Genomic DNA, 144,179 nt, shown 5'->3' on the forward strand with positions numbered 1-144,179 from the left:
GTAACACCCCCACCTTTACTTGCTCTCCGCCCATTTGTACCATTTTTGTTTCAAACGTTATTAAACACACTTCATGTTACTTGCCTGTGATGAAATGGTCGCTACAGACTTTATAATGACGTTTTTGGGGATCGGGATTGAAGCCCTCTCGGTTGATCCTGGCCAGCCATTGATTCCGCCGCTCGGTCGACAAGCGTTCAGTTTCAGCTCCTTGGTTCTTTATTGCTTTGGAATGTCAAAAAACTGTCGCTTATTATCTCCAGGAACAGCACGATTTGTACAGCCCCACACAACGCATGTGTGCACCATTGCTCGCGGCGAAAAAAAAAACGGCAAAAAAAAAAAACTCAGTGTCCGGTAACGTTCGAAAGCCACACAAGATGGCGCATGCGCACAGGCTCATGGGAAATACGCCGGAGCGGAAAGTCATCTATTGGGCAAAATCACTTACATGACATGACATCTCCAAATTCCCACAATTCTATGAGTGTTTTCATAGATGTTCTCCTGATTTAAGATGAATTTATTTCACAGCTTCTTTAACATCTCTGTGACATATACGAGGTCTATTAGAAAAGTATCCGACCCTATTATTTTTTTCAAAAACCATATGGATTTGAATCACGTGTGATTGCGTCAGACAAGCTTGAACCCTCGTGCGCATGCGTGAGTTTTTCCATGCCTGTCGGTTGCGTCATTCGCCTGTGAGCAGGCTTTGAGTGAGGAGTGGTCCAGCCCCCTCGTCGGATTTTCATTGTCAGGAAATGGTGGAATGATTTGGGCTTTTTTTCCATCAGAATTTTTTCAGAAACTGTTAGAGACTGGCAGCTGGAAACCATTACAAAAATTTATCTGGCTTTCGGTGAAAATGTTACGGGCTTGGTAGAGAATAAGGAGTGTTACTGTCGCTTTAAGGACGGCCCCCAGTGGCTGTGGGGCGCGTTGCTTTGTGCCATGCGGCATCGCCGTGACGCGTGGAATTCCTCCGCACGTCTGTCTCAATGTGCCGAAAAAGTGCTGATGTCCACATCTTTTCACAATTCCTGTGCTAGTCAGACGACGTCCCGGATAAAACACAGCGTCCAGTTTGGAAATGAATGGCACAATCCACTGTTACTGGAGTTTTTGTCATGGAAAGAGGAGCGGAGGCTTCGCGCGTCGCGGCGGTGCCGCATGGCGCACAGCAACGCCGTGATGAAGCCTCACAGGACATGTTCTGGCATGTCCAGGCACATCCACAATTTCTCGGATAATCACTCGATGGAAAAACCACCGACAGCTGTCTGAACGCCATCTCAAAGCCATCCTGTGAGACCAAAACGGAGGTGGTTTTGTCTCACTCCAGTAGCGAATCCATTGTGACGCGTGAAGCGTCCGCTCGGCTTTCCATGACAAAATCTCTTGTTAAAAGTGAAATCTGATGGAAAATGGTTGATGTCCAGCTCTTGTGATAACCAGAGAAATGGCTCACGATGGTCACGGATCCAGACAGCCATCCGTTTAGAAATGAAATGGTCGTTCAGCCTGTCGATGGCAGCTTCGGAGCGCGGCGCGCCCCACAGCCGCTGGGGACCGTCCTTAAAGCGACAGTAACAGTCCTTATTCTCTACCAAGCCCGTAACATTTTCACCGAAAGCCAGATAAATTTTTCTAATGGTTTCCAGCTGCCAGTCTCTAACAGTTTCTGAAAAAATTCTGATGGAAAAAAAAGCCCAAATCATTCCGCCATTTCCTGACAATGAAAATCCGACGAGGGGGCGGGACCACTCCTCACTCAAAGCCTGGTCACAGGCAAATGACGCAACCGAAAGGCGTGGAAAAACTCACACATGCGCACGAGGGTTCAAGCTTGTCTGACGCAATCACACGTGATTCAAATCCATACGGTTTTTGAAAAAAATAATAAGGTCGGATACTTTTCTAATAGAACTCGTATAACAGAAATAACCCAGATCCAATAATTTTACCAGAGAACATTACACACACACACACACACACACACACACACACACACACACACACACACACACACACACACACACACACACACACACACACACACACACACACACACACACGTGTGCGCACAGAGACACACGCACACACATATCTATGAAGCACTTTTCTATCCAAAAAATAATAAGGTCCTTAACCTCCAGTTGATCCCAGTGTGAATAAATGGGTTAATTTATTCTGGGGCCACTTCATTTTGATTAACATTTTGCTTGTGAATGCCACTGGATGCAACTTTCTTCCACAGCTTTCTACCTGTAATTTATGTAGTGAGAGGGGAAATCTTGCTAGATGCTGCCATCTAGTGGAGTTATTGCTGTATGAGTTACTCAACTAACAACACATTGATACGATTGTCTTGCTTAATGTAGTTACTGAATCGGTCGCCTTAATCATTATCAGAAAAATTGCCCCTCCTTAGAAATTTTTCAGGAGTCGCCACTGAGTGTGATTAAATGCAGAATCTGATTTTGTGGAACTGTCTTTGAATATTATAAGGTGGACATAAATTATAGTGGCGAAAGAAAAATGTGATGGATGCAGGCATGCAGGCACGGATAGAGTGTGATTCTGTGTCTTCCATCCCAGTGTGGCTGGTAACGAATAAAAACCAGCCTTTATTTGTATGACATAAGGATTTGCTGTGCTCCACTAGGGGGCGGCATTGGTATTATATAGCTCAGTATTTCAAAATGTGATTGATTATGTGCAGGTATGCCAAATTCTAATCATGCCATCTTGACAGTAATCCTCATCTCCTCATTGTCGTGATGGAGTATCACTCAAATTGTGGGTTAATGACAGCTATGTTGACCATGTGATACATTTCTCTGGGCTTGATGCAGCTACAGAAGTCCAAGGTGATGCTCACATTTCACGTGACTGCAGCAGGTAGAGAGTGTTACTTTCAAGAGGTGGGGTTGTGTTATGTGTCGACGCGGGTTGAGGAGCGGACCTGCGTCAGACAGAACCCAGCGCTAAAAATAACCAGAAAAGCGGTTCCAAAAACAATATATTTATTACACCCACTGTGCATAAAAGGTGTAAAAACAAAAATAGCGTCCTTCTGGTGGAGTGATTGTTGGCACGCTCTCCAGCGCCCGCAAGGATCAAAGCCCGGCGCTCCTGGACTCACTACCACCGCCAAACACCCCCCAGGTGGACACGACAAACTGACTCTCTGTGAAGCAAAGAAGAGGTGAGGTAAGTCAGCAGTTACAACAATATCTTTCAAAAGACACACGCTATCAGCAACACATTCAGGTCTGTATCTTTTTTAACTTTATGCAAATGAGCAACTTCTCATAACAGGTGGAGGATCACTTATCTGCACGCCACAGCAGTGAGAAGCAAACTGCACAATTCTCATCACAATTCAAGTATACTGTGTAACAAAACACCAAGTTACTATCAACAATTAATCAAACACTTAATTACCTTTAATGTGTGCTGACAGCATGTGTCCTCACCCTTCCTTGCTTCACGGGCTCAATGTGTCAAACCCAGGCGCGGTCCTCAGCGTCTCACAAACGAACATCACAAGGTCGAGTTCCCGGCAGTTCTGCTTGAATCACACATGACTTAAATGCAGAACGCCATCCAATTATCTGCTTCAGCTGAAAGTCTTTAAGGTTGCATGTGAGCACCCGTCACAGGTGCTACACATGATGTTGATGAGGGTGAGGACTCTTCAGCCAGCACCTTCTCCACAGACAAATCAGTTTCCATGCCACCTGAAGAGCAAAGAAAAGAAAAGAACACCAAAATATCCAGCCACACCCCCCAACACACAACAGTACCCCCCCATCAACGGGAAGCCTCCCGGCGACCGAACAGACCAGGCCCAAGAACAGCACCTCCCTCCGGGGTCCACGTCAGGAAGCAGACAGCACCACGCTCCTAAGGTCCACCACAGACAGCAGGACAGGCACCGCAGCTGGAAGGCCGGCTGGAATCAACAAAAGCCCCAAAACATTCCCCAGTACAATCCAACACACAGAAAAAAAAAAACATAAAACCCACCCAAAACCTCCCCAGGGGACCGTCCCATCAAACCCCGGGAAGAAAAGAAAAACTCCCAAACGCAAAAACCCAACACAGCCCCACAAACACAATACAAACGTAAATGCATAAAAGAAAAATAACAAACAACCCCCCCAGAATGACCTGCAGAGCCCAACCCCCCCCAGAAGGCCTTCATCGCCAGTTCCAGGAGGAACAGCCAGAACCATAATCCCACAAAGGTCCCCAGGTGTACATGGAGCAAACGGCGCCCCCCAGAGGACCGTACCATCAACCCCAGGAGGTACCCTCCCCACAACCCCGGAACCCCAGACCCGGTCACACTTGGCTAGTTGGCCCCAAGCCAATTCCCCCCCAGAGGACCGTCCCATCAACCCTGGAGGTGGAACCCGGAAGGAAACAGAACAAAATCAAAAATCAACCCCCGGAGGACTACCAAAACAACCCCAGGGGGATATAAAACGACCGTAAACCCTGTTACCCTCCCCGGCACCCCGAAAGACCCCGGGTCCCTCCCAGAGCCCCTCGGCGGTTCAACTTTGGCGAACGGCTCAAAACATTAAGCCGGAGAAGGGAACAGGAAAAAACTAACCCAGCTCCAACCCCAAGGCGCAGCAGAGAACCGGAAATACGTCCGGTGCCTCAACTCGACCATACCCCAGCCTCTCGGGAGGGGTGGAACTACCGAAATGGCGAACGGCAACAGATCGGCCCACCCCTCCGACTGAGGTAAGTCTCCGCTGCACCACACCCCGGCAACACCAATGACGAACGGTACAAAGGCTCACCGAGGCTGGAGTGGAACCGGGCCCTAACCAAACCAAGAAAAACGCCTCTAACACCCCCCCTAGGTGCAGAGGTCTTCTGAGAATGCTCAGCGTGACCAACCTGCACCACCCCACAACCCACAAGACAAACGGTCTTGGGGCAAGTGAGGTTGGGGTTAGGGATGTAGAGAAATAAAAAACAACAAAATAAAACGACCCAACAATCCAAACAGAAAATACCTAAAAACACATAAAAAATTGACAATTAAGTGAGCCCAGGCGGACTTCTAACCGCCTAACAATCACTCCACCAGATACGCCTCTGACTCCCCATACAATTATAACCCCTATTTAAAGAAAACAAAACATTTACTTGTGCTAGATTTTTTTTTAAATTTTTTTTTTTATGTGTGTTATATTGCCTGTCCCAGAACACCTGGAGATACGTCACCATTATTTTTCTTGACGTTTATATGTCGGGGCAATACAGAAATCTCTGCTCGTCCGAGCTGCATGGGCTCGTCAACAGGAGGAGCCAGAGGTCCCGTCGGAGGAGCCTCTGTGGGGCGAAGAAGAGGCGGCCCAGATCTGTGTCGGGGAAAGCCCCGAGACGAAAAAACCCGCTCTAATGGGCGTCCTCTCTCGTGTCCACGCTCCTTCATCCGATCATCTAGACGAATCACCAACGATATTAGCTCATCTAAATCGTTTGGCTCATCACGGACTGCCGGCTCGTCTTTTAATGACTCATTTAACCCATCTACAAACATTCCTCGTAAAGCTGCGGCGCTCCAACCTGACTGAGCAGAAACCAGAGAACATTGCATCACCGCACAAGGCTCCGGACAACAAACAATCGGTTCGGATGCCGAATCTCTGGGTGACGGAGTTATCTGCACTAGTATCGATGATGCCGCAGCTGGAGCAGCAGGAAGCAGAGCGGCTTGCGCTGCAAGCTCCGTAACACGGGCGTCTGTTTGTTTAATTTGGTTTGCAAGATGCTGTAATTGCTCCCATATTTTCTCCAAGTGTTCTTGAACTTTTTCGGCAAAAGGAACCGCTTCTGCCGCTGGGTCCATTATGGAATGGCCGGGAACTACTGTTATGTGTCGACGCGGGTTGAGGAGCGGACCTGCGTCAGACAGAACCCAGCGCTAAAAATAACCAGAAAAGCGGTTCCAAAAACAATATATTTATTACACCCACTGTGCATAAAAGGTGTAAAAACAAAAATAGCGTCCTTCTGGTGGAGTGATTGTTGGCACGCTCTCCAGCGCCCGCAAGGATCAAAGCCCGGCGCTCCTGGACTCACTACCACCGCCAAACACCCCCCAGGTGGACACGACAAACTGACTCTCTGTGAAGCAAAGAAGAGGTGAGGTAAGTCAGCAGTTACAACAATATCTTTCAAAAGACACACGCTATCAGCAACACATTCAGGTCTGTATCTTTTTTAACTTTATGCAAATGAGCAGCTTCTCATAACAGGTGGAGGATCACTTATCCGCACGCCACAGCAGTGAGAAGCAAACTGCACAATTCTCATCACAATTCAAGTATACTGTGTAACAAAACACCAAGTTACTATCAACAATTAATCAAACACTTAATTACCTTTAATGTGTGCTGACAGCATGTGTCCTCACCCTTCCTTGCTTCACGGGCTCAATGTGTCAAACCCAGGCGCGGTCCTCAGCGTCTCACAAACGAACATCACAAGGTCGAGTTCCCGGCAGTTCTGCTTGAATCACACATGACTTAAATGCAGAACGCCATCCAATTATCTGCTTCAGCTGAAAGTCTTTAAGGTTGCATGTGAGCACCCGTCACAGGTGCTACACATGATGTTGATGAGGGTGAGGACTCTTCAGCCAGCACCTTCTCCACAGACAAATCAGTTTCCATGCCACCTGAAGAGCAAAGAAAAGAAAAGAACACCAAAATATCCAGCCACACCCCCCAACACACAACAGGGTTGGATCAGTTGTCTGCCAGGGTAGTTGCCATCCAGGATCCAAGGAGATTCCATGATGTGGTGCATGTGGCTACACACAGCAGCAATGCATTCTCCAAGACTTGACTTGATTTTTTTTATATTGATATCCAACCTGGAGAAAATATGCAAGTTCCTATGTGTATATTTTACTGTGTTAGTAATTTTCCTCACACTAAGTCACTTAATCAAGACCCGTGTGGCTTCAAGAAAAGTGTTAAAAGCTGGTCACACAATACTCAGGTAAAATATTGTGAATGGCCTCAAAAGGTACAATGAAAAAAAAAAAACTTAAATACATTTATATTCTGGTGTTGAAGGAAATTTTCAACGTAACTGAATGCACATCATGGCCAATATGTAAACAATAACCAAACAAACAAATGAATATGTTTCTTTTTTTAATTCCAAGGTAAAGTTTAAATAAAAAATAATAAAACCCCACATAATTTCAGCACTTTTGCAGAAAAAAATCTTTTTTTTTTAAATGCATGAACCTCACTAGTGTTACTCCATCAGATTTACCTGACAATCCGTAGCTGGTTCATATTTAATGCAGAAAATATCCACTTCATTTCTAAAGTCTGATTTGTCGTTTTGCATGTATTTAGATAAAATACAATACCATTTTGTAACACTGTAAAATGAGCATGAGCTGCTACAACATTAAAATCCTGCTTGCATGTTATTTAATCAGTAATAACATGAAATACGATTTTAAACCAGCATTTTAGAGGTGCTTCTGATACGTATGTATATTTTTTGGCAGTTATTGTCTGCTAAATGCCCACTAAGGACACAAAGTTTGTGAGTGCTACACAAAGGTGACCCTGAAACTGAAATGTTCAGTGCATTCAATCTGCGGTATCACAGCGCCATCTGCTGGATACCAAGTGCTATTTTCGACTGTGGAAGCTGAAAGCCCCCCTCACCCCAAGTGTGTGTGTGTGTGTGTGTGTGTGTGTGTGTGTGTGTGTCCTTGTTCATCACTTTTTCCTTTAAGTTGTGTTTTTCTCTGTTCATCCGCCTCCACGCTGGCCGTCTTTCATCTCTTTCTTCTGTATTTCTGTAGTCATCACTTTTCTTTACCAACACATTCATTATGTCTTCTCGTCACATCCACACCACCTCCACTTATTTTCATTTTCTCACCTATCTCACCAGCTTTACTTTGTCAAATGAGTTGTGTGCTTCTGTGGCTGTGACTGTAGAAGCTACACACTGCAACTTTTAACAGTTTTGTCACCAGTTATACAGTTTCATGGTGGACTGGCAAACAAGATGTGAAATTTTAGCTACATTTCCCAGAAAGCATATTTGGGAGATGCAAGTCTCCATTTGATGTGTTTTGTTGTACAAAAATCCTTCTCTGTTCCACTCCACTATGAAGCTGTGAGTGGTGATGCAAAAGACGAATGTTGCACTGTACACAATTTCTCCAGTCACAGGGTTCCTGTTTTATTCGTCCCCTTTTCTTTTCCTTCCGTTTACCCCGGTCTTGACTTTATTGTTGTTTTTGCCACTTGATTATTTTTATTCTTGTTTGGTTCTGATTATTCGTGTTCATGTATTATTCTGTGGTCCCTGGTTTGGTCCTTTATTGTATTCTTTGTTCACTCATGTATTGCATTTTCCGTTATTCATTATTCTCTCGTCTCTGGGTTTGTTGTTTGCATTATGCTTTAGTCACAGGTTTTGATTATGGTTTATGTTCAGGGTTTCATATCTGATTATGTTATTTATTGCATTATCTGTTTATCACTTATTTTGTCTTGTCATCGGTCATTGCATTTACTTTTATACTTTCTTCAGTGTCAGTTCTCGTCCAGTTTCCATTGTTATTATTATTATCATTATTGATCTCCCAGTTTCCCACTTTGTAGATTAGTCACATTTTTTCCCCTTTGTTCTGCTCACTTTAGTTTTCCACTCATTTAGCTCTCTGCATTATGTTTTCCTGCCCACTCTCCTGCACCTGTTCCTCATCTGTCAGCCACGCCCCCTTCCAGATCCTTCATTCTCACATGCGTCTTGTCTTCCTGTCACCGCCTTCCTTATTTATACTGCGTATGTTCCCTCACTTACCAGCACCTTGTCTCTGTCCTGTTTATGCCAAGCCGTGTTTTTGACTCTGCTCTGTGTACCGGAACCTGCTTTTTGCCTCAGCTCTGAAGACCCAGTTTGCTCGTGTACTGACCCTGCTTGTTTATGACCACGTCCTCTGCCTGGTCCTTTTGCTCCGGACTGTCTTCCAGTGTGTACCAAATCCTAGCCTGCATTAAAGAACACTTTACTCGTACATCCTGCTTGAGACCCTGGATTTGTGTCCAGCCTTCGTCTGTGCCTCACCTCTGCTCAGCCTGACAGCATTTTTACCACACAGTGTCGCACTGTTTATATTTCTTTATGATTCATGTAAATGAAGTCCAAGACACATTTATTTACTTGGATCTATTGATGTATCCATCCTGACCTGTCAAAAGAAAACTGATTTTAAAAGTGATGATTTAGATGTGTGATAATTCAGGGTGTGTACAGTACATATGCACAGCATTGCTTTTATGCTTTTATTTTATTTATGTCATGTAGAGATTAATTTTCCCTGTGAGTTTAAAGGGCACCATTTAGATTTTTCTTAATAAAGAAGCATGAATAATGCATTACTATTATTGTTATTATTTAAATCTGACTTCATAACAAAATTCAAACATGTAAAAGCTCAAGAGTACATAAACATTTTGGCAGCTCTGTAATTCAAATGCACAACATGTTTTTTAAGACAGTTAAATGGTGTATTTGAAACTAAATCTAAATACATAATGTTTTGTTCCTTTGAAGTAATTTCTTTTTGTTGATTTCCTGCACTTTATAAGACAATGGGGTTGTATTCTGATTTTTACAATAATTTTTAAGGATGATTTTTCAGAAACTGTTCTTGTATTGTCAGGTGGTGGGCGGTGGGCTACACCTGTTGTTACCTCTATACTTGTTTTTATCTGAAACTGGGGTCAATAACAAATGATCAGTTGCTTTAATGAAATATGCACATTTGTTCTGCTGACTTGCTAATGAGAAAACTATGTTATCAAAATTGTGAAGCGCTTAATGTTTGCACTGTGATATATACTGCACAACCCATCACTGTTCTATCACTGCTTTGCATATTTTACAGCGAGAAACCAAATTGTAATCTTGACAATAATTTTATTCAACTACAACAGCCCACAACCTGCACATCTGAACAAATGACCTAAAGCTTTGACTTTATTATATATTTATTATATGGGTATATAGTGTATTTATTAGATATCTATCTTTGCTGCATGGAAGCAGTATTATTTGGACAATAAATGCCTTTAGCCTTTGAAGTATTGGTCAAAATGACCAAAAATAAAACAGTCATTAATTCCTGGATCCATGTTTTAATTGAAACAATCACAGAAATATGAAAGCCAAAACAAACAAACAAACAACAACAACAAAAAGGTTTGTTTGTTTCCAGAAATTCTATTAAGAAACCATTGGTACAAAATCATTACCTCTTTGGTGGAGTTTTGAAAAAAAAACATGTCAGCAACATTGTCTTACAAAGAAAGTTTCATTCTTTTGGTAAGACACATGATTGCCGTGCACTTAGCAGCATTGATCAAGCAGAGACAAACACAAAACCACAGACACATTTTGGACATGACACAGGATATGTGACACAGAAACAGCCTCTATGGTAATGTGCTGCAGAAGTCAAAGTGACGGAATGCGCAGCGATGACATGTTACTAGAAACTGAAAACACAAGCCATTCACTTTGTATTTACTGAACACTCCCCCCCCCCCCCCCCATACTATTTTTTAAATTGTATTTTGAACAATGACAACAAATGTTTCAGCGTAAATGTTTTATGGGTGTTTGTACAGATACAGCCGGCCAAAAAGTTGTCCGGCTGTATTTATTTAAAAAAAAAAAACAAAAAAAAAAAAACACAAAGGAAAACACAAGTGCTTCGGTGGCTGAGTAAAGTTTCATTTTCCTGAAACAGTTGCCATTTTGAAAAGCTTCTAAAATTGCCCAAGTCACATACTCTTTTGACTTAGGCAAAATAATATAGGCTCAATATAGGCCTAGGCTCACTCTTGAGATTGGCCATTATACAACTGGGGTGGAATTGTATGATCTCCTCAACTGAAGATTTAAGCAATTTTACCACAGGTGGCCAGCATCAAAGGGAGATGATTTCGGCAAAAACAAACAAACAAACAAACAAACAAAAAAAAAAAATCACGTTTGGAAAAAATGACTTAGGCCATTATTTTAGGAATGTGGCGATATGTGTCAATTAATGCCACTTGGAAAGCACATACAGTGCATTCTGAAGGTATTCATAGTGCTTCACATTTTCTTACAAGCTTATTCCAAAATGGAGTAAATTAATTTTTTTGTTCCTCAAAATTTTACACACAATACCCCATAATGACCATGTGGAAAGGTTTTTTTGGGGGGGAGATTTTTGCAAATGTATTAAAAAACAAAATAAAACTAAGAAATCACATGAAAATAAGTATTCACAGTCTTTGCTGTGAAGCTCAAAATTGCAGGTGCATCCTGTTTCCACTGATCATCCTTGAGATGTTTCTACAGCTGAACTGGAGCCCACCTGGAGTAAATTCAGTTGATTGGACACAATTTGAAAAGTCACACACCTGACTACATATAAGGTCCCACAGTTGACAGTCCATGTCAGAACACAAACCAAGCATGAAGTCAAAGGAATTGTCTGTAGACCTCCGAGACAAGAATCTGGAGAAGGGTACAGAAACATTTTTGCTGCTTTGAAGGTCCCAGTGAGCACAGTGGCCCCGTCATCCATAAATGGAAGAAGTTCAGATCCACCAGGACTCTTCCTAGACCTGACCGCCCATCTAAACTGATCAGTTGGGGTAGAAGGGCCTTTGTTAGGGAGGTGACCAAGAACCTGATGGTCAGTCTATCAGAGCTCCAGCAATCCTCTGGAGAGAGGAGAACCTTCCAGAAGGACAACCATCTCTGTAGCAATCAACCAATCAGGTAGAGTGGCCAGATGGAAGCCACTCCATAATAAAAGGCACATGGTGGCCCACCTGGAGCTTGCCAAAAGGTGCCTGAAGGTCTCTCAGACCATGAGAAACAAAATTCTCTGATCTGATGAGACAAAAATTGAACTTTTTTGTGTGAATACCAGGCATCGTGTTTGGAGGAAACCAGACACCATCCCTACAGTGAAGCATGGTGGTGGCAGCATCATGATGTGGGGATGTTTTTTAGTGGCAGGAACTGGGAGACTAGACAGGACTGAGGGAAAGATGAATTCAGCAATGTACACTGACAACCCGGATGAAAAGATGCTCCAGAGCACTACTGACCTCAGACTGAAGCGACGGTTCATCTTTCAGAAGGACAGTGACCCTAAGCACAGAAAATTAAGTGCTGTGAATACTTTCCAAATGCACTGTATCTCTGCTAACAATTCTCACCAGTTCTTAGATATTAGCACGATACACATGGCTTATCTAAAACATTTCCCAAAGAGTGGTGTTTTTAATTTTTGGTTTGTGTAAAATTAACAGCACTGTGGTGATATATTTTTCTGTCTAGGTATAATGTGTTATTTTGTAACAAATAACCCCAAAACCAGCCCAGTCTCATGTTTTTTTGTGTGTGTGTTCCCGTGATGAAATGAGTCAAATTTTTGAGACAGAGCTTTTTTTTTTTAACTCACTATTTTAACCCTACTGCCACCCCCGACCCTAACCATAACCATCCCGACCCCCCGCTTCACTTTTAATTTCGTGCAGCCATCATGGAATGAATTAGAATGAATTTGTGCTGCCGTGATGAAAATAAGGCACTTTTCATCACAATATCACGAACCAATAGATTAATGTATATTTCGTGCTGCTGAAGCATGACTTGCCATAAGACCAGGTTGCCAAAACACAGTTGTTGCCATGCAGAATACCAAAATAGAGTATGAAAAAACAAAATATGTAGAGATTAATACTATGTCAGGATAAATGATGTAAGTGTTAGCGACAAGCCAAAAAATAAACAAATAAGTAAAATAACAATGAAGTTTCATATCATCAGGTAGCAGATGTCTTGACAGTTAAAGCTGAAGAAGTCGCTTGGATGAGCAGATAAACATCTTGAAACCAACAGGAAGTGCAGCTGCTGGAGAGTAAGTGGAAACAAGACTGTTCTAAGAATGTCAGCACTAAGAACAAAATATTATTATGAACTTAAATCACTCAAAGTATTACAAGAATTAAAAACTCAAACTTTGCCTTAAAAGAATAAAGTGATCATATTTGGAAAACAATTACAGGAATATGGTAGGAAAAGGTAGATGACATTTACATACTGTGTGATAATGTGTTAAAATGAACTATTTTAGTTAAGTGGTTAACCACTAGGTTTTTACATTATGTTAATATTATTTAGGAAATTGGATATTTAGTTAAATTAGGTTAAGTTATGGAAAAGGGGCATCATACGTTTATTACTTCAGCCCACTCCTTTTTGACATGTGAACTCAATTCTGCAATGTGCAGACACTTGATTCACTGTGCACATATGGACACAGTCATCCCTTTTCTATACCCACTTACTCCAATTAAGGGTCATGGGGTGCTGGAGCCTATCTCAGCAGTCATAGAGCATGAGGCGGGGCACACCCAGGACATGACGCCAGTTTTTCTACTTTATGAAATACTTATTTCATGCAACAAAATGTAAATTAATTATTTACAAATCATACAATATGATTTTCTGAAGTTTTTTTTAGATGCTGTCTCTCACAGTTGAAGTGTACCTACGATAAAAATTACAGACCTCTCCATTCTTTGTAGGTGGGAAAACTTGCAAAATCAACAGTGGATATATATATATATATGACAGATGAACCCCCCCCATAAGAAAACAAAAACAAGTCATTCATTTGCAATCATGAGATACATGAGATACTATCATGCCTTGACAAAAATAGACAATACCATTGAAAGCGTTGATTGTGACCTTTGAAGAGATGGAAGTAAACAATGCCCAAAAATTAAGATGGGTATTGCTCATAAGAGCTAACCATCTCACATCATGTAATGTTATTTATTTCTGCATCACTGAAATTTCAGATGTAGTTCTCTGTTAAACTATTAACGAGTTGTCAATTGCATCATCTAGTCCCTATAATATAATGGCTGAGTGGATCCTTGTCATTTGATTGGTGGGTGTTGTGTGTTGGGGGGGTTTGGCTGGACAAGGTTGGGTTGTTTTGTGTTTGTTTTCCTTCCCAGGTGATTTGGGGCTGTTCTCTGAGGAAAATGTGCTGCAGAAGAGTCTCTCTTCTCTGTTACGATGATTGGCTGCACCTGTTGCATTCTTGTGCGGCTCTCTATCAGGACAATCCACGACATCTGTGATGTTCACGTGCAGATCTGAGGACTTCCAGCTGGTACCAATGTAGTGATGAAGAACTACATTTAAACCAGCAGTGAGTTGGATAAGATTGCCGGAGAATACGACCTTGTGACGACCGTGTGGGGACGCTGAGGGCCGTTTCAGAGTCTGACATCGCGCCTGTGAAGGAGGACGAGGGTGAGAGACAAACGTTGTCAGCACACGGCAGAGGTGAATATTCTGAAAAGTTTATCCGTGAATGTAAATTGGCATCTTATACGCAGCTATAAGTAATTATTGGTGGAAAGTGTTTGGCGTGCTCCTCACGGCAGTGGCGTGCGGATTAATGATCCTGCACTAGCACTGAGCAGCAGCCTCCTTGAATTAAGTTGGAATTCAGACCTAAACGTGTAGCTGATAAGTTTGCCTCCAAACAATATTTTGTAGTAATAAGTGTTGAATAATCTCATCTCTGTTTCTCCTTCGCAGAGTACAGTTCTGGGAAAAAGTCACCTGGGGGGGGGGTGTCGGCGGAACTCCTGAGTCCTGAACGTTCGGACTTCGACTGTTGCGACGCTGAGAGAGCGCGCCGCCTTTTCACCTCACCAGAACTTTAATTAATTAGTATTTTATGTATAGCACAAAGGGGAGAAAAATAAATGTGTTTTGTTTTTGGAACTGCTTCTGATTATTTCATGCTGGGTTCAGTCAGATACTGGACCGCTCCTCACTCCGCGTCTTATCCATAACAGTGGGTTGTATGTCACGTGATATGGATTATTCGTACCATTTGCCATTGTGTTTCATTTGCCACACAATAGTATACAAATAATGAATGTTTTTTGAGTTCAATGGTATGAATATTTCATGAGGTGAAAGCTGGAACATACCATTCAACATGTTCCATCTCACACCGAATGTATGTACCAGTATGTTCCAGCTTTCACCAAATTAAATATTCGTTCCATTGAAAGAATGTAGAAACATTCATTGTTTTTATATAATGGCTAAAACAGATAATTGTCATTTTATATTATGTTAATTTACACACAACAGAAAAGGGACTTATATTTTGGTACCTTCTCAGTGCAGCAAGAAAAAAAAAAAAAAATCATGTCAGAAATTAATCCATTTTGGTGCATTACTGCTGCTTTGACATCAACAATCCAGCACAAACTTTAAATAGGAGTCCAAAAATAATTCTGACAATGTAGTCCACCATGTTGTGCATCAAATCATCATCCATCAGCATAACAAACTCCACCATGTTTGTTTTAAAGCTAAGTGCCGTCCGAATTGTGTGCGCTCACACAAGCATGAAGGTGCTTGTGCGCACGTGTACTACCAAAAAAAAAAAAAAAAGACTGTGTAGTTGCTCAGTGCAGTGAAAAAATCATGTCAGATGGCTTACAGCGCAGTGGATTTGTTTTGTGTGTGTGCACGTGCATGTGTGTGTGTCTGTGTGTGTAGGTGTGTGTGTGCGCGCGTGTGCATGTGAGTGCAGAGTGCAATGGGACCAAATGTATGGAACCAAATTTGCACTCTAAATGCAATGCAACACAAATGGGACGAATAATCCATGTCACGTGACATACAAAGCACCAGTCAAATGACAAGGATCTGCTTGGCCGTTATATAATATACAAATAATTATTGCTTATGAGTTCAATGGCATGAATATTTCATACCAATTTTGGTACTGTATGAAAGGTGCTATTGCATGCCCATCCACCGTACATGCTCACACTACCGGCGGTGGCGTTTAGCCAAACATGGTGGAGTTTGTTTTGCTGGCGGACAATGATTTTAAGTTGCTAATTGATGCTGCTAATTCTGCTAACACAAAAAAACCCCAAACATGCCGTAAGCCATGTGGAGGCATGAAGAGCTGTTAGGATGAAAAGCTGGACAAATTTCTGTAATTTTTCGGTGGAAAGCCAACGGCAGTCTGAATACAGTCAGTGGACGGCATCACGGACTACTGAGAACAATTTTGGACTCCTATTTATAGTTTGTGTTAGACTGTTAAGCAGCCTTGATGAACACCAAAATGTTTTCACCGTTATGTAAAACAAATAATGAAATGTTTATGAGTTCAATGGTATGAATATTTCATGAGGTGAAAGATGGAACGTACCATTCAATGAGGTGAAGCTGTGTTGAAGAGTACGTATACTCGTAGAATTTGTGTACTAGTCACTCACTGCTGAACACCAGTTAATGTGGCCATCCAGCATGTAGCTGGCTTTAAAATGTGGTTGCTGGGCTTCTTTTCAGGTGAAATAACATTCTGTTAACATTCAGTAAAACTGAGTTGGATAAATTTACATTTTCAGTTCCCAGTGTAACTGGCCAATATACCAGACTTAAAATGTAACAAATCTTCATGCTTTCACTTCACCTTTATTGTCTTTATTTATTGCAAACTGCAGACGTATTATTTTAGTCATTACAAACTGCTTATTAATAAACAGCAATTTATAGATATTAACACATAACAAATAACAATGTGACGTGGCAAAAATAAAGCAATAATCACAAGGCAATAATAACGTGGACCCGTACTGAATGTCGCCATTGCGTGACATCATTAACTTAACAAGGAACATATGTACATACAAGTGCACATGCAGACCCTGCTCTGACCGTAGCCTTTTAATAACGTAAAATTCATCACTTGGCTTGAATGCATACTACTTAAACATCCAGCAGCTGGCAATTCAAACATAATATGAATGCACATTCCTGATTTGTCCACCAGGTGGCAGGCTTCAGCAAGTGTACATTCAAAGTACTAATTGCTTTTTTGACTGATCTGGTGCATCAACATTAATTACTGTTTAATCACTTCATCCTTGTCGTGCACTATTAATTTGGTGAGATATAAATGACAACATTGATTTATTTATTGAAATAATAACACGGGGTGGCCGGGATGGACTCATCCACTCACCAACCCACACCGCATTTTTGCTGCACTGTTGCTATGAATTAATTGTACAACTTAAATAACATGTAAAGCTACTTTGAGCTAAATGCCTCTGTCATCACCTTTGGGAGTGAAATTTAATCGTGCACATTTTCCAAACTGCCACACACTGACAGACATGCAGTGGGCCTGTTGCTGAGGGGTCAGGGGTCAGCTGCCTGTCTGACACAGCTCCTAATTCAGGTAGGATTGTGAAGATACGGGACTGAGGTTTGTTCCTATATGAATTTTGACAAATAAATCTTCATTAGCAGAATGTAGGGATCATTACAGAAGAAAGAGACTTAAGGCAATCAAGAAAAACATAAGGAAAAGAGATGATGAGTTAAAAGCAAAAAAACCCCAAAACAAACAAAAAACCCTCCATCAACATTGTTTGTGTTTTGTAAAATCCAAAATTTGCATGCTGTTACACTCTTGGTGTCCTTGTGGCTTTCTTCCTAGGCTGAGGAAGAGGAGGCGGATGTTCTTCATCATTAGCAACTGGAGTGGGTCTCTGAAATAGATGTTGAAAAATAAAATGTAAATATTGCAGGTTATTGGACGGTTGAAGCTTGATCTCAGTTAAGCTCAGGAGGTCCTCATTAGTACTTGGCTGACAGAACACTTTGGCAGTGTCCAACAGTGTGTAGTGGGGATATAACCAATAGCGTTTGTATGACAAACACCTGTGAGCCAGCAACTGCATTTGATGGGAGAAGGAGGAATTCATATCAAGGGCCAGTAACAAACAACAACTCCTCAGTGATTAAATGAGGAGAGGCTGCGATGTTTTTCAGTTTGAGGGTGATGCACATGTGGACATTACAATGGCTGCAGTCAACACAGTGCATGTGCATTCCACCACCAAGATTGGTGAGGACACTTACCTTTTGGTTCTACTTCTCATTACTCCAGACAAGATGGGAAAGCACTCTGTTTTAGATCAATCAGTCCAGAGGCATTCCAAAAGTGTACAATATCAACCTCGTCAAGAATCTGCTTCCACCTGAGTTGTGCACTCAATAATTGTTTGTACATGCATTCACTGGATGTGATTCCACTTCTTGCATTATGACATTGGAAAGAATTTAGTTTTTCCAAAAATAGGAAAAGATGATCCAATCTTCCAGTTGTGTAAGTGAATTTACCTCTGCTGAGATGAACCAAACTGACATAGGAACTTTAGGTTGCCAAGCAATAGCTGTTGTATTTAGTGGACAGAGAGCACGTTCTCCAGCAGCCATGCGATATGATGAATTCATAAAGAAAGTTGCCTGTGCTAAATTATTTGTGATGGCAGAATGTCTTCAGCCAACTGAATCTTCCACCATATTTCACTGTATCAGGGTTTACTGTCAGACAGTGTTCTGGATTGGAATGGAAATGGGCATGGCCCATCAGAGTGGGGTTGGAACCTTGAAGACAGCCAGTTTCTTCCCATTATGTCTGATATGAATGCTGCACCAGAGACATACTGAAAATGGTTAACTGCAATTGCACAGCATGTTGCAGTATTCCACACTGCAGCTGCAGAAAGCATGAGCTTCCATGTACTTCTGCATGCAGATCCTACTAACTTATTTATTGAGACAGTGCATTCAGCCAAGTTCATCATGATCTGAATGACAACCATGTGAACTGAATTTTGACGTAGACACTATGAAGTCACATCTAGGATGTTGCTAATCACACTTGTCAGATAGCTTCAAGTATATGAGTACGCCTCGTCTTTTTTTTTTCTTTGCAAACTGTAAAATGGTCATGACACTTTTGCAACCACATTTATGCGTTTGTGCGGTGCAAGCTCGCTCATGGCACAGGGAGTCCCAAACAGGAAGTGCCACATTTTGAGTCGACAGTGAAACAGGAAATGTCAAATGTTGAACACTTCCTGGATCAACACTTGCTGGATTGACAATAGAGGAGATCTTGTGGGTTCTCATGGGAATTTAGTGGTAAGTTGACACTGAAACAGGAAGTGCCAAATTTTGAACCCACAGTGAAACAGGAAATGTCAAGAGTTGAACACTTCCTGGAGCTACAGCAGAGGATATTTACCTGTTTTTCATAATGTTGTTTTTGTGCTGCTATGTTTTTCCTCTGTAAGGTTTTTGTTTATCTCAATTAAAAAAAGAAAAGAAAATTAAATTAAAAGAGATTGTGAATAGAGGAGATCTCATGGGAAGTCAGTGTACAGTCGACACTGAAACAGGAAATGCTAAATGTGAGTCAATGTTGAATCTTGGAACGCTAAAGTGGGAGGCATCGTGCACTTTGACAGCACATGAGGTCAGTCAGTGACTATTTACTGTGTAAATTGCATTAACTTTTTGCCATGGTAATGCTCCCCAGATGCATTTACTGAAAATAAAGTCTGAAGGGCCTACATGACATGGTGAGATGCTGAACAATTTTGCTCATTCATGTCCACAACATAAATGGTAAATGGTCAATGGACAGCATTTATATAGCGCTTTTCCATCTGCTTCAGAGGCTCAAAGCACTTTACAAATAATGCCTCACATTCACCCCGATGTCAGGGTGCTGCCCTACAAGGTGATTACTACACACTGGGAGCAATAGGGGATTAAAGACCTTGCCCAAAGGCCCTTAGTGAGTTTCCAGTCAGGTGGGGATTTGAACTGAGGATCTTCTGGTCTCAAGCCTTAATCACTAGACCATCACCTCCCCTACCCCTACCTTTAATATACATATTAAAGGTATTACATAGTTATAAACCTTTTTCATATGTACCTTTTCTTAAACTAAAAAAAAAAAAAAAATGGTTTGAAGGGCTGGTCAGTAAAAATAAATAAATAAATATAATATAATATTAATAATAATATTCAAAGTTTAAATAACAACAATTGTTGTTTTTGGGAATTGAGGGGTTTGACTTTTTAATGAAAAATTATGGACCAGGACCAAAGTTTTATACTTTTGATTTGTTTGAACAAAGAAACAAAGCAGATTTGTTTGAACAAATAAATCTGCTTTGGAGCTGCAGCATTTCTTTCGAACAGACTGTGATTTTTTTTTTGCAGTTTAAAATGAAGTCACAAAATCACAGTTATGTCATCTGAGAAATTAATCTGCAGTTCACACTGTGGAAAAATGTTGAGGACTGATTTAAACATTAACGTGTCGATGGAGCTTTTGGACACATAAGAGGTCAGACAATGCGTTATTGATGTGCGGCGCACTGGCGAATGAAGACTACAAAGCCAGTGGAGCCGCGGAGCAATTCACAGATCAGTGTGATCAAAGTTTTTTGGAAAAATTTCAAAAAAGTGGAAATCTGCATTTTTGCAGAAAACTTACATGTGTCTCTAAACTTCCACTGACATCCTCACAGACAATGGAAAAAAAAAATCTAGATCACCTTATCTACTGTGTCTACAAAGGTGAAGCCCACTGTCGCTGCATGCACGGTGGTCATTGTGGGCCCGGCAGCATTAGACTTATTTCCACAGTGGTCCTCAGAAAAATAAATAAATAAATAAATAAATAAATAAAGAGGAAAAATACAATAAATCCAGTAGATGCAAAGCGCACATAAAATGCCAGATTGTACATGCACAGCCGGTCCATGCATAAAACTTAATTTCCTCCATAGCCGAACAGGACACATCCAGAGTGCGTGCACAGTCAGACTGCGCACAGCGTGTCCACGCATGAAAACTTAATTCCATTATGGCCCTGTCACTCCTTGATGATTTAGCCAGCGTATGCCAACAGCGTAAAAAAATGCTGGCATAAGTCCAATAAGTTAAAGGTAAGTTTTTTTTATGTTAACTGCAAGTTGAAGCATGTTGAAGCTCGTGGAAACACACTGACACTCATTGATGTACGTTCTGATAATGGCGCAGCTCCATTCATTAAAAATTAATTCCATTAGATGCCACAGCTCTCCCACGGCCAGACAGGGCACACTGTGACTCTTTGGAAGCACTCCAATATAAAATTGGTTTAATCCATAATGTAGGGTATTAGTTAAAGCTCACAAACCCAGGACATAACACCACTCTTGAAGTCACTCAAGTCTTGATATTTTTGGGCAGCACACCAAGCAGTCAGCGAGAAAAATAAAAAAATAAGTGCCCAGTGGCAATTTTTTTCACTGAGTTGGCAATTCTTAGAGCAGTTGCTGGATCCGTAAACCAATAAATCCAGTAACTATGGCGTAATGGTGCGTTTACACATGGGCAAGACGCGTTATGAATGCCATATTTGCATCATTCTTGGCACATTCCTGACATTCTTAACATGATTTAACGCATCTGAATAGGTTTCTTAACAGTGCGTGTTGGTGTGTGATATTCGTGATTTTCGTGGAGCACGTTTTTGGCTGTCAAAAAATCTACAAATGTCACACACCACTCTCATTTTTCCTCATGTCATGGAGGTTGCAACTCAGCGTGTTGATCCGTCTTGATTAGTGATGATCCTTAATAGAGCGTGACAGCATTCTTCTCTGACGTACACACAATTAAACCCTGCTGCACCGCATTCAGTTTCATTGCTGCAGTATGCTGAAGAAGGACAGAGACGCCAAGTCGGCTAAAAGTTTCATTCCATTGCTCCTCAGCATGCTCCTGCAGGTGTTCCACCTGCTGCTGTGACTGATGTTTGGGAAAATACACGAGACAAGAGTCGTGTGGAGCCACACATCTGGCTCTCTCCGTCTCCTCCTCCTTTCTGCACCACTCCATGGCACAGAGCCCAACTAAGCATGCAGTCACAAAGTTCTTCTGCTGTGGATTTTGATGACCAAACTGGAGCGATCTGAATTGTACAGAAACAGCATTAGTGAAGGTTACAAATGATCTTCTTATGGCCTCAGACAGTGGACTCATCTCTGTGCTTGTTCTGTTAGACTTCAGTGCTGCTTTTGATACTGTTGACCATAAAATTTTATTACAGAGATTAGAGCATGCCATAGGTATTAAAGGCACTACGCTGCGGTGGTTTGAATCATATTTATCTAATAGATTACAATTTGTTCATGTAAATGGGGAATCTTCTTCACAGACTAAGGTTAATTATGGAATTCGACAAGGTTCTGTGCTAGGACCAATTTTATTCACTTTATACATGTTTCCCTTAGGTAGTATTATTAGAGGGCATTGCTTAAATTTTCATTGTTACGCAGATGATACCCAGCTTTATCTATCCATGAAGCCAGAGGACACACACCAATTAGCTAAACTGCAGGATTGTCTTACAGACATAAAGACATGGATGACCTCTAATTTCCTGCTTTTAAATTCAGATAAAACTGAAGTTATTGTACTTGGCCCCACAAATCTTAGAAACATGGTGTCTAACCAGATCCTTACTCTGGATGGCATTACCCTGACCTCTAGTAATACTGTGAGAAATCTTGGAGTCATTTTTGATCAGGATATGTCCTTCAATGCGCATATTAAACAAATATGTAGGACTGCTTTTTTGCATTTGCGCAATATCTCTAAAATTAGAAAGGTCTTGTCTCAGAGTGATGCTGAAAAACTAATTCATGCATTTATTTCCTCTAGGCTGGACTATTGTAATTCATTATTATCAGGTTGTCCTAAAAGTTCCCTGAAAAGCCTTTAGTTAATTCAAAATGCTGCAGCTAGAGTACTAACGGGGACTAGAAGGAGAGAGCATATCTCACCCATATTGGCCTCTCTTCATTGGCTTCCTGTTAATTCTAGAATAGAATTTAAAATTCTTCTTCTTACTTATAAGGTTTTGAATAATCAGGTCCCATCTTATCTTAGGGACCTCATAGTACCATATCACCCCAATAGAGCGCTTCGCTCTCAGACTGCAGGCTTACTTGTAGTTCCTAGGGTTTGTAAGAGTAGAATGGGAGGCAGAGCCTTCAGCTTTCAGGCTCCTCTCCTGTGGAACCAGCTCCCAATTCAGATCAGGGAGACAGACACCCGCTCTACTTTTAAGATTAGGCTTAAAACTTTCCTTTTTGCTAAAGCTTATAGTTAGGGCTGGATCAGGTGACCCTGAACCATCCCTTAGTTATGCTGCTATAGACTTAGACTGCTGGGGGGTTCCCATGATGCACTGAGTGTTTCTTTCTCCTTTTGCTCTGTATGCACCACTCTGCATTTAACCATTAGTGACTGATCTCTGCTCCCCTCCACAGCATGTCTTTTTCCTGGTTCTCTCCCTCAGCCCCAACCAGTCCCAGCAGAAGACTGCCCCTCCCTGAGCCTGGTTCTGCTGGAGGTTTCTTCCTGTTAAAAGGGAGTTTTTCCTTCCCACTGTTGCCAAGTGCTTGCTCACAGGGGGTCGTTTTGACCGTTGGGGTTTTTCCGTAATTATTGTATGGCCTTGCCTTACAATATAAAGCGACTTGGGGCAACTGTTTGTTGTGATTTGGCGCTATATAAATAAAATTGATTTGATTTGAATTGTTCAGCAGCTGATGGTTGGATGAACATGGGGGTGTGTAGAGACAATTCACCTCATTCACAATGTGACAGAACGTAATGATGCACTGTTATGTGGGATAGTGTGCAACAGCATGCAACAGCGTGGAACATTATTCTTGACTGTGCGTAATGGTTCCTGATAATTCTCCAGCAACACGCGCCATTAATCGTAACAGGTTGCAGCAGTTCCTGAGGACACCTGACGCCTCTGCCCCGAATCATCACATTCGTGATCAGTGACCAAGAATATATACTTCGTAGCATTCGTGACTTGTCGTCGTTATGTGTAAACCCAGCTTAAGAGACAGTCCCATCATTCATATCCTCAAACAAATACACCACATCACCAGTTGTCCCTCAGACCTCTTTAGTCATACAAATGCCAAAGTGAATGTTGGATAACAACTGCTAGTTAGCCCAGCATTGCATTTTTCTGAGCAGGATTTTGCTGAAGTCGGTTTAATTGTTCGAGGTTGGTATTATCAAGAGCAACCACAACTGTGGAGCTGACAAGCCACACAGCTGAAGACAAATTTTTTTGTGATTGTTCAGAATGTCAGCTCATGTTTAACTGTGATATGGGCACTATTGAAAATAATGGTATCTCACAGAAGAATATATGAAAGGCATTTTGCATGACGTTTATATGCATGATGGTCAGATGATCATCCTCTTAGCACTGATGTAACATCTGCTTTGAGATCAGAGTGGAATTTCTCCAACAGTTGCTTAACAACTGGGTGGTGTGCTACCTACCTGCAAAGTGTTTCTGGGGCTGGGCTTTGGGTTCTGGGACTCTGGCACTTTCAGACACTGTGCATCAGATGGTCTTTTAGAGCGGTGCTGCCGAGGACCAGTCTGGTTGGCCGGCTGCTGCTGGTGCTGATGATGTGAAGGATGATTGTGTTGATGTTGATGTTGATGATGATGATGTTGATGATGATGCTGGTGTTGTTGGGTCCAACCCAAACGAAGCTCTTCCTCTTCTGTTGAATAAGACAGAAAACAGGTCAGAAATGGAAAGAAAAAAGGTCCATAACTCAGAACTGAATAATGCATTTATTTATTTTTTCCTGTCATTGGTTTGAACATGTAAAATATTGAGTTCTATTATGTACACTTAAAAAAGAGACAAAGTTCAAAACACACACAGTAGGTAAAGAAAGAGATGTGCTGGATTTCTGCAAATATCTGAAATTTCATGAGAGCAAACATGAGCTTAATGATAAAGATGTAGTATCAAGTCACCAGGCCAGATTAGAGTGCCACCAACATTCTGAGAGTGTCAGGGATTTGTTTGGCAGTTGTTTGTAACTGAAGATTGAACATGAATGATCTCTCTCTCTCTCACACACACACACACACACACACACACACACACACACACACACACACACACACACACACACACACACACACACACACACACACACACACACACACACACACACACACACACACACACAGTTGTCCTCAAAATTTTACATACCCTGGCAGAATTTGTGATTTTATGGCCACTTTTCATAGAATATGAATAATAACACAAAAGCTCTTTTTTCACTCATGGTTAGTGATTGTGTGAAGCCATGTATTGTCAAACAACTGTGTTTACTCTTTTTCAATCATAATGACAACAGAAACTAGCCAAATGACTCTGATCAAAAGTTTAAACACGCTGGTGATTTTGGCCTGATAACATGCACACAAGATGACACAAATGGGTTTGAATGGCTACAAAAGGTAACCATCCTGACCTGTGACCTGTTTGCTTGTAATTTGTGTGTGTGTGTATAAAAGGACAGTGAGTTTCTGGGCTCCTGACAGACCCTTGCATCTTTCAACCAGTGGTGCACTGATGTTTTTGGTTTCTGAGTCATAGGGAAAGCAAAAGAATGGTCAAAGAAAAGGTAATTGAACTGTATAAAACCAAAAAGGGATATAAAAAGATATCCAAGGGACTGAGAATGCCAGTCAGCAGTGTTGAAACTCTAATGAAGAAGCAGAAAATGAGGGATTCTGTTGTAACCAACCATGGTCAGGTAGACCAACAAAAATTTCAGCAACAACTGCCAGAAAAATTGTTCGGGATGTAAAGAAAAATGCACAGATAACTTCAGCTGAATTACAGGACTCTCTGAAAACAAGTGGTGTGGCTGTTTCAAGATGCATAATAAGGAGGCACTCCATTTTACACGTCATTATCCATTTTACATTTTGGTTTAAGAACAACTCAGTTTAAGAACAACATTTAGGGTCCCTTCACACATAGTATGAATAAGTACAAATCCAAGCAGCGGGAACATAGTGTGAGCAGCTGGAGCATGTGTAACCACATCGTGCAGCTGCTGTGAAAAAAGAAAGAAAAATACATGCCACCCAGGGAAATCGAACCTGCAGTTGACAAAAGCTCTGATTGCCAGCCAGAAACTTTACCACTGCACTACCATTGCTGGTCTGTAAATGGTACAGAAAAATGACTGAACTCAACAGTCACATGGATGAGGTGCACTGCAGCCCGGTGCAAAGGTGAAAGATCTTTTATGTATTTCAACGTGAGGACAGCAGGCAGAGACACGTGCCTCACGGAGGAATTTTGTTAGTTCATGTCCTTCAAAACACAGTACGTGTTCTCCAGCTGGGACGTCCAGGAGCAGTGAACACCCAACAGCAGCCGCTGTGAACAGACACCCCCCGTCCATTCAGTGCCCAGACCAATGTGTCACTCTCTGTGCTATGTGGTCATTCAATTTTGTTATTTGTTATGTAATTGAGTATGTAGGTATTGTCGTAATTATTTATATACCTTTCCTGGTGGTGGTTTCTGTGTTTTTAATGTGTGCACTGAGCCGTCATCCAGCTGTCAGTGTGCTGCAATCAGCTGACAGGCACCTCCCAGTGCTGTATGTGCTCAGACCTAGCTGTCTGGCCCCCATGTGATCAGATCTGTACACACATATAAGTACTTTATGCAAGTGTGCCCCCCAGCATGCCACATGTGTTGGAAGGAGCAGGGGCGGGAGGTGTGACACATGCGCACACGTGCAAGACACATGCACTTAGACAAATTTCACATCCAGCTTGAAAGTGATCATCTGCTGACTGTTTTTGTGCTAATAGCGCGAGTGGCCACACAAGTTTCCAGCAAGCGGTGTTCGATGTTTTTTTTTTCCTCTGTCTGCATATACGAGGGCTGTCCGTAAAGTATAGGTCCTTTTTATTTTTTTCAAAAACTATATGGATTTCATTCATATGTTTTTACGTCAGACATGCTTGAACCCTCGTGCGCATGCGTGAGTTTTTCCACGCCTGTCGGTGACGTCATTCGCCTGTGAGCACTCCTTGTGGGAGGAGTCGTCCAGCCCCTCGTCGGAATTCCTTTGTCTGAGAAGTTGCTGAGAGACTGGCGCTTTGTTTGATCAAAATTTTTTCTAAACCTGTGAGACACATCGAAGTGGACATGGTTCGAAAAGTTAAGCTGGTTTTCAGTGAAACTTTTAACGGCTGATGAGAGATTTTGAGGTGATACTGTCGCTTTAAGGACTTTTCACGGTGCGAGACGTCGGGCAGCGCTCTCAGGCAGCGTCATCAGCCTGTTTCAAGCTTAAAACCTCCACATTTCAGGCTCTATTGATCCAGGACGTCGTGAGAGAACAGAGAAGTTTCAGAAGAAGTCGGTTTCAGCATTTTATCCAGATATTCCACTGTTAAAGGAGATTTTTTTAATGAAAGATGTGCGGGTAGATTGCAGCGTCGGCTCGCAGCCGCCGCGACGCTCCGTCACAGGAAAAACACCTCTGCTGGAAGCCTTAAGGACAAGTTGGAACATCTCCAGCTGATAAACAATTTCTCATATACTCACTCCACTGAAAGCCATCAAAAGCCAACTGGATTTTAACAAATGGTTATCAACACGGAGGTGTTTTTCCTGTGCCGCCGCGCCGCGTCGGCTGCGTCCCGATGCACGGACCCGTCCGCACGTCTTTCATTAAAAAAATCTCCTTTAACAGTGGAATATCCGGATAAAATGCTGAAACCGACGTCTTCTGAAACGTCTCTGTTCTCTCACGACGTCCTGGATCAATAGAGCCTGAAATGTGGAGGTTTTAAGCTTGAAACAGGCTGATGACGCCGCCTGAGAGCGCTGCGCGACGTCTCGCACCGTGAAAAGTCCTTAAAGCGACAGAATCACCTCAAAATCTCTCATCAGCTGTTAAAATTTTCACTGAAAACCAGCTTAATTTTTCGAACCATGTCCACTTCGATGTGTCTCACAGGTTTAGAAAAAATTTTGATCAAACAAAGCGCCAGTCTCTCAGCAACTTCTCAGACAAAGGAATTCCGACGAGGGGCTGGACGACTCCTCCCACAAGGAGTGCTCACAGGCGAATGACGTCACTGACAGGCGTGGAAAAACTCATGCATGCGCACGAGGGTTCAAGCATGTCTGACGTAAAAACATATGAATGAAATCCATATAGTTTTTGAAAAAATAAAAAGGACCTATACTTTACGGACAGCCCTCGTATAGTAATGATAAATGCCACATTTAGAACCATTTAGACACATAAATACACATATATGCAATTTGTTCTTGCAAGACAGATAGTATGTAGAGCATGAGTGAATGTGGTGACCCCCTGTGCAAGTCTTTCATGGACATTACAGATGTATCAGGATTCCATCAGTGCATTCAGGGTTCAACATACATTGGTGGAAATGCGCTGGATTTGGTCCTTGTTCCCGGTATTGCTGTCACAACAATTGACATCATGCCTCTTGTGACGTGGTCTCCACTCACTCACTCACTTATTAAGATTACAGTCTTGTTGTCATGTTTATTGGAACAAGAACCTTATTTATCATTGCAGTGACACATCATCTCTTCAACTACAATTGAACTTGGAGCCAGACTGCCTGATATCTTAGTGTCACTTTCAGAAAATGACCATACAGTAGACAGTCTTGTGGACAGCATAAACTCAGCGCTCACAACCACACTCAACATGATCACTCCACCTATATTAAAACCATGCCCCCAAAACACACTTGCCTTGGTTAATGATCACTTATGTGGCCTCAAGCATAAGGCTAGAAATCTAGAACGAAAATGGCAGAGTTCAAAACTAGAAGTATTCCTCCTCACATGGTGCGATGCTATTTTAGCCTATAAGCATACACTACTGGCTACAATGTCGGCCTATTACTCTGATTTAATGAACGTAAACAAGCATAATTCTATGTTCGTGTTTGACATGGTGGCAACACTTGTTCATGGACAACCACTTGTAAGTCACTCTCCATTTACAGTTCAAGATTTCTTAGATTATTTTGAGAACAAAATAGATGACATTAGGTTAAATGTATCCCAGCATGCCTTAATCTGGCGACTACACCCTGTTATCAAGGTGGGTGCCGTCACTGATAAATTACCTAGATTTACCAAATTTGATAGTATCTCACTGGCCGTGCTGACGAAACTTGTAATGTCTGCCATAAGCACAACCTGTCTGTTCAACCCAATACAAACAAAATTGTTTAAAGACATGTGGCCCAATCTTTACCTATTGTGTTGGAAATTAGTAGTCTGTCACGAACCTTGGATGTGTTCATAAATGTTTCAAATCTGCAGTGATTAAACATTACTTAAGAAATCTACTCTTGACCCTTGTGTATAGAAAAATAAAAGGCTGATATGAAACCTATCATTTTGTTGTAAAATTCTGGAAAAAGTGATTTCACAGCAGCTTGTGGACCACCTTACCGAGAATAATTTCTTTGAGCCACTGCAGTCTGCATTTAGAACATAACAATCCATGGAGACAGCTCTCACTAAAGTGGGAAACAATCTTCTGCTTGCAACGGATTCAGATGCCACTACAGTTCTGGTGCTGTTAGATCTTAGCACTGGGTGTAATGCGGTGGATCATCGTATTCTACTTGTTAGGTTGAAGAATCATTTTCAGATTACTGGGAATGTCCTTGTATGGTTGACATCGTACCGATCCAGTCTTTCTCACAACGCTACCTCTGACCTTGATGATATGAAATATGGGGTTCCAAAGGGGACTGTCTTAGACCCCCTGCTTTTCTTCATTTATATAGCACTCCTTGGGCACATATTGCAGTGTTTTGGGATTACCTATTGTTGCTCTACTGATGACACTCAGTTGTACATGCTGATAACTGCTGGTAATCTTGGTAAGCACACATAAACTCCTTAGAGGATTGCCTTGCGCCAGTGAAAAGCTGGATGTCCAGCAATGACTTACTTTTGAACTCGGACAAGACTGAAATGATGGTTTTTGTTCAAGTGAGACATCTGCATCAGTTTGACCAGCTAATGCTTAACCTCAGCTCATGTATCATACATCACACTGACAAAATGAGGAACCTTCGGGTGATTTTTGATCCCACGCTGTCCTTTGACCTACACATTAGAGACATTGCAAGGGCTGCTTTCTTGCACCTGTAAAACATAGCAAAGATTTGTCCCATTCTGTCCATGCCTGATGCACAGACCCTGATCTATGCATGTGTCTCTTGTAGACTGGAGTACTCCAATGTTCTATTTACTGGTTTACTGCAGTCCAGGATTACGGGTCTCCAATTGGTTCAAAATACTGTTGCTAGAATCTTGACAGGAAGCAGAAAGTTCAACCACATTACATCCATTTTGGCATCGCTTCACTGGCTTCCTGTCTCTGTGAGGTTGGATTTTAAGGTTCTGCTATTAATCTTTAAAATTATTCATGGAATAGCACCTCCCTACTTAGCTGACCTAATTAAACCCTATGTACTGGCCTGGGCTCTGTGTTCTCAGGGCACAGGACTACTTTGTGTCCATAGGGTGAACAAAATGTCTGAGGGCCACAGAGCCTTCTCTTATCGTGCCCCTGTTTTGTGGAATGATCTCGTTATTGAGATTAAACAGGCATATTCCGTAAAGACTTTCAAGTCCAGATTTAAGACACATTTATTCTCCCTCTGGTGTGGCTAGCATACTGGCATAGTAGGGCACTATGGTTCTTATCCTTTTAAATTCATTTATTAGCAGCAGAAGAGATTTAGGCCTCACATCATCTAAATTCTGGGTCTGTTAGTTACACTTAGGGCTAGCAGCCGGTGACCATGTTAGTATTTTCTCTGCTTTCCTGTAGATTTACTACTGGTGAATCACACCTTAGGTGTAGTAGTAGGTACACTTCAACTGCGAGAGACAGAATAAAAAGAATAATCAGAAAATCACATTGTATGATTTTTAAATAATTAATTTGCATTTTATTGCATGAAATAAATATTTGATCACCTGCCAACAAGCAAGAATTCTGGCTCTCACAGAGCTGTGAGTTTTTCTTTCAGAAACCCTTCTTTTCTGCACTCTTTACCTGTATTAATTGCACCTGTTTGAGCTTGTTGCCTGTATAAAAACACCTGTCCACAAACTCAGTCAGTTAAACTCCAACCTGTCCACCATGGCCAAGACCAAAAAGCTGTCTAAGGACACCAGGGACAAAACTGTAGACCTGCTCAAGGTTGAGATGGGCTACAGGACAATAGACCAGCAGCTTGGTGAGAATGCAACAACTGTTGACGCAAATATTAGAAAATGGAAGAAACACAAGATGACTGTCAAACTTCCTCAGTCTGGGGCTCCATGCAAGATCTCACCGCCTGGGGTAAGGATGATTCTGAGAAAGCCCAGAACTACACAGTCAATGACCTAAAGAGAGCTGGGACCACAGTCACAAAGATAACATTAGTAACACACTATGCCGTCACGGTTTAAAATCCTGCAGGGCATGCAAGGTTTCCCTGCTCAAGCCAGCACATGTCCAGGTCCATTTGAAGTTTGCCAGTCACCATCTGGATGATCCAGAGGAGGCATAGGAGAAAGTCATGTGGACTGATCAGACCAAAATAGAACAAAATTGTTTAAAGACCTGTTTGGACTTGCTGTGTTTGGAGGATGAGAACAACCCCAACAACACCATTCCAACCGTGAAGCATGGGGGTGGAACCATCATTCTTGGGGGTGCTTTTCTTTAAAGGGGACAGGACCACTGCACCGTATTGAAGGGAGGATGAATGGGGTCATTTGTTGTGAGATTTTGGCAAATTACTTCCTTCCCTCAGTAAGCGCATTGAAAATGGGTCGTGGCTGGGTCGTCCAGCATAACAATGACCCCAAACACACAGCCAGGTCAACTAAGGAGTGGCTCTGTAAAAAGCATTTCAAGATGCTGGAGTGGTCAAGCCAGTCTCAAGACCTGAACTCAATTGCAAAACTTTGGAGAGAGCTGAAACTCAAAACCTGAAAGATCTGGATGGAGAAGTGGACCAGAATCACTGCTGCAGTTTGTAAATGTGGTCAAGAACAGCAGGAAATGTCTGACCTCTGTAATTGCAAACAAAGGTTTCTGTACCAAATCTTAAGCTCTGTTTTTCAATTGTATCAAATTCTCATTTAATGCCACAACACACAAATTAATTATTTAAAAATCATATGATGTGATTTTCTGATTTTTTTTTAGATTCTATCTCTCACAGTTGAAGTATACCTACAATAAAAAAATTACAGACCTCTCCATTCTTGTAGGTGGGAAAACTCAACAGTGGATCAAATACTTTTTTGCCTCACTGTATATATATATATATATATATATATATATATATATATATATATATATATATGGAAGGTCCCCTCTCCAGGGAACCATCACCTTATTGTGGTGGAGAGGTTTGTGAGCCGCTATGAACCTTGTGCTCCTGGTAGGGTCTCCCATGGCAAATTGGTTTGAGGCGAGAGGCCAGAATAACAACGGTTCATAACACACCATGACAAAACGAGGTAGAGGAAATGTGACCCAGCCTGTAGGAAGCCCAGGGCCACCATCTGGAGCCAGGCCTGGGTGTAGGGCCCATTAGTGAGCGCCTGGTGGCTGTGCTTGCCACAGAGCCCAGTCGGGAACAGTCTGAAAAGGCAACGTGGACCTTCCATCTCCACCCTGTGGGCTCACCACATGCAGGGCGGGAGGGACTAGCTCTGGGGGTGTGGAATGTCACCTCGCTGTGGGGGAAGAAGGTGGAGCTTGTGCGGGAGGTGGAGCAATACCAGTTAGATCTGTTCGGGCTGCGCTTCCACACACAGCCTTGGCTCTGGAACCACTCTCCTTGATAGGGGTTGGACCTTACTCTTCTCTGGAGTTGCCCAGGGTGTGAGGTACCGGGCAGGTGTGGGGATACTCACGAGTCCCTGGCTGAGTGCCGCTACATTGGAGTTTACCCCGGTAGATGAGAGGGTCACCTCCCTCTGCCTTCGGGTGGCTGGGGGGAAACTCTGATTGTTGTCTGTGCATATGTACTGAACAGCAGTTTGGAGTATTCAGCCTTCTTGGATTCCCTGAATGGAGTCCTGTATGGGACTCCGGTGGGGGACTCCAATGCACACATGGGCAATGACAGAGACAACTGGAGGAGCATGCTTGGGAGTAACAGTCTCTCCGATCTAAACCCAAATGGTCGTTTGTTATTGGACTTCTGTACTCATCACAGACTGTCCATAGCGAACACCATGTTCAAACTTAATGATGCTCATAAGTGTACATGGTACCAGAGCACCCTAGGCCAAAGGTCAATGATTGATTTTGTGATCGTATTATCTGATCTGAAGCCACATGTTCTGGACACTCGGGTGAAGAGAGGGGCAGAGCTGTCAACTGATCACCATCTGGTGGTGAGTTGGATCAGAGGATGGGGAGGACTTTGGACAAACCTGGTAAGCCCAAAAAAATAATGCAGGTGAACTGGGAACATCTGGTGGAGCCCACTGTCCAACAGATCTTCAACTCACACCTCTGGCGGAGCTTTTCTAGCATCCCTGTGGAGGCTGGGGCATTAAACCAGAAAGGGCAATGTTCATTGCTGAAGCTGCAGCAGGGAGCTGCGGCCTGAAGGTCTTAGGTGCCTCAAGGCACTGCAGCCCTCGAACACCGTGGTGGACACCGGTTGTCAGGGAACCCACCCGACTGAAGAAGGAGTCCTTCTGGGATATGTTATCTCGGAGGACACTGGAGGTAGTTGCAAGATATCGACACGCCAGAAGAGCAGCAGCCTCTGCTGTGGAGGAGGCAAAGCAGCGGGTGTGGCAGGAGTTCGGAGCAACCATGGAAGGACCATGAGGCACCTCAGTAGGGGAAAATGGGGAACCATCCAAGATGTCTACAGTAAGGATGGGACTCTGTTGACCTCAACTGAGGATGTAATCCGGTGCTGGAAGGAACACTTTGAGGAACTCCTGCATCAGACCAGAGTGCCCTCTATAGTAGGGGCAGAGCTTGAAGCTGATGGAGGATTTTCAACAATTTTCCTGGTGCAAATCACTGAGGTAGTCAAACATCTCCACAGTGGCAAGGCCCCGGGGGTTGATGACATCCTTCCAGAAATGCTGAAGGCTCTGGGTGTGGAGGGATTGTCTTGGATGAGATGTCTCTTCAACATTGCATTGAGGTCTGGGACAGTGCCTGAGGAGTGGCAAACCTGGGTGGTGGTCCCCATATTTAAAAACGGGGACCACAGAGTGTGTGCCAACTACAGGGGCATCACACTTCTAAGCCTCCCTGGTAAAGTCTACTCTAGGGTGCTGGAAAGGAGGGTTTGGCTGATAGTCGAACTTCTGATTGAAGAGGAACAATGTGGGTTCCGTCCTGGTCGTGGAACAACTGACCACCTCTTCACTCTCACAAGGATCCTGGAGGGTGCCTGGGAGTATGCCCATCCAGTCTACATGTTTTATGAACTTGAAGAAGGCTTATGATCGGGTACCCCGGAAAATACTGTGGGAGGTGCTGCGGGAGTATGGAGTGAGGGGCCCCTTCTCAGGGCCATCCAATCTCTGTACTCACAAAGCGAGAGCTGTGTTTGGGTGCTCAGTAGTAAGTCGGATTTCTTTCCAGTGGGGGTTGGCCTCCACCAGGGCTGAGCCTTGTCACCAAGCCTGTTTGTGATATTCATGGACAGGATATTGAGGCATAATCATGGGAGGAGGGTTTCCAATTTGGTGGGCTCAGGGCCTCATCACTGCTTTTTGCAGATGATATGGTCCTGTTGGCTTCATCGGCCTGTAACCTCCAACACTCACTGGATCGGTTCGCATCCGAGTGTGAAGTGGCTGGGATGAAGATCAGCACCTCTAAATCTGAGGCCATGGTTCTCAGCAGGAAACCAATGGATTGCCTTCTCTAGGTAGGGAATACAGTCTTGCCCCAAGTGAACGGGTTCAAGTACATCGGGGTCTTGTTCACGAGTGATGGGACAATGGAGCATGAGGTTGGTGGGGGAATTGGTGCAGCAGTGGCGATGTTGCATTCACTCTACCATACTGTTGTGATGAAAAGGGAGCTGAGCCAAAAGGCGAAGCTCTCGATCTACTGGTCAATCTTCGTTCCTACTCTTACCTATGGAACTAGATCACGGATACAAGCAGCCGAAATGGGCTTCGTTAGGAGGGTGGCTGGTGTCTCCCTTCGAGATAGGGTGAGAGGTTTGGTCATCTGTGGGGAGGTCGGAGCAGAGCCACTGCTTCTTCGTGTTAAAAGGAACCAGCTGAGGTGGTTCGGGCATCTGTTAAGGTTGCCCCCTGGGCGCCTCCCTAGGGAGGTGTTCCAAGCACGCCCATCTGGGAGGAGAACCCAGGGAAGACCCAGGACTAGGTGGAGAGATTATATCTCCACAGTGACCTGGGAACCACTCGGGATCCACCTGGTCAGAGGTAGTCAATGTGGAATGGGAAAGGGAAGTCCCCTGTTAAAGCTGTTGCCCCTGCCACCCGATTGGATAAGCGGTTGAAGATGATTGGTGAAGATTGATCGGTGTTGTATGTATGTATTAGAGGGTGACACGGGAGTAGATTTTCATTCCTGTCCTGTGCGACTCCCACAGAAAAATACCTGTCCCATCCCAATCCCGGGCCAGAGTAAAAAAAAAAATCCTGTCCCTTCCCACTCCTGGTAAAATGACTCCCACTCTCATCCCGCTACCATTCAGAATGACTCCCGCTCCTGTACTGCTCCCATTTTTTCCTTCTTTTAGTTTTTAGGCTTTAGCTGAATATTTCTTAGACTTCATTTATATCAATCATTCAGAAATACAGTGTGGTACTTTATGGTAAATCTCTGTCAGGTAGGCAGTTCTCAAAAACTAAATGTTCACGGTGAAAGAAGACAAGTGAGGGAAGCCACCAAGACACAACTCTGGAAGAATTTTTGGCATCTGTGGATGTGAGTGGAAACACTGGAAATAATGCAACATTTTTATTTTTATCTTCATTTTACATATAGTCCCAACTTTTTCTGATCTGTGGTTGTTTCTGTTGCATTTCTGAAATTACAGAACTGCTATAAATGTTGTGTGGGCCGCCAGAAGAGGAGGTACTGCTGGCCCACCACCAAAGGGCGCTCTGCCTGAAATGCGGGCTTCAGGCACGAGAGGGCGCTACCGCCACGGACACAGCCGGGAGTGACAGCTGTCACTCATTAATTCCTGACAGCTGTCACACATTCTACATCATCGCACTCCATAAAACCCAGACGTCATCTCCACCGCATCGCCGAGATATCGTACGTCATTAGAGGTAATATCCTCAGCGTTTTTGTGGTATTTTCTGAATCTGTTTATTGTGAGTGTTTGCAGGTCCATAGTTTGTGGAGGCTGTGCAAGACGGCACTCTTTTTCCTCTGAGGGATCGCTGCAACGTATTGAGTGAGAGGTGGAGGTGGCATTCCCACCGTTGTTGTTACTGGGTGTACACACACCCACACTTGACTGTCTTTGTTCTCGCCAGCAGTACCAGATCCGACAGTCGGGGACGGTGATCACCTGGGAATTCGGGTCTTGGCGGCTCCAGTATTCACCAGGTTCTGTGGCGGCGGAAATCGTGTGGTTCCGGCTCTTCTCAGGACAGACGTCTTCTATCCTCGAGCCTGCCCACACGTCACCTTTGTGGATTGACTGTAATTATATTCTGAGATTGTCTGTATGTTCGTTGTGCACATTTCACAACATTAAATTGTTACTTTTTGGCTCATCTATTGGCCGTTCATTTGCGCCCCCTGTTGTGGGTCCGTGTCACTACACTTTCACAACAGGATATCTCGGCCAGCGTCATGGACTCCGAGGGGCGTCACCCGGCTGTTGAATGACCAATGGGAGAGCAGGGAGCGCAGGCGTCTGCAGGAGGCGTGATTGGTGAGCTGCAGCACATTCTCACCACCTTCACAGCTCGGTTGGATCAAATGACCGAGCAAAACATCCTCCTGAACCGCAGGGTGGAGGCTCTCTCCGCACAGATGGCGGCGAGCGCTCAGGGTGCTGCTGCAGCTCCTCCTCCTGCCGACCCTGTGCAGGATATAAACGTTCCAGTGGTGGTTCAACAACCCCTCCCACCATCCCCTGAAGCATACATAAGCCCTCCTGAGCCGTACGGAGGTTGTGTGGAGACGTGCGCGGACTTTCTCATGCAGTGTTCGCTCGTCTTCGCACAACGTCCCGTCATGTACGCATCAGATGCTAGTAAAATAGCTTATGTGATTGCTCTGCTTCGGGGTAAGGCACGCGCCTGGGCTACGGCGCTCTGGGAACAGAACTCACGGTTGTTATCAGCATACACTGGGTTTGTGGGGAGTTCAGAACAGTGTTTGATCACCCTAACAGAGGAGAGACCAGTTCAACCGTGCTGCTGTCAATGAGACAGCATCGCGGCTGCGAGGTCCGGCTGGAATAACGCTGCGCTCCGCGCCGCCTTCATAAACGGACTGTCGTTGGTCCTGAAGGAGCAGCTGGTAGCTAAGGAGGAACCGTGGGATTTAGATGGGCTTATCGATCTCATTATACGGTTAGACAATCGGTTGGAGGAACGCCGTCGGGAGCGAGGCGAAGGACGTGACCGGATACGCGCCGCCCCTCTCCCTTCCGGGTTCGAAAAGGGGCCGCCCTCCCCACGCTCCACAGCCGCAGCGCTCTGTGGGGCAACAGCTCCCCCTGCTGACGTTGTTAGGGAAACGCACAGGGCCAAAATGAGGAGGCTGATCCGCGGGGAGTGTTTTCTCTGCAGCTCAAAGGAGCACACACAGAAAAACTGCCATCAACCGCCCTCAGAGACTGGGCTAAGGGGGGGTCAAAAGATTCACGTGAGACACAGATTGCCACACGACTCCCAGTTACAATCCTGAGCGGGGATTTAACCCTTCAAGCCCCAGCACTGGTGGACACGGGGTCAGAAGGGAATTTGCTAGACAGCAGATGGGCAAGGGAGGTAGGGCTCCCTCTGGTGGCGCTTCCTTCGCCATTGCAGGTGCGGGCACTAGATGGCACCCTCCTCCCTTTAATCACACACAAGACACAACCAGTAACTCTGGTGGTGTCTGGAAACCATCGGGAGGAGATTGAGTTTTTTGTAACTCCTTCTACCTCCCGCGTGATTTTGGGCTTCCCATGGATGTTGAAGCACAATCCCTGGATTGATTGGCCGTCTGGGGTGGTGGTTCAGTGGAGCAAAACCTGCCATTGGGTGTGTTTAGGATCCTCGGTTCCTCCCGGTTTACAGGCTAAGGAGGAGGTCAAAGTCCCTCCCAATCTGACGGCAGTGCCGGTTGAGTACCACGATCTTGCTGACGTCTTCAGCAAGGATCTGGCACTCACCCTTCCCCCGCACCGTCCGTACGATTGTGCCATTGATTTGGTTCCAGGCGCTGAGTTCCCGTCCAGCAGGCTGTACAACCTCTCACGACCTGAGCGCGAATCAATGGAGACCTACATCTGGGACTCATTAGCTGCCGGGCTGATCCGGAACTCCACCTCCCCGATGGGGGCAGGTTTCTTTTTTGGGGGCAAGAAAGATGGCGGACTCCGTCCATGCATTGATTACAGGGGGCTGAATGAGATTACGGTTCGCAATCGGTACACGTTGCCATTGTTGGATTCCGTGTTCACCCCCCTGCATGGAGCCAAAATCTTTACTAAGCTGGATCTTAGAAATGCGTATCACCTGGTTCAGATCCGGAAGGGAGACGAATGGAAGACGGCATTTAACACCCCGTTAGGTCACTTTGAGTACCTGGTCATGCCGTTCGGCCTCACCAACGCCCCCGCGACGTTCCAAGCCTTGGTTAACGACGTCTTGCGGGACGTCCTGCACCGATTCGTCTTCGTATATCTGGACGATATTCTCATCTTTTCTCCAGATCCTGAGACCCATGTCCAGCATGTACATCAGGTCCTGCAGCGGTTATTAGAGAACCGACTGTTTGTGAAGGGCGAGAAGTCCGAGTTTCACCGCACGTCTTTGTCCTTCCTGGGGTTTATCATCTCCTCTAACTCCGTCGCCCCAAATCCGGCCAAGGTTGTGGCGGTGAGAGATTGGCCCCAACCAACAAGCCGTAGGAAGCTGCAACAGTTCCTCGGCTTTGCTAATTTCTATAGGAGGTTCATTAAGGGCTACAGTCAGGTAGTTAGCCCCCTGACAGCCCTCACCTCTCCAAAAGTCCCCTTCACCTGGTCGGATCGGTGCGAAGCCGCGTTCAAGGAGTTGAAACGACGGTTCTCTACTGCGCCAGTTTTGGTGCAGCCCGACCCTAGCCGCCAGTTCGTGGTTTAAGTGGACGCCTCTGACTCAGGGATAGGAGCCGTGCTATCCCAGAGCGGAGAGACCGATAAGGTTCTTCACCCGTGTGCCTACTTTTCTCGCAGGTTGACCCCAGCTGAACGGAACTATGACGTCGGCAATCGAGAACTCCTTGCAGTGAAAGAGGCTCTTGAGGAGTGGAGACACCTGTTGGAGGGAGCATCTGTGCCATTCACGGTTTTCACTGACCATTGGAACCTGGAGTATATCAGGACCGCCAAGCGGCTGAACCCCAGGCAAGCCCGCTGGTCACTGTTCTTCGGACGTTTTGACTTCCGGATCACCTATCGCCCCGGGACCAAGAACCAGAGATCGGATGCCTTGTCCCGGGTACACGAAGACGAAGTCAAAACGGTGCTGTCGGATCCACCGGTGCCCATCATTCCGGAGTCCACTATCGTGGCCACCCTCATCTGGGACGTGGAGAAGACCATCCGGGAGGCCCTGGCACGGAGCCCGGACCCCAGAACCGGTCCGAAGAACCGTCTATACGTCCCACCAAAGGCCAGAGCTGCAGTCTTGGACTTCTGTCATGGTTCCAAGCTCTCCTGTCATCCAGGGGTGCGAAGGACCGTGGCAGTTGTCCAGCAGTGCTTCTGGTGGGCGTCTATGGAGGCCGACGTCCGGGAGTACATCCAGGCCTGCACCACCTGTGCCAGGGGCAAGGCTGACCACAAGAGGTCCTAAGGGCTTCTCCAGCCACTTCCTGTGCCTCATCGCCCCTGGTCCCATATCGGCCTGGATTTCATCACGGGCCTCCCGCCGTCCCAGGGCAACACCACCATCTTCACGATAGTGGACCGATTCTCCAAGGCGGCCCACTTCATGGCCCTCCCGAAGCTCCCAACAGCCCAGGAGACAGCAGACCTCCTGGTCCACCACGTCGTCCGTCTGCATGGGATACCCACCAACATCGTCTCTGATCGTGGTCCCCAGTTCTCCTTACACGTCTGGAGGAGCTTCTGCCGGGAACTGTGGGCCACTGTGAGCCTCTCGTCCGGGTATTACCCGCAGACCAATGGACAGGCATAACGGGCCAATCAGGAGTTGGAGCAAGCCCTGCGCTGCGTAACATCCGTACACCCGACGGCCTGGAGTGAACATCTGGCCTGGATCGAGTATGCGCATAACAGCCAGGTGTCCTCTGCCACCGGCCTCTCCCCGTTTGAGGTGTGTTTGGGGTATCAGCCCCCATTGTTTCCCGTGGTGGAGGGAGAGGTCGGTGTGCCCTCGGTCCAGGCCCACCTGCGGAAGTGCCGTTGGGTGTGGCGCTCCGCCCGTTCTGCCTTGTTGAAGGCCCGGACGAGGGCGAAGACCCATGCGGACCGCCGGCGATCCCCGGCCCCTGCTTACCAGCCCGGGCAGGAGGTGTGGCTGTCCACGAAGGACATCCCCCTCCAAGTGGACTCCCCCAAGTTGAAGGACCGTTACATTGGACCTTTCAAGATCCTCAAAATCCTCAGTCCTGCCGCAGTGAAGCTCCAACTCCCAGCTTCACTGCGGATCCACCCGGTTTTTCATGTGTCCAGACTCAAGCCTCACCGCACCTCACCCCTCTGTGCTCCCGGTCCGGCGCCGCCTCCTGCCCGGATCATTGACGGGGAGCCGGCTCCTGGACGTCCGTCGAATGGGCCGGGGGTTCCAGTATTTGGTGGACTGGGAGGGGTATGGACCGGAAGAACGCTCCTGGGTGAAGAGGAGCTTCATCCTGGACCCGGCCCTCCTGGCCGATTTCTACCGCAGACACCCGGACAAGCCTGGTTGGGCGCCAGGAGGCGCCCGTTGAGGGGGAGGGGTCCTGTTGTGTGGGCCGCCAGAAGAGGAGGTACTGCTGGCCCACCACCAAAGGGCGCTCTGCCTGAAGTGCGGGCTTCAGGCACGAGAGGGCGCTGCCGCCACGGACACAGCCGGGAGTGACAGCTGTCACTCATTAATTCCTGACAGCTGTCACACATTCTACATCATCGCACTCCATAAAACCCAGACGTCATCTCCACCTCATCGCCGAGATATCGTACTTCATTAGAGGTAATATCCTCAGCCTTTTTGTGGTATTTTCTGAATCTGTTTATTGTGAGTGTTTGCAGGTCCATAGTTTGTGGAGGCTGTGCAAGACGGCACTCTTTTTGCTCTGAGGGATCGCTGCAACGTATTGAGTGAGAGGTAGAGGTGGCATTCCCACCGTTGTTGTTACTGGGTGTACACACACCCACACTTGACTGTCTTTGTTCTCACCAGCAGTACCAGATCCGACAGTCGGGGACGGTGATCACCTGGGAATTCGGGACTTGGCGGCTCCAGTATTCACCAGGTTCTGTGGCGGCGGAAATCGTGTGGTTCCGGCTCTTCTCAGGACAGACGTCTTCTATCCTCGAGCCTGCCCACACGTCACCTTTGTGGATTGACTGTAATTATATTCTGAGATTGTCTGTATGTTTGTTGTGCACATTTCACAACATTAAATTGTTACTTTTTGGCTCATCTATTGGCCGTTCATTTGCGCCCCCTGTTGTGGGTCCGTGTCACTACACTTTCACAACAATAAAGAAAAGTGTGAACTTTTTATTCTTTTTTCAGACTTTGTAGAACAAACACAAACACCAAACTCTTATAAGGAAGGAAAAAAAGACACAAACGTGCAGGAAAAACTGAACAATGCAGACTGATTTGACTCTCATGATTTTAGAAAATAATAAGAGGTAACTTACTGTAAAATAAATGAAATGCAGAACTGCAGCCTAATAACTTTGAAAAATAAAAATCTGCAGCTTGTATTTTTATGTTGACTACAGTTCATTTCCTCTTTTTTATCCTCCTCAGTCACGTTTTGTGCTTGAACATAAAATGACAATAAGCCATCTAAAATATCTTTGGAAAATAACAGCCTGTTAAAATTCAGAGTTCTCAGCTGTTTTATGTGATTTCTGCTTCTGAACATCACTGCAGAGTTTCTGCACATCAGGTTTTTTTTTTTAAATACACGTGTGTGTGATTTTTATAATGTTCATTCATATATTCTCATTTTTAAAGGAATTTTGACCATTTATTTCATCTCACAAATTTGTATAATTGTCACCGACATGCACACATGGGGTGAACAGGACATACTGACAGATCAGTCCAGGGAGAAATAAATAAAGGCAGCACCAACAGTTTTGTTTGTGTTGCTTCATTCTGTGCTCAGTGCGCACTCTCTCCGTGCACTGACTGAAGTGGCTCATACCCCTCCCCTGCCCCCTCCCCTCTCCCTCCTTGCAGCCAGGAGACTCACACAAACACAGACGGCTGCAGCAATCAAACCCAGTCCTAATTGACGACTTTAAGCAAAACTGTCCACTATTTTGTCGGCCTTTTTCAAAAATTGACCACCCAAATGACAGCAGGACAGCTCGCTACCAAAAACCTTGATTCCTGCCTCTGTGAATTTTTAATCCTGTACTGGGAATGGGAATCCCACGGGAATCCCACAGCAATCCCGTGACCCGTGGAATTCCCCAAAAAATGTCAGCCTCTAATATGTATGTATGTGGCACGGTTTATGTTCACTATGCACACTCACAGTAATTAAGCAATCAACATCAAACTTGGTATGGTGACTGGGGACACCAAGGGGGAGGTCACTGGGGCCCTTAGGTTGAAAGCACACGTGTGTGAACGCACATACACACACACACACACACACACACACACACACACACACACACACACACACACACACACACACACGGTCAGCCTTATATATAAGATCACAACTCAGGTAGCAAGCATCGCACTTTACTTACTATGTAGTAGTGGCTGGCTAGAGTACACTTTAATTACAATCCAAATGCGCCAATGCGCACAGTGTGCAAGTTAAAGTGCGCATTGCGTATGTGAGCTTTAATTACAATCATGATCCGCTCACTGGAGCTTTTGTTTTCGCAGTTCACGCACTACTCAGGTCAGGTACTAAGCATCACACTTTACATCCTGCAAAGTAGTGCCTGGCTAGGGATATATATATATATATATATATATATATATATATATATTATAATCTGAACAGGCCAGCACGATTTAAAGCGCACGTTTTTTCAATTGAAATGTACCTGCATGCGCACGCAGTGACCCGTCAGACAGATTGGCGTCTCGTGTTTTCATGTGTTTGTTTTTTGTACTTTGTAAGTTGTTTTTATACTCCTCGTGGAGTTTTGTTAAACAGTGTGGCTAAAATTATCCTTCTGTGCCCTACGGTGTGGTTCTGGTTTCTGATTTCCTGCTCATTCTGAATGACAGCTGGACTGTCAGTGGAGACAGGCTGCAGTACAGCAGAAGTGAATTGCTTCGACTTAAATATATGATGCCGGCTGGCGTGTCAGATATCACAGCACAGATTCCTGATCACATATTTAAATTGCCTCACACAAGAACGGGTGGTGAAAAACGGCCGAAGGAGGTGGGGAAAGAGAGGAGGTATGCAGTTACGTATGAGGAAGCTGAGACTCAGCGGGGTCCTGCTGCCTTCGATGATTCTGGGGAAGTGTTCGTTTTCTGAAGCATTTTAAAGACTGTGGGATTCTGACAGACTCACGGCTCACTGAACGTGATCGGGACGCAGACCTGCTTATTGACGGCTTTGGTGCACCATTCTGTTTGGATAAAGACGCAGAGGTGACAGGTAAATCACAGGCAAATCAACGGTACTGTCATCCTAAACCTGTGACTGTAAGAGAGCGCATTTGCACCCCAGATGTTGAACTTTTATGCGTATCATTGCGTCGTTTCTATCTGCCCCGTGAGTTCCTGCAACTGTTTATTACAACAGTTTACTTACACCCGAAAGCAAACGCTTCTTCTGCCTGCAGTGTCGCCAATGATGTGGTGCAGAAACTGCATTCTGGCTCACCTGATGCATCAGTCTTTTTACTGGGTGATTTCAACCATGTCCCTTAAAAAGACACTACCTGACTTTTATCAATATGTAACCTGTCCAACCAGATGGGATAAAATTATTGATCTTTGTTATGGGTCCATCAAGGAGGCATATAAATCTCTCCCAATGCCCTCCTGGGTTCGGGAGATCACAACTGTGTGCATCTCCTCCCTATAGAACTGTGTTAAAAAGGGAAAAGGTCTATATGCGAGACATTAAGGACTGGACAGAGGAGGCTGTGCTTTGCCTGCAGGACTGCTATAACTGCACTAATTGGGACATGTTCAAAGAAGCTTGCGGCCATGATCTTAATGAAGTAGTTTCTTCGTATACTGTCTTTTGCAGGGGGATGATCATTCCTTGTAGGCGTGTAAAAATGTTTCCCAATAATCAGCAGTGGGTCACGAAGTCAGTTAAGGCTTGTATACAGGCCAAGGAAACATGGATCAGCCTCTGAGCAGCACACAGCCACTAAGGAGATGAAAATTGTGATTTTAAAAGCAAAACAGGACTATAAAATGAAGCTGAAGAACAAGATGGCAATGAATAATCTGCTTGGTCAAGCATGAAAGCCAATGCAGGCCTCCAACACTCTAAAGCCAGTAGTATCATCTCTTTTGATGGCTTTCACTCTAAGTTTGAATTTGCAAATGCTCTTAACTGTTTTTATACACATTTTGGTGCTTTTGATTTTAGCCAGGAAATACAGGGAGTGAGCCATAAAGTGTCTGTCAATCAGAACTTTTTTATTTCCCATAAGGATGTTGACACATCTTTCTGTTCCTCAAACTAACTGGTTCTGAGAATATTTGTGGCCGTTTGCTGAAATCATGTTGGAAAGAGCTGAGCTCTATTTTTCAGTACATTTTTAATCAGTCTTTAAAGATGCTGCATGTACCAAGAGTCTGGAAGGATGCTGTTGTTATCCCTGTGCCAAAAATCAGTTCCCCCAAGACCCTCAATGATTTCAGACCAATAACAGAGGAGTAGAAGATGCTACAGTCACTTTATTAAATTTGCTTTTTAAACATCTGGAGGGGAAGGAACACATGCAAGACTTTTATTTATTGACTTTTCATCTGCTTTTAACACAATCCAGCCCCATGTGTTAGCCTTGAGGCTTTTAGAACATTTTAAAGTAGGTAACAATCTTGTGGGCTGGATTTTGAATTTTTTTTTAACTGACAGAACACAGACAGTGAGAGTGAATGGAGAGAGAGAGGATAGAACCAGTTTAAAGTATGCAGATGACACAGTTATTGTGAGCCTGCTGAAAGACAATGATAGGAGTCATGACCCAGTTGTTACTGATTTCCGTGACTGGTGCAGTAAGTCTTTTCTTGAGATGAACATTTCTAAAACAAAAGACATGATTATTGACTTTCATAATAACAGTTCTCCCAATCAAGAGGCAACAGTTTTAAAAGGTCAGACAATGGAGTGTGTCAGCACATATAAATATCTTGGAACTGTCATTGATGACAAACTGAACTTTGAAGCAAACTGTAACGCTGTGTACAAAAAGGGACGCCAGCACCTCTATTGTCTGAGAAAACTGTCCACTTTTAATATTAACAGAACCATTCTGATCTTGTTTTATTGTGCTTTTATAGACTCACTTGTATCCTTTTGCCTTGTTTCATGGTTTGGAAGCGTGTCCCTCAAAAACAAAAATTGTTTAAACCAACTTGTGAAATATGAGGTCTGTCCAAAAAGTATTGTACCTTTTTATTTTTTTCAAAAACTATATGGATTTGAATCATGTGTGATTACATCAGCCAAGCTTGAACCTTCGTGCGCATGCATGAGTTTTTCCACGCCTGTCGGTTGCGTCATTCGCCTGTGGGCAGGCTTTGAGTGAGCACTGGTCCACCCCTCCTGTCGGATTTCTTTTGTCTGAGAACTTGCTGAGAGACTGCTGCTTTGCTCCATGAAATTTTTTTTCAGAAACTGTTAGAGACAGGCAGTTGGAAACCATTCGATAGATTCAGTTGGATATCGGTGAAGATTCTGTCAGCGTCACGCGGATTATGGACTGTTAAAACCTTTTTAAAGATGGCCCACAGCGGCGGAGGGCGCGCGGCATGCCGAGCGGCCATTCGACAGGCTGGATCGACCAGATCATTTCTAAACTGAATGCTGTGTTGATCCGGGACATCATGTGACTACCACAGAAATGGCAACAGAGCTGGACATAGCACTTTTGCGGCACATTCCACTGTTACAGGGGATTTTGTAATGAAAGACGTGCGGAGGATTTTGCAGCTCAGGACGCGCAGCAAAAAAACACCTCCGTCTTGGAAGTCTCACAGGACATGTTGTGGCATGTCCAGCTGTTACACAATTTCTCGGATACTCACTCGACTGAAAGCCGTCTGAATCTTCTGAATGGTTTCCAACATGGAGGTGTTTTTTTTTTTGCTGCGTGTCCTGAGCTCCTTCGTGCCGACATGCGAAATCCTCCGCACATCTTTCATTACAAAATCTCCTGTAACTGTGGGCCGTCTTTAAAAAGGTTTTAACAGTCCATAATCCGCGTGACGCCGACAGAATCTTCACCGATATCCAACTGAATCTATCGAATGGTTTCCAACTGCCTGTCTCTAACAGTTTCTGAAAAAAATTTCATGGAGCAAAGCGGCAGTCTCTCAGAAAGTTCTCAGACAAAAGAAATCCGACGGGAGGGGTGGACCAGTGCTCACTCAAAGCCTGCCCACAGGCGAATGACGCAACCGACAGGCGTGGAAAAACTCACGCATGCGCACGAAGGTTCAAGCTTGGCTGATGCAATCACACGTGATTCAAATCCATATAGTCTTTGAAAAAATAAAAGGTCCGTTACTTTTTGGACAGACCTCTTAGTCAAGCAAGCTGATTGGAGAGTTTCAGGTTCAGCCAGAATCCCTGTATACTAAACAGGTACAGAGGATAGCAGGTTTGATTCTGAGAGATGATTCCCACCCTCTATACGTTGAGTTTCAGCTGCTCCCTTCAGGTCGAAGGTTTAGGGTACCAGCTTGTAAAACCAAACACTAAAAAAATAGTTTTGTACCAGCAGCCATCAGTGCTGTTAATAACAAGTGACAGAAACTTAAATATAACTTATGTATTTATTTTTTGTATAGTTTCTTTTACCTTGTTTTTATGAACAGGACATATTTATTTATTTAGGTTTTATCCTTTGGCTTGGTATGCCATGTTTTTAGACTTTTTTATCGATTGATGTTTTAACTCATCTTTTATTTTATTTTATCTTGGGGCCGTCCTTGTTATTCTTTTAGCTTTTTAGCACTGTTGTCACTTTGTCTTGTTCTGTGTTTAGTAGTGTGTTTACCAACCGAGATGACCCCCTCACTGTAAACCATTTTTACCCAAGCGTATAGTAATAAATTGCATCTGAATCTGTGTACGGATGCCATAGTAGTGATATGACATGCTGTCACCTTTAAAGCTAGAGTTGGTAGTCCTGGAGAACTAGCAAGAGAGCTTGGAAGATTTGAAAGTAGCACCTCCTCTAAGTTCTACCCCCTACTCCGTCAGTGCTCCGTCCAAAGCCATGCCCCCACAAACTTGAACGCGCATCTTTTGGACTAATACGAACTACAAAAGTAGCCAAGTTGGCAAATCTTTTATGAAAATAACAAATCCCCCAGAAGCAAAAGTAGTTACCTGTCCAACAGAAAGACAGCAACCTCTGTGTCACTTTGAGGCCCTTCACATGCCTCAGTTGTTTCCACTGAGAAAATGCTGCACCAATGTTGACTCTCGTCTGACCTCTTGCTTTATCCCGAGCCTTTTTTATCACAGCCTTTTCTGCCTCCAACTTTCTTTTACTTGGCTTTCTATCGGGGTTTGCCGTTAAACGTAACGGTAGAAGTGGTAATTTCGGCTGTATTCCCTCTGCCATTGTACCGAAGTGAACTTCGGTGAAATGAGATGAGTGTGCATGCGTGGAGGAGGGAGGGACAGAGGGGGGCGTTGAGCCTGGTGACGCGAGCAGGAAGAACTAGACATGAAGGCATCTGATGGTTTTTTGAGAGCGCACCGCGAGGCTTATAGTGGTTGGAGTTTTATCGATCCTACAGCTGCTACAGATGTCTGATTTTTTTGTTCCTTTTTCTGAATACATAATGCATTGACTACTGTTAGGATAGACGGATCATTTCACCCAATATAACAAAAAGTGTTTCTGAACAGAGTTACTTTACTTTCATCATCATTCACTTGAGTCTCATGAATGTCACAAATTGCTCTATGAAAATTAATGATGACAACATACACACAATGCAGTGCAACTTACTACACCTTAAATAAAGTGATCTGAAATATACAATGACATGGCTAAAATTCTTCTCTGTTACCCGTTCATAGTCATTGTTGGCTCTTGCTGGACGGGAAATAACTTTCAAGCTTTATCCTATTTAAATGAAGAGATATAATTTCTTGGAGTGCGGGTATACCTGCTAATATATATATATATATATATATATATTAGAGGTGCACCGATCAGGATTTTTTAGGCTGATCACCGATCACTAAAATTTTGATCTGCCGATACCGATCAAGGCCGATACCGATCAAGTACATATTTGGATCATGCCCAAAATAAGAATCTAGGTCTAATGTATAGGACTATTTTTGCATTAAAACTTAATGATGAAAACAAAAAACATGCATTCAAATAAAGACACTAGAATAAATGGCCAACTTTTGTTTTATTACACTGACTTTGTTCTACCAGCAAGCTTTTTTTCCCCATGTTTCATGTTGCTCAGGTTACTGTTGTGTGGGCCGCTGAAGAGGAGGTACTGCTGGCCCACCACCACAAGATGGCGCCCTGCTTGAAGTGCGGGCTTCAAGCACGAGAGGGCGTCGGAGCGACCGGGAGTGACAGCTGTCACTCATCATCCGTACCAGCTGTCACTCATCCACTACACATCACCACCACCATAAAGGCCGGACTGCAACTCCACCTCCCCGCCGAGAAATCAGCTACCAATCAGGTAACTTCTCTGCTGACTTACAAAGTAACAATCTGAACTTCTTTGCAGCCGTTTTCCTGTGGTGTCTCTGCCAGCAGTACCGGGTCTGACTGCTGAAGACAGTGGCCACCTGGGGCGCAGGGCTTGGCGGCTCCGGTGTTCTTCAGATCCGTTGGTGGTGGAAGCTGTGTGGGATCCGGCTCTTCTCTCGCCAGACGTCTTCTATCTTCGAGCCTGCCCACACGTCACCTTGTGTATAATTGACATTCCACCATATTGTTATTGTCTGTACTTCGTTGTGCGATTCACAACATTAAATTGTTACTTTTTGGCTTATCCATTGTCCGTTCATTAACGCCCCCTGTTGTGGGTCCGTGTCACGACACTTTCACAACAGGATTTCTCGGCCAGCGTCATGGATCCCGAGGGGCGTCAACCATCGCTTGAACAGCCAATGGAAGAGCGAGGTGCACAGGCGCCAGCAGGAGGCGTGTTAGGTGAGCTGCAGCACATCTTAACCGCTTTTACTGCTCGGTTGGACTTAGTTACCAAGCAGAGCATTATTCTCAATCGTAGGATGGAGGCTCTCACCGCCCAGATGGAAGCGCATACTCAGGGCGCTGCTGCAGCACCTCCTCCTGCTGACCGTATGCCAGAGACAGACATTCCACTGGTCGTTCAACGAACCCCCCCAACTTCCCCTGAAGTATACATAAGCCCTCCGGAGCCGTACGGAGGCTGTGTGGAGACGTGCGCGGACTTCTTGATGCAGTGCTCGCTCGTCTTTTCACATCGTCCCGTCATGTACGCGTCAGATGCTAGCCTATTGGCTTACATCATAAATTTCCTTCGAGGAAAGGCACGCGCCTGGGCTACGGCGCTCTGGGAGCAGAATTCACGGCTCCTAACAATTTACACTGAGTTTGTGAGGGAGTTCCGACAGGTGTTCGACCACCCTCATAGAGGCGAGACCGCTTCAAGCGTGCTGCTGTCGATACAACAGGGGCGTCGGAGCGCGGCGAAGTATGCAGTCGACTTCCGCATCGCGGCAGCGCAAGCCGGCTGGAATGCTGTTGCGCTCCGCGCCGCCTTTGTAAACGGACTGTCTCTGGTCCTTAAGGAGCACCTGGTGACGAAGGACGAGCCGCGGGATTTAGATGGGCTTATCGACCTGGTTATACGGTTAGACAACCGATTAACAGAACACCGACGGGAGCGAGACGAAGGGCGTGGTCAGGCACAAGCCGTCCCTCTTCCTCCCGGGTCCAAAAGGGAGCCGTTTTCCCCACGCTCCACAGCCAGGGCTCTCCACGTGACGACAGCTCCCCCTGCTGATGTTGCTATGGAAACGAGCATTGCCAAAGAGCGATCAGATCAGAGACAAAGAGGCTGATCCTTGGATAGTGTTTTCTCTGCAGCTCAACCGAGCACACACAGAGAGAATGCCCCAAACGGTCAAAACAGCAGCACTCGTCCTTAGAGACTGGGCTAAGGGTGGGTCACAACACCCACGCGGGGAGACCCCGACAATCTGCACGTATCCCAGTCATGATCCTGAGTGGGGATCTAACCCTTCACACCCCAGCACTGGTGGACACGGGGTCAGAGGGGAATCTGCTGGATAGCAGATGGGCAAAGGAGGTTGGGCTCCCTCTAGTGGCCTTACCATCACCACTGTCGGTGCGGGCACTAGATGGCACCCTTCTTCCACTAATCACACACCAGACACAGCCAGTGACATTGGTTGTGTCTGGGAATCACAGGGAGGAGATTGTGTTTTATGTAACACCTTCTACCTCCCGAGTGATTTTGGGTTTTCCATGGGTGTTAAAACACAATCCCCGGATTGATTGGCCGTCTGGGGTTGTGGTTCAGTGGAGCGAAACCTGCCACCGGGAGTGTTTAGGATCCTCGGTTCCACCCGGTGTGACAGTTAAGGAGGAGGTTTTAGTCCCCCCTAATCTGGCGGCGGTGCCAGCCGAGTACCATGACCTTGCTGACGTCTTCAGCAAGGATCTGGCACTCACGCTGCCCCCACACCGTCCGTACGATTGTGCCATTGATTTGATACCGGGCGCTGAGTTCCCGTCCAGCAGGCTGTACAACCTCTCATGTCCGGAACGCGAATCAATGGAGACCTACATCCGGGACTCGTTAGCTGCCGGGTTGATCCGGAACTCCACCTCCCCGATGGGTGCTGGTTTCTTTTTTGTGGGCAAGAAGGACGGCGGACTCCGTCCATGCATTGATTACAGAGGGCTGAACGAGATCACGGTTCGCAACCGATACCCGTTACCTCTGTTGGATTCAGTGTTCACGCCCCTGCATGGAGCCCAAATTTTCACAAAATTGGATCTTAGGAATGCTTATCACCTGGTTCGGATCCGGAAGGGAGACGAGTGGAAGACGGCATTTAACACCCCGTTAGGTCACTTTGAGTACCTGGTCATGCCGTTCGGCCTCACAAATGCGCCCGCGACGTTCCAAGCGTTGGTTAATGACGTCTTGCGGGACTTCCTGCATCGGTTTGTCTTCGTATATCTAGACGATATACTCATCTTTTCTCCGGATCCTGAGACCCATGTCAAGCCTGTACGTCAGGTCCTACAGCGGTTGTTGGAGAACCGGCTGTTTGTGAAGGGCGAGAAGTGCGAGTTCCACCGCACTTCTTTGTCTTTCCTGGGGTTCATAATCTCCTCCACCTCCGTCGCCCCTGATCCGGCCAAGGTTGCGGCGGTGAGAGATTGGCCCCAACCAACAAACCGTAGGAAACTACAACAGTTCCTCGGTTTTGCAAATTTCTACCGGAGGTTCATCAAGGGCTACAGTCAGGTAGTTAGCCCCCTGACAGCCCTGACCTCCACAAAAGTCCCCTTCACCTGGTCGGATCGGTGCGAAGCCGCGTTTAGGGAGTTGAAACGCCGGTTCTCGACTGCAGCGGTTCTGGTGCAGCCCGATCCCAATCGCCAGTTCGTAGTTGAAGTGGACGCCTCTGACTCAGGGATAGGAGCCGTGCTATCCCAGAGCGGGGAGTCCGACAAGGTTCTCCATCCATGTGCCTACTTTTCCCGCAGGTTGACCCCAGCTGAACGGAACTATGACGTCTGCAATCGGGAACTTCTTGCGGTGAAGGAGGCTCTTGAGGAGTGGAGACACCTGTTGGAGGGAGCATTGGTACCATTTACGGTTTTCACGGACCATCGGAACCTGGAGTACATCCGGACCGCGAATCGTCTGAACCCCAGGCAAGCCCGCTGGTCGCTGTTCTTCGGGCGTTTTGACTTCCGGATCACCTACCGCCCCGGGACAAAAAAACAACGATCTGACACCCTGTCCCGGGTGCATGAAGAGGAGGTCAAGACCAAGCTGTCAGACCCCCCTGAAACCATCATCCCCGAGTCCACTGTCATGGCCACACTTACCTGGGACGTGGAGAAGACCGTCCGGGAGGCCCTGACACGGAGTCCGGCAGCGCTTCTGGTGGGCGTCTATGGAAGCCGACGTCCGGGAGTATGTCCAGGCCGGCACCACCTGTGCCAGGGGCAAAGCCGACCACCACAAGGCCCAAGGCCTCCTCCAGCCTCTGCCCGTGCCTCATCGCCGGTGGTCTCATATTGGCCTGGACTTTGTCATGGGCCTCCTGCCGTCCCAGGGCATGACTTCCATCCTCACGATAGTGGACCGGTTCTCCAAGGCGGCCCACTTCGTGGCCCTCCCGAAGCTCCCGACGGCCCAGGAGACCTCCTGGTCCACCATGTCGTGCGTCTGCATGGGATTCCATCGGACATTGTCTCGGATCGTGGTCCTCAGTTCTCCTCCCAGGTCTGGAGGAGTTTCTGCAGGGAACTGGGGGCCACCGTCAGTCTCTCGTCTGGGTACCACCCCCAGACGAACGGGCAGGCAGAGCGGACGAACCAGGAACTGGAGCAGGCCCTCCGCTGCGTGACCTCCGCGCACCCGACGGCCTGGAGTGACCATCTGGCCTGGATCGAGTACGCTCATAATAGCCAAGTTTCATCTGCCACCGGCCTCTCCCCGTTTGAGGTGTGTTTGGGGTACCAGCCCCCATTGTTTCCGCTAGTGGAGGGAGAGGTCGGGGTGCCCTTGGTCCAGCCCCATCTGAGGAAGTGCCGTCGGGTGTGGCGTACCGCCCGCTCTGCCCTGCTCAGAGCCCGGACGAGGGCTAAGGCCCATGCAGACCGCCGGCATTCCCCGGCCCCTGCATCCAGCCCGGGCAGGAGGTCTGGCTATCCACTAAGGACATCCCCCTGCAGGTGGAATCCCAAAAGCTAAAGGACAGGTACATCACTGCGGATACACCCCGTTTTTCATGTGTCAAGACTCAAGCCCTGCCATACCTCACCACTGTGTGCCCCGGGACCTGCGCCGCCTCCTGCCCGGATCATCGACGGGGAGCCCACGTGGACAGTACGCCGGCTCCTGGACGTCCGTCGAAAGGGCCGGGGGTTCCAGTATCTGGTGGACTGGGAGGGTTATGGCCCCGAAGAGCGCTCCTGGGTGAAGAGGAGCTTCATCCTGGACCCGGCCCTCCTGGCCGACTTCTACAACCATAACCCGGACAAGCCTGGTCGGGCGCCAGGAGGCGCCCGTTGAGGGCGGGGTCCTGTTGTGTGGGCCGCTGAAGAGGAGGTACTGCTGGCCCACCACCACAAGATGGCGCCCTGCTTGAAATGCGGGCTTCAAGCACGAGAGGGCGTCGGAGCGACCTGGAGTGACAGCTGTCACTCATCATCCGTACCAGCTGTCACTCATCCACTACACATCACCACCATCATAAAGGCCGGACTGCAACTCCACCTCCCCACCGAGAAATCAGCTACCAATCAGGTAACTTCTCTGCTGACTTACAAAGTAACAATCTGAACTTCTTTGCAGCCGTTTTCCTGTGGTGTGTCCTTATCTGTGGGATTGGCGTTTGGTGTGATCAGCGACGGCTTCGCCTCACACCCCAAACCAGATAAGTGGTTAAACAGGAGCTGCACGAGTGTGTGATTGGAGGTGGAGGTGCTCCCTCCTAACTAAACACTGACTGTGGAATTACTGAGTGTGCGAACTCACACTCATCAGTACTGTCTCTGTTCTCTGCCAGCAGTACCGGGTCTGACTGCTGAAGACAGTGGCCACCTGGGGCGCAGGGCTTGGCGGCTCCGGTGTTCTTCAGATCCGTTGGTGGTGGAAGCTGTGTGGGATCCGGCTCTTCTCTCCTCCAGACGTCTTCTATCTTCGAGCCTGCCCACACGTCACCTTGTGTATAATTGACATTCCACCATATCGTTATTGTCTGTACTTCGTTGTGCGATTCACAACATTAAATTGTTACTTTTTGGCTTATCCATTGTCCGTTCATTAACGCCCCCTGTTGTGGGTCCGTGTCACGACACTTTCACAACAGTTACAGCCTACAGAGAATACGTTGAGAATGTAAAATACAGCCCTCATTCTATGGGGTTAAAATTGTCTCATTAATATTTGTAAATGCCCACAGGGTGATCTACAAATAATCATTGATTTGCAAATGTGTTCAGATATCCACAAATGCAAATTTCATATTTGTAACTTGTAAATTGGTCTTTGCAAATAATGTATTTGCAAATATAAGACTTAATTTGTAAAAGTTTCAGCATTTGTGGATCACCAATTACATGCATTCATCGCTTTCCTCTGTGACGTAATTTTGAGACATTCTTTTCGCGAAATCCACAGATCCACAAACAAATCAATCAATCAATTCAATCAATTTTTTTTTACTTCGAACTTAGTTGTCAATTCCAGTATCATGGCAGTTCACAATATAAGCAAATCAAATGAACAAAGCTTCTTTGTACTCTCTGTACCTCTACGCTCACATGAAAAAATAAACAAAATCAAAATGCCTACTGATTCATAAATACACACTCAAGCACACTGGATATCCACTAGATGGCAGTGTGGTTCCATTCATTACACAGCAGTCTATTTGTTGTGAAAGTGTAAGTACACGGACCCACAACAGGGGGCGCAAATGAATGGACAATGGAGTAGGTCAAATAACACACTTTACTGTTGTGAATATGCACAACAAGTACAACAGATTACAATAATGGACAAAGTCAAATTCACACAGGTGTCGTGTGGGCAGGCTCGAAGATAGGAGACGCCTCTCCAAAGTAGAACCGGAACCACACGGTTTCCTCCGCCACCAGACCCCGGGAATACTGGAGCCGCCAAGTCCCGAATTCCCAGGTGGCCACTGCCTCCGCGTGTCGGACCTGGTACTGCTGGCGAGGAATAAAGAACAATTAAAGGAGGGCGCGTTCGCACCCAGGAATCCGAACGGCAGGTAAGCTGCCTCCACCTCTCGTTGGAAAGTTCTGCAATCACTCACAAAAATCACAAAGTTACTGTCAAGCAGTCAGCTGAGATTATTACCTTCTCGGTAGAAACGATATCTCGGCAAAGAGGTGGAGACGTCGTCCTGCTGATATACTCCTGCCGATCAGATGATTGGTAACAGCTGTTGCAGGTGATGCGTGACAGCTGTCACCCTGGCTGCTCCTGTGAGGCGGCTGCGCCCTCTGGTGGTGGGCCAGCAGTACCTCCTCTTCTGGCGGCCCACACAACAGGACCCCCCCCTCAACGGGCGCCTCCTGGCGCCCAACCAGGTTTGTCCGGGTGCGGCGGTAGAAATCGGCCAGGAGGGCCGGGTCCAGGATGAAGCTCCTCTTCACCCAGGAGCGTTCTTCAGGTCCGTACCCCTCCCAGTCCACCAAATACTGGAAGCCCCGGCCCATCCTACGGACATCCAAGAGCCGGCGCACAGTCCAAGCCGGCTCGCCATCGATGATCCGGGCAGGAGGTGGTGCCGGACCGGGAGTACAGAGGGGTGAGGTGTGATGGGGCTTAATCCGGGACACGTGGAAAACGGGATGGATCCGCAGTGAGGCCGGAAGCTGAAGCCTCACTGCGGCTGGACTGAGTACCTTGATGATCTTGAACGGACCGATGTACCGGTCCTGCAGTTTGGGGGAGTCCACTTGAAGGGGTATGTCCTTTGTAGACAACCACACTGCCTGCCCTGGCCGGTACGTAGGGGCCGGGGTCCGCCGACGGTCTGCATGGGCCCTCGTCCTCATCCGGGCCTTCAGCAAGGCAGAACGGGCGGCACGCCACACCCGACGGCACTTCCGTAGGTGGGCCTGGACCGAGGGCACACCGACCTCTCCCTCAACCACCGGAAACAAAGGAGGTTGGTACCCCAGACACACCTCGAAAGGGGAGAGGCCGGTGGCTGCCGACACCTGGCTGTTATGGGCGTACTCGATCCAGGCCAGATGGGTACTCCAGGCCGCCGGGTGCGCGGCTGTCACGCAACGCAGGGCCTGCTCCACCTCCTGATTGGCCCGTTCTGCTTGCCCGTTGGTCTGGGGATGATACCCGGATGAGAGACTCACCGTGGCCCCCAGTTCCCGGCAGAAGCTCCTCCAGACTTGCGAGGAGAACTGGGGACCACGATCCGAAACGATGTCCGATGGTATCCCATGCAGCCGGACGACGTGGTGGACCAGGAGGTCCGCTGTCTCCTGGGCCGTCGGGAGCTTCGGGAGGGCCACGAAGTGGGCCGCCTTGGAGAATCGGTCCACTATTGTGAGGATGGTGGTGTTGCCCTGGGACGGCGGGAGGCCCGTGACAAAATCCAGGCCGATGTGGGACCAGGGGCGATGGGGCACGGGCAGCGGCTGGAGCAGTCCTGAAGCCCTGCGATGGTCAGCCTTGCCCCTGGCGCAGGTGGTGCAGGCCTGGATATAATCCTGGACGTCGGCCTCTAGGGACGCCCACCAGAAGCGCTGCCGGACAACTGCCACGGTTCTTCGCACCCCTGGATGACAGGAGAGCTTAGAGCCGTGACAGAAGTCCAGGACTGCAGCCCTAGCTTCTGGTGGGACGTAGAGTTTGTTCTTCGGCCCAGTCCCGGGGTCCGGGCTTCGTGCCAGGGCCTCCCGGACGGTTCTCTCTACGTCCCAGGTGAGGGTGGCCACGATAGTGGACTCCGGGATGATGGGTTCCGGTGGATCCGACAACTCCGTTTTGACTTCATCTTCATGTACCCGGGACAAGGCATCCGATTTCTGGTTCTTGGTCCCGGGACGGTAGGTGATCCGGAAGTCAAAACGGCCGAAGAACAGTGACCAGCGGGCTTGCCTGGGGTTCAGCCGCTTGGCGGTCCTGATATACTCCAGGTTCCGGTGGTCAGTGAAAACCGTGAATGGCATGGACGTTCCCTCCAACAGATGTCTCCACTCTTCAAGAGCCTCTTTCACCGCAAGGAGTTCTCGATTGCCGACGTCATAGTTCCGTTCGGCCGGGGTCAACCTGCGGGAAAAATAGGCACACGGGTGAAGGACCTTATCGGTCCTCCCGCTCTGGGAAAGCACAGCTCCTATCCCTGAGTCCGAGGCGTCCACTTCAACCACTAACTGGCGACTAGGATCGGGCTGCACCAGAACGGGTGCAGACGAGAAGCGCCGTTTCAACTCCTTGAACGCGGCATCGCAACGATCCGACCAGGTGAAGGGGACTTTTGGTGAGGTCAGGGCTGTCAGGGGGCTAACTACCTGACTATACCCCTTAATGAACCTCCTGTAAAAATTTGCAAAGCTGAGGAACTGTTGCAGCTTCCTACGGCTAGTGGGTTGGGGCCAGTCTCTCACCGCCGCAACCTTGGCCGGATCAGGAGCGACGGAGTTGGGGGAGATGATGAACCCCAGGAAGGACAAAGAAGTGCGGTGAAAGTCGCACTTCTCGCCCTTCACAAACAGCCGGTTCTCCAACAACCGCTGCAGGACCTGACGTACATGCCGGACATGAGTCTCAGGATCCGGAGAAAAGATGAGGATATCGTCTAGATATACGAAGACGAATCGGTGCAGGAAATCCCGCAAGACATCATTAACCAATGCTTGGAACGTCGCGGGGGCGTTTGTGAGGCCGAACGGCATGACCAGGTACTCAAAGTGACCTAATGGGGTGTTAAATGCCGTCTTCCATTCGTCTCCCTTCCGGATCCGAACCAGGTGATACGCATTTCTAAGATCCAGCTTAGTAAAGATTTTGGCTCCATGCAGGGGGGTGAACACGGAATCTAATAATGGCAACGGGTATCGGTTGCGAACCGTAATCTCATTCAGCCCCCTGTAATCAATACATGGACGAAGTCCGCCATCTTTCTTGCCCACAAAAAGAAACCTGCCCCCATCGGGGAGGTGGAGTTCCGGATCAGCCCGGCAGCTAATGAGTCCCGGATGTAGGTCTCCATTGATTCGCGCTCAGGTCGTGAGAGGTTGTACAGCCTGCTGGACGGGAACTCAGCGCCTGGAACCAAATCAATGGCACAATCGTACGGACGGTGCGGGGGAAGGGTGAGTGCCAGATCCTTGCTGAAGACGTCAGCAAGATCGTGGTACTCAACCGGCACTGCCGTCAAATTGGGAGGGACTTTGACCTCCTCCTTAGCCTGGGAACCGGGAGGAACCGAGGATCCTAAACACACCCGATGGCAGGTTTCACTCCACTGAACCACCACCCCAGACGGCCAATCGATCCGGGGATTGTGCTTTAACATCCATGGGATGCCCAAAATCACGCGGGAGGTAGAAGGAGTTACAAAAAACTCAATCTCCTCCCGGTGGTTTCCAGACACCACCAGAGTTACTGGTGGTGTCTTGTGTGTGAGTAAAGGGAGGAGGGTGCCATCTAGTGCCCGCACCTGCAATGGCGTAGGAAGCGCCACCAGAGGGAGCCCTACCTCCTTTGCCCATCTGCTGTCTAGCAGATTCCCTTCTGACCCCGTGTCCACCAGTGCTTGGGCTTGAAGGGTTAAATCCCCGCTCAGGATTGTGACTGGGAGTCGTGTGGCAATTTGTGTGTGTCTCACTTGAATGTCTTGACCCCCTCTTAGCCCAGTCTCTAAGGGCGAGTGTTGACGTTTTGGCCGTTTGGGGCAGTCTCTCTGTGTGTGCTCTGTTGAGCTGCAGAGAAAACACTCTCCACGGATCAGCCTCCCCATTTTGGCCCTGTGCGTTTCCCTAACAACGTCAACAGGGGGAGCTGTTGCCCCACAAAGCGCTGCGGCTGTGGCGCGTGGGAGGGCGGCCCCTTTTCGAACCCAGAAGGGAGAGGGGCGGCGCGTATCCGGTCACGTCCTTCGCCTCGCTCCCGACGGCGTTCCTCTAACCGATTGTCTAATCGTATAACGAGATCAATAAGCCCGTCTAAATCCCGCGGTTCGTCCTTGGCCACCAGGAGCTCCTTCAGGACCAACGACAGTCCGTTTACGAAGGCGGCGCGGAGGGCAGTGTTATTCCAGCCGGTGCACCTCTAATATATATATATATATATATATATATATACGAGGTCTGTTAGAAAAGTATCCGACCTTTTTATTTTTTTCAAAAACCATATGGATTTGAATCACGTGTGATTGCATCAGCCAAGCTTGAACCTTCGTGCGCATGCGTGAGTTTTTTCACGCCTGTCGGTTATATATATTCCTCTGTCATTTTCTTTCATGCATATTCTGTGCTTCCATTGTGTGAAGTTTCACTGAAATCTACCAGCCAGTTTTGAAGGCGCTGCGCTGACCATGCTCATGGAAGGATGTAGAGACAGACAGACAAAGAGACAGATGGAGTGATTTCTATGTAACCCTCATATCTCATTTTTTTAGTTCATCAGCAAACACTAATAGTCACTGTCATACCTTTCACTTGCATTTGCCTTTTCCGTTTGGCCCGGTTGCAGCAAACAATGATGATGATAATTAACACCAAAACGACAGCTGATGAAGACAGAGACAATCCAATAGTGATGTTTGTATGACGGAATACTGATGAAAAATTCATAAAATCCACTGAAACAATGTAAAAAAATAAGTCACATGTAAAAGGTCAACGGAGTTCAGCAATTTTTTCCCTGCCCAAATTGAAATATAATTCTATGACATTTCAGTATGTTGTGAGGACAAGACATATACAGTCCACTGAGAAAGTTTTCACAGTGCTGTTTTGCCACCAGTTCAATTTGAACAGACAAAATTTGTGATTTAGACAATGCACAGTCTTAAATGTCCAATAAGGTTTTTTAGAGGACCTTGTATGTAAAGCACTAAAACACCACCTTCCTGCCATTATGCCACTAGTTGGTGGCTGCTAAAATCATGAGTAAAATGTCATTCATAGGACATTACATTTGTTCCAAGCGTCTTCCATTTCAGAATTTTGAAAAAAAATGGTGCAGAGGTGTATGCTTTTAATGAGACATATCCAATAAATATAATTTACCACAGGTAAACGCAAAACAAAGTATAGAAACATCCTAAATGATTTTCAGGAGAAAAGGATCACACATACAGCAAAGTCAAAGTGTGACAATATGGTGTTTTGAGTGTTGTTTGAGGCTCCAGTAAAGAAAACTGAGAATCCAGTAAAGGTGTGTGAAAAATTTCTGAATGGTGTGCATCCATTCTAAGAAGAGATCTTTGAACACAGACCAACAAAGACCTGAAACACAAACCTGTTCCACCAGCCAGGATGCCCACCATGATCCAGAAACTGAGGCCAAACAATGTTTTAGGGAACACAGACTCTTGAAATGAGAAAGGAAGAGAAAAGACATGTTTAAAAGATATTTTTGTGATGCAATTGATTTTTTTGGTAACACTTTATATTAACCGCACACTATAAAGCATTAGTACAGCATTTTTAAAGTATAAGTAAATGCTTAAATGACGTCTTGTAAAACATTTACAAAGCATTCTTTTTATCAGCTACTCATTGGTAAGAACATAAATAGATGGCTTAATAATTATTAATAACAAAATATGTTATGTCTTTATAAAATATTTAGAAATGTTTTTAATTCTCTATACACCATTTAAGAATCCCACAATGACTTCTCTCTGCACCTATTATTTGTTCATCACATTCCTCTTCTGTTCTTTTAGCTGCTACCTGCTCTCTAATTCTTTCCTCTTTTCCTTTTTAGCTCTCTCAAATACTGTACCTCCAGTTAAGGAGGTCCTCATACTGAGCTTTTTTCCCAGTGCCATCTTTTTAATTTTTATTATTAATATTATTATTTGTATTTATTTATTTATTTATTTATTATTAGTCCCTATTTTTATTTTATTTTATTCAATTTCTTAATTTTAATTTTTAGCACCCAATCGTTTATTTATTTTATGTTTTATTAGTTAAATTTCTTAATTTTAAGCACCCAATCGTTTCTAGGAATATTAAGCTATTGTTTTTTCAAACCAAATAAGATGTGATTTTATTTACCTCACCGACAAATGGCTGCAACACCAAGTGCAAATGATACTGTATCGCCGACAGATGGCAGCAGCTCACACAATTGTTCAAGAAATTAAAATGGCGAGGAAGATGCCCTACGACACTTGCTCTTTTTGTTCTCATTGACGACAAACATCAGAGGAGAAAGATTAAAATGAAATACTGGTTTTAACCATTTTTCGGACCATATGGACTAATGTTGCTTAATGACTGGTGTTCTCACGCACACTTCTAGTGGACACCTCACCGAAAACGATGGTTAATCGGCTATGTGTGTAAGTGTTAGTGAATTTAGGCTAAAGCTGCATTGACTAACTGTTGTCGTACCAAATGTAACTGCTTAACGTATTCTAAGGTTGAAAATCATCAAGCAGACACTTTGCTTCCGCCCGAGAGGCTATCTGCTTGATCAGTGTGAATTTATATCGTCAGATGTAAAACCTTGTTAGTTTTTAAGACCAGTTAGCTGATTAGCTGCTATCGCTTAGTGGCTAATGGCGACCCATTCTGAAGCCACGTTTAGGTATCGGTTACCAACTAATGGCAGCGCAATTACTCGCAAATCGAACATCACTTTAACATTTTGCGACGAATGAACCTGCATTCCTCGTCTAATACCACTGCACCAATTTCTCAGAACAAAATATGTGTTGATAAGTATTTATGAATGGATATATAAAAGTGAATTGGTCAACTGTTGGTGACTCTGTGTAACACATAAATAGCATCTACAAATATATATAGTTAATGCAAATTTATCCATCACTTTAGTTGAGCTCACACCAAATACTTTACTAACAGCTTGTAAAGGAATATAATAGTATTTTTAAGTTTACTAACGTGTTGGTAAGTATTTATAAATGGACATCTAAAAGTGAATTGGTCAACTGTTTGAGATTGTGATTAAAATATATATTAAGCATATACAAATGAGTTATAAAACAAGTTTAATCACCACAAGGATATTACAAATACTTAACTAATGCTCAGTTAAGACTTATTCGTACATTGAAAGAAGAATTTTCTACATAGATAAAGTCTTTAAAACTGCATACTTATAGTGATGGTGAAAGAGACTTGAGCTTTGTATATTATTAACAAATGATACATAAAGTATTGAGGAATAAGGAAAAGTAGTTAATGCAATCTTTACAAATGTTATAACTGATACATTGAGCATCAACTAATGGCTTATTAATGCTTAGTAAAGGCTTAATAATTTGTGAGGAAAAAATGTAAAGACAATTAAAAAGTATTTTTATCACTAATGAATAGTGTCTGATTTTACATTTGTAAATGATGAACTATTAATGATAAACTATTCTTAAATGGTTTATAGAGAATCTAAAAGTCATTTATAAATGTTTTATAAAGACATTACATATTTTGTTGTTAATAATTATTAAGCCATCTATTTATGTTCTTACCAACAGTAGCTAATAAAAAAGAATGCTTTGTAAATGTTTTACAAGTAGCTATTTAAGCATTTACTTACACTTTATAAATGCTTTACTAATTCTTTATAGCGTGCAGTTAATATAAAGTTACCGATTTTTGAATTATTATTGTCTATTCTTCAAGAATATTAGAAACAGTCACTTTCAGAAATGAAAAATAATTTTTATTTATTTATTTATTTTTACAGTAGCTGAACTATTAAGTGAACCACTCACTGCTAAAAACATTTAGAAGCAATTTTTTGGTATTTAGCCTGTGTGATAGCTCTTATATTAAATATTAGCTGGAGTTTTCACTAGGCCTGACAAACCATGCTAACTTGAGGTAACATTGACTGGATTGAGACTTACTGATGCAGTTTGGCGTAACAGGTGCACTGATTTCGTGGCTGACAGGGTTGGACAACTTGCATTTGAAGGAATCTGTTGCTTGTTTGTTCTTCCACTTCAGAGTTTGAGAGGTCTCCTTCAACCCTTTGTCATTTTGAAGCCACTGGTAGGTGACACCCTGGTCCTGCTGGGGACAAATATTATGGATAATGCTGTCACAACCTACACCTCTAAACATAACAAATTGTGGCTGGAGCACATTTTGAGAGTGGACAAAGTTCTTGCTTGGATGTTGATGTATCTTTTTCTTTTCTCTGCAGATATACATTGCAGTTGGCATCCATCCATCCATCCATCCATCCATCCATCCATCCATCCATCCATCCATCCATCCATCCATCCATCCATCCATCCATCCATCCATCCATCCATCCATCCATCCATCCATCCATTTTCTGTACCTACTTACTCCATTTAAGGGTCATGGGGGTGCTGGAGCCTATGCAGTTGACATGGACTGTTTTTGCTATTCCAGATTTATTTTAATGGCTTAATTTTAATAGTCCCGCGATAGTTCAAAATATCAGCTCATTTGTCCAGTTTTGCCTAAAAGCCTACTGCACTATATATTCAAAGTAAATCTGGATGTTGAGCTTTCACAAATACTTTTTAATAGGATATTTCTGGCATTATGTAAATTTCTCAGCCAAACAGAAAGTCAAGACCGACTGCGTCAGTCACACGATTAGCATACGATTAGCATACCAACGCAAACATGCCGAAAGGTGAACAAACACTGGCCACCACTTCAAGTTGCATTAATGTAATGCATTCTGGGGAAAAGGTACCGATAAATAAATGTGTCCTTATTCTACAGTTTGCAATGGTTTATGCAGCTGCTCTGGTGAACATGTTGAACTTTCTTAGAGCTTGTTAAAAGTATGTCCATAGGTGCTTTTGCTGTCTAAATTATGAACCAACATGACACCATAAGTGAGTGGCTGGGGTGCATTATGATCTTCAAAATGCTTTGTGTCATGCTGGTAGAATGTTGGAACAATCCCAGAAATTTCTCCTGCTTGCTCACAAAAAGCAGACAGTTTAGGAGTTAAAACATTTTTTTTCTGTCATCCAATAATCACTGGGATAGGCTCCAGCTCCCCTGTGACCCTTAATTAGAATCAGCAGGTATAAAAAAATGAATGAATGAATACAAGAGTGTATGTCTGTATGTGGCTCCACCTCCTGCATGACCCTTGAGTGGAAAAAGCAGGTATAGAAAGTGACTGGATGAACCTTCATACTAGAGGTAACAGCGCTACCTCTAGACCACCATGCAAAACACTGTTCAAACTGCTTTTTTCAACATGCAAGAGTTAGCTAGATAACACTATCAAGGTGATTTAAAAAACCCCAAAACAACTTAGAATAACAGAAACTTTATTGTCAAACTCCACACACAAAAACCAAGAATTGATCCCACAACCTTGTTGCTGTGAGGCACCAGTGCTAACCACTAAGCCACCATGCCTTCATGTACTTTCTGACACAAATTCACTGTAGTATTTGGAAGTGAGTGCACAGACCACTTTGCTACCACGCTGCCCCATGGCCAGATGTAGGCACTTTGAAGAAAAAGAAGGAGAAGAAGAACATTTAAAATAACACTGTGGGTTATAATTGTGATATTCTGCTGTGTAGGTGCTACTACGCTGAACATAAAGTAAATGCAACCAGTGATGGTACTTATTAGGGGTGTCACAACCCATGTACTTGTATTGATTAAAGACATGTTGTGTTGTCTTGTATTGATAATAGACATGTTGTTGTGCTGTCTTGTATTGATCATAGACATGTTGTTGTGCTGTCTTGTATTGATCATAGACACGTTGTTGTGCTGTCTTGTATTGATCACAGACACGTTGTTGTGCTGTCTTGTATTGATCATAGACACGTTGTTGTGCTGTCTTGTATTGATCACAGACACGTTGTTGTGCTGTCTTGTATTGATCACAGACACGTTGTTGTGCTGTCTTGTATTGATCACAGACACGTTGTGCTGTCTTGTATTGATTGGCTCTCACTGCGGTATTGTATCACTTCCTGTTCCGGAGCACAGCAGTGTTTTGCTGTATCTGTTAGCTGTTTAATCTGCGCAGTTAGATTGATCTAGTTATCTAGATTACGATTTGTTTCCCAGTGTAATCTTTACGTGCCTTAACTAAAGCACTCCTTCTGCTGAATCACCTCTAAATTATTTACACATTATTCACTTTGCGTGTTTTTAGGAATCCGCTAGCTTAGCGTAGCTACTAGCTCTTAGCCGATTTAGCATGGCGGCTTCTCCTGTCTCTCCCGCACTTTTCTGCTCTGGGTGTGAAATGTTTAGTTATTCCTCGGCCTCCTTTAGCAGTAACGGTACTTGTAATAAGTGTAGCTTATTCGTAGCTTTGGAGGCCAGGCTGGACGAATTGGAGACTCGGCTCCGCACCGTGGAAAATTCTACAGCTAGCCAGGCCCCTGTAGTCGGTGCGGACCAAGGTAGCTTAGCCGCCGTTAGTTACCCCCTGGCAGATCCCGAGCAGCCGGGAAGCAGGCCGACTGGGTGACTGTGAGGAGGAAGTGTAGCCCTAAACAGAAGCCCCGTGTACACCGCCAACCCGTTCACATCTCTAACCGTTTTTTCCCCACACGACGACACACCCGCCGAGGATCAAACTCTGGTTATTGGCGACTCTGTTTTGCGAAATGTGAAGTTAGCGACACCAGCAACCATAGTCAATTGTCTTCCGGGGGCCAGAGCAGGCGACATTGAAGGAAATTTGAAACTGCTGGCTAAGGCTAAGCGTAAATTTGGTAAGATTGTAATTCACGTCGGCAGTAATGACACCCGGTTACGCCAATCGGAGGTCACTAAAATTAACATTAAATCGGTGTGTAACTTTGCAAAAACAATGTCGGACTCTGTAGTTTTTTCTGGGCCCCTCCCCAATCAGACCGGGAGTGACATGTTTAGCCGCATGTTCTCCTTGAATTGCTGGCTGTCTGAGTGGTGTCCAAAAAATGAGGTGGGCTTCATAGATAATTGGCAAAGCTTCTGGGGAAAACCTGGTCTTGTTAGGAGAGACGGCATCCATCCCACTTTGGATGGAGCAGCTCTCATTTCTAGAAATCTGGCCAATTTTCTTAAATCCTCCAAACCGTGACTATCCAGGGTTGGGACCAGGAAGCAGAGTTGTAGTCTTACACACCTCTCTGCAGCTTCTCTCCCCCTGCCATCCCCTCATTACCCCATCCCCGTAGAGACGGTGCCTGCTCCCAGGCTACCAATAACCAGCAAAAATCTATTTAAGCATAAAATTCAAAAAGAAAAAATAATATAGCACCTTCAACTGCACCACAGACTAAAACAGTAAAATGTGGTCTATTAAACATTAGGGTCTCTCTCTTCTAAGTCCCTGTTGGTAAATGATATAATAATTGATCAACATATGATTTATTCTGCCTTACAGAAACCTGGTTACAGCAGGATGAATATGTTAGTTTAAATGAGTGAACACCCCCGAGTCACACTAACTGTCAGAATGCTCGTAGCACGGGCCGGGGCGGAGGATTAGCAGCAATCTTCCATTCCAGCTTATTAATTAATCAAAAACCCAGACAGAGCTTTAATTCATTTGAAAAGCTTGACTCTTAGTCTTGTCCATCCAAATTGGAAGTCCCAAAAACCAGTTTATTTGTTATTATCTATCGTCCACCTGGTCGTTACTGTGAGTTTCTCTGTGAATTTTCAGACCTTTTGTCTGACTTAGTGCTTAACTCAGATAAGATAATTATAGTGGGCGATTTAACATCCACACAGATGCTGAGAATGACAGCCTCAACACTGCATTTAATCTATTATTAGACTCTATTGGCTTTGCTCAAAAGTAAATGAGTCCACCCACCACTTTAATCATATCTTAGATCTTGTTCTGACTTATGGTATGGAAATAGAAGACTTAACAGTATCCTGAAAACTCCCTTCTGTCTGATAATTTCTTAATAACATTTACATTTACTCTGATGGACTACCCAGCAGTGGGGAATAAGTTTCATTACACTAGAAGTCTTTCAGAAAGTGCTGTAACTAGGTTTAAGGATATGATTCCTTCTTTATGTTCTCTAATGCCATATACCAACACAGTGCAGAGTAGCTACCTAAACTCTATAAGTGAGATAGAGTATCTCGTCAATAGTTTTACATCCTCATTGAAGACAACTTTGGATGCTGTAGCTCCTCTAAAAAAGAGAGCTTTAAATCAGAAGTGCCTGACTCCGTGGTATAACTCACAAACTCGTAGCTTAAAGCAGATAACCCGTAAGTTGGAGAGGAAATGGCGTCTCACTAATTTAGAAGATCTTCACTTAGCCTGGAAAAAGAGTCTGTTGCTCTCATCTTTCTACTCATCACTAATTGAAGAAAATAAGAACAACCCCAGGTTTCTTGTCAGCACTGTAGCCAGGCTGACAAAGAGTCAGAGCTCTATTGAGCTGAGTATTCCATTAACTTTAACTAGTAATGACTTCATGACTTTCTTTGCTAACAAAATTTTAACTATTAGAGAAAAAATTACTCATAACCATCCCAAAGACGTATCGTTATCTTTGGCTGCTTTCAGTGATGCCGGTATTGGTTAGGACTCTTTCTCTCCGAGTGTTTCTGTCTGAGTTATTTTCATTAGTTACTTCATCCAAACCATCAACATGTTTATTAGACCCCATTCCTACCAGGCTGCTCAAGGAAGCCCTACCATTATTTAATGCTTCGATCTTAAATATGATCATCTATCTTGTTAGTTGGCTATGTACCACAGGCTTTTAAGGTGGCAATAATTAAACCATTACTTAAAAAGCCCATCACTTGACCCAGCTATCTTAGCTAATTATAGGCCAATCTCCACCCTTCCTTTTCTCTCAAAAATTCTTGAAAGGGTAGTTGTAAAACAGCTAACCTGATCATCTGCAGAGGAATGGTCTATTTGAAGGAGTTTCAGTCGGTTTTAGAATTCATCATAGTACAGAAACAGCATTAGTCAAGGTTACAAATGATCTTCTTATGGCCTCGGACATGGACTCATCTCTGTGCTTGTTCTGTTAGACCTCAGTGCTGCGTTTGATACTGTTGACCATAAAAATTTATTACAGAGATTAGAGCATGCCATAGGTATTAAAGGCACTGCGCACTGCGGCGTGGTTTGAATCATATTTGTCTAATAGATTACAATTTGTTCATGTAAATGGGAATCTTCTTCACAGACTAAAGTTAATTATGGAGTTCCACAAGGTTCTGTGCTAGGACCAATTTTATTCACTTTATACATGCTCCTTAGGCAGTATTATTAGACGGTATTGCTTAATTTTCATTGTTACGCAGATGATACCCAGCTTTATCTATCCATGAAGCCAGAGGACACACACCAATTAGCTAAACTGCAGGATTGTCTTACAGACATAAAGACATGGATGACCTCTAATTTTCCGCTTTTAAACTCAGATAAAACTGAAGTTATGTACTTGGCCCCACAAATCTTAGAAACATGGTGTCTAACCAGATCTTACTCTGGAGGCATTAACCCTGACCTCTAGTAATACTGTGAGAAATCTGGAGTCATTTTTGCTCAGGATATGTCATTCAAAGCGCATATTAAACAAATATGTAGGACTGCTTTTTTTGCATTTACGCATATCTCTAAAATCAGAAGGTCTTGTTCTCAGGTGATGCTGAAAAACTCATTACTGCATTTATTTCCTCTAGGCTGGACTATTGTAATTCATTATTATCAGGTTGTCCTAAAAGTTCCCTAAAAAGCCTTCAGTTAATTCAAATGCTGCAGCTAGAGCTACTGATGGGGACTAGAAGGAGAGAGCATATCTCACCCATATTGGCTTCTCTTCATTGGCTTCCTGTTAATTCTAGAATAGAATTTAAAATTCTTCTTCTTACTTATAAGGTTTTGAATAATCGGTCCCATCTTATCTTAGGGACCTTGTAGTACCATATCACCCCAATAGAGCGCTTCGCTCTCAGACTGCATGCTTACTGTAGTTCCTCGGGTTTGTAAGCGTAGAATGTGGAGGCAGAGCCTTCATATAAAGCGCCTTGGGGCAACTGTTTGTTGTGATTTGGCGCTATATAAAAAAATTGATTGATTGATTGATTGATTGATCACAGACACGTTGTTGTGCTGTCTTGTATTGATCATAGACACGTTGTTGTGCTGTCTTGTATGATCACAGACACGTTGTTGTGCTGTCTTGTATGATCACAGACACGTTGTTGGGTTGTCTTGTATTGATCACAGACACGTTGTGCTGTCTTGTATGATCATAGACATGTTGTTGTGCTGTCTTGTATTGATCACAGACACGTTGTGCTGTCTTGTATTGATCTAGACACGTTGTGCTGTCTGTATTGATCACAGACCCGTTGTTGTGCTGTCTTGATTGATCATAGACACGTTGTTGTGCTGTCTTGTATTGATCACAGACACGTTGTGCTGTCTTGTATTGATCCTAGACACGTTGTTGTGCGTCTTGTAATTGATCACAGACACGTTGTGTGCTGTCTTGTAGTGACATAGACATTGTGCTGTCTTGTATTGATCACAGACACGTTGTTGTGCTTCTTGTATTGATCACAGACACGTTGTTGTTGCTGTCTTGTATTGATCATAGACACGTGTTGTGCTGTCTTGTATGATCATAGACACGTTGTTGTTGCTGTCGTGTATTGATCATAGACACGTTGTTGTGCTGTCTTGTATTGATCATAGACACTTGTTGTGCTGTCTTGGACCTGCTCTCGCTCTGCTCCCCCTCCCTTCCTGTTTTTCCAGCAGTGCGTCACAGAGCTGATCACAGAGCACACCTGTCACTAATCAGCTCTCTGCTGTATTTAAACCTGGTTCTTCCACTCCACAGTTGCCAGAAACTCATTTCTACCTGTGTGGGTATTCTGTTCTCTGCAGGTTGTTCTTCAGTGTTTCTATGTATTGTCTTTTGGACTTTCTGTTTTTTTTCCTGTGTCTCCCACTCATCGGCTGTCAGCTCTGTCATGGCCGCCTGGACTGGCTACACTGTCACTTGCCTGGGACCTCTGGTACATTCTGGGCCAGTCAGCGTCTTCCTCCTTCAGCATCTCATCACTCAGAGTTGTTGTTTTCATGATCTTAATTCCACAATAGATTGTTACGAGCAGGGGCGTGCTGGGAACATTTTTCAGCCTGGGAGTTTCATATACAATTCAATCAATTCAATCAATTTTTTTATATAGCGCCAAATCACAACAAACAGTTGCCCCAAGGCGCTTTATATTGTAAGGCTGTTGTGTGGGCCGCTGAAGAGGAGGTATCTGCTGGCCCACCCACCACCAGAGGGCGCCCTGCCTGGAGTGCGGGGCTCCAGGCACCAGAGGGCGCTGCGCCGACGAGGGCCTGCCAGGGTGACAGCTGTCACCCATTACTGGACACAGCTGAACTGCACTCAGGACGGAGGTATATCAGCAGGACAGCGTCTCCACCTCAGTGCCGAGATATCGCCTTGAGATTAAGGTACCTTCTCTGCAAGCTCTATTGAAGACTCTGATAAACCTTGGTAAACCTTTTCAGGACAGCTGACTACAGAAAGCTACTTGCTTGGATCAGTACTCACCTTTCCGGCTTCATTGTAACAAGAGGTGGAGGCGGCTTCTCCCCCTCTCCGTCTACTGGGTGCTGTCGCATCACTACCTGTGTGTTTGTGCTCTTTCCCGCCAGCAGTACTGGATCCGACGAGCGGAGGCAGTGGCCACCTGGGAATTCGGACTTGGCGGTTCCAGTACTTCTGGGGTTCGGGTGGCAGAGGAAATCTGGGGTGGTTCCGGTTCGACTAGGACGGACGCCTCCTACCTTCGAGCCTGCCCACACGACACCAGCAGATTTCGGCTTCAAACTCCAAATTATTAATTGTTGTATTGGTTGTGCTCTTTCACAACAGTAAAACTTGTTATTCACCTTTCTCCATTGTCCGTTCATTGCGCCCCCTGTTGTGGGTCCGTGTACCTACACTTTCACAACAGGATATCTCGGCCAGCGTCATGGATCCCGAGGGGCGTCAACCGGCTGTTGAACGGCCAATGGAAGAACAGGGCGCATCGGCGGCTTCGGGAGGGGTAGTCGGTGAGTTGCAGCGGATCCTCACCGCTTTCACCACTCGGATCGATTTAATGACCGAGCAGCACGTTCTCCTAAACCGCAGGGTGGAGGCTCTCGCCGCACAAGTGGAAGCGCGCCCTCCGGGCGCCGCTGCGGCTCTCCCTCCCGAGGACCCTGCGCGTGAGAGTGACGTTCCACTGGTCGTTCAACGGTCCCTTCCTCCGTCCCCAGAAGCATACATAAGCCCTCCAGAACCGTACGGAGGCTGTGTGGAGACGTGCGCGGATTTTTTGATGCAATGTTCGCTCGTCTTCGCACAGCGTCCCGTGATGTACGCGACTGACGCTAGCAAAGTAGCTTATGTCATAAACCTGCTTCGCGGGGAGGCACGCGCTTGGGCTACAGCGCTCTGGGAGCAGAACTCACGGCTCCTTCATTCATACGATGGGTTTGTACGGGAGCTCAGAACGGTGTTCGATCATCCCAACAGAGGCGAGTCCGCTTCAACCGCACTACTGTCCATACGACAGGGGCGTCGGAGCGCAGCTGCCTATGCAGTCGCCTTCCGCATCGCGGCGGCGAGATCCGGCTGGAATAGCACTGCCCTCCGCGCTGCCTTTGTAAACGGACTGTCTCTGGTCCTAAAAGAGCACCTGGTGGCTAAGGACGAACCGCGGGATTTAGATGGGCTCATCGATCTAGTTATACGACTCGACAACCGGTTAGAAGAACGCCGCCGGGAACGAGGCGAAGGGCGTGGCCAGGCACGCGTCGTCCCTCTCCCTTCCGGGTCCGATCGAGCTGCGCCCTCCCCACGCTCCTCTGTTCCTGCGCTCCGTGGGGTCACAGCTCCCCCTACTGACGAAGCTAGGGACACGAGTAGGGCAAACATTTAGGGCACCAGATGCACAAAGGAGATGGACCCACGGAGCGTGTCTTGTTTGTGGTTCAATAGAGCACCATGTGAGAGACTGCCCCGAGCGGTCAAACGCCAAACGCCCGCCCTTAGAGACTGGGTCAGGGGTGGGCCAAAACATTCACGTGGGACATACCCACATTGCTACACGACTCCCAGTCACGATCCTGTTTGAGGATTCAACCCTGAAGGCCCCAGCACTGGTGGACACGGGCTCTGAGGGGAATCTGCTAGACAGTAGATGGGCCAGGGAGATAGGGCTCCCTCTGGTGGCTCTTACCTCGCCTGTGCAGGTTCGAGCACTAGATGGCTCCCTACTCCCACCAATCACACACAAGACACCTCCAGTAACTCTGGTGGTGTCAGGCAACCACCGGGAGGTGATCGAGTTCTTCGTGACTCAGGCCACCTCCCGTGTGGTTTAGGATTTCCATGGATGCTCAAGCACAATCCCGGATTGATTGGCCGTCCGGGGTGGTGGTTCAGTGGAGCGAAACCTGCCATCGGGAGTGTCTCGGTTCCTCGGTTCCTCCCGGCTCCCAAGCTAAGGAGGAGGTCCGAGTCCCGCCCAATCTGAAGGCGGTGCCAGCGGAGTACCATGACCTCGCTGATGTGTTCAGCAAGGATCTGGCTCTCACGCTTCCTCCTCACCGCCCATACGATTGTGCCATTGATTTGGTTCCAGGCAGTGAGTTCCCGTCCAGTAGGCTGTACAACCTCTCACGGCCGGAGCGCGAATCAATGGAGACCTACATCCGGGACTCATTAGCTGCGGGTTGATCCGGAATTCCACCTCTCCGATGGGTGCTGGTTTCTTTTTTGTGGGTAAAAAGGATGGCGGGCTTCGTCCATGCATTGATTATAGGGGGTTGAACGAAATCACGGTTCGCAATCGATACCCGTTGCCCCTGTTGGATTCGGTGTTCACCCCCTTGCATGGAGCCAATATCTTCACCAAACTTGATCTTAGGAATGCCTATCATTTGGTTCGGATCCGGAAGGGAGACGAATGGAAGACGGCATTTAACACCCCGTTGGGCCATTTTGAGTACCTGGTCATGCCGTTTGGTCTCACTAACGCTCCCGCGACCTTCCAAGCATTGGTAAACGATGTCTGCGGGACTTCCTGCACCGGTTCGTCTTCGTGTATCTGGATGATATACTCATCTTTTTCCCGGATCCTGAGACTCATGTCCGGCATGTCGTCAGGTCCTGCAGCGGTTGTTGGAGAACCGCCTGTTTGTGAAGGGCGAGAAGTGTGAGTTCCACCGCACTTCTTTGTCCTTCCTGGGGTTCATCATCTCCTCTAACTCCGTCGCCCCGGACCCGGCCAAGGTTGCGGCGGTGAGAGATTGGCCCCAACCTACAAGCCGTAGGAAGCTGCAACAGTTCCTCGGTTTTGCTAATTTTTATAGGAGGTTCATTAAGGGCTACAGTCAGGTAGTTAGCCCCCTGACAGCCCTGACCTCTCCAAAAGTTCCCTTCACCTGGTCGGACCGGTGCGAGGCCGCGTTCAAGGAGTTGAAACGGCGCTTCTCGTCTGCACCAGTTTGGTGCAGCCCGATCCTAGCCGCCAGTTAGTGGTTGAAGTGGATGCCTCGGACTCAGGGATAGGAGCGGTGCTCTCCCAGAGCGGGAAGGACCGATAAGGTCCTTCACCCGTGTGCCTATTTTTCTCGCAGGTTGACCCCCGCTGAACGGAATTATGACGTCGGCAATCGGGAACTCCTTGCTGTGAAAGAGGCCCTCGAAGAGTGGAGACATCTGTTGGAGGGAACAGCCGTGCCATTCACGGTTTTCACTGACCATCGGAACCTGGAGTACATCAGAACCGCCAAGCGTCTGAACCCCAGGCAAGCCCGCTGGTCACTGTTCTTTGGCCGTTTTGACTTCCGGATTACCTACCGTCCCGGGACCAAGAATCAGAGATCGGATGCATTGTCCCGGGTGCACGAAGATGAGGTCAAACGGAACCGTCGGATCCCCCGGATCCCATCATCCGGAGTCCGCTATCGTGGCCGCCCTCACCTGGGATGTGGAGAAGACCGTCCGGGAGGCCCTGACCCGTGTCCCGGACCCCGGGAAACGGACCAAAAAACAGACTATACGTCCCACCAGAGGCTAGAGCTGCAGTCCTGGACTTCTGTCACGGTTCTAAGCTCTCCTGTCACCCAGGGGTGCGAAGGACCGTGGCAGTCGTCCGGCAACGCTTCTGGTGGGCATCCCTGGAGACCGACGTCCGGGACTACGTCCAGGCCTGTACCACCTGCGCCAGGGGCAAGGCCGATCACAGGAAGACCTCAGGGCAGCTACAGCCGTTGCCCGTGCCTCATCGCCCCTGGTCCCACATCGGCCTGGACTTCGTCACGGGTCTCCCGCCGTCCCAGGGAAACACCGTCGTCTTCACGATAGTGGACCGTTTCTCCAAGGCGGCCCACTTCGTGGCCCTCCCGAAGCTCCCTACGGCCCAGGAGACAGCGGACCTCCTGGTCCACCACGTCGTCCGTCTGCATGGCATACCATCAGACATCGTCTCCGATCGCGGTCCCCAGTTCACCTCACATGTCTGGAGGAGCTTCTGCCGGGAACTGGGGGCCTCGGTCAGCCTTTCGTCCGGGTACCACCCCCAGACCAACGGGCAAGCAGAGCGGGCCAACCAAGAATTGGAGCAGACACTACGCTGTGTGACAGCCGCGCACCCGACGGCCTGGAGTACCCACCTGGCCTGGATCGAGTACGCCCACAACAGCCAAGTGTCATCAGCCACCGGCCTCTCCCCGTTTTGAGGTGTGCTTGGGGTATCAGCCCCCTTGTTTTCCGGTGGTCGAGGGATAGGTCGGTGTGCCCTCGGTCCAGGCCCAACCTACGGAAGTGCCGTCGGTGTGTGAGTGCTGCCGCTCTGCTTTGTTGAAGGCCCGGACGAGGGCGAAGAAACTGCAGACCGGCGGCGGGCCCCGGCCCCCCACGTATCGTCCTGGGCAGGAAGTGTGGTTGTCCACCAAGGACATTACCTTCAAGTGGACTCCCCCCAAGCTCCAAGAACGATACATCGGTCCCTTCAAAGTCCTCAAAGTCATCAATCCCGCCGCAGTGAGGCTTCAGCTTCCGGCCTCACTGCGGATTCACCCAGTGTTTCAGGTCTCCCGGATAAAACCCATCACACCTCACCACTCTGCACCCAGGGTCCCGGCAACCACCTCCTGCCGGATCATCGACGGGGAAACGGCTTGGACACCGTGCGCCGGCTCCTCGATGTTCAGTCGAATGGGCCGGGGTTTCAGTACCTGGTGGACTGGGAGGGGTACGGACCCGAGGAGCGCTCCTGGGTGAAGAAGGGCTTCATCCTGGACCCGGCCCTCCTGGCCGAACTTTCTACCGACGCCATCGGACAAGCCACGGTCGTGCGCCAGGAGGCGCCCTGTGAGGGGGGGGTCCCTGTTGTGTGGGCCGCTGAAGAGGAGGTACTGCTGGCCCACACCACCAAGAGGGCGCCCCTGCCTGGAGTGCGGGGCTCCAGGCACCAGAGGGCGCTGCCGCGACGAGGGCTGCCAGGGTGACAGCTGTCACCATATGGACACAGCTGACTGCACTCAGGACGGAGGTATATCAGCAGGACAGCGTCTCCACCTCAGTGCCGAGATATAGCCTTGAGATTAAGTAACCTCTCTGCAAGCTCATATTGAAGACTCTGATAAACCTGGTAAACCTTTTCAGGACAGCTGACTACAGAAAGCTACTTGCTTGGATACGTACTCACCTTTCCTGCTTCATTGTAACAAGAGGTGGAGGCGGTTCTCCCCTCTCCGTCTACTGGGTGCTGTCGCATCCATACCTGTGTGTTTGTGCTCTTCCCGCCAGCAGTACCGGATCCGACGAGCGGAGGCAGTGGCCACCTGGGAATTCGGGACTTGGCGGTTCCAGTACTTCTGGGGTTCGGTTGGCAGAGGAAATCTGGGTGGTTCCGGTTCGACTAGGACGGACGCCTCCTACCTTCGAGCCTGCCCACACGACACCAGCAGATTTCGGCTTCAAACTCCAAATTATTAATTGTTGTATTGGTTGTGCTCTTTTCACAACAGTTAAAACTTGTTATTCACCTTTCTCCATTGTCCGTTCATTGAGCCCCCCTGTGTGGGTCCGTGTACCTACACTTTCACAACAAAGGCAAGGCCATACAATAATCATGTAAAACCCCACGGTCAAAACGACCCCCTGTGAGCAAGCACTTGGCTACAGTGGGAAGGAAAAACTCCCTTTTAACAGGAAGAAACCTCCAGCAGAACCAGGCTCAGGGAGGGGCAGTCTTCTGCTGGGACTGGTTGGGGCTGAGGGAGGAGAACCAGGAAAAAGACATGCTGTGGAGGGGAGCAGAGATCGATCACTAATGATTAAATGCAGAGTGGTGCATACAGAGCAAAAGAGAAAGAAACAGTGCATCATGGGAACCCCCCCAGCAGTCTACATCTACAGCAGCATAACTAAGGGATGGCTCAGGGTCACCTTATCCAGCCCTAACTATAAGCTTTAGCAAAAAGGAAAGTTTTAAGCCTAATCTTAAAAGTAGAGAGGGTGTCTGTCTCCCTGATCTGAATTGGGAGCTGGTTCCACAGGAGAGGAGCCTGAAAGCTGAAGGCTCTGCCCTCCCATTCTACTCTTACAAACCCTAGGAAATACAAGTAAGCCTGCAGTCTGAGAGCGAAGTGCTCTATTGGGGTGATATGGTACTACGAGGTCCCTAAGATAAGATGGGACCTGATTATTCAAAACCTTATAAGTAAGAAGAAGAATTTTAAATTCTATTCTAGAATTAACAGGAAGCCAATGAAGAGGAGGCCAATATGGGTGAGATATGCTCTCTCCTTCTAGTCCCCATCAGTACTCTAGCTGCAGCATTTGAATTAACTGAAGGCTTTTTAGGGAACTTTTAGGACAACCTGATAATAATGGAATTACAATAGTCCAGCCTAGAGGAAATAAATGCATGAATTAGTTTTCAGCATCACTCTGAGACAAGACCTTTCTGATTTTAGAGATATTGCGTAAATGCAAAAAAGCAGTCCTACATATTTGTTTAATATGCGCTTTTGAATGACATATCCTGATCAAAAATGACTCCAAGATTTCTCACAGTATTACTAGAGGTCAGGGTAATGCCATCCAGAGTAAGGATCTGGTTAGACACCCTGTTTCTAAGATTTGTGGGGCCAAGTACAATAACTTCAGTTTTATCTGAGTTTAAAAGCAGGAAATTAGAGGTCATCCATGTCGTTATGTCTGTAAGACAATCCTGCAGTTTAGCTAATTGGTGTGTGTCCTCTGGCTTCATGGATAGATAAAGCTGGGTATCATCTGCGTAACAATGAAAATTTAAGCAATACCGTCTAATAATACTGCCTAAGGGAAGCATGTACAACCGGCCCACAAACCGCCAGCACATAGGGAGACTGAATGTATATGGGCGCGCGCGCACACACAGCAGACAGCAACATGATTCACGAGAGGACGGTAAAAAAAGAAAACAAACATTCATAACAGGTGTTGTTACTTACACTGTTGTATAAATAAACCATATTTCATACGGAGTCTTACAGCTGTGCTCATCTGTCGTAAATCCTGTTGTTTGCTGTGTGTGTGTGCGTGCGCGCATATATGTTCAGTCTCCCACCACCTGATCCCACTCACTGTGCGCGCTGATAGACATGACCTTTAATATGATATTAGGTTATTGTGAGGTAACGCAATAAAAAAAGACAAGACTTTACATGAGATCACTGTTTGCTCTCTCCGGTGTTTGCGCATGCACAGTGCGTGAGGTAATCAGCGCGTAGACGCTTGTAGCGCTGCTTCAACTGTGCAGAACCCTCATGAGTCACGACGGCCGACCAAAATATCAAACAGGTTTGATTTTCATCCAACCATATGATTCCCGATTGGGAGGTGGTCGTGAGAGGTTAAACGCAACTCATTACTCCATGTAGACTGCACGACGCAGGACGCACAATTAAGCTGAAACTCGGCATGATCCAAAAAATTCTCACATGAGTGAAAAATCGGCTGAAAAAGGGCCAAAAATCGCACAGTGTAAGCCCAGCCTTAGTTAAACAAGAACGGTATTGTTAACTCACCAGTACACCACCTAAGGCTGGTTACAGTGTGAGACCATGAATCATGCGCTCTGAACTTTTCAAACCCTGCCGTTTTGTCGCACAGTTTGAGCTGGAGCCAAGTACAAGATTGAAAATATTGTACAGTGTCTGCCCAGCTTAAGTCAGTGAAGTCGTAAGTAGCTGGAAGAGGTGGTACTGGACTACAAATGTTGATACTGCTGACATCCGGGCATAACAGGCACGTAGCTATGCCCGGCCATATTTACCATTTCCCTCTTCTCTCTGTCTTCTTGAAAAATTATCTGTGAGCTTTGCACACTTGGCCAGATCTTCCTCCAAAGCTTTTCTTTTCTTTAATCTAGCTTTTTCAGCTCCACCTGGCTTTTTTCTGACCATCTTTTCACTCACGGGACACTCCTCTTATACTTGCTAGTAGCGCAAGTCCCATCTGAGCGCACAGGGCTTGGTTGGACTGAACTAACTGTAATGAATGCATAGGGGTGTTAAACGTGTAATGGTATGTCCCTGCCTTAGGCTTTGGAAAAGATAACAGCGTTGCAAAAGAAGCAGTCTTAAGTTATTTTCTTGTGAATTTTCGTGACTGTAAAACATTTATAACACTTAATGTCTTCTCTTTAAGATACAGCAGCCCAAGTGTCTTGCTGTGTAGCCTAACAGTGGTGGTCATATATGTATGTATATATTAACACCCCCTCACAACGACCCCAGGTTGGGCCAGCCCACCAGGAAAACTCCCGACTCTCCCGATTACCCAGCACGTGGTAGGTTACGAGATCTTCTACTCATTTTGTGCTCCTTGCATATTGAGTCCTTTTTCTGTTTTCTGGTTTTACCATAACACACATGCCTATTTGTTTCCATAAGCTACTGACATTTCATCTCATTTCCACAGACTGTGTCACTTTTGTTTTATTCGGTGTAAAAGTAGGTGTGGTCTTATGCCTGAGTGCAGGAGGCATGGCCACACCCCTGTCTGCTGTGGTGCAAGTTGAACAGAGGTAAACAGTGAACCAGCCAACTGAGCGAGTGACCGGATTATTCCAATCACAATTTTTGGAAGCATACTGTAGATGGAATCGGCTAATTTACCTTTTTCTTTTGAAATAGGAACCTCAAAGTGAAAGCGTACCAATGCCACGTCTGTTGTTGAATCACTGTACTCAGATAAAATCAGCCAGCATTTGAGGTTAGATGCCACCAATTCTTGACAAAAGTTGTTTTTTTTTATAAGAACCAGTGTAAAATTTCAAAGATGAGTTGGCCATCAAATAGTGAGACTGCCTACAGTGATTTCACATCTGTACAGAGTGAGGTTTTATGAGATGCCGTCATTTGTGCAAAACACAAACAAACTTCAAATGGACAAAATATTTAAGGCAGTGCAGCTTTGCGTGTCACAAGACGCAAAACAAACCACAACATGCTGCACGGTAAATTCATCCCAACACAAATGAGAAGTGATGAATGAATTCTTAAACATTTAAGGAAATAAAGTTTACATTTCCACTGTCTCACAGTATTAAAGTGTCTAACGCCAGCTCTCTGCTGCTCACAGATTAAAGCTACTGTACCAAAGTCGTACTGAACTGTGACGTCTAAACACTAATATGAACCGAACAGTGACTTCTGTGTGCTGTGACACACCTGTTTGTTATATTGTACATTTTGACATGTTTTTCTTTTTCTCAGTTCACACTCACTCATGGATAGAGTTTAAGACCTGTGAGAAATGATAACACTATGTGAGTTAACACCAGTGCACGCACTATGTAAGTTAACTCACACGTACTATGTGAGTTAACTCAGATAGTGTTAACTCACATCGTGAATAACACTATGTGAGTTAACACTACAGTGTGACACCAATGTGGTGTAAATTTGGTTGAAAATAACACTAGAATCTTAATACTTTAAAGTGAAATGCCTTAACACTGTAAATTTAACACTGACTAATTTGCTGTGCAGTACCATGTTCCTGCACTAGTCTCCTCCAATCACTGGGCCCAACACTTGGAATAATAAGCAACACACCTAAGTGCTCTTAGTAGTTTTTTGGTTGGACAGGGGATTGAAATAGATGGCCCTCATATGGTCATCTCTCTAACCTCTGAACTATCACCTCCCCAAATACTATTTGTATTTCTTAATGATTGGTTGACTTGTCTTAAGAAAATGGAATGTAAAAGCAATGATTGTTAAAAACAATAGTACTTATATTTTAGTTTATCCAATTGCTTATGGCTTCGACTAATCGAGGGAAAATTTCCAAATAAATAGCTGTAATTTCTAAATGGTTTGAGATTATATTTTTGTCCTTGAGTTACAGTTGAAAGTCACCTCTACAAGCATGCTGATTGTTTGTGTTAGAGTACAGAGGCAAATAAAAACTGTGTTATTGTCCAATTACTGATGCACCCTTACTGTATATGTATGTCCAGTGTACATATCCTGTATGTGAACAGTGAATACATCACAGAATGGTAGAATTATTAGGGCCCCTTCACACACAGCATGAATAAATAGGAATCAGGGCGAATCATGGTGAAACAGCCCGAATGAGGGAACCACCGATAACATCGAGCTTATGTTGAGGGGGACATACGGTCGGCAAGCGTAAAACAATCACACTGTGATGGTTTTCGTGCATGCGCACAAGTGTGCACGAAACCGTCGCAGCAGGAACACAGTGCGAACAGCTGGAGTGTGTGGAACCAACATCATGCAGCTGCTGTGGGAATCAAAAATAAAAAATACATGCCACTCGCGGGATTCGAACCTGTAATTTTACAGAAGCTCTGATTAACAGATGGAAACTTTACCCACTGCAATACCATCGCTGCTTATAACAGAGTGCAAAATGTCTAAATTCAACAGGATATAAACGTATTAAAAAAAAGACATTAGATGATGTGGATGAAGAGGAAGTTCTCATCATCTTTATTACAGTAAAAAAGCGCCGTAATAACTGGCGAAACTTTGTTATGGCCGTATTTGAAGATACCTGACTGAAAGTGATGTATTTGTACACACTCTTGGCTTGATAGGCTTGCTGATGTGCCGCTCACAGGACACACGATGCCTGTCAGACAGACATGACATTCAATCGCTGCTGCGTGACCACATGATCTGATGGTCCATTTCACCTGGAACAGCCTGTCAATGTGCATGCTGTACTTCGCATCGCAGCAGTCCATTGCAAAAGTGATATATGTTTTTATGTATGTCCAAATGATGACAGCAAGTAGACACATGCGCATCACAGTCAAAACATGGTACATGTTCCCCAGCTGTGATGTCCAGAACCAGAGATCTCAACAGCTGTTTAGCACAAACACCAACATGTCACTCTCTGTTTCTGTGTTATGTGATCATTTGTTTTGTTATTTTGTTATGTAATTGTGTATGTAGTTATTGTAGTACTTATTTATATACCTGTCCTGGCGGTGGTCTCTGTGTGACACCTTGCTGTGCTGTGTGGCCTCAGACGTGGTTGGCCACTCCTCATCTGTACATACATATCAGCATTCCATGCAAGTATGCCCCCCAGCATGCCACATGTGTTGCGGTGGGGGGGGTCGGGCATGCGAAACACACGTATGCCACATGTGTTGTGGGGAGTGCAACACATGCGCGATACACATGCATGGTGCATGTATTGAGGGGGGAGCTTATACTCTGGCATGCCACGTGTGTTACTTTGCAACGCCACAGTCCGAGGGGCACTTAGACAAATTTCACATCCAGCTCGAAAATGGTTGTCTGCTTACTATTTTCATGCTAACAGCGCAAATGTCCAGTGAGCATTGTTGGATGTTCATGTGTGTCATCTGGAATTTGGTTGACACCTGCTGGGAGAGGGATTGAAGGGGCTCACACAGGGGCACACTCTGTCTTTTGGCCGCTGGTGTGCCTGAATAGTTGTAGTGACAGGTGTACGAGGCGTTAGAGGCAGCTCCGATTTTTCATGAATGGCATGCAATTCCTCCTTCATCGGCTTCAATTGTGTTACGTGTGAAGGGACCTTTAAGGTTGAAGCTTAAGCTATTTTCCTAAAGCCCACCAAAACTATAACACAAGGTCAACCGCTGTGAGAATAAGCACTTTTCAGATTTCAGTGGATTAGTGTGAAAGTCACTGAAAGATGGTTTATGTTCTAATATTTTAATTTATTTTCATGTATACTGTGCATAAAATCGCATAAAATAGAATAACAAAAATCTAAATAAATGATACCAATACCACAGAGGGGCTTGTTTTTGTTGCAAGGACAGTGTACTGCTATCGGCACAGCATGTCGCTGGGCTGGATCATATATTCCTGCGGCAAATTAAGCAAACTCATTGTGGTACACATATAAAATATTCACATTATGCCATTATGCAACTGCTGTGTCATCAAATGGACAAATTGACACTTATTAGACTTTGTATTTGTTCTCACCTGAGTACTGACGCACATGAATGTGATAGAGTCTGTTGCACACTCAACATTCACTTCAGGCTTTGGGACTCTGTCTGACAAGATTACAGCAAAAATAATTGCATTCATGTTAATAATGTGTTCAAAGTTTGCTTACATCATGAAAAATGTGGAGTCATGTTTTACCAATAAAGCAATAAAATCTACCCAATAATATCATACTTTTCCACTGTTTGATGATTATCACATTCGTTATGGCTCTAAACAGGTTTTTGTGCATCTGTTTTATTATTATACCCCACTGACAGCTCGCAAAGCACATAAGCAAGATTTGCATCAATAACCCAGCCAGCACTGTATGGGTGCAGAGACACAGACAGCACACTATCAAACATGTGACAGTGCATTCTGGTTGTTCTTCCTTGAGTGCTGACTTCTTTATAAACTACCATTAGTTTATATATGCTCTAACCTTTTAATCTGATGCAGGTAAATATTGATATGACCAGTTACTGGCTCCTATTGTTCATGAAGAGGCCGTCCTTTCTGGTTGTTTGAGCTATTGAGTATGGAATATAAATCAGATCTCAGCTCAGAATATGATTATTATTATTGATGATATATTGTCCATCCATCATCCATTTTCTATTGACAGTTTTAGAGTATCCCAGAATCCTTTGCGTGCTAGAGAGGGAGGCTTGATAATGGCTCGGCTTAATGCTAACTTTAACATTGAATATGCCATAGACATGGAAAGGCGTTAGCATCACTCCCGTTTTTAAGTTATAAATACATCTATCAACTGTTTCAGAAGACCCATAACATGTCGATTTAACATAAGAAAGGTAAATATTACTCACAGACATATGCTCTTTAGGGTTTATTGGGGAAAAAATTAGATAAAGTGAAACAGAACAAAGAACTAATGGAAGTACAGATCGAAGATCGAAGCACTGCTTCATAGGTTCCAAAGCAAAGCTACGCACTGCAGGAATGGTTGACTATACAGCACCCGCTGCAGGGTTTTTAATCAAGTGAGAGAAATGATAATTTTTCCTGACAAATACCCCCAAAAACAACAGCCACTCTGAAGGACCGATAAGGGAATCGTTAAGCAAAAAGGGCTATCGATGTTGATGGGGTTGATAATTTCTTAAGGATACCCAAAAAGAACCAGTTCCCGATACCATCCCTTTTATTTTTGTATAAAACTTACATTAAAGACTCACATTATATCTTAGTTAAATCCCTAAATACATAGTTTGGTTGAACTCACCTCCATAACATGCAATGTTGCTAACAAGTTGCCGCAAATGTTTGTTTACACTGACAAAGAAATCTCGACCTCCCCAGCGAGAATGTGATTACGCGCGAGATTTGACACTGGAAAGGTGTCAATACCAACTTACTCCAATTAAGGGTCACAGTGGGAGCTGGAGCCTATCCCAGCAGTCATAGGGCATGGGGCGGGGCTCACCCTGGACTGGATGCCAATCTGTCGTGGAGCCACATATAGACATATCGTCACATTCACACCCACATGGACACCCACAGTCAGTTTCAGGTTTTCAGTTCACCTAACCTGCATGTCTTTTTACACAGTAAATTTTGCTAGGTAACATATACTCTGCCGGGATAACATTTGGTCCCAATCTAAACAGAGTAAACTATACTCAGCTCTACAGTCTTGTCAAATCAAGAGTTTGAGAATGCTGCTGCTCGTCTTTTGACAAACACTTCTAGACGTGAGCATATTGCGCCCATCCTATACTCACTCCACTGGCTTCCAGTTCATTTTAGAATTGATTTTAAAATTTTAATGTTTGTTTTTAAAGCTATTTATGGCCTTGCACCTCCCTACTTGTCTGAAATTTTAACTTTGCGCACCTACAGTAGGACGTTAAGGGCGTCTGGCCAGCTTTACTTAGATGTTCCAAGGTCAAGATATAAACGCTGGGGTGATCATGCTTTCGCGGTAGCTGGCCCCAGACTGTGGAATGAGCTACCTCTTGAGTTATGTACTATTCATGACCTAGCACTTTTTAAATCTAAGTTAAAGACTTATTTATTTAAACTGGCTTTTAACACTTAGTGGGGAGGTGACATGTTCTGTTATTTTTATGTTCTTTTTTTTATGTGTTGTTTTAAAATTTTATTTTATATGTGTTTTATTTTGTAAATTTGTGTTTTTAATGTTAAGCACTTTGGACACCAGTCGGTGCTGTAAAGCGCTTTATAAATAAATGTTGATTGATTGATTGATATTTATCTCTATTTGGATTGGGATCAAATATTATCTGAGCAGAGTACATTTTACTCTGTAAAATTTGCTGTGTATGTGGGAGGAAGCCGGAGTACCCGGAGGGAACCCACACAAACACGGGGAGAACATGCAAACTCCACACTGAAAGGCCACAGGTGGGAAGCCATCCCATGACCTTCTTGCTGTGAGGCAACAGTGCTAACCACTAACTTACCATGCTGCGCATGCAGGAATGTGCACAAATAAACTGATCATTCTTATTATTAATCAAGCTCTGCACACTACTGCTGGTGCTCATATTTTGATGCCTGTTTCCCCAACTTTCTTCTTGTCCACATGTGCTCTGGTACACGTGTAATAGTGCATAAATTTCCCCTTTGTGATTGTGTCACACACAGTCCCCCATCTCACCTCACCCTAGTGCCAGAATATCTTGTGTTGTTTCCAAGTTTTCTCACATTGTCCCTTTATGTGCTATTAATCTTTTAAATGATAAAATGGTAAATGGACTGCATTTATATAGCGCTTTTCCATCTGCATCAGACGCTCAAAGTACTTTACAATAATGCCTCACATTCACCCTGATGACAGGGTGCTACCATATAAGGCACTCACTACACACTGGGAGCAACTAGGGGATTAAGGACCTTACCCAAGGTGATTTTCTGGTCAGGCTGGGATTTGAACCGAGGATCCTCTGTTCTCAAGCCCAACGCTTAACCACTAGACCATCACCTTCCCCTTTCTGACACAATCCTCCTCATTTATCCGGGCTTGGGTCTGGCACTCAGAGTTTAGCTTGTCTGCCATCTTTGGACTGATTTTCCTGGGCCTCTTTAAAGTGCTTTGAAGGTCACATAGTAATATTTACATTTTTATTTCTGATTCAACTTCAGAAATATAGTGAGGAATCACTCCTTTGGGGATGGAACTGATTTTTGGTTCTGTCTCGTGTACCTATAATGCAGAACTGTAAAGGAGATATACATTAATAAAAAAATGGAATGATACAATGAGTTGTTATATACCTAGTACACATAACGTGGTGGTGTGTGGTTTCTGAAGTACTCCATTGGTATAAACCATTGAGTTGTATCGTCCAGCATGATGTGTCTCCACCTTCTTCAGTATCAGGGATCCCTTCTGATCGACTTTCACACTACAAAATTCGTAGCAATTGGTTCCCTTCCGACGGAAGATTCTTGTGTTGTTGTGGAACCATCTCAAGTCATCATTGTCTTGCAGTGGATGTGTCTGAACAACAGTAAAGTCCCCTCCTCGCACAATGGAGTTGTCACAACCATCCTTTGAACCTTTGGAGCAGAATTACCAGACACACACCAAAATAATATTCAGTCAATGGTCAAGAAATTCAGTCAGATGATCATCAGATCATTATAAAATATGAAATTTCTGCACAAGAATTCAACATTTTTTTTAAATTGAAGTCAAGAAAATAATCTTTGTTTTGCTGCTATTCATGATACATCACCTTTGGCAAAAAATAACAGTGCAGGTTTATCATATATTTCATAAATGTACCATTTGAGGATTAAAATTACATATGCAAACTTGTATGAGACAAAAGATAAAAATAGATGTAATGTTCTTTGATAAAAAATATATGAGACAAGAGCAATCAGAGATTTCTGATGTCTGCCAATCTGGATCCAGATCACCTCCAAAATTCAGTGGAGCCTTCGATGGCCTAATATCTATCTGTGGTGAAAATCTGTGCAGCAGTTTTGACGTAATCCTTCAAAACCTATATAAAGTGAAACTTGATCCAGAATCCGGATCCAGATTCGGATCACCTCCAAAATTAACAGTAATTAATCAACACCAAACTTGCTATGGTGACTGGGGGCACCAAGCGGGAGGTCACTGGGGCCCTTAGGTTGAAAGTGTAAATGTGCTTTAATTACAATCACGACCTGCTCACTGTAGCCCTTATTTTCGCAAGTTCACATGGTACTCAGGACAGGTAGCAAGCATCACACTTTACTTACTACATAGTAAGGGCTTGCTAGGGTGCACTTTAATCTGAATGGGCCAGCATGTGCCATGTGTAAGTTAAAGTGTGCATTTTGCAATTATGCCTCCCAAATGAAGTCACAGGGACAGGCACTGAAAGTGGTTGGGCTAAATATGGAGACACCATGCTTCTCACACAATAAGCTATATGTGGGATGCTCCCAAGTTGGTCAGTCTGATGGACTTTTCATTTGTGCACCTCAGGGTCACACATATAACAGCTCAGTGGATCCTTGTCATTTGATTGGTGCTTTGTATGTCACATGACATGGATTATTCATCCCATTTGTGTTGGATTGCATTTAGAGTGTGATTTGGTTCCATTGCCATTGCACAATGCACACACACGCATATACACACGCACACAAAACAAATCCACTGCGCTGTAAGCTGTCTAAAGGCAGTTAGCAGGAGGTTAGAATGAAAAGCTGGACTAATTTCTCTGTGTTTTTTTTTTTTTTTTTGCTGCATTGAGGAAATACACAGTCCTGTTTTTGGTAGTGCACTTGCACACAAGCGCGTCCCTACTGTGTGAGCGTGCGTGCACACACTGCGTGCATGTGGGACAACGACAGAAGAAAGTCCACCGACAGAAGAAAGTCCACCGTAAACCGTCTGGATGCATGAAAAGCTGACGTGATTTTTGGCTGGACTGAGGAACTACACATAGTCTTTTTTTTTATGGAAGTCCAAAGTCAGTGCACAGCATCTGGACTACATGTCACAATTTGGACTTTAGCAGCAGTGGAACACCAAAATGTAAGTCCCTTTTCTGTTGTTTATAAATTAATACAATATCAAATGACAAGGATCTATTTTAGCCGTTATATAAAACAAATAATGCATGTTCTAGGAACAAATATTTAATTTGGTGAAAGTTGGAACAAACCATTCAATGAGGTGAAATATTCATATCATTGAACTCATAAACATTCATTATTTGTATAGCATTGCAGTGATATGACATGCTATCACCTTTTAATCATCATTCACTTGAGTCTCATGAATGTCACAAATTGCTCTATGAAAATTAATGATGACAACATACACACAATGCAAAAGCAACTTACTATACCTTAACTAAAGTGACAGGAAATATACTACATGGCTAAAATTCTTCTCTATTACCTGTGTATAGAATGAGTAACTCAGTTAGTAAATAAATAAATAAAAAGAAGGAAAAAACAACATACCTACAAAGAATGGAAAGGTCTGTAATTTTTATCATAGGTACTAGGCATGTGGAGATTAATTGATATGAATCAGCATCTAAACACAAACGTGTGCGATGCAAGTGCATCCATAGACATTATATACATAGATGCCTCATGGACTGCCGCTGCTTTATGGAGCTGATGTATCAGGGCGGCTGCCATCTTGGATGGGTCCCTTTTGCGCTCCCACTGCATTTATTTGTATTGTGGAAGGTGTATTCCCAACTACATTTTAACTACAATAATCTGTAACTCCCCAAATTTTTACCCAATTTTCCCATGGTTTGGTTTGTTAGACACAGCAGAGACTCAGTCACAATACAGGATGCTGTTACACATTAAAAATATGTACTTTCATGCTGAAAGACTTATGGTATGGCATATAGATAAATGTATAAATGAATTAATTTTACAATATAATTTAGTAAAATGTGGATTGTTCATTTGAATTTCTCTCTCACACACACACACACACACACACACACACACACACACACACACACACACACACACACACACACACACACACACACACACACACACACACACACAGGACACCACTTTAATTTCTCCTGGTTCCACCAGGTTTTGTTACAAAGATGAACATTTTTTCAAGACTGACTTTACATTTGACTAGCAAGTTAAATGCTTAGAGATGAACTCCAGCAAAGTTAGTTAGTGAAATAATGGCTATTAGGTCTCATTTGTCACGCTTATTAATGTATTTGTGTGCACCAGTGAGCACCGTCTTCTTCTGCAGAGGTATTGGCAATGGACTCGAGAATTAGCAACACGTAACGGCACCTACGGTTTATCCCATGAAACAAAAGTGTATAACAAGTGGATGGAAATGTGCACAAATGCACTCTTCCTTTTACCACATTTACAAAAATTCACTTAAGTGTTGCGATACTAGTTGGATGGAAACACAGCAAATGAGAGAGAGCACCAGTTCCTGCTGTAATAACATTACACGTAAGTATCATTTGTTACGATGACATAATATGTGCGGCGCGAAGCTCGCTCATGGTACAGGGCATCCTAAACAGGAAGTGCCAATTTTCAAATCCATAGTAAAACAGGAAATGTTCAAATGTCAAACACTTCCTGGATTGACAGACAAGATCCCATAGAATCTTGCGGGAACTCAGTGGCAAGCTCACACTCAAACAGGAAGTGCCTAATTTTCACTCACAGTGAAACAGGAAATGTTCAAATGTCAAACACTTCCTGGCATGGGTGGGGCTGGAGCGGAGGCTGGGGTTTCCTGAAAACTGATTGGGCACAGATGATTGACATGTCACGGCACCACACGGCTGGTTGAAAGAGCTGCATTTTGAAATCAGTGAGTCACATTGACTGCTAGGTTCCTCCTGTCCAGTAGTTTGTGCTGTGTACCACAAAACGTTCTAATCCACCTTAGTAGAAGAAGAAAAATGTTTGTTCAGATTTGAACTGAACATGTCGTTTGAACTATGGACATCTAATCATACCAAACTTATATTGGTGAGTAAACGACCATATTTTATGACAGAAATGCGGTCCAGGTTGTTAAAAGCAGCATTTCTCCATTAATTTGGGTGGCCTTATGTACACATTTTTAAACTAAGACAGCAGCTTGTTCATGTTGGCTTATTCATGCAGCAGATAACTGAAACAATACTTCAAATGGTGATACAAGCATCAAATTCAGCACAAATACAGCTGGAGCAAAATTAATGGAGCAACTTTAACTTTTGACCCCTGTACAAACTGAAACTGACCTTTGTCACCATTTTTGCTGCTTTTACTTCATAACTCCATAACATTCAGTCACAGATTGTCCAAACTATACCTTTTTGGAATCTTTATGATCAGGGAAATAATGTGGTGTAGTTTTCTATATGATTGGAGCATCTTTTAATTTTGACTAGGGGTGGGCAACTTGTTCCAGAAAGGGCCAAGACGGTGCAGGTTTTCTTTGCAGCCACTGACTCCACCCGGTGATTTCATTTATTAATATCACTTTGAGCAGATGGAATCAGTGAAGTAATGAGTGAAATCACCGAGTGGAGTCAGTGGCTCCAAAGAAAACCTACACCCTCTTTGCCCTTTCTGGAACAAGTTGCCCACCCCTGATTTTGACCCCTGTGTAATTCTTCAGTTGACCCCAACCTGGCTGCCTATTGAAAATTCAAATGGCCAATCAGTTTTATCTATTTTTTTTTGAGTTCATGTCTATAGATGATTTGTGCCAAATTTGATGCTTGTATCACCATTTGCAGGATTCCACTCTAAATATTCTCTTATCTGCTGCACTATATATGAGATGTAAGATGCTGCTCCTCAGTGTTTCTCAATTGCCCTCAGAAGTATAAGCCACTTCAGCATTACAAGTACGCATGCGCACTGGCGGCTATTGGGACAAACAAAGCCATGTGTGCAGCTGTCAGTTACTTGAAGCATATTGCATTCACTGGATAAAAAAATATATATATTTGACCGCTGATCTCGTAATTATGAGAGAAAATCCGCTTCCGTAACTGACAGCTGCGCACATGGCTTTGTTTGTCCCGATAGCAGCCAACCACTGCACATGCGTACTTGTAATGCTGAAGTGGCTTATTGGAACACTTGGTATTTCACACATTTTAATTTGTTTATTCTATTTCAAATACATTTTTTTCTAAAGTTATCTTTCTTAACTCAAATTGAAAGCAAATCTCTACAACTTGATATAAATTAATCATAAAACTAAAATCCAGCTTCCTAATGAAGTGGTGTTGAGGAGGATTTTCTTAAAAAGAAGACCTGAAAGTTCAGCTACAATTTGACAGAAAGTACATTTCAGATGAAAGCCTAAATTTGATGTTTTGGTGAAAGAACTTTAGTATTTCTTATAATTGATGTAAATAAAGTCCAAGACATATGTTCATGTTTTCATCCCCTGACTTGTCTAAAGAAAACTGGCAATAAAACTGATTATTATTTACCGGTTTTATCAAATTTTAGAGATTTGCTTCTTCAGTTTGAGTTTGAGGAAGATAATTTTAGAAATTTTAATTCTTTTTTGTATTTCTAGTATTTAAAATGACATAAATTAAAATGTGTGAAATACCAAGTGTTCCAATACTTCTGGAGGGCACAGTATCATAACCTTATGATGAGTGCAAAATAAGTGTGGTATCATTACCGATTGAGATATGATAATTTGGCCATATTGTACAGCCCTGCTGTCAACTCGCTGAAAATTTACATCTACTGTCCAATAAATAAAAAAATAAAAAAAACGCTTAAGTGGCAGGGGTTAAGAGGGCTGTAATTGGGGGGTCAGCTGAAAAGCAAAAAAGAAAATGCTTAAAAGGTGGGGAGTATAGGGCGCATATCCCCCCAGAAGCTGTAAGGTTTTAGTCATGCTCATGCTCCCATGAACAATTTTACTGAAAAAGTCTGAAGGACCTAAAGGACATGGTTAGGTGGCGAGGAGCTTTCCAGGCATGTGAGAGGTAATGAAGAGAAATGCTTAAAAAGGCAGGGGGGAGTTGTATTGGGGCCACTGCCAGTGTACATATGGTCCTACTCTGGCTCGAGTGGGACCATATGTTCACTGTCAGTGTTAATTTAACACTGGTAATTTTATTGTGTATGACAAGATGCTGTCTACTGTGGTTCAGTAGAAGGTCCTCAGCAAGCCAGCCTCCAGATGGCACTTCCTCAGCAGTCTTTAAAAGTGCAGCTACTGCTGGTCTTTTTTGACAACTGCCAAAGTGTTGGTGGACCATGTTAGGTTGTCGGGAAGGTGCACTCCCAGGAACCTCGAGGAGGAGACCCTCTCCATGCAGGAGCCACTGATCTGAAGTGGGGCGTGGTTTCCTCCTTCCCTCCTAAAGTCCTATGACCATCTCCTTGGTTTTGATGGTGTTCGCATGAGGTTGTTTGTGGAACCCCTGCCTCAAGCCTCTGGACCTCCCCCTGTATGCTGTTTCATCTCCTCCTGTGATCAGACCCACCACTGTTGTGTTGTCAGCAAATCTGACAATGATGTTTGAGTGATGGGAGGGGAGGCAGTCATACGTCTATATGGCATACACACTCTAAAAAATGAACCGCTGTCTCAACAAGAAAAAGTGATGTAACAGTTTGCATAGGTTTTTAAAAGTTATTTCAGTTTATTTACTTCAGCTGTCAACTGAGTTATGGCCACAAGACTTTTTCTCCAGTTGAAATAACTTTAGTTAAGTTGAAATAACTTTAAAAAATCTATGCAAATTGTTAAATCACTTTTTCTCTTTGAGACGGCAGTTCATATTTTGAGTGCACGAAAGGGCTCAGCACACAGCCCTGGGGGGAGCTGTGGATGTTATATCCTGCTGTCAAACCACACACGCTGAGTACCTGCCAAGACATCATCATCTGTCAGAACGTCAGTTAACTCAGACTGACACCACACTGTAGAACATGTCAACATGAATTCTCTCTTTAAAAGAGTCATATTGTACAAAATGGCATTTTAACCATTTTTTATAGTTACACTGAGCTGAGGTTTCCGATAAATCTTGAAAGTACAACATTTGGTGGAGTGCATACTTCCACCAAAACCCAAAAGTCCCCTTTAACACCTTAAAACCCAAGCAGTCCACAGATAAGTCCCATCACACCATAGCAAGAATGTGCAGGAACCGGCCGAAATGTCAATATTGCCATAATCGGACGCAGTCGGGAGGAAAAGAGGCGTGGTCAGCAGTGTTAGAACGCATCCAGATTACCTCGTCCACACCTGCACAATGGCATCCAAAGTGCATGTAGACAACAGGTAGATGACACAGACTGCTGTCAGACATCCATAAAAGGAATTGAAGACTGGAGTGGGAGGCACAGTCCCTGCTGGTAATGAACACCACAGCACAATCAACGTATAGACTGGACTCACGCCGTATGTGTCAAAGCCGGCATGGTACGGCCACTCACTCAGTCATGCAATCACATCTGCCCTTGTCCTCCACTTCACAGCGCTACTGACCTCACTTGCATGCATGTGTGTGTGCATAGAGCAGAGGTGCTGGACTGATGTTGACATGATCACTGGATGTGTGTGTGTTCACAACACCTGAATGAGCAATTATGTGGTGTGCGCGGCGCACGTGTGCTGTAACAGCTACCTGGACACTGCTGGCAGTGGACCATGCTGTCCCATGCATCAGACACATCCTTTCCAGAGAACTTTATTTTCTTTTTTTTTTGTATTTTGGCTCACTTCAGCAGCACAGTGCTAAACTCTGGACACCGCGGTGGTTGGATTTATTTTTGCCGTGATTGATTACAGCACACAGCAGCCGGGTGAGAGGATTTTAGCCACAGCTGCGGTCTCGGCTCCACATCCACACTGCACTGCAAAACCCTCCTGGGCTGCTGTTGGAGGTGAGATTCATGTTTATGAGGTTGTATGGCCTGGCATGACAGTTCCATGTCATATCTCCTACAGAGTTAGAAGGTGATCATATTAATGGATAATTTAGCTCTTCTAACTATAACTAGCTTATTTTCGTTATTTACAATTTCATTTAAATGGTTGTAGATTTGAATTATCATCAGTTTATGTGTCTTTTAAAAGATATCAACATATAGTACCACAGTTCTTAGGTTTCCATTTGATAGCATATAGATTATGCTTTTTATTTTTCCTATAGTATGCTAGCAGAGTTACTTTAGATAGATACCATAGCTTCTGTTTCTATAATAAAATACCAGATGTATAGCTTAGCCTACTAACTATAATTTAATTTTACTACTAGTCTATATACTAAAATACCTATACTACAATCTTCTCCTTGTATAAATATAGATTTTAAACCTACTCTGTACTATTATAATCCCTGTTTTTTGTATATGTTGTTTATTACCCTTACTATTTAATTATCAGTTATATATATGATGTGTTATCTTTCTTATGTCCTATTATTTATTATTATATATATCCTTTGTTCTTGAGCCGCTTGGGTGGGTAGGGAGAATTCCCATGGGATAAAAAAGCTTTTCAACCTACCATCCCTGGTTCTCAAGACCAGGCACCTAAGTGGCTCTTCTATTCATTCATTCATTCATACATACGCTTCCTTTTTAGATATTTATATTTATCATATACCTATAAATGATACGCCAATATGATTGGATAAAACACTAAAGAATAAATAGCAATACACCCTTGTGATATTTTTCGCGGACCAGTAATATTTTTCATACCACCTGAGTAAAACCCACAAAATGAATGTCGCCTTGGTAATCAGCCAATCCATACATATGTTATGACGTCACGGCACATGTGGTCCTAGATATTGTCAATGTGTAATTTAATACAGTGGTCCCTCGCTATATCGCGGTTCACCTTTCACAGCCTCGCAGTTTCGCAGACTTTTTTTTAAGTACAATTTTGCATGCTTCTTCTTTTTTTTTAACAGTGCATTGTGTTCTGCGTCCTTATCAGGCGGGCTGGTCTGGCAGCCTGCAAGGATAGACTTCTTGGGGAAAAATCCACAGCGCCTGCTGCATGGTCTCGGTAACCACAGCCGCAGAGCTCCGTGGCCACGACTTGGATTCTTTGCGGGTCCCGCATCCATACCCCCGGAGGCAGTGAGCGAAGGGAGAGCATGCGCATTGTGTTCTGTGTGCGTCTGTTTATAATCTTCTCGCCCAGAAGAAAAAAGAGAGTGTTTACACAGGAGAGAAAAGTGAGAAAATGTGAATGCCTGTATGAGAAAAGTGTCTAAAGTGTGCAGTGAGGGGTTTTACAGCCTTAAAACATAAAAAAAATATAACGCTGACTACTTCGCGGATTTCGCCTTTTATTTTTTTTCACCTGTTATTTTTAGAATGTAACTCCCGCAATAAATGGGGGACCACTGTACACCTGTTTCTGTTCTATTCAATGACATTATCAATTGAATGTGTTTGTCATAGATACTTTCAGTGTCTTATTATAACTGTTTAGAAATGTTCTATTTAATAAAATTCTGATTACAACTGACACAGCATTTATTAATATTGCCTTTAGTGTACATGTATATGATAAAATCCTTATCAAGTTGTTCACCAATGAATATGGCTTTTTACACCCTTCGGCCTCAGGGTGTATGGTTTTCTTCAGGGTGTATAAAGCCATATTCATTGGTGAACAACTTGATAACTGATAATACCTTACTATACTAGCATAGTTCCACCTTAGAATTGGAATATAATATATAAGATATACCTACTGAATTTTCATATATTACAGTGGTGAGATCCGTTCAGCTCTGAGCCTGATACGTGCAATGATGCATTACTGCACATGAGACCATGGAGAGGCGTAGCAGCCCGTGGTATATAGAGATATGGTGGAGACAATAGTTCAGGTATATACGTTGCCCAAGGGAAGGAATGGACAAATCAATCAATCAATCAATCAATCAATCAATCAATCAATCAATTTTTTTATATAGCGCCAAATCACAACAAACAGTTGCCCCAAGGCGCTTTATATTGTAAGGCAAGGCCATACAATAATTATGTAAAACCCCAACGGTCAAAACGACCCCCTGTGAGCAAGCACTTGGCTACAGTGGGAAGGAAAAACTCCCTTTTAACAGGAAGAAACCTCCAGCAGAACCAGGCTCAGGGAGGGCAGTCTTCTGCTGGGACTGGTTGGGGCTGAGGGAGAGAACCAGGAAAAAGACATGCTGTGGAGGGGAGCAGAGATCGATCACTAATGATTAAATGCAGAGTGGTGCATACAGAGCAAGAAGAGAAAGAAACAGTGCATCATGGGAACCCCCAGCAGTCTATGTCTATAGCAGCATAACTAAGGGATGGTTCAGGGTCACCTGATCCAGCCCTAACTATAAGCTTTAGCAAAAAGGAAAGTTTTAAGCCTAATCATAAAAGTAGAGAGGGTGTCTGTCTCCCTGATCTGAATTGGGAGCTGGTTCCACAGGAGAGGAGCCTGAAAGCTGAAGGCTCTGCCTCCCATTCTACTCTTACAAACCCTAGGAACTACAAGTAAGCCTGCAGTCTGAGAGCGAAGCGCTCTATTGGGGTGATATGGTACTATGAGGTCCCTAAGATAAGAGGGACCTGATTATTCACAACCTTATAAGTAAGAAGAAGAATTTTAAATTCTATTCTAGAATTAACAGGAAGCCAATGAAGAGAGGCCAATATGGGTGAGATATGCTCTCTCCTTCTAGTCCCCGTCAGTACTCTAGCTGCAGCATTTTGAATTAACTGAAGGCTTTTTAGGGAACTTTTAGGACAACCTGATAATAATGAATTACAATAGTCCAGCCTAGAGGAAATAAATGCATGAATTAGTTTTTCAGCATCACTCTGAGACAAGACCTTTCTGATTTTAGAGATATTGCATAAATGCAAAAAAGCAGTTCCTACATATTTGTTTATATGCGCTTTGAATAAATATCCTGATCAAAAATGACTCCAAGATTTCTCACAGTAGTACTAGAGGTCAGGGTATGCCATCCAGAGTAAGGATCTGGTTAGACACCATGTTTCTAAGATTTGTGGGGCCAAGTACAATAACTTCAGTTTTATCTGAGTTTAAAAGCAGGAATTAGAGGTCATCCATGTCTTTATGTCTGTAAGACAATCCTGCAGTTAGCTAATTGGTGTGTGTCCTCTGGCTTCATGGATAGATAAAGCTGGGTATCATCTGCGTAACAATGAAAATTTAAGCAATACCGTCTAATAATACTGCCTAAGGGAAGCATGTATAAAGTGAATAAAATTGGTCCTAGCACAGAACCTTGTGGAACTCCATAATTAACTTTAGTCTGTGAAGAAGATTCCCCATTTACATGAACAAATTGTAATCTATTAGACAAATATGATTCAAACCACCGCAGCGCAGTGCCTTTAATACCTATGGCATGCTCTAATCTCTGTAATAAAATTTCATGGTCAACAGTATCAAAAGCAGCACTGAGGTCTAACAGAACAAGCACAGAGATGAGTCCACTGTCCGAGGCCATAAGAAGATCATTTGTAACCTTCACTAATGCTGTTTCTGTACTATGATGAATTCTAAAACCTGACTGAAACTCTTCAAATAGACCATTCCTCTGCAGATGATCAGTTAGCTGTTTTACAACTACCCTTTCAAGAATTTTGAGAGAAAAGGAAGGTTGGAGATTGGCCTATAATTAGCTAAGATAGCTGGGTCAAGTGATGGCTTTTTAAGTAATGGTTTAATTACTGCCACCTTAAAAGCCTGTGGTACATAGCCAACTAACAAAGATAGATTGATCATATTTAAGATCGAAGCATTAAATAATGGTAGGGCTTCCTTGAGCAGCCTGGTAGGAATGGGGTCTAATAAACATGTTGATGGTTTGGATGAAGTAACTAATGAAAATAACTCAGACAGAACAATCGGAGAGAAAGAGTCTAACCAAATACCGGCATCACTGAAAGCAGCCAAAGATAACGATACGTTCTTTGGGATGGTTATGAGTAATTTTTTCTCTAATAGTTAAAATTTTGTTAGCAAAGAAAGTCATGAAGTCATTACTAGTTAAAGTTAATGGAATACTCAGCTCAATAGAGCTCTGACTCTTTGTCAGCCTGGCTACAGTGCTGAAAAGAAACCTGGGGTTGTTCTTATTTTCTTCAATTAGTGATAAGTAGAAAGATGTCCTAGCTTTACGGAGGGCTTTTTTATAGAGCAACAGACTCTTTTTCCAGGCTAATGTGAAGATCTTCTAAATTAGTGAGACGCCATTTCCTCTCCAACTTACGGGTTATCTGCTTTAAGCTACGAGTTTGTGAGTTATACCACGGAGTCAGGCACTTCTGATTTAAAGCTCTCTTTTTTAGAGGAGCTACAGCATCCAAAGTTGTCTTCAATGAGGATGTAAAACTATTGATGAAATACTCTATCTCACTTACAGAGTTTAGGTAGCTACTCTGCACTGTGTTGGTATATGGCATTAGAGAACATAAAGAAGAAATCATATCCTTAAACCTAGTTACAGCACTTTCTGAAAGACTTCTAGTGTAATGAAACTTATTCCCCACTGCTGGGTAGTCCATCAGAGTAAATGTAAATGTTATTAAGAAATGATCAGACAGAAGGGAGTTTTCAGGGAATACTGTTAAGTCTTCTATTTCCATACCATAAGTCAGAACAAGATCTAAGATATGATTAAAGTGGTGGGTGGACTCATTTACTTTTTGAGCAAAGCCAATAGAGTCTAATAATAGATTAAATGCAGTGTTGAGGCTGTCATTCTCAGCATCTGTGTGGATGTTAAAATCGCCCACTATAATTATCTTATCTGAGCTAAGCACTAAGTCAGACAAAAGGTCTGAAAATTCACAGAGAAACTCAGAGTAATGACCAGGTGGACGATAGATAATAACAAATAAAACTGGTTTTTGGGACTTCCAATTTGGATGGACAAGACTAAGAGTCAAGCTTTCAAATGAATTAAAGCTCTGTCTGGGTTTTTGATTAATTAATAAGCTGGAATGGAAGATTGCTGCTAATCCTCCGCCCCGGCCCGTGCTACGAGCATTCTGACAGTTAGTGTGACTCGGGGGTGTTGACTCATTTAAACTAACATATTCATCCTGCTGTAACCAGATTTCTGTTAGGCAGAATAAATCAATATGTTGATCAATTATTATATCATTTACCAACAGGGACTTAGAAGAGAGAGACCTAATGTTTAATAGACCACATTTAACTGTTTTAGTCTGTGGTGCAGTTGAAGGTGCTATATTATTTTTTCTTTTTGAATTTTTATGCTTAAATAGATTTTTGCTGGTTATTGGTAGTCTGGGAGCAGGCACCGTCTCTACGGGGATGGGGTAATGAGGGGATGGCAGGGGGAGAGAAGCTGCAGAGAGGTGCGTAAAACTACAACTCTGCTTCCTGGTCCCAACCCTGGATAGTCACGGTTTGGAGGATTTAAGAAAATTGGCAAGATTTCTAGAAATGAGAGCTGCTCCATCCAAAGTGGGATGGATGCCGTCTCTCCTAACTAGACCAGGTTTTCCCCAGAAGCTTTGCCAATTATCTATGAAGCCCACCTCATTTTTTGGACACCACTCAGACAGCCAGCAATTCAAGGAGAACATGCGGCTAAACATGTCACTCCCGGTCCGATTGGGGAGGGGCCCAGAGAAAACTACAGAGTCCGACATTGTTTTTGCCAAAGTTACACACCGATTTAATGTTAATTTTAGTGACCTCCGATTGGCGTAACCGGGTGTCATTACTGCCGACGTGAATTACAATCTTACCAAATTTACGCTTAGCCTTAGCCAGCAGTTTCAAATTTCCTTCAATGTCGCCTGCTCTGGCCCCCAGAAGACAATTGACTATGGTTGCTGGTGTCGCTAACTTCACATTTCGCAAAACAGAGTCGCCAATAACCAGAGTTTGATCCTCGGCGGGTGTGTCGTCGAGTGGGGAAAAACAGTTAGAGATGTGAACGGGTTGGCGGTGTACACGGGGCTTCTGTTTAGGGCTACAATGGTGCTTGTTACATCGACCATTGCCGGTGGGCCACCCCAACTGAGAGCCATAATGCCTGGTGTCACAACATCAACAATGCAGTCGCCTTCTTTGAAGACTCCCACAGAGCCATCCTTAAGGATAAAAGATGCAGGAGGAAGAACGGAGATGCTGTGACATCAAATCCTGATCAGACCTTCATCTGCAGTCTTTGCAACCAGGCCTGTTTGTCCTGAATCAGTTTTGTCATCCAGGAGTGCACCTGCAATCAACATGGAGCACCACCTTCATAAATTCTGAACTATTTTCCAGTTTATGGAAGCACTGAATAAACTCTAATCGACACAGACCACTACCTTCAAAATCTTCAGTTGTGAAGTAATGCCATGATGATGATGATGATGATGATGAAAAGTTAATCCTGTCATTGTGAATACCAAGTACGAGGTCTGTCAATAAAGTAACGGTCCTTTTTATTTTTTTCAAAAACTTTATCTGGCTTTCGGTGAAAATTTTACGGGCTTCACAGAGAATAAGGTCTGTTAGTACAGCTTTAAAGACCCCTTTAAGGACGCTCGGCGCGCCACGCTCCGAGCTGCGACGACGCGGCACAAGCCACCGGACCATTTCTAAACGGATGGCTCTGTGGATACGAGACCGTCGTGTGTCAGAGGACAAGTTCGGACATGTCCAGCTCTCCACAATTTCACTGATACTTACTGGACTGGTAAGCATTGAAAGCCGAGATAGACATGTCCAAACGGAGGCGTTCCTTTGTCTTGCGAATCGGTCGTGACACGCGAAGCCTCCGCGCGGCTTTCCATGACAAAGTCTCTTGTTAAAAGTGAAATCTGCCGGAAAATGGCTGATGTCCAGCTCTTGTGATAACCAGAGAAAGAGCACACGACGGTCTCGTATCCACAGAGCCATCCATTTAGAAATAGTCCGGTGGCTTGTGCCGCATCGTCGCAGCTCGGAGCATGGTGCGCCGAGCATCCTTAAAGGGGTCCTTAAAGGGGTCCTTAAAGCTGTACTAACAGACCTTATTCTCTGTGAAGCCTGTAAAATTTTCACCGAAAGCCAGATAAATTTTTCGAATGGTTTCCAGGTGCCAGTCTCTAACAGCTTCTGAAAAAATTCTGATGGAAAAAAAGTCCTTTTCATTCTGCCATTTCCAGACAATGAAAATCCAACGAGGGGGCGGGACCACTCCTTCCCAAGGCGTGCTCACAGGCGAATGACGTCACCGACAGGCGTGGAAAAACTCACGCATGCGCACGAGGGTTCAAGCATGTCTGACGTAAAAACATATGAATGAAATCCATATAGTTTTTGAAAAAAACAAAAAGGACCATTACTTTATTGACAGACCTCGTATAACCCCCGCTACAGACAGCTAACCAGATGCTTAAAGTACAGAGTTCTTTATTTAAATAAAATCAGAATCAGTCTAAACAGCAATCGTCCTTCAAAGAGAGTTAGCAGAGGGTTATCCAAAAATCACCAACAGTTCATTCATTCAATTTCTATATTTATTTACTCAATTTAAGGAACTGGTGCTCATCCCAGCAGTTACTGTTTGAGAGGTGGAGTACACCCTAGACATCCAGTCCATCCCCACCTTGTGAGTAAAGGGACAGTTCAATAATCACAGACCATTCTTTTATAGCGTCAACATGTAATTCACTCCCTAGTCCAAACTTAACAACAATGTCGCTTAGTGTGCACACACAAAGAAAAACCCACTACAACGATAATCAAAAACACTCATCTGGGTCTTTCTAAGTACATTTGTCTAAAAGAAAGTCATTACAGCAGTACTCAAGGATCCTCCAAAGAGAACGAGTACCAAAGATGTTGCCATCCAAGTCCCACAATCATAATACCAACATGAACAGAAATTCACTTACCTTGGCAGTGACGTACACATTTCAAGGTTCTCAGTCTTTGAGATTGAACACACTACGAATTAAAGCTAGGTCAACATATTGATAGTCCAACTCCCATGCCATACAGCCACCTGCTCTGTTTGGTCCAAATTGGATCAAAACTCTTATTTTAAATTATTTTCTTCACACAGAGCCAAATGGACAGGCAACACAGAGCAATACTTCTACATGAGTTACTGCATCATGAAAGAGTCTTTAATATGTGAAGTTTGAGGTGCAACATGCAACATGAGATGTTGTGTCCGAGTTTTGTGAACACAAATTTGCTGGAACAGCGAGCATTGTTCTGGATCATTTAGACCCAAGACACAGAAGATGGCAGTACATACTTGCTCCACACATGACTGCAGCTGACAAGTAAAAAACCGTACTTGCCAGTTATAGTAGTGTGTGGAGATGGGAAGATTGGAAAGGTCAGAAATTCACCAAATAACATTGAAATCTTTCAAATATGTTGATGATACTATATATTGATAATATGTATGTTATTTAGGGAAGGCTAGATTATATATGCACTGCCTCTGACTGGTGGGATAAGCTCCAGCCCCCGGGACCCTAAATTGGAGTAATCAGGTATCAAAAATGAATGAAAAATAAATAGATCATATTTTGCCTTTTATTTCAAAAACGGAACACAAATTGATTTTTAGGTATGAATGTGAACCCCCTTTTGTCAGAGTTCCTATTTTGTTCTGGTTTTCATTACTGAAATAAACTATAAGCTGTTTTCCAATTATAAAAAAGAGTAACTGGTTGTTGTATGTGCAGACCCTTGGCCTAATCACATCTCTGCTTTCAGACAGTGTGATTGACTTGTGTGGATCTCCTACGTAAGCACAAACATTCAGATCATCAAAGTGTGCATACGCATGGATCCAGGCATGTTCTGTTTGTACATCCCAATCAACATGGAATTGCGTGCACATGCATACACACCCAAGTGCCACCCTGGCCACGCCCTGATTTAAATATGCAAATCCATGTAAATAGGCCCTGCAGCTGTCGCATCAGACAACATGAACACAGAACACAGAAAAGAAGTTATACAAGAGTGTGAGCTACAGATGACTAGAAATTGTGTGGAGACACAAAGGGATAGTTTATTTGGTACCCTGTTAAATGGAATAATGAAACTGGAAAAATGCTGTCGTCTCAAAACAGCGCACACATACTGAAGTTAAAAATGTGAGGTGTGCCGCCACTGACAGTGTGACATTCACAACTTTACACACACGTTAACTGACAAATACTTAACACAGGGAGACAATCGGTTAAGAACCGCTGCTGGTCCAGCCTCACTATCAAGAAAACACATTGATAACTAGAAGCACTCAGAGAGTGCAAACCTCCGCCAAGGCCATGGGGTCACTGGCGCCATAACATCTACATGCTGTGGAATCATTGAACCTAAAAAGTCTAACAATGATGTTTGCTCAGTAGTAAAAAAAGTTTCATCTGCTGTGACTGGATAGCATGTATCCTTAGCGCTTGGCATCACAGTTTATTGCAACTTGCACCTTTCCCAGAAGCTACTGTCATCTGAGCACTGATATTGATATTGCATGTGCTTATAGACAAAAACAAATGAGACAAAATTCAATTTATTATTCAACTAAACTGCAAATATATGATTTTTTTTTAACATTTATGAAAACCGTCTCTAAACAAGGTCATAGGGTCACTGACCCTAAAGAGATTCCCTCCTTGGCACAGTGATCTATTTCTTTTTGTCTCTTTCTCTAAATTGTATATAATAATCATTAGATTATTAATATATGAACAATAATCATTAGATTATTAATATATAAACAAAAATAAATGTAAGAAATATTACAATTTGAAAACAAATGCACCCGAACGTGATGACAGCTGCAACTACTTAATGCTAACTTTTAACATTGAAAATGCCATAGACATGCTAACGCATTAGCATCGGGATCCAGATCGTGATCCGGATCACCACTAAAATTTAATCACTTGTTCCTCTTGTCATTTCCAACCACTCCACAAAATTTCATCAAAATCCGTTCAAAACTTTTTGAGTTATCCTGCTGAAAAACAGACAGACAAACAAACAAACGTGACTGAAAACATAACCTCCTTGGCGGAGGTAATAACAAACAACATATTTAAATACTCTGGTTTTTGTTCAGAACAATTACACAAATACACCATTTACACAGCAAGCAGCTGCCATCATGCACCGTGCCAGCCTCTTTCCTGATGTGCATTTGCGCATCACATATGATTTGAACTTTGACATTGTTTCTGATTAAAAAAACAAATTCATCATGTGATGGTGCTTTTACGAGGTCTGTGATAAAAGTAACGGACCTTATTATTTTTTTCAAAAACCATATGGATTTGAATCACGTGTGATTACATCAGACATGCTTGAACCCTCGTGGGCATGCGCGAGTTTTTTTCACGCCTGTCGGTTACGTCATTCGCCTGTGGGCAGTCTTTGAGTGAGAAGTGGCCCACCCTCTCGTCGTTTTTTCATTGTTTAGGAATGGGTAAGAGACTGCTGCTTTGTTTGATAAAAACTTTTTCAAAAACTGTAAGGCACAACTGAGTAGACACCATTCGATAAATTCAAGGGAATCAAGGAATCAAGGAAATTTTATTGTCATATGCACAGAACAGAAGAACTTTCCTGCACAATGAAATGTGGCTACTGCATTTAACCCATCCTATTTGCCAGTAGGAGCAGAGGTCGCCATTAGGCGCCCGGGGACCAGCTCCAGGTGTACATCCCTGCCTTGGTCAACAGCAGGGCTGAGCAAACCAACACCGACCCATAACAAACAACACACATAACACACAACACATAGGCCGGCCCGGTACATAAAACATATATATGAAAGCAAAACACGAGGGAAAAGGAGAAGAAAAAAAACCCCTCATAGCCGCTGCATTACACAGCGGCAATGAGGAAAAAAAAAATCCCATCAGCACAAAAAACAATAATCACAGAGACAAAACAAGGACACAGGACGACAACTGAGATTTGAAAGGACCAGTTTATCAGAACACTCCGGAAGGCAGCCAGTTTCGGCGCCGTCAATGGCCTTGTCTGACAGTCTGGGGGGGAAGGGAACAGCCCTGCGCAGGCTGAGAAAGTCCTGGACAGTCCACAGTTCACGTCACAGCTGGAGAAGCTGAGGGGAGGGGGGAAGACCAGGGAGCGAGGCTTAAGTGTTGTTCTTCTGAGGAGGTTCCTTATCACAGCGACCTTGAAGTGCAGCTGTATTGGGGAAGCCAAATGAATAGCCAGATTAACAGACACCTGAAAGATTCCACAGTTCTAAGAACAGAGTGGCTCTCAATGCATCTGAAATGTAGAATGTGGTCCTCACAGACGGTCATAGCGGGTTTCCAGGGCTGCAATCTTCCTAGAGATGTCATCCAACGCGCGGTTAACCCCCGCCGACTGCGCAGCCACTGCCTTCCCAATCGAATCAATCATATAGGGCAGCTTGGAACGACCAATCAAAGCTGCTTCCACTTTCTTGATTTTCCGGTAAACCAGCAGAGTGCCCGCTCCACACATCAGAAAGCCGGTCACCACCAAGCCGAATATGTACACATCTTCAATGTCCTCCACAGAAAGCATGTAAAGGCACATGACCTGCCATCTCCTCCACGAGTCCATCACGTAACCCATCACATGCGTCCCAGCAGGACAGGTCGGGTCCTCCGCACCCGAAGGTCTTGTAGAAAAAATAGTGTCAATTGCGTTCAGAGACCACTTTAACAGATCCATTTTTGTCGTTTCCAGAAGAGCAAAGCTGCAGCCTCACAGACAACATGCCACAAAAGCAGGAAAGATAAGGAGGGAGGGAGAAGAGAAAAGTGCGTCCGTCTCAGTCGAGTGCAAGCTGGCAAATCATCAGCCGTTAAACTTTTCACCGAAAACCAGCTTAATTTCTTGAATAGTGTCCACTCGGATATTCCTCACAGGTCCAGAAAAAATGTTGATAAAGCAACGCATAAATAATATTAATTCAACTTTTATACATATATAGTCTCTCATCTAGTCTCAGTCTCATCTAGTCTCACCTCTTGTTTAGTGCGAGCAATGAGTCTGGGTCTTTGACATGCACAGGTGGCTGATGCGTGGATGTACTGTAGAGAGGAGCAAATGAAGATTGTCCTTTACTTTCTTCTTTTTTTGGTTGGCCCAAACTCTGTCTTCTTACTGGTAGATTTGCACACTAAAAATGATCTATTTTGCTCCTTGCATGTTAACTTACAATGTTTTCTTTTTCCTTTTTTCCTCTTCTTCTTTTGTTGGTTAACAGTGTTTACAGTAATTTTTTTGTGCTCTCCCTGAAGAACTCTGGTGCCCCCTGGAGGGAGGCACGCCTCACAGTTTGAAAACCAAAGCGTTAGGGAAACCGGCTCTTGTTGCAAATTGCATTTTAATGTTGGAATGTGATGTACCTGGATGACATTCAGATGATTGCATTCCGCAGAGCTGCCATGGCTCAGCTCAATGTTGACTGGCACACTCCTGACCACTCGGCCAGCTCCCACTGGAATTCCCCTGTTGCCAGGAAACACAGCGGGGTCAGCACCTGTGTGAGCACAGACAACCCCCATCTCCTCTCCATATTGCGCTATGGGCCGGTCGCAGTTCTGCACGCAACTCCAGTAACAGTGCTCTTGGTAACTGGAAATGGTTTATGAGCCACTTATCATCATTCGCAAGTAAATCCTCATTTTCCCTGAATACACACTCATGCCGGATTGCACAATTTACAAGATCCTGTAACAATGCTAACACAGCCATTGTTGATGTCATTTTACACATAAGTTTGGGCATGCTTTTATGTCCACCCATGTAATTGCAAACATGTGGGTGTGTTAATTGCTCATAAGTGTGTCTCTCATGTGCACATCACTTTGATGACTTCTTGTTTTCACACTATTAACAGTGTTCCGGCATCACCTCTACGTGCCCCCAGTGGAACAATAGCCGTTGAAATGTGTGTACACCAATCCGGATTAATGCGTGACGCACCGCACATTTCCTGGTCATTTCACTTTTGATACATCTGAACGTTGGCGTGGAGACGGACGTACACCACATTTTGTGCATACGCACACTTTGTACATGAGGCCCCTGACATGCAAAATTAGTGGACAAAACATTTGTGCAGGAGGTACACAACTTTATTTTAACTATTATTATTATTTTTTAAATAAAGTTGTGTACCTCTATATCCCATCAATGGGAAATTTCACTTTTTATTTGTGAGATACTGACAAGCCAAAATGAGGCGGGTGGTAGGGGTTAAGAGCCCCTTCACACATAGTGCGAATTTGGTTGAATTGCACATGAAGTGTGCATGAAGCAGGAATCGTATGCAATACGTGTAAAATCGTAGCTGCCTCTAACACCTCGTACACCTGTTGCTACATTTGCCCACACCAGTGGCTGAAAGACAGAGTGTGCCCTCTGAGAGCCCTTGAACCCTCTCACTGCAGGTGCCAGCGAAATTCCAGGTGACACGCATATCTAACACCACTCGCATGGCACTTAGAAAATGTGTGGCCATTCGCACTGTTAACGCAACAACAGTCAGCAGACAATCACTGTCGAGCTTGATGTGAAATTTGTCTAACTGCCCCCACGAGTGTGCCTTTGCAAACAGACACAATGGTATGTTGGTGTGTGCGCTGAACTGACAGGGGGTGTGTGTGTCCACAGGAGCGGCTGTGTAGATCTGTGGTTCTGTACGTCATGTCTGGGAACCATGTACCGTGTTTGGACGGTCATGAACTAACAACTGTCCACTGTGATGCGCTTGTGTCTGCTTGCTGTCATCACGTGGACATACATAAAAACATATATCGCTGTTGCAGTGGGCTGCAGCAAGCGTGCGCACATGGCACACATTGACAGGCTACCCCAGGTTATCCGGACCGGCAGGTCATGACACTCAGCGGTGATTTCATTGTCACGCCACCCAGGTGAGCTCTGTTCCACATGACGTGGTGTCTGTCCTGCAGCACACCATCCACAAGACATGCATGTCAGGCAGGACACACGCGTGGTGCCGGCTGGACATGCCGCCAGCAGATGTGGACATGATAAGAGCGCCCTGCTTCTCATTCATGTCATTTCATGACTGTACGTCTGTGACCATGGGTCATCTACAGAGGAACAGATGGATCATACCTGTATTGTCTGCTTGATAAAAGGGATTTAATAAAATGTGGTGTTTTATATGGTGTGTGTTTTTTTTTTTTAATACGTCCATGTCCTTCTTGATATCAGGCATTTTCCCGCACCTTTCACAGGACAGCAATGGTAGCTCAGTGGTAAAGTTTCTGACTGGCAGTCAGAGCTTTTGGAAAGTGCAGGTTTGAATCCTGTGGGTGGCATGTGTTTTTTATTTTTTTTTCATTTTCACAGCAGCTGCGCACACATTGCGCAGCTGCTCGCACTGTGTTCCCGCATGCACGAAACCATCGCAGCATGTATTTTTTTGATTTTTTAGTTATTTTTCTTCACAGCAGCTGTGAAGAAAAATAAAGAGCAGCTGCGCGATGTGATCACATTGCGCACCTTTCGCACTGTGCTCCATCGCAGCGGCATCGTGCACACCTGCCTATTGGCTCAATGTTTTCGTGGATCGCTCATACGAGCTGTTCCACCGTGAGTCACCCTGAGTTGTACTTATTCGTACTACGTGTGAAGGGGCCCTAAGGTACACAACTTTAAAATGAAACATCTGCAGAGCTCTGCAACCACAACAGACCTAGCCACTGTGAAGTGGCCTTTATTCTTTTTCAGCTTAATTGTTTGAGCTGAGTGACTGAGGATATACACAGGTTGTACATCACCCTGTCCTCACATTTCATCTGGTATCATGGATAAAGCTATTAACATCTCTGCACAGAAAGAGTAACAATGTAACTCATAAAAACCAGGGATGTGATTCAAGCAGTAATAAATGATGATGATGAGTTATTTATTGAAACCAACAGTGAAATAATGTATGAAGGAGCGTATAGGTTCTGAGCAAAGAGCTAACTTACTGTATTATTCATAGAATGAGCATCACTCAAAATAAAAAAGCAGGAAGACTAATGCAAACAACAGAATCCAGAGAAATTCAGAAAATAAACAAAGAGCAAAGAAAAAAAAGACCCTTCCTTGACAAAGTAAGACAAAACAAATGATGCAAAAAATAGCTAACGTAAACAGGTGAGTATACGTACAGAATCACTGATGAGGAGATGCGCTGCATTTATTATTTTGTAATTTGGTGCTATCAGTGTATCTCAGTAACATGTGGAAGCTATCAGTGACAAATCAACACACAGAGAATTGAGTAGTTTATGTTTTCTGGCATGTCTTCAGAAAATATGTTTCTGTGTTGAAAATGTGGGATGGTCTAGTGTTCATCACACTCATCACATGCTACCAGCAATATATATATATATATATATATATATATATATATATATATATATATATATATATATATTGCTATAAAATTGCATTTTACACAATTTTTAGTAGCTTTGTAATTTATAAAATAATTGAACTCCCCCCACAAAAAGAAGAAAGAAAAGCAGTTTTGCTTGTTGTACAAGTATGATAATTCATTAATTCATTTATTTGTTTTCTAAACCTGCTTATTCCAGTAAAGAGTTGGGGTGCTGGAACCTATTGTAGCGGTTACTGGGTGAGATGTGGGGTTCACCGAGGACAGGTCATCAGTCGATTGCAGGACCAACACGTATAGACAGACAAACTCAGTCAAGTTCTTGTCTACAGTCATTTTATAACCACCAATTCATCTAACGTGCTGTTTTTGAAATTGGGAGGAAACCGAGCCCCTGAAGTGAACCTATGCAAACACTTGGAGAACATGTAAACTCCACACAGAAAGGACCAGGTTGGATTTGAACACAAAAGCTTCTTGCTGCAAGGCAACAGTGCTAACCACTCACCACTGTCCAGTAGTATAATGAGACATTTAATAGAGAATTGAATTTATAATTTTTGAAAAGTACGAGTATGTGATCAATAAGTGGACAACATTTTGCTTGTTATAATGATATAAATGTAAAACAGACTTTAAAAATATTTTAAAAATTAAATAAATTATGAATATGCCAATAGACAAGCTTTTTTCTGATAAAACAACGTATAAAGGCAGGAAGTAAAAGAACAATCAAAGGCTATCCACACACACACACACACACACATGCACGCACGCACACACACACACACACACACACACACACACACACACACACACACACACACACACACACACACACACACACACACATTTCTGCAGCTTACACACCACAATGGAAAGAAACTTTACAAAAAAACAAAAACAAAAACAATTAAGAAATGGTAATCATTTTAATTTAGGTTTCATGACTAATGATTATAGTTTTAATTTCTATTTAATTCCATTCCATTCTATTTAATTAAATACTTTTTATGTGCATATATGTATTACTTTATCAACTTATCAAGAATTAAAGGCAAAAACAGCAACTCGTGAAGCCATTTCCCTTTGAAATGGAACAATTTTGGCTGAACTATGCTATTGTTTTACAAGAGTATTATGTTAATCAATTCATTATTTATGGAATATTGTTATCGTTTTGCTTCAAAGTAATCAGATTTGAATGAATCTGAAAAAGCCTGCTTTATTTTAAAATAATATGTTTTTCATAAATCCAATAAATTTCCTGGAACATTTTTAAAATTATAATCTATTAATGACACACTAATGTAGGGGGAAATCACTAAAACATTGATAAAGAAATGTGAAATGAAACCTGACCTTTCAACATCAAGTTCTCTCGTGCTATTTGTTTGTTTGTTTGTTTGTTTTTTATTTAAAACTGTTTGTAATTTTTAACATGAATATATGGAGACTTGCCGAATTTGCCCATGAACATTTCATATAACTTTGTCAGCAAAACATATATGTAAAACTTTTATAAATATGTAAAAGCTTATTTTTTGTACCTGTGGAGGAGACACCAGAGCAACAGATTAGGAGCAGTGTGATCATAGAGACAGCAGCCATCTTCATCATCACCATCTTCATCACCACCTCCCTCATATTCTGCAGAAAAGAATAACCACCGCTTTCCACTATCATAGTCATTTCCTGAGTGGAGTTACAGCACCTTCTCTGTGTGCGTACGTGTGGTTTGTAGAGGAAGTGATCCAACAAAGAGGCTCGATCTAAACCAGCCAGAAACAAAGATAGAAACAGCTGTTTAAAAATTCAGACATCATGAGCTACAACATTAAGTCCAACACATTTTCAAATTCATGCAAGTGTTGCATGCAGTGACATTTTTATGAATTTATTTATTCAGCACACATATGAATAACAACACAAACAATAACAAAACTCATAAAAATAACAACGTACAATGAACATGTATGGCTGAAAGGGTGAAGGCAGAAGCAAAGCTAGTAAATACCCTCCCCTTATACCATAAAAAATAAAGAATGTATACATACGAGGGCTGTCAATAAAGTTACGGTCCTTTTTATTTTTTTCAAAAACTATATGGATTTCATTCATATGTTTTTACGTCAGACATGCTTGAACCCTCGTGCGCATGCGTGAGTTTTTCCATGCCTGTCGGTGACGTCATTCGCCTGTGAGCACTCCTTGTGGGAGGAGTCGTCCAGCCCCTCGTCGGAATTCCTTTGTCTGAGAAGTTGCTGAGAGACTGGCGCGTTGTTTGATCAAAATTTTTTCTAAACCTGTGAGACACATCGAAGTGGACACGGTTCGAAAAATTAAGCTGGTTTTCAGTGAAAATTTTAACGGCTGATGAGAGATTTGAGGTGATTCTGTCGCTTTAAGGACTTTTCACGGTGCGAGACGTCGTGCAGCGCTCTCAGGCGGCATCATCAGCCTGTTCAAGCTGAAAACCTCCACATTTCAGGCTCTATTGATCCAGGACGTCGTGAGAGAACAGAGAAGTTTCAGAAGAAGTCGGTTTCAGCATTTTATCCGGATATTCCACTGTTAAAGGAGATTTTTTTAATGAAAGACGTGCGGACGGGTCCGCGCGTCGGGACGCAGCCGCCGCGACGCTCCGCCACAGGAAAAACACCTCTGTTGAAAGCCTTAAGGACAAGTTGGAACATGTCCTGCCTGTTAAACAATTTCTCATATACTCACTCCACTGAAAGCCATCAAAAGCCGCCTGGATTTTACAAATGGTTATCAACACGGAGGTGTTTTTCCTGTGCCGCCGCGCCGCGTCGGCTGCGTCCCGACGCGCGGATCCGTCCGCACGTCTTTCATTAAAAAAATCTCCTTAACAGTGGAATATCCGGATAAAATGCTGAAACAGGAGTGCTCACAGGCGAATGACGTCACCGACAGGCGTGGAAAAACTCACGCATGCGCACGAGGGTTCAAGCATGTCTGACGTAAAACATATGAATGAAATCCATATAGTTTTTGAAAAAAATAAAAAGGACCGTTATATTATTGACAGCCCTCGTATATAAATATATATACTCATAACAACAATATAAAATAAATGTGCATGAAAAATACAACTCAGTCAATGCACCAAAATTTCAAAAGACAACCAAACGAGCAACAGTGCACAAATCCAAGCACAAAAACAAAAATGGTAAACCTAATTCTTCAAACTATAACGGGTAAATATATTATTTTTATAAAGCCTTTTAAAGCCAAATAAGGTACCAAGTAATGTAATATTATCTGGGCAATTATTCCAAATATTAACACAGCTAACGGAAACACAATGACTTTTTACAGTAGTTCCGATCTTTAATTTCTCAAATAATAATGTCCCTCTCAATTTGTAGCTGGAGTCCCTGGTTTTAAACAGATGCTGGACATGTTCAGGCAAATGTTTTTTTAAACTTTATATATAATTTGTATTGTGATGTAATCAGTCAAGTTCCAGAATTATAAAATCTGTAAAAAAACAAATAACGGATTTGTTGGCTCACTATATGGTTTATTACTGATAATTCTTATAGCTTTCTTATGCATCAGAAACATTGGATTTGTTGTGAAAGTGTAGTGACACGGACCCACAACAGGGGGCGTAAATGAATGGACAATGAATGAGCCAAAATACAACACTTTACTGTTGTGAATGTGCACAACGAAATACAGACGATTACGGAATTTATATGTAGTCAATCCACAGAGGTGACGTGTGGGCAGGCTCGAGGATAGAAGACGTCTGTCCAGACAAGAACCGGATCCCACACGATTTCCACTGCCACTGAACCCGGAAGATATTGGAGCCGCCAAATCCCGAGTCCCCAGGTGGCCACCGTCTCCGGCTGTCGGATCTGGTACTGCTGGCAGGAAGCAGAAACAGTTAGGTGTGGGTGTGTGCACACCCAGTAACAGTCAGCAATACAGGTGGGTATTACACCTCCACCTCCGCAATTATGAACACACAATCTTTTACAGAACCTGAACAGTCACTTGTCTCACTAATCGTGAAGGGTGCGCTCTGTCACCCTGCCGTCACCGACCAGCTCAGCCTCCAGCTGACGCAAGTAACCAGGTACTCCTGTAAAAGACAGACAAACGGAGTGCGATACGGCACAGATACGGCTGAGGATTATTACCTCCAATGGTAGGTGATATCTCGGCATCGGGGTGGAGATGTCGTCCGGCCTTTATGGAGTGGTTGATGAGATGGTGATAGGTGACAGCTGTCCCGGCTGTTCCTGTGAGGCAGCAGCGCCCTCTCGTGCCTGAAGCCCGCACTTCAGGCAGGGCACCCTCTGGTGGTGGGCCAGCAGTACCTCCTCTTCAGCGGCCCACACAACAGGACCCCCCCTCAACAGGCGCCTCCCGGCGCCCGACCAGGCTTGTCGGGGTGTCGGGTGTAGAAGTCGGCCAGGAGGGCCGGGTCCAGGATGAAGCTCCTCTTCACCCAGGAGCGTTCTTCGGGTCCATACCCCTCCCAGTCCACGAAATACTGGAACCCCCGGCCCATACGACAGACGTCCAGGAGCCTGCGTACTGTCCACGCGGGCTCCCCGTCGATGATCCGGGCAGGAGGCGGCGCCGGTCCGGGAGCACAGAGGGGTGAGGTGTGGTGTGGTTTAATCCTGGAGACGTGAAAAACAGGGTGGATCCGCAGTGAAGCCGGGAGCTGGAGCTTCACTGCGGGGCTGAGGATCTTGAGGATTTTAAACGGTCCAATGTACCTGTCCTTCAACTTAGGGGAGTCCACTTGGAGGAGGATGTCCTTAGTTGAAAGCCACACCTCCTGCCCAGGCTGGTATGCAGGGGCCGGGGAACGCCGGTGGTCTGCATGGGCCTTAGCCCTCGTCCGGGCCTTCAACAAGGCAGAACACACCCGACGGCATCTTCGCAGGTGGGCCTGGACTGAGGACACACCGACCTCTCCCTCCACCACGGGAAACAATGGGGGCTGGTACCCCAAACACACCTCAAACGGGGAGAGGCCGGTGGCAGAGGACACCTGGCTGTTATGTGCGTACTCGATCCAGGCCAGATGGTCACTCCAGGTCGTCGTGTGTGCGGACGTCCCACAGTGTAGGGCTTGTTCTAGTTCTTGGTTGGCCCGCTCTGCCTGTCCGTTGGTCTGCGGGTGATACCCGGACAAGAGGCTCACGGTGGCCCCCAGTTCTCTGCAGAAGCTCCTCCAGACCTGTGAGGAGAACTGAGGACCACGATCCGAGACAATGTCAGTTGGTATCCCATGCAGATGCACGACGTGGTGGACCAGGAGGTCTGCTGTCTCCTGGGCCGTTGGGAGATTCGGGAGGGCCACGAAGTGGGCCACCTTGGAGAAACGGTCCACTACTGTGAGGATGGTCGTCATGCCCTGGGACGGTGGGAGGCCCGTGACAAAGTCCAGGCCAATGTGGGACCAGGGGCGACGAGGCACCGGGAGCGGTTGCAGAAGTCCTTGAGTTTTGGAGTGGTCTGCCTTGCCCCTGGCACAGGTGGTACAGGCCTGAACGTATGCCTGGACATCGGCTTCCATGGACGCCCACCAGAAGTGCTGCCAGACCACTGCCACGGTCCTTCGCAACCCTGGGTGACAGGAGAGCTTGGAACCGTGACAGAAGTCCAGGACTGCAGCTCTGGCCTCTGGTGGGATGTAGAGGCGTTTCTTCGGGCCTGTGCCTGGGTCCGGGCTCCGTGCCAGGGCCTCCCAAATGGTCTTCTCCACGTCCCAGGTGAGGGTGGCTACGATAGTGGACTCAGGTATGATGGATACCGGCGGATCCGACAGCTCTGTTTTGACTTCATCTTCATGTACCCGGGACAGGGCATCAGACCTTTGGTTCTTGGTCCTGGGACGATAGGTGATCCGGAAGTCAAAACGCCCGAAGAACAATGACCAACGGGCTTGCCTGGGGTTCAGCTGCTTGGCGGTCCTGATATACTCCAGGTTCCGATGGTCCGTGAAAACCGTTAACGGCTCCGAAGCTCCCTCCAACAGGTGTCTCCACTCCTCAAGAGCCTCCTTTACCACAAGAAGTTCCCGATTGCCCATGTCATAGTTCCGCTCTGCCGGGGTCAACCTGCGAGAAAAGTAGGCACAAGGGTGAAGAACCTTGTCGGACTCCCCGCTCTGGGATAACATGGCTCCTATCCCTGAGTCAGAGGCGTCCACTTCAACCACAAACTGGCGGCAAGGATCAAGCTGCACCAGAACTGGTGCAGTCGAAAACCGACGTTTCAACTCCCTAAACGCGGCTTCGCACCGATCCGACCAGGTGAAGGGGAGTTTTGGGGAGGTCAGGGCTGTCAGGGGGCTAAATACCTGACTGTAGCCCTTAATGAACCTCCTGTAGAAATTTGCAAAGCCGAGGAACTGTTGCAGCTTCCTACGGCTTGTCGGTTGGGGCCAATCTCTCACCGCCGCAACCTTGGCCGGATCAGGGGCGACGGAGTTGGAGGAGATTATGAACCCCAGGACGGACAAAGAAGTGCGGTGGAACTCGCACTTCTCACCCTTCACAAACAGCGGTTCTCCAACAACCGCTGTAGGACCTGACGTACATGCTGGACATGAGTCTCAGGGTCCGTGGAAAGATGAGTATATCGTCCAGATATACGAAGACAATCGGTGCAGGACGTCCCGCAAGACGTCATTTACCAAAGCTTGGAACGTCGCGGGGGTGTTAGTGAGGCCGAACGGCATGACCAGGTACTCAAAGTGACCTAACAGGGTGTTAAATGCCGTCTTCCACTCGTCTCCTTTCCGGATCCGAACCAGGTGATACGCATTCCTAAGATCTTTTTTGGTGAAAATTTGGGCTCCATGCAGGGGCGTGAACACTGAATCTACCAGAGGTAACGGGTATCGGTTGCGAACCGTGATCTCGTTCAGCCCTCTGTAGTCAATGCATGGACGGAGTCCGTCATCTTTCTTGCCCACAAAAAAGAAACCTGCACCCATCGGGGAGGTGGAGTTCCGGATCAGCCCGGCAGCTAATGAGTCCCGGATGTAGGTCTCCATTGATTCGCGCTCAGGACGTGAGAGGTTGTACAGCCTGCTGGATGGGTACTCGACGCCCGGGATCAAATCAATGGCACAATCTTTCGGACGGTGCGGGGGAAGAGCGAGTGCCACATCTTTGCTGAAGATGTCAGCAAGGTCGTGGTACTCAATCGGCACCGCCATCAGATTGGGGGGGACTTTAACCTCCTCATTAGCAATTAAACCGGGGGGAAACGAGGATCCTAAACACTCCCGGTGGCAGGTTTCGCTCCACTGAACCACAACCCCAGACGGCCAATCAATCCGGGGATTGTGTTTTACCATCCACGGGAAGCCCAAAATCACGCGGGAGGTAGAAGGAGTAACAAAAAACTCAATCTCCTCCCGATGATTCCCAGACACCACCAGAACTACTGGTTGTGTCTTGTGTGTGATTAAAGGGAGAAGGTTGCCATCTAGTGCCCGAACCTTCAAGGTGAAGGAAGCACCACCAGAGGGAGCCCTACCTCCCTTGCCCATCTGCTGTCCAACAGATTCCCTTCTGACCCCGTGTCCACCAGTGCTGGGGCTTGAAAGGTTAAATCCCCGCTCAGGATCATAACTGGGAGTCGTGTGGAAATACGTGTATGTCCCATGTGAATGTCTTGGCCCACCCTTAACCCAGTTTCTAAGGGCGGGCGTTCGTGTTTAACCGCTTGGGGCAGTCTCTCTGCTGATGCTCACTTGAGCCGCAGAAAAAGCACTCCCCGCGGGCCAGTCTCCTCTGTCTGTTAGATGATCTTAATTTGGCCCTGCTCGTGTCCATAGCATCGTCAGCAGGGGGAGCTGTTGCCACACGAGGCTGTGGAGCGTGGGGAGGGCGGAACCTTTTCGGACCCGGAAGGGAGAGGGACGGCGCATGCCCAGCCACGTCCTTCGTCTCGCTCCCGACGGCATTCTTCTAATCGATTGTCTAAACGTATGACTAGATTGATAAGTCCGTCCAAATCCCGCGGTTCCTCCTTGGCCACCAGGTGCTCCTTCAGGACTGACGACAGTCCGTTTATGAAGGCGGTGCAGAGCGCAGTCGTATTCCAGCCAGACCTCGCAGCCGCGATGCGGAAGTCGACTACATATTCAGCTGCGCTCCGACGCCCCTGTTTCATAGACAGCAGCACGGTTGACGCGGTCTCGCCTCTGTTAGGGTGATCAAAAACGGTTCTGAACTCCCTCACAAACCCAGTATAAGTGGGTAAGGAGCCGTGAATTCTACTCCCAAAGCGCCGTAGCACAAGCGCGTGCCTCACCTCGAAGCAAATTAATTACATAAGCCCCCTACTGGCGTCTGACGCATACATCACGGGACGCTGTGCAAAGACGAGCGAACACTGCATTAAAAAGTCAGCGCACGTCTCCACACAACCTCCCAATGGCTCTGGGGGACTTATGTATGCTTCAGCGGATGGTGGGGGGGGGGTCGTTGAATGACCAATGTAACGTCTATATTTGGCACCGGGGTCGCAGGAGGAGAGGCTGCAAGCAGCGCCCTGAGCGCGCGGCTTCCACCTGCACGGTGAGAGCCTCCATCCTGCGGTTGAGGTTGACGTTCTGCCCAGTCATTACATCCACTGATCAGTAACGGAGGTGAGGATTTCCTGCAACTCACCAATCATGCCTCTGCTGACGCCTGTGCACCCTGCTCTTCCACTGGTTGTCCAACAGATGGTTGACTCGCCCCTCTGGATCCATGACGTTGGCCGAGATTATCCTGTTGTGAAAGTGTCGTGACACGGACCCACAACAGGGGGCGTAAATGAATGGACAATGAATGAGCCAAAATACAACACTTTTTTGTTGTGAATGTGCACAACGAAATACAGACGATTATGGAATTTTATATGTAGTCAATCCACAGATGGTGACGTGTGGGCAGGCTCGAGGATAGAAGACATCTGTCCAGACAAGAACCGGATCCCACACGATTTCCACTGCCACCGAACCCTGAAGATACTGGAGCAACCAAGTCCCGAGTCCCCAGGTGGCCACCGTCCTCTGGCTGTCAGATTTGTACTGCTGGCAGGAAGCAGAAACAGTTAGGTGTGGGTGTGGCACACCCAGTAACAGTCAGCATACAGGTGGTATAACACCTCCACCTCCGCAATTACGAACACACAGTCTTTTACAGAACCTGAACAGTCAGTTGTCTCACTGATCGTGAAATGGTAGGTGATACTCCGCAGCGGGGTGGAGATGTCGTCCGGCCTTTATGGATTGGTTGATGAGATGGTGATAGGTGACAGCTGTCAGGAGTTGATGAATGACAGCTGTCACTCCCGGCTGTTCCTGTGAGGCAGTAGCGCCCTCTCGTGCCTGAAGCCCGCACTTCAGGCGGGCGCCATCTGGTGGTGGGACAGCAGTACCTCTTCTTCAGCGGCCCACCAACAGGATTAGTATTAGTTCTATATATATTTCCCCAAACCTCAAAACAATGTCATATATGGAAAAAGTAATGTATGATATACAAGGTCTGTCCGTAAAGTATCGTACCTTTTATTTTTTTCAAAAACTATAGGGATTCATTCATATGTTTTTACGTCAGACATGCTTGAAACCCTCGTGCGCATGCGTGAGTTTTTTCCACGCCTGTCGGTGACGTCATTCGCCTGTGAGCACGCCTTGTGGAAGGAGTGGTCCCGCCCCCTCGTCGGATTTTCATTGTCTGGAAATGGCGGAATGAAAAGGACTTTTCTTCCATCAGAATTTTTTCAGAAGCTGTTAGAGACTGGCACCTGGAAACCATTCGAAAAAATTTATCTGGCTTTCAGTGAAAATTTACGGGCTTCACAGAGAATAAGGACTTTAACTACAGGTTTAAGGACCCCTTTAAAGGACGGTCGGTGCGCCGCTCTGCGAGCTGCGACGACGCGGCACAAACCACTGGATCATTTCTAAGCTGATGGCTCTGTGGATACGAGACCGTCGTGTGCTCTTTCTCTGGTTATCACAAGACCTGGACATCAGCCATTTTCCGGCAGATTTCACTTTTAACAAGAGATTTTGTCATGGAAAGGCCACGCGGAGGCTTCGCGCGTCACGACCGATTTGCTGATGAAGCGAGACAACGGAACACCTCCGTTCGGCGTGTTAGAGGACAAGTTGGACATGTCTATCTCGGCTTTCAGTGCTTACCAGTCGAGTGAGTATAAAAGAACTTGTGGAGAGCTGGGACATGTCCCAACTTGTCCTCTAACACGCCGATAACGGAGGTGTTCCTTTGTCTCGAGAGACCAGAGAAAGAGCACACGACGGTCTCGTATCCACAGAGCCATCACGTTAGAATGATCCAGTGGTTTGTGCCGCGTCGTCGCAGCTCGCAGCGCGGCGCACCGACCGTCCTTTAAAGGGGTCCTTAACCTGTAGTTAAAGTCCTTATTCTCTGTGAAGCCCGTAAAATTTTCACTGAAAGCCAGATAAATTTTTCGAATGGTTTCCAGGTGCCAGTCTCTAACAGCTTCTGAAAAAATTCTGATGGAAGAAAAGTCCTTTTCATTCCGCCATTTCCAGACAATGAAAATCCGACGAGGGGGCGGGACCACTCCTTCCACAAGGCGTGCTCACAGGCGAATGACGTCACCGACAGGCGTGGAAAAACTCACGCATGCGCACGAGGGTTCAAGCATGTCTGACGTAAAAACATATGAATGAAATCCATATAGTTTTTGAAAAAAATAAAAAGGTACGATACTTTACGGACAGACCTCGTAAAATGGTTAATGAATGTCGGGAGAGGAAGTCTTGTGCTTTATTCAGAATTGCAATGACTTTTGAAGTGAGCCCCAATTATATTACGTGATATAAGAAAAACTTCAGTTCAGTGAGCTACCAGTAAATATCGATATTTATATAATAGCTGAGTAGATCCTTGTCATTTGATTGTTGCATTGCACGTCACATGACATGGATTATTTGTCCCATTTGTGTTGCATTGCATTTAGAGTGCAAATTTGGTTCCATACATTTGGTACCATTGCACTCTGCACACACCTACACACACGTGCACATGAACACTTGCATGTGCGCTCATGCACGCATGCACGCACACACACACACAAAAAACGCGTCCATGCACGGACACACAAGACAAATCCACTGTGCTGTCGGGAGGCTGTTAGCAGGAAGTTAGAATGGAAAATTGAACTAATTTCTGACGTGATTTTCTTTTTTGCTGCACTGAGGATGTACACAATCTTTTTTTGTAGTCCACGCATGGACAAGCACGCGCACACACAACCGGGACAACGACATGAAGTGCAGGATGACACAAGCGAGACGATGATTTGATTGAGTTAACTGACGATGCTAATTCTTGTAACACACACACACACACACACACACACACACACACACACACACACACACCACACACACACACACACACACACACACACACACACACACAATCCACTCTGCTGCAAGCCATCTGGATGCATGAAGAGCTGTTCAGATGAAAAGCTGATGTGATTTTTGGCTGGACTGAGGAACAACACAAAGTGTTTTTATGGAAGTCTGAAGTCAGTGCACTGCATCACCAGACTACAGATCACAATTTCGACTTTAGCAGCAGTGGAACACCAAAATGTAAGTTCTTTTTCTGTTGTTTATAGATTAATAAAATATCAAATGACAAGGATCTGTTTTAGCCGTTATGTAAAACAAATAAAGAATGTTTTACATTCTTTCAATGGAATGTATATTTAATTCAGTGAAAGCTGGAACATACCATTCAGCGAGGCTTCCTAATAGATCTATATATATAAAATAGCCCATGATGTATGTATGTATGCGACATGATTTGTGTTCGGGGTGAACTTCCGCAGCAATGAAGAGATCAACACAGAATTTGTTTTGGTGACTAAGAATTCTAGCAATAATGACTAAAGCTAAATTCTGTAATAGATAAAGAGAATAGATTAAAGCATTAAATTATTGGTTGCCAGTAATGATAAAAGATAAATAGCTAAAGACAATAGATTAAAGCATTAGCCCAGTAACTATAAAGAATTAAAGTGAAAGTTCTTTTTGTCTAAGATTTCTAGCAATAATGATTAAAGCTGAATTCCATAATAGATTTATAGATTACTTCTAGCAGTAATGATTAAAGATGAATTCTGTAATAAATAAAGAGATGAAGAGAAGAGAATAAAGATTAAATTATTGGCTGCCCAGTAACCATAAAAGATAGACGGAGAGAATAGATTAAAACATTAGCCCAGTAACCATAAAGAATTAAAGTGAAAATTCTTTTTACGTAAGATTTCTAGCAATGATGATTAAAGCTGAATTCTCTAATAGATCTATAGATTATTTTGAGCAATAATGATTAAAGCTGAATTCTGTAATTGACAAATAGATAAAGAGAATATATTAAAGCACTGACTTATTGGTTGCCCAGTAGCCATAAAAGATCAGCCAAGTCTCATGTTTTTTTTTTGTGCTCCCGTCACGAAATGAGTCAAATTTTTGACGGGTTTTTTTTTAACTCACCATTACTAACCCTACTCCTATCCCCAACCCTAACTTTAACCATAACCTAATCCTACTCCTCCCCCCCCACCCTAACCATAACCACCCTGCTTCACTTTTAATTTTGTGCAGCCATCAAGGAATGAATTAGAATGAATTTGTGCTGCTGTGATGAAAATGAGGCGCTTTTCGTCACAATATCACAAACCAATAGATTAATGTATATTTCGTGCTGCTGAATCACAACTTGCCATGAGACCAGGTTGAAAAGATAAATAGATAAAAAGAATAGATTAAAGCATTAGCCCAGTAACCGTGAAGAATTAAAGTGAAAGTTCTTTTTGTCTAAGATTTCTAGCAATCATGATTAAAACTGAATTCTGTAATAGATCTATTATTTCTTGCAATAATGATTAAAGCTGAATTCTGTTATAGATAAATAGATATTATTGGTTGCCCAGTAACCATAAAGAATGAAACTGAAAGTTCTTTTTGTCTGAGAGTTCTAGCAATAATGATTATATCTGAATGCTGTAGTAGATAAAAACAGATGAAGATAATTATTGGTTGCCCAGTAACCATAAAAGATAAATAGATTAAGAGAATAAATTAAACCATTAGCCCAATCACCATAAAGAATTAAAGTGAAAGTTAATTTGTCTAAGATTTCTAGCAATAATGTTTAAAGCTGAATTTGTAATAAATCTTTAGATCATTTCTAGTAATAATGATGGAAGCTGAATTCTGTAGTTGATAAATAGATAAAGAGAATAGATTAAAGCATTAAATTACTGGTTGCCCAGAAGTTCGTTTTGTCTAAGAATTCTATTAATAATGATTAAAGCTGAATTCTGTATTAGATCTATAGATCTGCCCAGTAACCATAAAAAATTAAAGTTATTTTTGTCTGAGATTTCTAGTAATAATAATTAAAGCTGAATTCTGTAATAGATCATTCGATTATTTCTACCAATAATGATTAAAGCTGAATTCTGTAATAGATAAATAGATAAAGAGATAAAGCATTAAATTATTGGTTGCCCAGAAGTTCTTTTTGTCTAAGAATTCTAGCAGTAATGATTAAAGCTGAATTCTGTATCAGATAAATAGATAAAGAGACTACAACCCCAATACAATGAAGTTGGGACTTTGTGTAAAATGTAAATAAATCAGAATACAATGCTTTGCAAAGCCTCTTCAACCTATATTGAATTGAATACACCACAAAGACAAGATATTTAATGTTCAAACTGATAAACCTTATTATTTTTGTGCAAATATTTGCTTATTTTGAAATGGATGCTTGCAACATGTTTCAAAAAAGCTGGGACAGTGGTATGTGTACCACTGTGTTACATCAGCTTTCCTTCTAACAACACTCAATAAGTGTTTGGGAACTGAGGACACTCATAAAAGGAGCATCCTTAAAAGTTTCAGCCATTCACAAGCAAAGATGGGGCGAGGATGACCACTTTGTGAACAACTGCATGAAAAAATAGTCCAACTGTTTAAGAACAATGTTTCTCAACATTCAAGCCTACAAGGAATTTAAGGATTCAACCATCTACAGTTCATAACATAATCAGAAAATTCAGAGAATCTAGAGAACTTTCTACATGTAAGCGGCAAGGCCGAAAACCAACAGTGCATGCCCGTGACCTTCAATCCCTCAGGTGGCACTGCATTAAAAACCAACATTATTGTGTAAAGGATCTAACCACATGGGCTCAGGAACACTTCAGAAAACCACTGTCAGTTAACACAGTTCATCGCTACATCTACAAGTGTAAGTTAAAACTCTACCATGCAAAGCGAAAGCCATACATCAACAACATCTAGAAACGCTGCCGCCTTCTCTGGGCCTGAGCTCATTTGAAATGGACAAACGCAAAGTGGAAAAGTGTACTGTGGTCTGATGAGTCCACATTTCAAATTGTTTTTGGAAATCATGGGCATCATGTCCTCCGGACAAAAGAAGAAAAAGACCATCCAGAATGTAAACATACCACTGTCCCAGCTTTTTTTTAAATGTGTTGCAGGCATTCATTTCAAAATGATCAAATATTTGCAAAAAAAAACAATGTTTATCAGTTTGAACATAAAATATCTTGTCTTTGTAGTGTATTCAATTGAATATTGGTTGAAGAGGATTTGCAAATCATTGAATTCTGTTTTAATTTACATTTTACACAACCACCAAACTTCATTGGAATTGGGGTTGTAGATTAAGGAATTAAATAATTAGATGCCCAGTAACACAAAGAATTAACATGAAATTTCTTTTTGTCTAAGATTTCTAGCAATTATGATTAAAGCTGAATTCTGTAATAGATAAAGAGAATAGATTAAAGCATTAAATTATTGGTTGCCCAGTAACCATCAAGAATTAAAGTGAAAGTTCTTAAGTACAGAAGTGAAATCAAATCATTAAAGTACAGACGTGATATCAAATCAATTAGGTACAGAGGTGACTTCAAATCATAAAGGCACAGATGTGACATGAAATCATTATGGTACAGAAGTGACATCAAATCATTAAAGTCCAGAAGTGACACACATAGTAGGTCTTATATAAATATACTTTCTTTGCAGCAGGTACACCCAAGTCTTTTCAAACTTAGTCTTACTAGTTTGACTTTATTCTTATATTCTATTTTCAGCTGCTTCCTTGTCCTTTTTCAAGGATGCAGAATTGCACCTAAATGAAAGTGGACATGATTGGGTTATGTGAAACCTGGCTCAAACCCACAGCTGTTCTTCCTTTGAATGAAGCCTGTCCACCGGCGTATACATTTAGTCACGTGTCTCATGGTGCGAAGCAAGGTGGGGGTGTTGCTTTTATTTATAAATCTAGGTTTACCTTATTGACTGTTGGGGGTCATAAATATAATTCGTTTCAGCATGTGACTCTCTGCTCTGCCCATGATGCTACCTACTGTCAGGGTCAGAAGTATGGAAATCAGTCATGTTATTTTGTCACTGTTTATAGGCCTCCTGGCCCATATTGTGAATTCTTAGATGAATTTGGTGCGTTCATCTCTAGCCTGTCAGCTAGTGTGGACAACATTTTGATTATTAGTGACTTTAACATTCATATAAATAGGCCCTCTGATCCCCTTTGCAAATCATTTATGGAACTTGTGGATGTGTTAGGATTCCAGCAATGCATTCAGGACTCGACGCACATTAGTGGAAATACCCTTGATTTGGTTCTCGCGTGTGGCCTTGCTGTCACATTGACATTTTGCCTCTTGCCTCGGTGGTCTCTGACCACTCATTTATTAGGTTTACATTTACGTTGTCACGTTTAGTGGAGTGAAAGCCTTGACTACTTCTGTGGCGACGTATTAATCCCTCAACTATGACTGAACTCGAAGCTAGACTGCCTGAAATTTTGGTTTCAGGGTTGGAGAATGTTCACTCAGTGGATAGTCTTCTGGATGGCTTGAATTCAGTGCTCAAGGCTACACTGGATAAGGTTGCACTGCCGCAACATGCAACATGAGATGTTGTGTCCGAGTTTTGTGAACACAAATTTGCTGGAACAGCGAGCATTGTTCTGGATCATTTAGACCCAAGACACAGAAGATGGCAGTACATACTTGCTCCACACATGACTGCAGCTGACAAGTAAAAAACCGTACTTGCCAGTTATAGTAGTGTGTGGAGATGGGAAGATTGGAAAGGTCAGAAATTCACCAAATAACATTGAAATCTTTCAAATATGTTGATGATACTATATATTGATAATATGTATGTTATTTAGGGAAGGCTAGATTATATATGCACTGCCTCTGACTGGTGGGATAAGCTCCAGCCCCCGGGACCCTAAATTGGAGTAATCAGGTATCAAAATGAATGAAAAAATAAATAGATCATATTTTGCCTTTTATTTCAAAAACGGAACACAAATTGATTTTTAGGTATGAATGTGAACCCCCTTTTGTCAGAGTTCCTATTTTGTTCTGGTTTTCATTACTGAAATAAACTATAAGCTGTTTTCCAATTATAAAAAAGAGTAACTGGTTGTTGTATGTGCAGACCCTTGGCCTAATCACATCTCTGCTTTCAGACAGTGTGATTGACTTGTGTGGATCTCCTACGTAAGCACAAACATTCAGATCATCAAAGTGTGCATACGCATGGATCCAGGCATGTTCTGTTTGTACATCCCAATCAACATGGAATTGCGTGCACATGCATACACACCAAGTGCCACCCTGGCCACGCCCTGATTTAAATATGCAAATCCATGTAAATAGGCCCTGCAGCTGTCGCATCAGACAACATGAACACAGAACACAGAAAAGAAGTTATACAGAGTGTGAGCTACAGATGACTAGAAATTGTGTGGAGACACAAAGGGATAGTTTATTTGGTACCCTGTTAAATGGAATAATGAAACTGGAAAAATGCTGTCGTCTCAAAACAGCGCACACATACTGAAGTTAAAAATGTGAGGTGTGCCGCCACTGACAGTGTGACATTCACAACTTTACACACACGTTAACTGACAAATACTTAACACAGGGAGACAATCGGTTAAGAACCGCTGCTGGTCCAGCCTCACTATCAAGAAAACACATTGATAACTAGAAGCACTCAGAGAGTGCAAACCTCCGCCAAGGCCATGGGGTCACTGGCGCCATAACATCTACATGCTGTGGAATCATTGAACCTAAAAAAGTCTAACAATGATGTTTGCTCAGTAGTAAAAAAAGTTTCATCTGCTGTGACTGGATAGCATGTATCCTTAGCGCTTGGCATCACAGTTTATTGCAACTTGCACCTTTCCCAGAAGCTACTGTCATCTGAGCACTGATATTGATATTGCATGTGCTTATAGACAAAAACAAATGAGACAAAATTCAATTTATTATTCAACTAAACTGCAAATATATGATTTTTTTTTAACATTTATGAAAACCGTCTCTAAACAAGGTCATAGGGTCACTGACCCTAAAGAGATTCCCTCCTTGGCACAGTGATCTATTTCTTTTTGTCTCTTTCTCTAAATTGTATATAATCATTAGATTATTAATATATGAACAATAATCATTAGATTATATATATAAAAAAAATAAATGTAAGAAATATTACAATTTGAAAACAAATGCACCCGAACGTGATGACAGCTGCAACTACTTAATGCTAACTTTTAACATTGAAAATGCCATAGACATGCTAACGCATTAGCATCGGGATCCAGATCGTGATCCGGATCACCACTAAAATTTAATCACTTGTTCCTCTTGTCATTTCCAACCACTCCACAAAATTTCATCAAAATCCGTTCAAAACTTTTTGAGTTATCCTGCTGAAAAACAGACAGACAAACAAACAAACGTGACTGAAAACATAACCTCCTTGGCGGAGGTAATAACAAACAACATATTTAAATACTCTGGTTTTTGTTCAGAACAATTACACAAATACACCATTTACACAGCAAGCAGCTGCCATCATGCACCGTGCCAGCCTCTTTCCTGATGTGCATTTGCGCATCACATATGATTTGAACTTTGACATTGTTTCTGATTAAAAAAACAAATTCATCATGTGATGGTGCTTTTACGAGGTCTGTGATAAAAGTAACGGACCTTATTATTTTTTTCAAAAACCATATGGATTTGAATCACGTGTGATTACATCAGACATGCTTGAACCCTCGTGGGCATGCGCGAGTTTTTTCACGCCTGTCGGTTACGTCATTCGCCTGTGGGCAGTCTTTGAGTGAGAAGTGGCCCACCCTCTCGTCGTTTTTTCATTGTTTAGGAATGGGTAAGAGACTGCTGCTTTGTTTGATAAAAACTTTTTCAAAAACTGTAAGGCACAACTGAGTAGACACCATTCGATAAATTCAAGGGAATCAAGGAATCAAGGAAATTTTATTGTCATATGCACAGAACAGAAGAACTTTCCTGCACAATGAAATGTGGCTACTGCATTTAACCCATCCTATTTGCCAGTAGGAGCAGAGGTCGCCATTAGGCGCCCGGGGACCAGCTCCAGGTGTACATCCCTGCCTTGGTCAACAGCAGGGCTGAGCAAACCAACACCGACCCATAACAAACAACACACATAACACACACACATAGGCCGGCCCGGTACATAAAACATATATATGAAAGCAAAACACGAGGGAAAAGGAGAGAAAAAAAAACCCCTCATAGCCGCTGCATTACACAGCGGCAATGAGGAAAAAAAAATCCCATCAGCACAAAAAACAATAATCACAGAGACAAAACAAGGACACAGGACGACAACTGAGATTTGAAAGGACCAGTTTATCAGAACACTCCGGAAGGCAGCCAGTTTCGGCGCCGTCAATGGCCTTGTCTGACAGTCTGGGGGGGAAGGGAACAGCCCTGCGCAGGCTGAGAAAGTCCTGGACAGTCCACAGTTCACGTCACAGCTGGAGAAGCTGAGGGGAGGGGGGAAGACCAGGGAGCGAGGCTTAAGTGTTGTTCTTCTGAGGAGGTTCCTTATCACAGCGACCTTGAAGTGCAGCTGTATTGGGGAAGCCAAATGAATAGCCAGATTAACAGACACCTGAAAGATTCCACAGTTCTAAGAACAGAGTGGCTCTCAATGCATCTGAAATGTAGAATGTGGTCCTCACAGACGGTCATAGCGGGTTTCCAGGGCTGCAATCTTCCTAGAGATGTCATCCAACGCGCGGTTAACCCCCGCCGACTGCGCAGCCACTGCCTTCCCAATCGAATCAATCATATAGGGCAGCTTGGAACGACCAATCAAAGCTGCTTCCACTTTCTTGATTTTCCGGTAAACCAGCAGAGTGCCCGCTCCACACATCAGAAAGCCGGTCACCACCAAGCCGAATATGTACACATCTTCAATGTCCTCCACAGAAAGCATGTAAAGGCACATGACCTGCCATCTCCTCCACGAGTCCATCACGTAACCCATCACATGCGTCCCAGCAGGACAGGTCGGGTCCTCCGCACCCGAAGGTCTTGTAAAAAATAGTGTCAATTGCGTTCAGAGACCACTTTAACAGATCCATTTTTGTCGTTTCCAGAAGAGCAAAGCTGCAGCCTCACAGACAACATGCCACAAAAGCAGGAAAGATAAGGAGGGAGGGAGAAGAGAAAAGTGCGTCCGTCTCAGTCGAGTGCAAGCTGGCAAATCATCAGCCGTTAAACTTTTCACCGAAAACCAGCTTAATTTCTTGAATAGTGTCCACGGATATTCCTCACAGGTCCAGAAAAAATGTTGAAAGCAACGCATAAATAATATTAATTCAACTTTTATACATATATAGTCTCTCATCTAGTCTCAGTCTCATCTAGTCTCACCTCTGTTTAGTGCGAGCAATGAGTCTGGGTCTTTGACATGCACAGGTGGCTGATGCGTGGATGTACTGTAGAGAGGAGCAAATGAAGATTGTCCTTTACTTTCTTCTTTTTTTGGTTGGCCCAAACTCTGTCTTCTTACTGGTAGATTTGCACACTAAAAATGATCTATTTTGCTCCTTGCATGTTAACTTACAATGTTTTCTTTTTCCTTTTTTCCTCTTCTTCTTTTGTTGGTTAACAGTGTTTACAGTAATTTTTTTGTGCTCTCCCTGAAGAACTCTGGTGCCCCCTGGAGGGAGGCACGCCTCACAGTTTGAAAACCAAAGCGTTAGGGAAACCGGCTCTTGTTGCAAATTGCATTTTAATGTTGGAATGTGATGTACCTGGATGACATTCAGATGATTGCATTCCGCAGAGCTGCCATGGCTCAGCTCAATGTTGACTGGCACACTCCTGACCACTCGGCCAGCTCCCACTGGAATTCCCCTGTTGCCAGGAAACACAGCGGGGTCAGCACCTGTGTGAGCACAGACAACCCCCATCTCCTCTCCATATTGCGCTATGGGCCGGTCGCAGTTCTGCACGCAACTCCAGTAACAGTGCTCTTGGTAACTGGAAATGGTTTATGAGCCACTTATCATCATTCGCAAGTAAATCCTCATTTTCCCTGAATACACACTCATGCCGGATTGCACAATTTACAAGATCCTGTAACAATGCTAACACAGCCATTGTTGATGTCATTTTACACATAAGTTTGGGCATGCTTTTATGTCCACCCATGTAATTGCAAACATGTGGGTGTGTTAATTGCTCATAAGTGTGTCTCTCATGTGCACATCACTTTGATGACTTCTTGTTTTCACACTATTAACAGTGTTCCGGCATCACCTCTACGTGCCCCCAGTGGAACAATAGCCGTTGAAATGTGTGTACACCAATCCGGATTAATGCGTGACGCACCGCACATTTCCTGGTCATTTCACTTTTGATACATCTGAACGTTGGCGTGGAGACGGACGTACACCACATTTTTGTGCATACGCACACTTTGTACATGAGGCCCCTGACATGCAAAATTAGTGGACAAAACATTTGTGCAGGAGGTACACAACTTTATTTTAACTATTATTATTATTTTTTAAATAAAGTTGTGTACCTCTATATCCCATCAATGGGAAATTTCACTTTTTATTTGTGAGATACTGACAAGCCAAAATGAGGCGGGTGGTAGGGGGTTAAGAGCCCCTTCACACATAGTGCGAATTTGGTTGAATTGCACATGAAGTGTGCATGAAGCAGGAATCGTATGCAATACGTGTAAAATCGTAGCTGCCTCTAACACCTCGTACACCTGTTGCTACATTTGCCCACACCAGTGGCTGAAAGACAGAGTGTGCCCTCTGAGAGCCCTTGAACCCTCTCACTGCAGGTGCCAGCGAAATTCCAGGTGACACGCATATCTAACACCACTCGCATGGCACTTAGAAAATGTGTGGCCATTCGCACTGTTAACGCAACAACAGTCAGCAGACAATCACTGTCGAGCTTGATGTGAAATTTGTCTAACTGCCCCCACGAGTGTGCCTTTGCAAACAGACACAATGGTATGTTGGTGTGTGCGCTGAACTGACAGGGGGTGTGTGTGTCCACAGGAGCGGCTGTGTAGATCTGTGGTTCTGTACGTCATGTCTGGGAACCATGTACCGTGTTTGGACGGTCATGAACTAACAACTGTCCACTGTGATGCGCTTGTGTCTGCTTGCTGTCATCACGTGGACATACATAAAAACATATATCGCTGTTGCAGTGGGCTGCAGCAAGCGTGCGCACATGGCACACATTGACAGGCTACCCCAGGTTATCCGGACCGGCAGGTCATGACACTCAGCGGTGATTTCATTGTCACGCCACCCAGGTGAGCTCTGTTCCACATGACGTGGTGTCTGTCCTGCAGCACCATCCACAAGACATGCATGTCAGGCAGGACACACGCGTGGTGCCGGCTGGACATGCCGCCAGCAGATGTGGACATGATAAGAGCGCCCTGCTTCTCATTCATGTCATTTCATGACTGTACGTCTGTGACCATGGGTCATCTACAGAGGAACAGATGGATCATACCTGTATTGTCTGCTTGATAAAAGGGATTTAATAAAATGTGGTGTTTTATATGGTGTGTGTTTTTTTTTTTTTAATACGTCCATGTCCTTCTTGATATCAGGCATTTTCCCGCACCTTTCACAGGACAGCAATGGTAGCTCAGTGGTAAAGTTTCTGACTGGCAGTCAGAGCTTTTGGAAAGTGCAGGTTTGAATCCTGTGGGTGGCATGTGTTTTTTATTTTTTTTTCATTTTCACAGCAGCTGCGCACACATTGCGCAGCTGCTCGCACTGTGTTCCCGCATGCACGAAACCATCGCAGCATGTATTTTTTTGATTTTTTAGTTATTTTTCTTCACAGCAGCTGTGAAGAAAAATAAAGAGCAGCTGCGCGATGTGATCACATTGCGCACCTTTCGCACTGTGCTCCATCGCAGCGGCATCGTGCACACCTGCCTATTGGCTCAATGTTTTCGTGGATCGCTCATACGAGCTGTTCCACCGTGAGTCACCCTGAGTTGTACTTATTCGTACTACGTGTGAAGGGGCCCTAAGGTACACAACTTTAAAATGAAACATCTGCAGAGCTCTGCAACCACAACAGACCTAGCCACTGTGAAGTGGCCTTTATTCTTTTTCAGCTTAATTGTTTGAGCTGAGTGACTGAGGATATACACAGGTTGTACATCACCCTGTCCTCACATTTCATCTGGTATCATGGATAAAGCTATTAACATCTCTGCACAGAAAGAGTAACAATGTAACTCATAAAAACCAGGGATGTGATTCAAGCAGTAATAAATGATGATGAGAGTTATTGAAACCAACAGTGAAATAATGTATGAAGGAGCGTATAGGTTCTGAGCAAAGAGCTAACTTACTGTATTATTCATAGAATGAGCATCACTCAAAATAAAAAAGCAGGAAGACTAATGCAAACAACAGAATCCAGAGAAATTCAGAAAAATAAACAAAGAGCAAAGAAAAAAAAGACCCTTCCTTGACAAAGTAAGACAAAACAAATGATGCAAAAAATAGCTAACGTAAACAGGTGAGTATACGTACAGAATCACTGATGAGGAGATGCGCTGCATTTATTATTTTGTAATTTGGTGCTATCAGTGTATCTCAGTAACATGTGGAAGCTATCAGTGACAAATCAACACACAGAGAATTGAGTAGTTTATGTTTTCTGGCATGTCTTCAGAAAATATGTTTCTGTGTTGAAAATGTGGGATGGTCTAGTGTCATCACACTCATCACATGCTACCAGCAATATATATATATAATATATATATATATATATATATATATATATATATATATATATATGCTAAAAATTGCATTTTACACAATTTTTAGTAGCTTTGTAATTTATAAAATAATTGAACTAAGAAGAAAAAAGCAGTTTGCTTGTTGTACAAGTATGAATTCATTAATTCATTTATTTGTTTTCTAAACCTGCTTATTCCAGTAAAGAGTTGGGGTGCTGGAACCTATTGTAGCGGTTACTGGGTGAGATGTGGGGTTCACCGAGGACAGGTCATCAGTCGATTGCAGGACCAACACGTATAGACAGACAAACTCAGTCAAGTTCTTGTCTACAGTCATTTTATAACCACCAATTCATCTAACGTGCTGTTTTTGAAATTGGGAGGAAACCGAGCCCCTGAAGTGAACCTATGCAAACACTTGGAGAACATGTAAACTCCACACAGAAAGGACCAGGTTGGATTTGAACACAAAAGCTTCTTGCTGCAAGGCAACAGTGCTAACCACTCACCACTGTCCAGTAGTATAATGAGACATTTAATAGAGATTGAATTTATAATTTTTGAAAAGTACGAGTATGTGATCAATAAGTGGACAACATTTTGCTTGTTATAATGATATAAATGTAAAACAGACTTTAAAAATTTTAAAAATTAAATAAATTATGAATATGCCAATAGACAAGCTTTTTTCTGATAAAACAACGTATAAAGGCAGGAAGTAAAAGAACAATCAAAGGCTATCCACACACACCACACACACATGCACGCACGCACACACACACACCACACACACACACACACACACACACACACACACACACACACACACACACCACACACACACACACACACACATTTCTGCAGCTTACACACCACAATGGAAAGAAACTTTACAAAAAAACAAAAACAAAAACAATAAGAAATGGTAATCATTTTAATTTAGGTTTCATGACTACTGATTATAGTTTTAATTTCTATTTAATTCCATTCCATTTCTATTTAATTAAATACTTTTTATGTGCATATATGTATTACTTTATCAACTTATCAAGAATTAAAGGCAAAACAGCAACTCGTGAAGCCATTTCCCTTTGAAAATGGAACAATTTTGGCTGAACTATGCTATTGTTTTACAAGAGTATTATGTTAATCAATTCATTATTTATGGAATATTGGTTATCGTTTTGCTTCAAAGTAATCAGATTTGAATGAATCTGAAAAAGCTGCTTTATTTTAAAATAATATGTTTTTCATAATCCAATAAATTTCCTGGAACATTTTTAAAATTATAATCTATTAATGACACACTAATGTAGGGGGAAATCACTAAAACATTGATAAAGAATGTGAAATGAAACCTGACCTTTCAACATCAAGTTCTCTCGTGCTATTTGTTTGTTTGTTTGTTTGTTTTTTATTTAAAAACTGTTGTAATTTTTAACATGAATATATGGAGACTTGCCGAATTGCCCATGAACATTTCATATAACTTTGTCAGCAAAACATATATGTAAAACTTTTATAAATATGTAAAAGCTTATTTTTTGTAACTGTGGAGGCGACACCAGAGCAACAGATTAGGAGCAGTGTGATCATAGAGACAGCAGCCATCTTCATCATCACCATCTTCATCACCACCTCCCTCATATTCTGCAGAAAAGAATAACCACCGCTTTTCCACTATCATAGTCATTTCCTGAGTGGAGTTACAGCACCTTCTCTGTGTGCGTACGTGTGGTTTGTAGAGGAAGTGATCCAACAAAGAGGCTCGATCTAAACCAGCCAGAAACAAAGATAGAAACAGCTGTTTAAAATTCAGACCATCATGAGCTACAACATTAAGTCCAACACATTTTCAAATTCATGCAAGTGTTGCATGCAGTGACATTTTTATGAATTTATTTATTCAGCACACATATGAATAACAACACAAACAATAACAAAACTCATAAAAATAACAACGTACAATGAAATGTATGGCTGAAAGGGTGAAGGCAGAAGCCAAAGCTAGTAAATACCCTCCCTCTTATACCATAAAAAATAAAGAATGTATACATACGAGGGCTTGTCAATAAAGTTACGGTCCTTTTTATTTTTTTCAAAAACTATATGGATTTCATTCATATGTTTTTACGTCAGACATGCTTGAACCCTCGTGCGCTATGCGTGAGTTTTTCCACTGCCTGTCGGTGACGTCATTCGCCTGTGAGCACTCCTTGTGGGAGGATGTCGTCCAGCCCCTCGTCGGAATTCCTTTGTCTGAGAAGTTGCTGAGAGACTGGCGCGTTGTTTGATCAAAATTTTTTCTAAACCTGTGAGACACATCGAAGTGGACACGGTTCGAAAAATTAAGCTGGTTTTCAGTGAAAATTTTAACGGCTGATGAGAGATTTTGAGGTGATTCTGTCGCTTTAAGGACTTTTCACGGTGCGAGACGTCGTGCAGCGCTCTCAGGCGGCATCATCAGCCTGTTCAAGCTGAAAACCTCCACATTTCAGGCTCTATTGATCCAGGACGTCGTGAGAGAACAGAGAAGTTTCAGAAGAAGTCGGTTTTCAGCATTTTATCCGGATATTCCACTGTTAAAGGAGATTTTTTATGAAAGACGTGCGGACGGGTCCGCGCGTCGGGACGCAGCCGCCGCGACGCTCCGCCACAGGAAAAAACACCTCTGTTGAAAGCCTTAAGGACAAGTTGGAACATGTCCTGCCTGTTAAACAATTTCTCATATACTCACTCCACTGAAGCCATCAAAGCCGCATGGATTTACAAATGGTTATCAACACGGAGGTGTTTTCCTGTGCCGCCGCGCCGCGTCGGCTGCGTCCCGACGCGCGGATCCGTCCGCACGTCTTTCATTAAAAAAATCTCCTTTAACAGTGGAATATCCGGATAAAATGCTGAAACAGGAGTGCTCACAGGCGAATGACGTCACCGACAGGCGTGGAAAAACTCACGCATGCGCACGAGGGTTCAAGCATGTCTGACGTAAAAACATATGAATGAAATCCATATAGTTTTTGAAAAAAATAAAAAGGACCGTTATATTATTGACAGCCCTCGTATATAAATATATATACTCATAACAACAATATAAAATAAATGTGCATGAAAAATACAACTCAGTCAATGCACCAAAATTTCAAAAGACAACCAAACGAGCAACAGTGCACAAATCCAAGCACAAAAACAAAAATGGTAAACCTAATTCTTCAAACTATAACGGGTAAATATATTATTTTTATAAAGCCTTTTAAAGCCAAATAAGGTACCAAGTAATGTAATATTATCTGGGCAATTATTCCAAATATTAACACAGCTAACGGAAACACAATGACTTTTTTACAGTAGTTCCGATCTTTAATTTCTCAAATAATAATGTCCCTCTCAATTTGTAGCTGAGTCCCTGGTTTTAAACAGAATGCTGGACATGTTCAGGCAAATGTTTTTTTAAACTTTATATATAATTTGTATTGTGATGTAATCAGTCAAGTTCCAGAATTATAAAATCTGTAAAAAAACAAATAACGGATTTGTTGGCTCACTATATGGTTTATTACTGATAATTCTTATAGCTTTCTTATGCATCAGAAACATTGGATTTGTTGTGAAAGTGTAGTGACACGGACCCACAACAGGGGGCGTAAATGATGGACAATGAATGAGCCAAAATACAACACTTTACTGTTGTGAATGTGCACAACGAAATACAGACGATTACGGAATTTATATGTAGTCAATCCACAGAGGTGACGTGTGGGCAGGCTCGAGGATAGAAGACGTCTGTCCAGACAAGAACCGGATCCCACACGATTTCCACTGCCACTGAACCCGGAAGATATTGGAGCCGCCAAATCCCGAGTCCCCAGGTGGCCACCGTCTCCGGCTGTCGGATCTGGTACTGCTGGCAGGAAGCAGAAACAGTTAGGTGTGGGTGTGTGCACACCCAGTAACAGTCAGCAATACAGGTGGGTATTACACCTCCACCTCCGCAATTATGAACACACAATCTTTACAGAACCTGAACAGTCACTTGTCTCACTAATCGTGAAGGGTGCGCTCCTGTCACCCTGCCGTCACCGACCAGCTCAGCCTCCAGCTGACGCAAGTAACCAGGTACTCCTGTAAAAGACAGACAAACGGAGTGCGATACGGCACAGATACGGCTGAGGATTATTACCTCCAATGGTAGGTGATATCTCGGCATCGGGGTGGAGATGTCGTCCGGCCTTTATGGAGTGGTTGATGAGATGGTGATAGGTGACAGCTGTCCCGGCTGTTCCTGTGAGGCAGCAGCGCCCTCTCGTGCCTGAAGCCCGCACTTCAGGCAGGGCACCCTCTGGTGGTGGGCCAGCAGTACCTCCTCTTCAGCGGCCCACACAACAGGACCCCCCCTCAACAGGCGCCTCCCGGCGCCCGACCAGGCTTGTCGGGGTGTCGGGTGTAGAAGTCGGCCAGGAGGGCCGGGTCCAGGATGAAGCTCCTCTTCACCCAGGAGCGTTCTTCGGGTCCATACCCCCTCCCAGTCCACGAAATACTGGAACCCCCGGCCCATACGACAGACGTCCAGGAGCCTGCGTACTGTCCACGCGGGCTCCCCGTCGATGATCCGGGCAGGAGGCGGCGCCGGTCCGGGAGCACAGAGGGGTGAGGTGTGGTGTGGTTTAATCCTGGAGACGTGAAAAACAGGGTGGATCCGCAGTGAAGCCGGGAGCTGGAGCTTCACTGCGGGGCTGAGGATCTTGAGGATTTTAAACGGTCCAATGTACCTGTCCTTCAACTTAGGGGAGTCCACTTGGAGGAGGATGTCCTTAGTTGAAAGCCACACCTCCTGCCCAGGCTGGTATGCAGGGGCCGGGGAACGCCGGTCGGTCTGCATGGGCCTTAGCCCTCGTCCGGGCCTTCAACAAGGCAGAACACACCCGACGGCATCTTCGCAGGTGGGCCTGGACTGAGGACACACCGACCTCTCCCTCCACCACGGAAACAATGGGGGCTGGTACCCCAAACACACCTCAAACGGGGAGAGGCCGGTGGCAGAGGACACCTGGCTGTTATGTGCGTACTCGATCCAGGCCAGATGGTCACTCCAGGTCGTCGTGTGTGCGGACGTCCCACAGTGTAGGGCTTGTTCTAGTTCTTGGTTGGCCCGCTCTGCCTGTCCGTTGGTCTGCGGGTGATACCCGGACGAGAGGCTCACGGTGGCCCCCAGTTCTCTGCAGAAGCTCCTCCAGACCTGTGAGGAGAACTGAGGACCACGATCCGAGACAATGTCAGTTGGTATCCCATGCAGATGCACGACGTGGTGGACAGGAGGTCTGCTGTCTCCTGGGCCGTTGGGAGATTCGGGAGGGCCACGAAGTGGGCCACCTTGGAGAAGACGGTCCACTACGTGAGGATGGTCGTCATGCCCTGGGACGGTGGGAGGCCCGTGACAAAGTCCAGGCCAATGTGGGACCAGGGGCGACGAGGCACCGGGAGCGGTTTGCAGAAGTCCTTGAGTTTTGGAGTGGTCTGCCTTGCCCCTGGCACAGGTGGTACAGGCCTGAAACGTATGCCTGGACATCGGCTTCCATGGACGCCCACCAGAAGTGCTGCCAGACCACTGCCACGGTCCTTCGCAACCCTGGGTGACAGGAGAGCTTGGAACCGTGACAGAAGTCCAGGACTGCAGCTCTGGCCTCTGGTGGGATGTAGAGGCGTTTTCTTCGGGCCTGTGCCTGGGTCCGGGCTCCGTGCCAGGGCCTCCCAAATGGTCTTCTCCACGTCCAGGTGAGGGTGGCTACGATAGTGGACTCAGGTATGATGGATACCGGCGGATCCGACAGCTCTGTTTTGACTTCATCTTCATGTACCCGGGACAGGGCATCAGACCTTTGGTTCTTGGTCCTGGGACGATAGGTGATCCGGAAGTCAAAACGCCCGAAGAACAATGACCAACGGGCTTGCCTGGGGTTCAGCTGCTTGGCGGGTCCTGATATACTCCAGGTTCCGATGGTCCGTGAAAACCGTTAACGGCTCCGAAGCTCCCTCCAACAGGTGTCTCCACTCCTCAAGAGCCTCCTTTACCACAAGAAGTTCCCGATTGCCCATGTCATAGTTCCGCTCTGCGGGGTCAACCTGCGAGAAAAGTAGGCACAAGGGTGAAGACCTTGTCGGACTCCCCGCTCTGGGATAACATGGCTCCTATCCCTGAGTCAGAGGCGTCCACTTCAACCACAAACTGGCGGCAAGGATCAAGCTGCACCAGAACTGGTGCAGTCGAAAACCGACGTTTCAACTCCCTAAACGCGGCTTCGCACCGATCCGACCAGGTGAAGGGGAGTTTTGGGGAGGTCAGGGCTGTCAGGGGGCTAAATACCTGACTGTAGCCCTTAATGAACCTCCTGTAGAAATTTGCAAAGCCGAGGAACTGTTGCAGCTTCCTACGGCTTGTCGGTTGGGGCCAATCTCTCACCGCCGCAACCTTGGCCGGATCAGGGGCGACGGAGTTGGAGGAGATTATGAACCCCAGGACGGACAAAGAAGTGCGGTGGAACTCGCACTTCTCACCCTTCACAAACAGCCGGTTCTCCAACAACCGCTGTAGGACCTGACGTACATGCTGGACATGAGTCTCAGGGTCCGTGGAAAAGATGAGTATATCGTCCAGATATACGAAGACAAATCGGTGCAGGACGTCCCGCAAGACGTCATTTACCAAAGCTTGGAACGTCGCGGGGGTGTTAGTGAGGCCGAACGGCATGACCAGGTACTCAAAGTGACCTAACAGGGTGTTAAATGCCGTCTTCCACTCGTCTCCTTTCCGGATCCGAACCAGGTGATACGCATTCCTAAGATCTTTTTTGGTGAAAATTTGGGCTCCATGCAGGGGCGTGAACACTGAATCTACCAGAGGTAACGGGTATCGGTTGCGAACCGTGATCTCGTTCAGCCCTCTGTAGTCAATGCATGGACGGAGTCCGTCATCTTTCTTGCCCACAAAAAAGAAACCTGCACCCATCGGGGAGGTGGAGTTCCGGATCAGCCCGGCAGCTAATGAGTCCCGGATGTAGGTCTCCATTGATTCGCGCTCAGGACGTGAGAGGTTGTACAGCCTGCTGGATGGGTACTCGACGCCCGGGATCAAATCAATGGCACAATCTTTCGGACGGTGCGGGGGAAGAGCGAGTGCCACATCTTTGCTGAAGATGTCAGCAAGGTCGTGGTACTCAATCGGCACCGCCATCAGATTGGGGGGGACTTTAACCTCCTCATTAGCAATTAAACCGGGGGGAAACGAGGATCCTAAACACTCCCGGTGGCAGGTTTCGCTCCACTGAACCACAACCCAGACGGCCAATCAATCCGGGGATTGTGTTTTACCATCCACGGGAAGCCCAAAATCACGCGGGAGGTAGAAGGAGTAACAAAAAACTCAATCTCCTCCCGATGATTCCCAGACACCACCAGAACTACTGGTTGTGTCTTGTGTGTGATTAAAGGGAGAAGGTTGCCATCTAGTGCCCGAACCTTCAAAGGTGAAGGAAGCACCACCAGAGGGAGCCCTACCTCCCTTGCCCATCTGCTGTCCAACAGATTCCCTTCTGACCCCGTGTCCACCAGTGCTGGGGCTTGAAAGGTTAAATCCCCGCTCAGGATCATAACTGGGAGTCGTGTGGAAATACGTGTATGTCCCATGTGAATGTCTTGGCCCACCCTTAACCCAGTTTCTAAGGGCGGGCGTTCGTGTTTAACCGCTTGGGGCAGTCTCTCTGCTGATGCTCACTTGAGCCGCAGAAAAAGCACTCCCCGCGGGCCAGTCTCCTCTGTCTGTTAGATGATCTTAATTTGGCCCTGCTCGTGTCCATAGCATCGTCAGCAGGGGGAGCTGTTGCCACACGAGGCTGTGGAGCGTGGGGAGGGCGGAACCTTTTCGGACCCGGAAGGGAGAGGGACGGCGCATGCCCAGCCACGTCCTTCGTCTCGCTCCCGACGGCATTCTTCTAATCGATTGTCTAAACGTATGACTAGATTGATAAGTCCGTCCAAATCCCGCGGTTCCTCCTTGGCCACCAGGTGCTCCTTCAGGACTGACGACAGTCCGTTTATGAAGGCGGTGCAGAGCGCAGTCGTATTCCAGCCAGACCTCGCAGCCGCGATGCGGAAGTCGACTACATATTCAGCTGCGCTCCGACGCCCCTGTTTCATAGACAGCAGCACGGTTGACGCGGTCTCGCCTCTGTTAGGGTGATCAAAAACGGTTCTGAACTCCCTCACAAACCCAGTATAAGTGGTAAGGAGCCGTGAATTCTGCTCCCAAAGCGCCGTAGCACAAGCGCGTGCCTCACCTCGAAGCAAATTAATTACATAAGCCACCCTACTGGCGTCTGACGCATACATCACGGGACGCTGTGCAAAGACGAGCGAACACTGCATTAAAAAGTCAGCGCACGTCTCCACACAACCTCCCAATGGCTCTGGGGGACTTATGTATGCTTCAGCGGATGGTGGGGGGGGGTCGTTGAATGACCAATGTAACGTCTATATTTGGCACCGGGTCAGCAGGAGGAGAGGCTGCAGCAGCGCCCTGAGCGCGCGCTTCCACCTGCACGGTGAGAGCCTCCATCCTGCGGTTGAGGTTGACGTTCTGCCCAGTCATTACATCCAACTGAGCAGTAAAGGAGGTGAGGATTTCCTGCAACTCACCAATCATGCCTCCTGCTGACGCCTGTGCACCCTGCTCTTCCACTGGTTGTCCAACAGATGGTTGACGCCCCTCGGGATCCATGACGTTGGCCGAGATATCCTGTTGTGAAAGTGTAGTGACACGGACCCACAACAGGGGGCGTAAATGAATGGACAATGAATGAGCCAAAATACAACACTTTTTTTTGTTGTGAATGTGCACAACGAAATACAGACGATTATGGAATTTATATGTAGTCAATCCACAGAGGTGACGTGTGGGCAGGCTCGAGGATAGAAGACATCTGTCCAGACAAGAACCGGATCCCACACGATTTCCACTGCCACCGAACCCGGAAGATACTGGAGCAACCAAGTCCCGAGTCCCCAGGTGGCCACCGTCTCTGGCTGTCAGATTTGGTACTGCTGGCAGGAAGCAGAAACAGTTAGGTGTGGGTGTGTGCACACCCAGTAACAGTCAGCAATACAGGTGGGTATAACACCTCCACCTCCGCAATTACGAACACACAGTCTTTTACAGAACCTGAACAGTCAGTTGTCTCACTGATCGTGAATGGTAGGTGATATCTCCGCAGCGGGGTGGAGATGTCGTCCGGCCTTTATGGAGTGGTTGATGAGATGGTGATAGGTGACAGCTGTCAGGAGTTGATGAATGACAGCTGTCACTCCCGGCTGTTCCTGTGAGGCAGTAGCGCCCTCTCGTGCCTGAAGCCCGCACTTCAGGCAGGGCGCCATCTGGTGGTGGGACAGCAGTACCTCTTCTTCAGCGGCCCACACAACAGGATTAGTATTAGTTCTATATATATTTCCCCAAACCTCAAAACAATGTCATATATGGAAAAAGTAATGTATGATATACAAGGTCTGTCCGTAAAGTATCGTACCTTTTTATTTTTTTCAAAAACTATATGGATTTCATTCATATGTTTTTACGTCAGACATGCTTGAACCCTCGTGCGCATGCGTGAGTTTTTCCACGCCTGTCGGTGACGTCATTCGCCTGTGAGCACGCCTTGTGGAAGGAGTGGTCCCGCCCCCTCGTCGGATTTTCATTGTCTGGAAATGGCGGAATGAAAAGGACTTTTCTTCCATCAGAATTTTTTCAGAAGCTGTTAGAGACTGGCACCTGGAAACCATTCGAAAAATTTATCTGGCTTTCAGTGAAAATTTTACGGGCTTCACAGAGAATAAGGACTTTAACTACAGGTTTAAGGACCCCTTTAAAGGACGGTCGGTGCGCCGCTCTGCGAGCTGCGACGACGCGGCACAAACCACTGGATCATTTCTAAGCTGATGGCTCTGTGGATACGAGACCGTCGTGTGCTCTTTCTCTGGTTATCACAAGACCTGGACATCAGCCATTTTCCGGCAGATTTCACTTTTAACAAGAGATTTTGTCATGGAAAGCCACGCGGAGGCTTCGCGCGTCACGACCGATTTGCTGATGAAGCGAGACAAAGGAACACCTCCGTTTCGGCGTGTTAGAGGACAAGTTGGGACATGTCTATCTCGGCTTTCAGTGCTTACCAGTCGAGTGAGTATAAAAGAACTTGTGGAGAGCTGGACATGTCCCAACTTGTCCTCTAACACGCCGAAACGGAGGTGTTCCTTTGTCTCGAGAGACCAGAGAAAGAGCACACGACGGTCTCGTATCCACAGAGCCATCAGCTTAGAAATGATCCAGTGGTTTGTGCCGCGTCGTCGCAGCTCGCAGCGCGGCGCACCGACCGTCCTTTAAAGGGGTCCTTAAACCTGTAGTTAAAGTCCTTATTCTCTGTGAAGCCCGTAAAATTTTCACTGAAAGCCAGATAAATTTTTCGAATGGTTTCCAGGTGCCAGTCTCTAACAGCTTCTGAAAAATTCTGATGGAAGAAAAGTCCTTTTCATTCCGCCATTTCCAGACAATGAAAATCCGACGAGGGGGCGGGACCACTCCTTCCACAAGGCGTGCTCACAGGCGAATGACGTCACCGACAGGCGTGGAAAAACTCACGCATGCGCACGAGGGTTCAAGCATGTCTGACGTAAAAACATATGAATGAAATCCATATAGTTTTTGAAAAAATAAAAAGGTACGATACTTTACGGACAGACCTCGTAAAATGGTTAATGAATGTCGGGAGAGGAAGTCTTGTGCTTTATTCAGAATTGCAATGACTTTTGAAGTGAGCCCCAATTATATTACGTGATATAAGAAAAACTTCAGTTCAGTGAGCTACCAGTAAATATCGATATTTATATAATAGCTGAGTAGATCCTTGTCATTTGATTGTTGCATTGCACGTCACATGACATGGATTATTTGTCCCATTTGTGTTGCATTGCATTTAGAGTGCAAATTTGGTTCCATACATTTGGTACCATTGCACTCTGCACACACACCTACACACACGTGCACATGAACACTTGCATGTGCGCTCATGCACGCATGCACGCACACACACACACAAAAAACGCGTCCATGCACGGACACACAAGACAAATCCACTGTGCTGTCGGGAGGCTGTTAGCAGGAAGTTAGAATGGAAAATTGAACTAATTTCTGACGTGATTTTCTTTTTTGCTGCACTGAGGATGTACACAATCTTTTTTTGTAGTCCACGCATGGACAAGCACGCGCACACACAACCGGGACAACGACATGAAGTGCAGGATGACACAAGCGAGACGATGATTTGATTGAGTTAACTGACGATGCTAATTCTTGTAACACACACACACACACACACACACACACACACACACACACACACACACACACACACACACACACACACACACACACACACACACACACACACAATCCACTCTGCTGCAAGCCATCTGGATGCATGAAGAGCTGTTCAGATGAAAAGCTGATGTGATTTTTGGCTGGACTGAG

At 44.7% G+C, this 144,179-nt stretch overlaps 1 protein-coding gene and 1 long non-coding RNA gene across 4 annotated transcripts; one reads left to right on the plus strand and one right to left on the minus strand.

Moving 5' to 3' along the window:
- Positions 1-16,627: 16,627 nt before the first annotated feature.
- LOC117513635 (T-cell surface antigen CD2-like) lies at positions 16,628-111,088 on the minus strand. Of its 3 annotated transcripts, none has more exons than XM_034173876.1 (8): positions 110,928-111,087; positions 86,261-86,545; positions 82,991-83,064; positions 63,354-63,516; positions 60,767-60,838; positions 59,955-60,032; positions 24,385-24,614; positions 16,628-17,705 (listed from the first exon to the last, which is right to left on the minus strand). In XM_034173876.1, the coding sequence occupies exons 1-8, from the start codon at positions 111,067-111,069 to the stop codon at positions 17,619-17,621; spliced, it is 1,131 nt and encodes a 376-aa protein (XP_034029767.1). In that variant the 5' UTR covers positions 111,070-111,087; the 3' UTR covers positions 16,628-17,618. The 3 variants fall into 3 exon arrangements, with proteins under 3 accessions (XP_034029767.1, XP_034029758.1, XP_034029773.1); XM_034173867.1 differs by having other exon boundaries at positions 63,354-63,519; XM_034173882.1 differs by lacking the exon at positions 59,955-60,032 and having other exon boundaries at positions 63,354-63,519; positions 110,928-111,088.
- LOC117513655 lies at positions 84,380-88,507 on the plus strand. Its single transcript, XR_004561666.1, has 3 exons — positions 84,380-84,469; positions 87,667-87,669; positions 88,497-88,507. It is a non-coding gene; the product is annotated as an uncharacterized LOC117513655 (long non-coding RNA).
- Positions 111,089-144,179: the final 33,091 nt, after the last annotated feature.

This window comes from Thalassophryne amazonica, chromosome 1 (assembly GCF_902500255.1).
Source record: "Thalassophryne amazonica chromosome 1, fThaAma1.1, whole genome shotgun sequence".
In the NCBI taxonomy this organism is placed as follows: domain Eukaryota; kingdom Metazoa; phylum Chordata; class Actinopteri; order Batrachoidiformes; family Batrachoididae; genus Thalassophryne; species Thalassophryne amazonica.

Excerpts from the sequence above, each read along its gene's own strand:
- LOC117513635 (XM_034173867.1), bottom strand. The coding sequence starts at position 111,069 with ATGACTATGATAGTGGAAAGCGGTGGTTATTCTTTTCTGCAGAATATG. Across the intron at positions 60,839-63,353 it reads TGTTACGCCAAACTGCATCA|AGTCTGTGTTCCCTAAAACA; the intron begins GTAAGTCTCAAT and ends TCTCATTTCAAG. Across the intron at positions 60,033-60,766 it reads CATCCTGGCTGGTGGAACAG|CTGTCGTTTTGGTGTTAATT; the intron begins GTTTGTGTTTCA and ends TGTCTTCATCAG.